The 142,036-nt window shown below is 39.3% G+C and overlaps 2 protein-coding genes and 2 pseudogenes across 5 annotated transcripts; 3 read left to right on the plus strand and 1 right to left on the minus strand.

Moving 5' to 3' along the window:
* Positions 1-11,303: 11,303 nt before the first annotated feature.
* LOC110576759 lies at positions 11,304-13,870 on the plus strand (annotated as a pseudogene).
* Positions 13,871-19,431: 5,561 nt separating this feature from the next.
* On the plus strand, positions 19,432-71,227 carry HLTF (helicase like transcription factor). 3 transcript variants are annotated; one of them, XM_044920302.1, is made up of 26 exons: positions 19,470-19,595; positions 20,732-20,939; positions 30,459-30,625; positions 32,337-32,470; positions 33,212-33,309; positions 34,340-34,414; positions 34,786-34,977; positions 37,512-37,607; positions 40,958-41,033; positions 42,118-42,208; positions 43,724-43,803; positions 43,889-43,930; positions 44,982-45,068; positions 47,281-47,378; positions 52,771-52,914; positions 53,856-53,994; positions 54,846-54,981; positions 56,472-56,651; positions 59,074-59,198; positions 59,869-60,059; positions 61,783-61,908; positions 62,225-62,337; positions 62,675-62,855; positions 66,369-66,449; positions 69,030-69,200; positions 70,042-71,227. In XM_044920302.1, the coding sequence occupies exons 1-25, from the start codon at positions 19,576-19,578 to the stop codon at positions 69,180-69,182; spliced, it is 3,033 nt and encodes a 1,010-aa protein (XP_044776237.1). In that variant the 5' UTR covers positions 19,470-19,575; the 3' UTR covers positions 69,183-69,200; positions 70,042-71,227. The 3 variants fall into 3 exon arrangements, with proteins under 3 accessions (XP_021541626.1, XP_044776237.1, XP_021541627.1); XM_021685951.2 differs by lacking the exon at positions 70,042-71,227 and having other exon boundaries at positions 19,432-19,595; positions 44,979-45,068; positions 59,881-60,059; positions 69,030-69,432; XM_021685952.1 differs by lacking the exon at positions 70,042-71,227 and having other exon boundaries at positions 59,881-60,059; positions 69,030-69,432.
* LOC123323276 lies at positions 63,541-63,699 on the plus strand (annotated as a pseudogene).
* A 5,876-nt stretch (positions 71,228-77,103) lies between the features above and the next one.
* On the minus strand, positions 77,104-111,274 carry GYG1 (glycogenin 1). 2 transcript variants are annotated; one of them, XM_044915227.1, is made up of 8 exons: positions 111,176-111,274; positions 107,769-107,904; positions 105,768-105,942; positions 105,309-105,471; positions 93,568-93,694; positions 80,200-80,419; positions 78,233-78,283; positions 77,104-77,966 (listed from the first exon to the last, which is right to left on the minus strand). In XM_044915227.1, the coding sequence occupies exons 1-8, from the start codon at positions 111,180-111,182 to the stop codon at positions 77,793-77,795; spliced, it is 1,053 nt and encodes a 350-aa protein (XP_044771162.1). In that variant the 5' UTR covers positions 111,183-111,274; the 3' UTR covers positions 77,104-77,792. The 2 variants fall into 2 exon arrangements, with proteins under 2 accessions (XP_044771162.1, XP_021541663.1); XM_021685988.2 differs by lacking the exon at positions 78,233-78,283 and having other exon boundaries at positions 111,176-111,271.
* Positions 111,275-142,036: the final 30,762 nt, after the last annotated feature.

Raw genomic sequence — 142,036 nt, forward strand, 5'->3', positions numbered from 1 at the left:
AGGATGGAATGACTAGGGGTGAAATCCACTAGCTCTCAGTCCAGTGCTCCTAAAACTAATCTGTATCCTGTATCTATTCCTGATGTCTCAAGGTGGAGCTCATGGTTACAATCCCAATTTAAAAACAAAACAAAACAAAAAACCCCACATGAGCATTAGAGCTACTCTTTACAATTTATCCAGAAAATAACATATGTAAGTATGACTTGTGGCATGTTCTCTTACTTTCAGTGTCCCCTTACTTGTGTAGGAACAAAACTAAAAAGAAAAAGCAATTTTTTTTTTAAGATTTTGTTTATTTATTTGACAGAGAGAGCACAAGCAAGGGGAGCAGCAGCAGAGGAAGAGGGAGAAGCAGGCTTCCCCCTGAGCAGGGAGCCCTACCTGGAGCTTGAGCCCAGGACTCTGGGATCATGACCTCAGCGGAAGGCAGAGGCTTAACGGTCTGAACCACTCAGGCGCCCGGAAAGAGCAAATTTTTCTTTGGTCGGTTTCTAGTTCTCACCCTCATGAATCATTTCTTAGAAGAATTTACAAATTAGGTGAAATTGGTTTGAAGTTAAACCTACCTCCATTTCCTTTGCCATCTAGATGAATAAAGTACCCCTTAAGTAGTATCCTACTGTCCTTCACCTAACCCAACCAATAGGGACTTTTGGGATACAACTATTCACCAAACTAAGTGAGGCCAAGAACTGGACAAGGATGTCAGCAATAGGGTTGAAAACTCATATAAAAAACAAAGAGCCTAACAACTGCTTACAACTAACTCATTCAGATACAACACTCATGAACACCCCTTTCTCCACAAATATATGCCATATGTGTCCTTTTTTTATTTCCTCCCTCAAGACTGAAAATTACAATTCCAGTACTAAATTAAAATTTCAAGACTAAACTTACAATTTTATTGTAATTTCACCCTACATTGAAAATGTCTATTTTGGAGAAACCAGAGATATTTGTTCACAGCCTGGAACCCCAGTCCCTTGTAGAGATAGGCCACCTCTCCCTTAAATAAGCCTGGCTCCTTTAAGATTCTTTTTCTTTTTTTTTAAGATTTTATTTATTTATTCGACAGAGAGACAGCGAGAGAGAAAGAGAGAGAGAGAGAGAACATAAGCAGGGGGAGTGGGAGAGGGAGAAGCAGGCGCTTCCTGCAGAACAGGGAGTCCGATGCAGGGCTCAACCTCAGGACCCTGGGATCATGACCTGAGCCGAAGGCAGACGCTTAACGACCGAGACCAGGCGGCCCTCCTTTAAGATTCTTAGGTAATAGACATGCTAACCAAGGGAAGGAGGAGGATGTCCCTGGTTTCCATGTATGTCAGTAGCCATAAAGAGGAGTTGCCTGCTTATATTCCTATTACAAATGCAGGGCCAGCCGTAGGCACACCCTAATTTCCTTATGGGAGGCTGTGTTAGTCTGCTAGGGTAGTCATAATAAAATAGCGCAGAATGGATTGCTTAAACAGATTTTTTTTTTTCACAGTTCTGGAGGTCAGAAGTGTGTCTGCAGTTCTGGTTTTTCCTAAGGCCTCTTTCCTTGGCTTGTGGATAGCCACTGTCATAATCCATTTGGGCTGTTATAACAAAATACCACAGACTAGGCAGCTTATAAACAACAGAATGTTTTTTTCTCACAGTTCTGGAATTGGGCAATTCTGAGATCAAGGTGCCAGCATATAGTAGGGTTAGGGTCCTCTTTGAGGTTGAAGACTGCTGATTTCTTGCTGTGTTCTCACTTGCTGGAAGGGGCTAGGGAGCTCTGTGGGATCTCTTATATAAGAGCACTAATCCCATTCATGAGGGTGACCTAATCACCTCCCAAAGGCCCTACCTTTTAACACCATCACATTGGGCATTAAGATTCCAATAGGTGCTCAGCAGCATAAGTCCTTAGGGAAATGCAAGTCAAAACTACCATTAGAGATCACTATACATTTATTATATTAATAAAAATTTAAAAGACTGATCATAACAAGTGTTAGGATATGGAGCAACTGATGTGGCTGAACTTTTGAAACAGTTTGGCAGTCTCTTAGAAAGTTAGACATACACCAGCCATATGTTCCAACCATTCTACACCTAGGTGTTTACCCAAGAGAACCGAGGCATGTATCCTTAAAAGGACTTGTACATACATTCTCATGGCAGCTTTTTGTGTACCCATCAAAAACCGAAAACAACCCAAATATCCATCAACAGATAAATGGATAAACAAATTTTGTTTTATCCATACAATGAAATACTACTCAGCAATAAAAAGGAATGAACTATTGATACATAAAACGACATGGAAAGATCTCAAAATAATTATGCTGAATCAAAGAAGCCAGACAAAAATAGAATGTACTAGTTATATAAATGATTCTATTTATATAAAATTCTAGAAAATACAAACTATAGTAACAGAAAATAGTGTTTGCCTGGGTCTGAGTGAGGGGCAGAGATATGACAGATTTTAAAAAAGCATGAGTAAACTTTGGGAATGATGGATATGTCCATTATCTTGATTTTTTTTAAGATTTTATTTATTTATTTGAGAGAGAGAGCGCACTGGGGGGGTGGGTCAGAGGGAGAAGCAGACTCCCTGCTGAGCAGGGAGCCCGATGAGGGACTCGATCCTGGGACTCCAGGATCATGACCTGAGCCGAAGGCAGTCACTTAACCAACTGAGCCACCCAGATGCCCATTATCTTGATTTTTGTAATGGGTTTATGGGTGAATACATATGTCATAGCTTATCAGACTGTGTACTTTAAATATGTGGAATTTTTTTTAAAGACTATAAGACTACTTACCCCAAATCATATTGCTAATTAGCTAATTGCAAAGTAAAGCTCATTGTATGAACCTCAATTATATAGAAGTTACTTCATATGTATTTAAGAATTTAAAATAAGAGAATAACTGAACTCTAAATCTGAAACTAATGATACACTATTGTTAACTAATTGAATTTAAGGAAAATAAGCTAACAAAAAAATAAAATATGTAATCCAAAAAAAAAGAATCTAAAATAAGAGTGATGTGGACTGGAGTTCAATGGTAAATAATGTGTTCTAAGATATTTGCTATGTTCAGGAAAATATTTAAAAATTCTAAATGTTTTTTTTTTTTAAGATTTTATTTATTTATTTGAGAGAGAGAGAATGAGAGACAGAGAGCAGGAGAGGGAGGAGGGTCAGAGGGAGAAGCAGACTCCCCGCTGAGCAGGGAGCCTGATGCGGGACTCGATCCCAGGACTCCAGGATCATGACCTGAGCCGAAGGCAGTCGCTTAACCAACTGAGCCACCCAGGCGCTCCTAAATGCTTTTTAGTAAGGGAGAGAAAGAGAAGCAGACAGTGTCACTTTCATACTCAAAACATTCCAATGGCTTTCCATGATATTCAGATCAAAACTAAAATTTCCTGGCTTGGCCTGCAAGGCCCTATATTATCTGGTCAACCTCATTATCTCTCTCCAACTTCATTTCCTACCACTCTCTTTCATTGTGCCATAGACACAGAAGCCTTCTGTGTTCTCTAAAAATCCCCTGCTCATTCTCTTAGGATTTTAGCACTTGCTGTTCCCTGTGCCTGGAATTGGTTCCCAGATCTTCCCATAACTTACCATCTTGCTTCTTTTTAGGTCCTCTCTAGTATTACTTCCCTGACATTCTGTGTAACGTACCCTCCAGACCATGTACACTCACTTTTCTTCTTTATGGGTTTGCTTTTGAAAGCAAGAGTAATAATCACAAATGTAACTCTAGAAGACATATTTTGTTTGTTTGTTTTAGAAGAGAGAGAGAGAGCAGAGGATGAGATCTCCTCTAAGATCTCGTCTCTTCTAAGTTCCAATTCCTCACTGAAAAAACGTGTAGGGTCTTTCACATTGTTTTGCTTAAATGGGACATTTTATTTCAATAGTTATTTTATTCCTTCAATTTAAAAATATAGAAGTCAAAAAATACTGTTCATGTTTTAAAAACATGAATGTGCAGGAGAATCTTCACTCAGGAAAACTTATCTAAAGAGACAAAGTATCCCAGCTCAGAATTTCTTACTGATATATCACCTCATGTCTTTTTGTGGGTTTTTACTTAAAGAGCCCAATTCATTAGGGCAAAAGGCAGGGTGGGCAAGCCATTCTAGAAGTGTAAAATACTAAAAGTTATTAAAGCAGAACATGTGGATTTCTACAGCAACCCAAAGTGTGCTGGTATCCAGAACTTGTCGTGGGCTTTAAAGAAAGGGTGAATGATACTTAGTTTAGAATGCCAAGGAGCAACTGCTTGTATGTCCAAGTTGCCACCAAAGCCAACCTTTACGCCCATTTTCCTAATGTCATGCACGGCCACAAGAGGACATCCGCATGGGCCCTTTGGTTTGTTCATGCCAATGCCTTCCCTGAGGCCCAGCCAGACCAGTGTTGTCCTACCCTTCCCTTTGGGAGCTCCCATCCCTACCCACTCTAGGCCTTGGGATTCCTTCTCCCACAGGACTACTCCTAAAATCGATCTTCAGGTACTCTGAATTTGGAATATATTTGCTCCAAACTAATGTTAGGAAAACAAAGCAAACAGGCAATAACAGTAAATAACAAAATGGGTAAATGCCAAAGGTTATAGTTTCTCACAAATTTCTCAGAATAGTCCTCTGGGCTACAGAGGACTTAAAGTAAATTTCTCCTTATACCCAATGCCATACACATGTGCACACATGCACACACAAACACATCTTTCCTTCCCTACCTTTTCACTCAATAAAGCAGGGCTAATGGAATAGATGCCTCCTTTGCTCAAAGGGACAATTTACATTTCTGGTGACTTCCAGGCTGGGTTATGCCTAGCTCACTCAGTTTCTATCTTATTCAAGAGTGTCCCCTTCTGGAATTTCCTTATATAAAATGATTCCTAGCTTGGAAGAATTGGTAGCATCCTCTACTGATCTAGGTTATTGCTGAAATTGTTTGTTTTTTTTAAAGATTTTATTTTATTTATTTGACAGAGAGAGTGACACAGCGAGAGAGCGAACACAAGCAGGGGGAGTGGGAGAGGGAGAAGCAGACTTCCCGCGGAGCAGGGAGCCTGATGCGGGGCTCGATCCCAGGACCTGGAATCATGACCTGAGCCGAAGGCAGACGCCCAACGACTGAGCCACCCAGGCGCCCCGGTTATTGCTGAAATTGTATGAAAACTGTTTCCTAAATAATCACAGAGCTCTCAGATTTAAACATTCTAAGTACATATTCCCTTTTTCTCCACACAGGCAAACAAATATAAATTAACTATACCTAGTATATATATACCTATTTCATGAGTTAACATTATTTTTCTATGAACTATGAACAGAATTTTCTATGAACTACCTTTATTAATTTTTTAGGAAGATGTACCTGTTAAACACATAAACTTGCAATTACTGGCTTTGCACTGCTTTTGTCACGAGAGTCTAATCCTATATCTTTTCAGAACAATTTATTCTAGAGAATAATTTTATGGTAAAAACTGGGTTGTTGACAAAATACTTTCAGTGACCATTTTCTTATATCTGGGCCAGACAAGTCCTAATCAAGGTAATATATAAACAGGATATCTGATTTAAAAAAAAAACCCATTATACAAAATCTTTAGAGACTTTTCATTGGTTATATATTTCTTTTTTTATTTAAATTCAATTAATTAACATAAATGTATTATTTGTTTCAGGGGTATAGGTCTGTGATTCATCAGTCTTACACAATACCCAGTGCTCACTACAACACATACCCTCCCCAATGTCCATCACCCAGCCACCCCATCTCCCAACCCCCTCCCCTCCAGCAACCCTCAGTTTCTTTCCTAAGATTAAGAATCCCTTATGTTTGGGGCGCCTGGGTGGCTCAGATGGTTAAGCGTCTGCCTTCGGCTCAGGTCATGATCCCAGGGTCCTGGGATCGAGCCCCACATCGAGCCCCACATCGAGCCCCATATTGGGCTCCTGGCTCAGCAGGGAGCCTGCTTCTCCCTCTCCCCCTGCTCATGCTCTCTCTCTCTCTATCTCTGTGTCTCAAATGAATAAATAAAATCTAAAAAAAAAAAAAGAATCCCTTATGGTTATATATTTCTTAAACCAAACAGACACTTCACACTACACCAGCGGTTCACAAACCTGACTATGCGTCAGATATTCCTGGAGGGCTTGTGAAAACACTTTTTGCTGTGCTTCACCCCCACTTTCCAATTCAGTAAGTCTATAATAGAGCCAGAGAAACCGCATTTCTAACAAATTCCTAGGCAATGTTAATGCTACTGAACCAAACTTTGAGAACCATTCAGTAAACTATTTTTTTCAGTAAACTATTTTATTCATTCATGGCTGCATGAATCTGAAATCTTATTACAACCAAAAAATTATTTACAGTGGTAACTACCTCATGAAATAGTTCCACGTCTCTACATATATAATGTACCAATCACAATACAGGTCATTTTGAAATTAAAATACATCAATTTAAAAATCAAATATTTATTGAGTTTGGAAGAGTGCCAAGAGCATTCAGCTGATAGTCAATGCTAATCCCAACTTTACAACTAACTGTGGTCTTGGTGCCAACACTCAATCTCCCTAGACCTGAGTTTCCACATGTGCAGACTGAGGGGAGTGGGCAAGATGAAGCGTCATCCATATCTAAAAGCACCTGTTGCTTCTTTGCTTCTACTACATACGAGCCAATGTGCTGAGTGAAGTGAGGGAGTGTGAAACATAGAGCTTGCTCCTTAGCTGGGAACACAAGATACATACCCAGAAAAAGATACCAGCCCAAGCCAAAGGGAAATCCTACATAATGGTGCTTCAGAATTCTATCCTGGTGGAATGACATTAGGAAAACCACCTCTTCACTCAAGTTCAGACTAATGGAATTTGGACCTGTTCTATAATATTAATAATATCTCTAACAGAGAAATCTCTTCCCCCTTTTTTTCCCTCTTTCCCTCCTTCCTTCTTTCCTTTCTTTCTTCCTTTCCTCCCCTTTTTCCTCTTTTTGATAAATACTTACTGGGACCCTGGGAAGACAGATGGAAATGCCCTGAGTAAAGTCAGGGCAAACATCCTGAAACCAAGCCAAAGAGCTGAACAAGTTATTTTACCTCACCAAGCTGATTTCTTCAACTGCAACACTGTTATTATAAGCCTCATATGAGATAATACATATCAAGTTTTTATTGAAGGGCCTGCCACATAGTGAGAAAATTTTATATCCTAGTATCTCCCCAGAGTACACAGTGTTATGTGGGGCTAGAAACTTGAGTAATTTGAAAATGAACAATGGTCAGAAATGTAGGCCTTGGAGATGAGAGTAGAGAATGAAGGAGGGGTGAAAATGGATGTGAACACTAATGGAGGGAATATAGACCAAGTGGGGAGAAAAGGAAAAAATTCACTATTTGCGGATTAGGAGGTAGAATAGCATGGTGATTAAGAGTTTGTACTCTTGCAGACAGACTATCTGGTTTTGAACCCTGGCTTTTGCAATTTACTAGCTGTATTGTGTGATCCTGGGCAAATTATTTAACCATTCTGTGACTCCGTTTCCCCATGTATAAAATGGAAATAATGATAGCTTCCAGCTCTTTATTCTCAAGATTAAATGAGCTAAAACCTGTTAAGGGTAAAACATGCTTGGCACATTATAAAAGCTTAGTAAGTGAAAGCTGCTATTATTATCAATTTTCAACTTAATTTCCTGGGTCACTCCAGTAAGGCTCTTGTTCTTGGGAATACTAAATAGCACAGAGAGGCTAGCATTGTTTCCAGTTGGAGCTGCATCAAGTGCCTTCCTGGAATTGCTTCCCTGAGGACTCCTGCTTTTCTCCCTGAAGTTGGTAACATATAAAGTTTAGATCAGGCTCACACTCCTTTCTTAAAACTGAGCAGAGAACTTAAGGCCACAGTTCCCAAATTTTACTGCACATTAGAATCACTGGGGAGCTTTTAAAAGTACTGATGCCCATATTGGGCCGCTTATCAGTGAAATTAGAATGTTTGGAGACAGGGACCAGGAATCAGTATTTTTTACTTTTTTTTTTTTAAGATTTTATTTACTTATTTATTTGAGAGAGAGAGAGAGACAGAGATAGTGAGAGAGAGCACAAGTGGGGAGGAGAGGGAGAAGCAGGCTCCCTGTTGAGCAAGGAGCCCAACTTGGACTCTGGGATCATGACCTGAGCCAAAGGCAGATGCTTAACAGACTGAGCCACCCAGGCACCCCAGGAATCAGTATCTTTTAAAGATTCCAGTTTGAAACAAAGTTGGCAACCTCTGGCTTAACAGACTGGTTTTCCTTCTGACTTTGGGGTGCTAAATAAATCAATGCCTTTATCTGGGACCTTGTTTCATTTTTCTTTTCTTTTTTAAAGATTTTATTTATTTATTTGAGACAGAGAGAATGAGAGAGAGAGCACATGAGAGGGGGGAGGGTCAGAGGGAGAAGCAGACTCCCTGCCGAGCAGGGAGCCCGATGCGGGACTCGATCCAGGGACTCCAGGATCATGACCTGAGCCGAAGGCAGTCGCTTAACCAACTGAGCCACCCAGGCGCCCATTGTTTCATTTTTCTAAGTAACGTGTGTAAAAACTATGACAACAGTAACAGGGCTTTTGAAGTTGTAAACGAAAATGCTCTTCAGACAGTCAATAGTGCCCTCTGGTGGTGCGTTTGGAACCTAAATTAATCTACTTGGGATAAAAATGCTTTAAATACAGGGAAACGGTGTCAATGAAGACTATCCCCCACCTCTGTGCCCCTCTACCACATACACATATATCTAGAAAGGGAAATTTGGGCCTAGGGAGTAAGGTAACCAAGAGCACACAAGAATCATTGATAGCTGTGAAATTGAAATGTAATTGGTCCTCCAGCTTCCCCTTCCTCTCAAAGGTATCCTCCCCAGAGTGGCCTCATCTTCACAACTTCCCAGTGTGAGCACCACCGGAAGAGTAATGATCTCTTTCTTCTATGGCCTAGGGTTTTGTTTCTCCTTTGGGGTAGAGGGCAAAGGTTGCACTTCTGGCAACTGGCTGAGCCTTCTGCTTAAGGGTAACTACCTCCATTTTACAAATGAGAATAGGGCATAATGTAAAGTTTGCCATCATCAGTAGGAGATGATTCATCTTGATACATCTCTTCTCTCTGTCCTGAATCCAAGGGGCTTCATATCAAGTGGGGAAATTGAAGATCAAGTACAGAACTGTTCTCACCGGGCACGCTTCTGAAAGCCCCTGGCTAACCTAGAGCCTCAGCCTAATAGGGCACTAGAGATGTACACGCTCAATGTGAGCTAACAATAAATGATGCTACAATACTAGCAAAAAGTATGGGACTGTAGGGTCTGAAAGAAAAGTAGGATATCAGTGTTGGAGGGTAGAGGCTGACGATTTAGGGACTGGGGGTGGGGAGAAGGCGTGGGGTGGATCCTTGCACGTAAACTGGCAGAGTTGAGTCTCTGAAGCAGAAATGGAGTGAAACTGAAGATGAGGAACAGGGGAGAAGGGACGTCTGGGTCCGTTTAGGTAGTTTCCCTGGAGACGGAGACGGAGACCAGCCAGCGGCTCCACTGCCCCTACCAAGACTTCTGCAGCTGACGCCTGGTGGCCACCACAGTGTGACTCCTAGGACACAGGGTTTCTGGGGACCAAGATACCATCCCGGCCAGTGTGAGTTGGAGAAGACCTAGGGGTCCTAAGCCATCTGCCCTTGCTTGGCACAAAGCGGGGTCGGGCGCAGCTGTCTCCCCGCCCCCTTCCACTCCTTCCAGAATCTCGATTTTTTGGAACTTCTACTGACACCATGGTCTAACAAAATGTGACAAGCCTAAAAGGGTTCGCTGACGCCATCCCCATCCCGGGAAAGCTAGGTATTGCCTCGGCGGCTGCCGCGCCACAAGAAACATACTGGTTAATCCCGCCCTTTGTATTCTGATGAAAGAAAAGCTTCCAAACACCGACTGAAACCCTGCGGGGCTTCCTGGGAACCTGGATCAGGAGGATACATTCCCAGAGGATTCTGGGATTAGTAGTTTTTGGTCTCCAAACACGCATGCCCAATTCCGCCTGCGCATTGCGCTCTGGACCTTGGTGCTTGCTCTCGCGCGAAATAGGCACGTGGTGGGTGTTCCCTAGAGGTGCAGCTTGAAGGCGCGCGGGCGCGGCGGCCGTTCGTCCCACTGCTTCTTTTGATCGAGGTTCTATCTGACCTTACTACAGGATATAAGGTTTTTTCATTCCAGAGCTCACCATCTGGGAAGGGCTAACCAGCAAACTGACAAAATAGCATGAGTAAAAGGGCGTGTATTTTTAATTGCTGTGTTGAGCAGAAACGAGTAGGTGAGGAAGGTTTCCCAGAGCGACTGAAGTTGGAGATGAAACGTGAAGGACTGACTATAAGGCAGGGGTCCGGCAAGGAGTACGGTCAGGGCCAAGGCTTCTGGTAGAATATAACGTGATTTTAGTTTTCTGCTCCCACCTGAAATTTTTACCCTATTTTAATAAACTGTTAATTTCTCAAGTACTTCCTAAGATGCCCGTAGTTTTACTAAAGTAAATTTTTGTGTCTTTAGCTAAGTTTAACCTGTTAGTGTGATGCTACGTATAGTTTTTTTTTTTTTTGCGTTTTGTTTTTTTTTCACTATTGATTTTTGTGTGACTTTTAATGTCTTCGTGTATATTTTCAGTTGTTAGCTTAAATTGTATGATGTGAGGAAGAGCATTACACTAGTCTTGGAATCAGGAAATGAGCATTTAGATTGTAGGCCTTTGGGATAATTAATCCTTAGTAATGAAGGAAAACATGTAATTTTATTGTGTTCGTTTTGGGACTTTGAACTACCTCAGGGATAGAAATCCAAAGCGATAATATTTATAATGATTCCCTAGCTCTCTGAATGAGAATATTTTGTAAATGTGTAGAAGCAGGAGGAGAACAGCATCTGGTTTTACAGTAGTAGTACAGTAAGATTTTTAGGTTGATGTGGACTTTTAGTGTTTGTGTGTTGTTTAATGTGGAGGGGGTTAGGGAGGAAATCTTCTGGGGCACAGGTCAATTATGAGGGGTTAAAGAGACCGGTGATGATCGCTTAGTTTTGTTTTGGATTTGTGTTTGTTTTGTTTTGTACTGTTATAGTTTTATAGACAATCCCTGACTTACAATAGTTTGACATAATGATTTTTTCTCTTTACTGTGGTGCAAAAGCAGTATACATTCAGTAGAAACTGCACTCTAAATTTTGAATTTGGATCTTCTTCTGGGCTAGTGATACACAGTATGATACTCTCTCATGATACTGGGCAACAGCAGTGAGTGGCAGCGAGCCACAGTTCCCAATCAGCCACGAGGTTACAAGGGTAATCAACTGATAATGATTTACAGCTGTTCTGTTTCTCACTTTCAGTACAGTATTCTATATATTATATGAGATGATCCACACTTTAGTATAAAATGGGCTTTGTTTTAGATGAGGCAGCCCCACTGTGGACCAACAAATCTTCTGAGCATGTTTAAGGTAGGCTAGGCTAAGTGATGATGTTCTGTAGGTTAAGTGTATTAAATGCATTTTCAACTTAAGATATTTTCAGCATAGGATGGGTTTATCAGGATATAACCCCGTAAGTTGAGAAAGATCTATAGTTTGTTTTGGACAGAGATAATATCCATTAAGGAAGATTCTTGCTAAGTGTGGCATTGATTGCAAGGAATTCCCTGGGTGGGTGGGAGACAACAGGACAATCCCTTGGCTAATTAACATCAATAAAAACATGTGAAGTCTTAGTGTTTAAGAAAATATTTACTCTCTTATTTTTGTAGTCCACACCAAATTCTATATTAAATTGATATTGAGAAATACAGAACAGCATTCTTTGGGGATTTAGTTGGATGAGATATTCATTTCTCTGTTTTATACAGTCTCTTAGACATTCTTTTACCCACAATAAGCACTTCATCATAGTTTAAATGGGTGGCTTCTCTGACTTGGTATTTTGTTGTTGTTGTTGTTTTCTCTAGCTTTAAAGGCTCCTTTGCAACACACCCATTAAAATTGTCATTCCCCAGGGTGCCTGGGTGGCTCAGTTGGTTAAGTGCCTGGCTCAGGTCATGATCCTAGGGTCCTGGGATCGAGCTCTGTGTTGGGCTGTGCACTCAGTGGGGAGCCAGCTTGAGGATTCTCTGTCCCTCTTCCTCTGCCCCTCCCCCCTGCTCTTGTGCGTGTGCTCTCTCTCGTTAAAATAAATAAATCTTTTTTAAAAAATGAAATTTTCATTTTCTTCCAGCTTAGGGGCTTCCTAGTTCATGAAGCCTCTGAACACCCTTTCCTAGTTCCCAGAGCACAGTATTTTTATCTCCATTACTCTGCTTTGTTAATTTCCCTTGCAGTTTAGTATATCTTGTTTACCTTGCTGCTTTAAAAAACCATGCAAGACATGCAGTATTTTCTTTTGTGCATTTAGAGACCATATATTAGTTATCTCTTATTCTTTTTTCTTTTTTAAGTAGGCCCACGCCTACTGTGGAATCCAATGCAGGGCTTGAACTCACAACCCTGAGATCAAGACCTGAGCTGAGATCAAGTTGGATGCTTAACTGACTGAGTCATCCAGGTGACCCTTTTATTCTTTTTTATTTTTAATATTTTATTTATTTATTTGAGGTAGAGAGAGAGTGAGAGAGCACAAGCAGGGGGAGCAGCAGAGGGAGAGGGAGAAGCAGGCTCCCCATTGATCAGGGAGCCCAAAGTGGGCCTGGATCCCAGGACCGCAGGATCATGACCGAAGGCAGATGCTTAACTGACTGAGCCACCCAGGCGCCAGCCCTCCCCACCCCGCTCTTTTATTCTTAATAATCATGTACTATTCATTTTTGCACATGTATATACAAGTGTCTAGCACATAAACCTCTGTAATTCCCAGCTTTTGCCAGGAACCCCTGGCAAAGATAATAATATTTATCCACCTATTTTTGGTGTAAAAAAAAGACTAACCATATCTCCTCAAATAAAAATGTATAGGTTTAAAAAAGCTTTTAAAAATTATTTTTACTCAACATATATAATTTCAAGTTTGTTAAAAGCTAGTTAAAAACTCTTGATTAAAAACCTGAATAAAGTTCTAGGCGATCTTTCAATAACAAAGGGATTCTTGGGAAAAGACTGAGAACTATCCTATTTAATACTTAGTACAAAAAAATTTTTTAAGAAGAACCCAAAAGGGTTTGTGGGAGAAAGGCTCTTTCCTTTCCATCTGGTGGCAGCAATTTAGCTCAAAAGTCAGTGAAGGTGGGCGCTTACAAGTACATCCTGGGGCTATGGAGGAAGAAGCAGTCAGATGTAATGGGCTTTATTCTCAGAGTGCACTGCTTGCAGTACTGCCAACTCTCTGCACTCCCCAGGGTACCCCACCCAACCTAGCCTGATAAAGTGCACAGACTGGGATACAAGACCAAGAAAGGTTATGTCGTATATCAGATTCATGTACACGGTGGTGACTGCAAACGCCCAATTCCTCAGTGTGCTACCTATTTCAAGCCTGTCCATCATGGTGTTAACCAGCTAAAGTTTGCCCCAAGCCTTCAATCTGTTGCCTAGGAGGGAGCTGGACACCACTGTCGAGCTCTGAAAATCCTGAATTCTTACTGGGTTGGTGAAGATTCCACATACATATTCTTTGAGGTTATCTTCATTGATCCATTACATAAGGCTATCAGAAGAAATCTGACACCCAGTAGATCACCAAACCAGCCCTCAAGCACAGGGAGATTTGAGAATTGAAATCTGCAGGCCCCAGGAGGCGTGGCCTGGGAAAGGGTCACAAGTTACACGCCAGTACTCTCCAACTCCACTGTTACTGCTAATATAAGTAATGTTTGTAAAATTCTTACTTAATAAATAAACAGGGGCGCCTGGATGGCTCAGTCGTTAAGCAACTGCCTTTGGCTCAGGTCATGATCTCAGGGTCCTGGGATTGAGCCCCGCATCAGGCTCCCTGCTCGGCGGGAAGCCTGCTTTTCCCTCTCCCACTCCCCCTGCTTGTGTTTCCTCTCTCGCTGTGTCTCTCTCTGTCAAATAAATAACATCTTTAAAATAAATAAATAAACAATTTACAACAGTCAAAAAAATTTTTTTAAATATATGTATCTGTTATTGCTACTTCTTTCCTAAACTCAAATTTTCTTTTAAATAAATAGTAATTTTAGGGCGCCTGGGTGGCTCAGTCGTTAAGCGTCTGCCTTCGGCTCAGGTCATGATCCCAGTGTCCTGGGATCGAGTCCCACATCGGGCTCCCTGCTCGGCGGGAAGCCTGCTTCTCCCTCTCCCACTCCCCCTGCTTGTGTTCCTGCTCTCGCTATCTCTCTCTCTGTCAAATAAATAAATAAAAAATCTTAAAAAAAAATAAATAAAAAATTAAAAAAAAAAATAAATAGTAATTTTAAACAATATAGTGATTTATTTCTTAGCAGAAGTATCTTGAGAAAGCACATCTTAGACACCAGGCTAGCTTTGTGTCTCATCCTTTTTAAAAATCTATATTAATTTTATGGGTAAAAATATGTGTCTTATCCTTTTATCTTTTTCACAAATTTATAATGTAGACAACTATTGATGTTTACTGAGAAGCTCAATTTTCTGAATATTTACAGCCATCTGTGTTGACTTTAGTATGCTAACCTAGGTCATCAATGCTTTAGTGTTCACCTGGGGGTACATTTGACTTTCTTTTTGACCCCAACACCTCATCTAAAAATACTTGAGAAATTGAAATTTTATTTGTAAATATTACAAAATTAGCAATTCAAGCAGGATATTAATATATTTTGACCCTAAAATTTCATCTGTTTATGAACTTGAGTCTCTTGGGATTTCTAATTCTATTAGGTCAGGAGATTAAATTCCTCTAAAAATCTATTCAAATACTCTTTTTCTTCAAATTTGAGAAATGTGTTTGACATTTTGCAGTTTTTTTTAACTTTCTAAAGGACTTGGAAATGGCAAGTTAAACCTTAATTCTGGGTTAGCAAACTATAATCCTATGGTTGTAGGATGCAATGGTTTGGTGAATTGTGATAATGACTGATGATTTAAACCGATTTGCTAATACAATAAAGTTTCCCACATTTAAAAAGTGTTTTTGATAATGTCCAAAGTGTATTTAGAGTTGAAGTTTTGGTCTTTTAATTTTTTAGCCATAAAGAAGGCAGAAAAAACATTCACCGATCCTTGCAGTATTCATTAAAATAAGAACTTTCACCATGGCCATGACAAGAACCCTAAATAATTCCATGGCTCAGAGTTGTGCTTTCCTGAAGTTAGGAAAAGCATCCTGTGCAGGACACAAAGGAAGGGACACATCCCAGGCAGGCCTGATTCTTCAGCAATTCTGGTCTTCTGCCGAGTAGGAGCACTTAGTGAGTCAAGGCCTGAAGGAGGAGGAAACTACTATCTCCTGGGAAAGTCCTCTGTAATCTGGAACACCACAGATTTCTCAGAATGGGAGTTGGCATCAGAGTGTCTCCTGATTCTTGATGAAACAATTCAGTACGATCAAGGACACACACCTACAAAAATGGCTTCTGGAAATAGTTATTCTGGTATTTAGGAATAACCCAGCTGCTGAGCACCAGGAAATAAGCTTCAATCAACTATATTTCTTGTTAAGTGCTAGCGGACTCATTGGATAATAATTCTATTACAATAATAGTAATGACAATAAGCATTTATTATTCAAAGGCAGGCACTTGATATTCATTATATTATTAAGACTTTTACTTGGCATTCATTTTATATTACTTCCTCTGCCCTACCAGCTGTTATACCCAGAAATCTGCCCCAGAATCTGTTGGGGCAGATTAAGGTCCTGATTAAGTCTGAGAAAATTCTGTTGTAAATAACTAAGTTACAAAAGATTTTATCTTCCATCATTTCCTCTGCCTTCTTATTTAAAAAAAAAAAAGTTCAGAAAGTATTGTGTCAGTGTTAATTTTTTGATTTTGATAATTATACTGTGATTATGTATGTTAAAATAAATGGGGTAAGAGATATGGGGGAACTTTTTGTAGTAATTTTTCAACTTTTCTATAAGTCTAACATTAATTAAAAACAAAGTTGAAAAACTTCATAATTTCTTTACTATAATTTGGTTTATATCTTTTATTATTTTCTTGTGGCAGAAAAGCAATACATGTTCAATACAGAGAACATTTTACATGCATGTAAGTAAAAGGAAGAAAATAAAAATCCCTTAATTCAACCAGCTAGTGGTATCTGCTATAAATACATAAGTGTAAATTCACTGAGAGGTATGTGTATATGGATGTGTAGTATGTATTCATTTCAATCACTGACTCCATTGGCAAAGATAAAGCTTGGTATTTTTTTAATTGAACTTAATTTATCTTATACCTTCGGTTTGCCTAATGGGAGGTAACTTAATTTAGTGACTTCCAGGTAGCTCAGGCATTTTAAGATTTAAAGTCAATTAAATACAAGTTTCAGATTCAGTCCCCTTTCTCTTACCCTGTAGGCTATGTTTGGTCTCCGTTCACCTTCAGCAGGCACGACTACTGAGCCTTCACAGTGCTGGAGGCTCACTGGGAATTATGATAAGATTTTGAAAGGCTGCCCTTGAGCTCCTTAACGGAGCCACCTTATTAGCTTTTACTCTTTTATTGCCCTGGCACATTTCTGATCTCTTAAGACTCTTAAGATCTGCAGAACCTTGAGGCTACACTCTGGAAAATGAAGCATAGCTTTCTTTTTTAATGGGATCCCCAGAAATTACTGGGCTATTATCCTTCCCTTTGTGGTGCTTAGCCTAGGGTGATGGCATTCAGGCCTTTTCCCTGAGATCCACTTAAGAGATTTACTCTGTGAACTCTAATATGTCATTCCTGAAAATTCTCCTCTTCCATTGAACTCTGTCTCTATCTCCTTATGGGTAAATAAAGCAAGCAAACAAGTAAACACACAATATCATACATTCTTCCAGAACCTATTAGTTATGACATAAACTTAGAAGTTTATGTATTACAGTCAGACTTTTGGAAATTCAGATTCTTAAAGTTATTTTCTTTGCCAAGGGTTTCAAAATTCTATATTATTAACAAACTATAAAAAAATATTTTTTATAGGCAATTGTAAAAATTTGATTATGTTATTACAAGTTATTAGAAGATACCAAAGATTGATTTATTATTAATTTTGTTGGGTGTGAGAATGGCCTTGTGGTTCTGTATGAAAATATTCCTAATTTTTAGAGAAGTTAGTGAAGGGCATTATAGGCAGGCTGGGTTGGGAAGTGATAGGAGTGGGAGGTAGGGGACAGATTATAAAGAGCGACACCTGCCGTTCTTTGATTTCAAGTTCACAGCATCAAACAGGAGAGTGACATGATTAATGTGCATAAAGGGGGGATGATGAGAAAGCGTGTTTGTGACTGGGAGGTGAGTGGCTGGAGGAATTTTTTATTCCTTCCCCTCTCTCGGCATCCATACCCAAATCCATCAGCACACCCTGTTTGTTCTTTTAGCTTTATCATCTCCCCATTCCAAGCCACCATCATCTCTTAGCTGGACACAATTGTTTCCTAATTATCAACTAAGTAGTCTACTTCTGTTTTTTCTCTAAAATCTCCATAGAGCTGCCAGAATGAATTTTTTAAAGCCTAACTCACTTTGTTATTCTCACCCTTAATGAGGGTCTACTGCATTTAAAATAAAACACAAACTGCCATAGACCATAAATTTCTATGGAATCTGGCTCTTATCTTCCTCACCGTCCTCTTTGTGCTATGACTAAGTGAAAGAGTGTTCAAGTTCAACTGCTAGATCTGAGATGTAAAATAGTGACAAAGTGGACAAAAAAGTTGACTTTAAATAGCAATTTTTTTTACCTTAATCTGCATTCTTTAACAATGGGGCAATCATTACAGATCTTAAGGAGTCAGGTTTACCTGTATTTTCATATTTGCAATTTCATCTTTCAGTCTAACAATCATGGCTTCTTCATTGATTTTACACATACAACATTTTCAGTCTGAGCATTTTCTGGCGTATTTTCCAAGAACTTATTTAGACTCTGGCACACCAAAAATTGAACTATATTGCCATTTGTCTAATACTTCCAGAAGAAAGTAAATTAAAATAATTTGAAATGCTACTGTTTTCATCTTCCTCATCATCTTCTTTCTGTTTAGTGAAATGAAGTAATAAATTGCTGCAAATTCAATTTCTCTTTCCATTGCTGGTTCATGCTTACAGATGATAGCTTAAGAAAATGAACAAAGGCCTCTTGAAAAAACTGTCTTATTGACTACTCTTCATACTCTGCTGAAGGAAATGTAAAATGGAGCACTCTATGAAGGGCAAGTGTCAATATTGACCACGTTCACAAATCCATTTCCTCTTTGATCCTACAATTCTCCTTTGATAGTTACACGGAGACTTAGTGCGGTTCAAAACCACCACCAGCTTCTTACTCTGGTGCTGCTGCTGCACCAGTTTAAAGGTCAGCTGACTTAATTTCTTCTGGGCTCCCAAGGTGCAGAGCTCAGCCTTGCCAGCCCCTTGGTTGCAGCCAGCCCACTGTACCCAAAGTACAGTTCTCTGATTCTCCTCAGACTCAAAAGCCAACTGTGGAGCTCTGTTCCTCCTATGGTCCCTGAGGAAAACAAGCTTCTTCCCACCTATTCACATGGGCAGCCACATGCCTCAGGTAAAGCTGGTCGTGCTCACTACTCCCAGCAATCACCAACTGTTAGAAGTGAAAATTTTCCTTAAAAAAGAAAATGGAGGGGGGAACTCTGTAAACCTAAATTCCAATTAAACACTTCTGAATTCGTTGTGTCTCATAGATTAGCTAGTGACGCTTAAGATGAACAGTTTGAAGGCATCCACCCGAGATTCACCCCAGGAGATGAAAGAAAGTAACTTGTTGGTAGCTCCGGGGCTCGTAATATCGCGGAGCTTATTCAGTGGAAGATCCTGTTACAGGTCACATCAGATGAGGTAGGGATGAGGCAGGATGAGGTAAGGCCTGAAGAATGGGGCTGAGACTTAGGGCCTGGGGCAAACAGTGGAAAAGAGAGTCGTCTCTCTGTGTTTGAAGCTGGGAATCAAGCCGATAACGCAGACACCACCAGCATGCCACTCGTACTCCTGGGGCCGCGTGGCTTTCCCGCGCGCTCGCCTCGGGGGCGGGGAAGAACCCGGATGGAACCGCCCCTGCAGCCGGGACCCCCTACAGTCTTTGAATCCCTGCGTAGGGCGGAGTTGCCCTCCCTTCCATGCTCTGATTGGTTCGTTTCCGTAGGCTCCTTCCTCGCGATTGGACTTTGACAGTGTCAGTCACAAAGCGTCACTGGTCTCTCAGATTGTTGCTAGAAGGCGACTGCGTCGACGTCGGATTAGACTCGCGGCGTCTCACTTCCATCGGAGCGCTTTTCCTCCGGCGCTCGGAACCTACTCTGTGCCTCTCGGCTGTAGGGCCTGGAGGAAGGCGTATTGAGCCGGCTCGAGAGCTATCTGGGGCGCACAAGCGTTCCGTTCGTTACCCGCTCAGCGCCATGTCGTGGATGTTCAAGAGGTGAAGGGGGCGAGGGGGTGGGGCGCAGGGGGTAACGGCCTGTCGGCGTCCCCAGATGAACCTGACCTTCCCCGCGTTCCCTTCGAGTTCTCCTCGCGTTCTCGGTGCAGCTTGTATTCGTCCTGCTGGTGGCTCATATCGCCGCGGGAGCAATAAATGCATAGCCTTGGCTGGCGAGGGGAGACTCCTCAGGCGAGCCTCATGCCAGGGCCTTGGAGAAATCTCTCTCAGGGGCTGTGGGGGGCCTAGGGTTCCAAGCTCCACTCTTTAGCCGGGATCCTGATCTGAGCTTTATTCAACGAACACACGTTAGATGCTCACTGTGCGCTAGACGGTGTGCTCGGAATAAAGGGCCAATTAAGAAAGCCCTTGTCCCCAAGTAGCTCACAGTTTATGTGCATGCACAGACATAGAAATATGTATTTGCAGTGGAGCCAAAGAGGTATGCGCGGCGTACAAGGAAAACGCGGGGAAATAGCTTCCATCTGTTCTTAGGAGAGTGGAAACTTTCAGGAAGCCCCTCAGCGAACTTCCCCTGATTTTTCATTTTCCAAATTGGTGTACATGCCTGTTCCTGGAACAGTTATCCATGAAAGGATTGAGGGTACCCTTAAACCAACGGGAATAGGAGGCTTGAGGTCAACTTCCCATGATGGCATGATTTAGATGCCTGATAAGGGTTCTGTTTGGAGAGAATTAAAACAGTGGATGCTGGTTGTATTATCTGTAACCGTATAAATGGCTTCACATATAATAATAGTTCCATATTTGCAAGTCGTTTCTAGTTCAATTCTTATTGAAATTTGGTGTATAATTAGAGTTACATCATATACATCTCAGTTTAAATAGATGATCATCACTAGGGAAAAGATTTGTGAGCCCTTGTTGGAGTTTTCATTTTGAGTACTCGGTAGGTAGAAGAGGCATTACTGAACAGGTTAGGGTTCCTGGAAACCTTCCCCACTCACTCCAATTCCTGCTTTACCCATAGTTAACACTCTGTCAATCTTTATACAGCAGTTCCCACTAAAGATTTAACATGTTGAAATAAAATGAGAAAACAATTGGGCTATAAATATAATATGGTCTTTGGTTAAATATTGTATCATTTTCCTGTGCTTTTTCTTTTTTAATAGAGATCCTGTTTGGAAGTACTTGCAGACTGTCCAATACGGAGCCCATGGAAATTTTCCACGCCTCTCATATCCAACTTTCTTTCCCCGTTTTGAATTCCAAGATATTATACCTCCAGACGACTTCCTAACTAGTGATGAAGAGCTAGATTCAGTTTTATTTGGAACTTTGAGAGGTCATGTAGTTGGACTACGCTATTACACAGGAGTAGTGAGTATAATAATATTAGATCTTAAGTTGAAATATATTTATCTTGTTAACCCAGAAGATAAGAATTTGAAGGTGATATGTACAATTAATACTTATTTTACTTTAAGTAGAATGTATCTGGGTAAAATAACAAATATTTAATGGCCAATTTTCTTCTGTATTTATATTCTGCTTGTAATATATAAAGCACTTTTTCCTGTATGGTTTCATTTGATGGCTATAATGACTTGAAGGTAGATAGAACATCTATTATCCCCTTTTTATCACTGAAGAACTGAAGCTTAGGAAGGTTAGATGATTGGCCCAGAAAGCAGATACTAGGGGTGTATTTGTAGAATAACTTCCAAGTCAGTTCTTTTCTTTCTCGTCTTCTGTCCCTTAGTGCATTTCTGTACTTCAATGTTTTTAATTTAGGAAGATTAATTCCTACTAGATAAGGGAATTGTCTATTTTTAGGTCCTTTTTTTTCCCTTTCTGCAGTAAGACTATCTGTCTACCAATTTTTCTCCCTACATCTGTCTTTCTGTATCTCTGTTTGCATTGTGTGTATGTGTGAGAGACAGAGATAATATATGACTTTATATCTGGTGAGAAGTTGTCTTTGTTATGGTTATGTAGTGTGTTTCTCTGTTATTTGGCTGATGTGTCACTAGTTTTAGTCTTTATTATGAAATATTTTAAGCATGCATAAAAGTAGAATAATAAAACAAACTCCCATATACCTGTGATTCAGCGGTTAACAAATTTTCTCACATTTCTTTCATCACTTTTCCTTTTGTCCTTTAGAACAAAAAAAATCTCTACTGTTTCAGGTTTTTTTTTTTGGTTTTTTTTTCTTAAGATTTTATTTATTTATTTGACAGAGAGAGAGACAGAGCAAGTGAGGGAGCACAAGCAGGGGGAGTGGGAGAGAGAGAAGCAGGCTTCCCGCAGAGCAGGGAGCCCGATGTGGGGCTTGATCCCAGGACTCTGGGATCATGACCTGAGCCAAAGGCAGACGCTTAACGACTGAGCCACCCAGGCGCCCCTCTACTGTTTCAGTTTACATCCATATAATTCAGTATGTCTCTAAAAAAATTCAGACCTTGTCATTTTCATACTTAAAATTAGTAATTCCTTATTACATCTAATAACTAATCCATAATCAGTTTTCTTAATTGTTTAAAAATGTCTTTTTATAGTTCTTTTTTGTTTTTGAGAGAGAGCAAGCCAGAGCATGAGCAGGGAGGGGCAGAAGGAGAGGAAGAGAGAGAATCTTAAGCAGATTCAAGTGTGGAGCCCCACAAAGGGCTGGATCTCACAACCCTGAGACACTTAACTGACAGAGCCACCCCACCTAGGCACCCCTCCTATATTTTCTTTATATTGGAGCTTCTTAGATTATTTTGTAATTGTCTGAAATGTGTTGTCTAGGAGATTTCTTAGGAAAGAGGATTTCCTGAGTTTCTGTATGTTTCTAATTGTGACATTTATATCGAAGGGCAGTTTGGCTAAATACAAAGTTCTTAGCCTGTATTTTCTCTCTATATTTTGATGTTGCATAAAATGTTGGTGAGAATTCTGATGACAATATGATTTCTCTCCCATATAAGTGAATTGGGAATTTTTGCCTCCATAACTAAAGGGTATTTTTCCTTATCTTGAAAATCTAGTAGTTTTATTGGGGTATGTCTTATGATTGCCCTGTAACTTCATTTTCTTCTATTTCAGAAAATTTTTCTTTAATTACAGTTTTAAATGCTTGCTTTGTTTTTCAGGGACTCCATTCTACCATCTATCTATTAGATCTCCTCTGCATGTATCTATGCCTGTGTATATGCCTATTATTTTCTCTGAAATCCTTTCTATCATACTTCTTCATTTCTTAATTTTTCATCATTTATTTCCCTTACCATGTTTTCCACAAGGTCTGTGGAACTTTGTGTTCTTTCTGGTTTTTAATTCTGAAATAGTTTTTCATTTCTAATTTTTTCCTGAAATCTATTGGTTCTTATCTCCTATCCATCTCTCTTCTTTAGTTCTTTTATCTGTCTCTGTCTCTGAGCTTGCCTATTTCTGATTTGTGCTATTTTTTCAAAACTTAGATTGTTTTCTAAATTATTTTAAGCCATTGTGAAATACTAGATTATGGTTTCTGATCTTAGAACATTTACTATTTGTTGAGCTTAGAATAATTTCTATGACACTAGTAAGCTAATAAAAATGTTGAGCCCATTCTTCGGCTCAGGTCATGATCCTGGAGTCCCGGGATCGAGTCCCGCATCGGGCTCCCTGCTCGGCAGGGAGTCTGCTTCTCCCTCTGACCCTCCTCCCTCTCATGCTCTCTGTCTCTCATTCTCTGTCTCAAATAAATAAATAAAATCTTTAAAAAAAAAAAATGTTGAGCCCATTAAAAGTAATCACTTTTTTATTTTTAAAATATGTATTATTTATTTTATAAGTAATACATATTCATTATTTTAAAATGGCTAAAAGAAAAACCATTAAATCTCCCTGTAGTTTATCATCCTGGACCATAAGTTATTCATTTTATTTTTTCACACTTTACTCTGTGGGCATATGCATGTAAATTGAAATCACATTATGTATTAAAAATTGAGATCGTTATTATGTCTATTATAGTGATCACCCTTTTTTCTCCTGGTAAAATATTAGGACTATATTTTCATGTCAGTACAAATCTATATTGTATTTTTTTTTTTAAAGATTTTGTTTATTTATTTGAGAGAGAGAGAATGAGAGACAGAGAGCACGAGAGGGAAGAGGGCAGAGGGGGAAGCAGACCCCCCACTGAGCAGGGAGCCTGATGTGGGACTTGATCCCAGGACTCCAGGATCATGACCTGAGCCGAAGGCAGTCGCTTAACCAACTGAGCCACCCAGGCGCCCTATATTGTATTTTTAATTTCCTTATTGATGGACGTTTTGAGGTTGATCACTATCATGAAAATATAAAAATTGAGGTATTGGGCGCCTGGGTGGCTCAGTTGGTTAAGCAACTGCCTTCGGCTCAGGTCATGATCCTGGAGTCCCGGGATCGAGTCCCACATCGGGCTCCCTGCTCAGCAGGGAGTCTGCTTCTCCCCCTGACCCTCCCCACTCTCATGCTCTCTCTATCTCATTCTCTCTCTCAAATAAATAAAATCTTTAAAAAAAAAAAATTGAGGTATTAATCTTTGCATACTTATTATTTTCAACTTTTTCCAGTTTTATTGAGATGTGATTTACATGAGAAAATACACATTTTTTTTTTTTTAAGATTTTATTTATTTATTTGACAGAGACACAGCGAGAGAGGGAACACAAGCAGGGAGCGTGGGAGAGGGAGAAGCAGGCTTCCCACGGAGCAGGGAGCCCGATGCAGGGCTTGATCCCAGGCTCCTGGGATCATGACCCAGCCGAAGGCAGACACTTAATGACTGAGCCACCCAGGCGACCCCCCCCCACGCCTTTTTTTTTTTTTTTTTTAGAAAATACACATTTCTAAGTATATGATTCCAAGAGTTTTGATAAAGATAAATACATGATAATCACCATTCTAATCAAGATACAGATTATTTCTATCACCCCTGAAAGTTCTGTTGTGTTTCGTTGTAGTCCTTTCTGCTGGACCTGCCCTAACACCTACAACCTAATTTCTCTTGGTATCAGTTTAGCCTGTTCCAGAGCTTTATATGCATTAAGTCATACATTAATGTACTCTTTAATTCTAGCTTCATTCAAACTCAGCATAATTCAAATACTTATTGAGTCAATTTTGGCAATTTATATTTTTAAAGAAAAGCATCTACTTAAATTTTCAAATTTATGCTACAGAGTTGTGCTTAGTAACATTTATACTTGAAAATATTTTAAGTGTTTATTCTCTGTGTTATATATTTGTGTCTAGTTTTTATCAATTAGCCTTGGTAGAGATTTATGTTTCATCTTTTCAAGCAACCTTTCTTGGATTTTTCTTATGGTTATTTTTCTTCATTGTTTTCTGTTTTCTGTTCTGTTATCCAAGTTCCCTAAGCTTACTTTATTTTATTTTTAGATTTCTGATTTGAATGCTTAATTTTAATCTTAATAATAATAGCTTTTAATCTTAAACATTCTTCAAAGTACTGTATTAGCTATATCTCCTAAGTTTTGATATATAAAGTTGGCATTGCTAAATTTTTTAAAGATTATTTAATTTATTTTTATTTTTTTAAAGATTTTATTTATTTATTTGACAGAGACACAGCAAGAGAGGGAACACAAGCGGGGGAGTGGGAGAGGGAGAAGCAGGCTTCCCACGGAGGAGGGAGCCCGATGTGTGGCTCGATCCCAGGACCCTGGGATCATGACCTGAGCTGAAGGCAGACACTTAGTGACTGAGTCACCCAGGCACCCCTATTTATTTTATTTTTAAAGATTTTATTTATTTGGGGCACTTGGGTGGCTCAGTCGTTAAGCGTCTGCCTTCGGCTCAGGTCATGATCCCAGGGTCCTGGGATCGAGCCCCACATCGGGCTCCCTGCTCAGCGGGAAGCCTGCTTCTCCCTCTCCCACTCCCCCTGCTTGTGTTCCCTCTCTCACTGTATCTCTCTGTCAAATGAATAAATAAAATCTTAAAAAAAAAAAAAAGGATTTTATTTATTTAGTTAGAGCACCAGTGGGTGGGGGAGAGGGGGGAAGGGCAGAGGGAGAAGGAACAGCAGACTCCCCGCTGAGCAGGGAGCCTGACGTGGGGCTCAATCCCAGGACCCCTGGATTATGACCTGAGCTGAGGGCAGATGCTTAACCAACTTAGCCACCCAGGCGCCCCTATTTATTTATTTGAGAGAGGGAGCGCGCACAAGTGCTTGCACCTGAACGGGGAGGGGCAGAGGGAGAGCCTGGGACAGAAGCAGACTCCCTGCTGAACACAGAGCCCTGTGTGGTGCTGGATCTCCCTGAGATCATGACCTGAAACGAAGTCAAGAGTCAGAGGCTTAACCGACAGCCATCCAGGTGCCCCAGGCATTGCTAATTTTTAAATGTTTTTTTTTTTAATGTGTTTTTGAAAGCTTATGGTTAAATTTTTTATTTCTTGACACGTCTGAGTATTTATAATAAGGTAGATTATTTCTTTCCTATTCTAAAAATATTGTTATGGGGCGCCTGGGTGGCTCCGTCATTAAGCATCTGCCTTCGGCTCAGGTCATGATCCCAGGGTCCTGGGATTGAGCCCCACATCGGGCTCCAGCTCAGCGGGAAGCCTGGTTCTCCCTCTCCCACTGCCCCTGCTTGTGTTCCCTCTCTCGCCGTGTCTCTCTCTGTCAGATAGATAAATAAAATCTTAAAAAAATACATTGTTATAATTAGTTGTAATTCTCTCTCTTTTTTTTGTTTTTAATATTTTTTAATACGTCCTTTTCTGTCTTGGTGTTCAGACCTTGTTTTCTTTGTTTTTATAGTCTCTAGCATTTTGGTCTATATGTATTCTATTTTAACTTCTATCATTAATTATTATCTATTATCTACTATCAGTAATTAGCTATCATCTGTAGTAAATCACAGTTACCTACTTTTAATAAGTGATGATTTATTACAATAAAAGAAAATTATCTAATTTTGCTTGAGATGAAATCTAAAAAAAGTAAGTTTTTTTACCTAACTTTTTGGGGTTATGTATTTCTTGGGATTTGCATAATTTAGTTTAAAAAAAGATCATGCTTACAGGCATTGGCAGAAAGGATGGGACTGGGAGAGAACAGAGCTGTGCTTTATGAATATCTCCAAAGGGCTAGAGAGGAATATCTGTCTGATAATCTGACTGGTCAGGCTATAGAGAATCTTGAAAAAGTAGACAGATGGTGATGGTGGTTTGAAGCAGCATTCCTTTGTCTTTTTCAGGCAATTAAAAAAGTGATAATTCACTACCATAAAATTCATTTTTATTTTTTTTATTTATTTTTATTTTTTTAAAGATTTTTTTTTATCCATTTGACAGCAAGAGACACAGCGAGAGAGGGAACACAAGCAGGGAGAGTGGGAGAGGGAGAAGCAGGCCTCCCGCAGAGCAGGGAGCCCAATGCGGGGCTCAATCCCAGGACCCTGAGATCATGACCCGAGCCAAAGGCAGACGCCTAACGACTGAGCTACCCAGGCGCCCCACCATTTTTATTTTTTAGAGATTTTTTAAAATTTATTTGTCAGAGAGAGGGAGAGCACGCGAGCGTGCACACACAAGCAGGGGGAGGGACAGGCAGAGGGAGAAGCAGGCTCCCTGCTGAGCAAGGAGCCTGATGCAGGACTCTATCCCAGGATGCTGGGATCATGACCTGAGCTGACGGCAGACACTTAACCAACTGAGCGACCCAGGTGTCCCAAAATTCACCATTTTTAAAGTACAGTTGAGTGGTTTTTATTCACAAGGTTGTGCAACCTTCCCCACTGTTTGGTTCCAGAACGTTTCGTCACACCAGAAAGAACCCTGTACGCTTTAGAAATCACTTGCTATTACTCTGTCTCCTCAGTCCCTGATATCTACTCATTTATTTTCTATTTCTGTGGATGTGCCTACTCTACACATTGCATAGAATGGAACCATACAATATGTGGCCCTTGGGTCTAACCTTCATTACTGCCATCTTTTGCGTTAATATTTTCTAGTGTGCCATTTTAATTTCCTCATTTCTTTTACTATATATTTTGAGTTGTTTCCTTAGTTGTTGCTCTGGGGAATTACAATTAATAACTTAATTCATAAGAATCTAGTTTGGATTAGTGCCAACTTAACTTCAATAGCATACAAAAATTTTGCTTGTAGATAGCTCCATTTCCCTCTTCCCCCATTCCTTTGTGCTGTTAACATACAAATTACATCTTTATTTACAGTGTATGCTCATCAACACGATTTATAATTGTTTTATGCACTTTCATTTAGGTAGGAGAAAAAAGTTACAACCAAAAAAAATTATACTTTTTATATTTACCTATCTAATTACCTTTACCTGTAGTCTTTATTTCTTTGTGTAGATTCACGTTATTGTCTAGTCCTTTGATTTCAGCCTGTAGTTCTCTCTCTAATATAGGACAGATCTTGGTGGTGATTTCTCATTGTTTAACTGGAATGTCTTAATTTCTCCTATACTTTTGAAGGGTAATTTTATCAGATATAGAGTTCTTGGCTTTAGGTTTTTTTGAAGCACTTTGAAAAGTTATTCCACTACCTTTTGGCCTCTATGCTGTCTAATGAGAAATCATGTTCATCTTATTGAGGATCCTCCTATAAATAAGGAGTTGCTCCTCTTGTTGCTTTCAACATTTTTTTCCACAGCTTGATTATGATGTGTCTGGGTTTAGATCTCTTTAAGTTTAGTTTATTTGGAGTTTGTTGAGTTTCTAAGATATGTAGATTAATGTTTTTCATCAAATTTGGGGAGTTTTCAGCTATTATTTCTTCAAATATCCTTTCTACCCTTTTTTCTCCTCCCCTTCTGAGACTGATGTGTATCTTAGATATGGTTGCTATCGTCCCACAGATCTCTGAGGCCTGTTCATGTTTCTTCATTCTTTTTTCTATATATTTCTCAGACTCTGTAACTGTTCTTAGACTCCCATCTAATGTCTTCATCTTCATTGATAACTTCTGCCTTCACATAATCTGCTGTGGAGCCTCTCTAGTGAATTTTTTTTTTACTTTACTGTACTTTTGACAACAGACTTTGTATTTGGTGAGACATAGTTTTTATGTTTTCCTTTAGTTTTTTAGACATGGTTTGCTTTAGGTTTTTGAACATACTTAAAATTTAAATTTTTTTCCTAGTAGGTCAAACATGTGCTTCCTCAGGGACAGTTGATAGTTTTTTTCCTATGAGTGAACCATACTTTCTCATGTCATTTCTTTGCATGTCTCTTTTGTTGTTATTGTTGAAAAGTAGACATTTTAAATAATGTGGCAACTGTAAAAATTAGATTCTTCTCCCTCTCCAGGGTGGTTTGTTGTTGCTGATTTTGGAATTGTTGCTTGTTTAGTGATTTTCCTGAATTAACCCTGTAAAATCTACTGATGTCTGTACTTGGTTAGCTTAATGGTCAGCTTATGATTAAACCAGAACCAGTAAATCTATCAGTCTTTACTGTGGGGATCTGTATGCACTTGGGGCACTCCTTCAGTTGACAGTTCTTCCTTAACCTTAATGTCCTGCTAGTTCAGAGCCTCAAGTTTAGCCAGAGGTGTGAGCTTACGGTCTTCTTAGGTCTTTTCCTGATCATATGCACAGCCCCGGGCATGCATACAGCCCTCTGCTTGAATATGGCCTTCTACGTTCCCAGGAATATATTGGAGCTTTTCAAAGCCTTAGTGGACATCTTAGTCCCCAACTTTCCTTTTAATCCTTTTGGTTATTGTATTGTTTGCCCCAGCTATTACCCGTTGCCTGTAAAATTGTTTCTAACAAACACTCACCCAGGGAGGGTTTTTTTGTATTGGATGAGCTCAGAGATCAAATAGAAATCACTTTGCAAGTGGGGATATTCTGGAGAACCATCATACAGGTCAAATAATGACAATTCTTTAGGAATGAATCTTTGAAAGATTCTGTTCCATTGCACTCCCTTTGGTGACTACTAGACTGCACCAAGAATTTTAGCAGGTTATTTTTAAAGGCTATCATGCAGCTGAGAGTTGGAGATGGGACTAGGACACTGATGTTTAGCTGTTTTGTTTTGTTTTGTTTTGTTTGAACTAACACCCTCCAGGTTTCTGCAATTCTTTGGTTGGTTTCCAGATGTCTGGAAAAGTTGATTCTGACAATTTCTGCCATTTTTTTCATTGCCATTATGGAAGAGAGAATTTTCAGAAGTCCTTTAAGTCTTCTATTTTCAGTGACATCACCCTCAGGCAACTTTTAATCTAGTAGAATCAGAATGGCATGAATTGAAGGTTGCATATATTTTCTTAATTTCATTCCATTTTGACTTAATAATTAATATCTTTTTCCCCTTTTAGAGCCTGGAGAAATCAGCCTTAGGAACCAGCCTGCCTGGATTTAAATTCTAGTTCTGCTACTTAATAGCTTTATGACCTTGGTCAAGTTACTTAACTTTTCTGTGCTTTAGTGTCTTCATCAGTAAAATGGGGGTAATGATAGTACCTACTGATAGAGTTGTGAAGATTTGAAAAGTCAAATCTAGGTAATGTACTTAGAACAATGGCACATAATAAGCACTCAATAAAGATCACCTGTTTTCGGAAGTTATGATGTTGAAAATTTTAGTGTGAAACTTTTATTTAGTTTTGATTGTATCTTTCAGATATCAAGGATTTGTTAACTTCCCAGTGAATGTAAGTTTAAAAAATACTGTAAAAGTATTTTTACAGTATTTGAGTAATTATTTGAGTAATTAGACTCAATACAGTATTGAGTCTAAGAAAATCTACATTTCTTATATGCTGTTATTAAGTAAGTATTAAAAAAATAAATGGAAAGCCCAGATAAAGTTTAATGAAGAAAGCTCCTTTTGTATGTTTATTATTTATAATATTATCTGTTTATTATTTTATTAGGTTAATAATAATGAAATGGTTGCATTACAACGAGAGCCCAATAACCCCTATGATAAGAATGCAATTAAAGTAAACAATGTGAATGGAAATCAGGTTGGCCATTTAAAGAAAGATCTTGCAGCTGCTTTGGCCTATATCATGGACAACAAATTGGCACAGATTGAAGGGTAATGTACTTTCAGAGTTTAGTTTTAATAATTATAAGTTGTGATCTTTGAATTTGTTAAGAGGCTATATAGTTGCCCTGACAACTTTTATCACTCTGCCTTTAGTATGTGTTCAATAAATGTGTTAATTCTTTTCCCATCTGCCTCTACTACCCCAGCCATGAAACAACTATTCCCTTACTTTCCTACTAATTTATTACCATGGAAAATAATAGATTTTGGCTCAAATATTAGGAAATCCATACCATGTGTCCAAACCTTTTAGTGCATAGATTTGGGAGTTTGGAAGTGTTTGTTTAAATCAAAGGTTGTAAGCTAGTAGCCTGTGATCATATGTAGGTGAGTTTCATTTTGCCTACATAGTGTTTTATAATTTTTCATTTATTTCCAATATTCAAATATCTGGATATTCTGCATTTTATATAGGTTAATTTTTTCCCTAATTGAATATTATTTATGAAGATTTCTCTTGACAAATGGAAGATCTGACCTTCATTTGCACAGAACATCAGTTGACTGGAGCAGAGTAGCAGCTGCTGCTTTAGGCAAGGCCTGTATTCTCCCAGTTCTACCACCTCTTCCTTTTTTTAAAACTCCCAGTCTCCTTGGTTACCATTTTTTCTCTTTCAGGCGTTTAGTCTGTGATCTCAATTTAAGTATGGAATGTTTAGAATATGAAAAGGTGAGGTTGGATGACAAATGCTCAGTAATGTCCTTACTTTACTTGTTTTCTCCATTCTCAGTTCATTAAAGTTTTTGGATATTGAGAATAAATTTTTAGTGAATCCTGGATCATAAATATAGTTGACCCTTGAACATGGGTTTGACCTGTACGGGTCCACTTAAATGCAACTTTTTAAAAATAAATGCAGTACACTACTGTGAATGTATTCTGTCTTTATGATTTTGTTAATTTTTTTTTAGCTTACTTTAAGAACACAATCTATCATGCATATAACCTACAAAATATGTGTTAATTGACTATGTTATTGGTAAGGCTTCTGGTCAACAACAGGCTATTAGTAGTTAAGTTTTTAGGGTATCAAAAGTTATATGTGGATTTTTAACTGCATAGGGGGTCAGTGTCCCAAAACCCCATGTTGTTAAGGGTCAGATGTAGTTCTAGCAAATCATTCCCCATTCTCCCAGAATGGGTTGCTACCATCAGTGGTTCTGTTAGTGAAAGCTCTTCCCTTTCAATTAAACTTACTATTTGTACCTATCTTATAATCTCAGTTATAGGCTACCTGGCTTTATTCCATCTTTTCAGTTTCTTCTGGCTTTCTGTTCCAAAAACAGAGGAACAGAAACTGATTGTTGTTGATCCTATTCCCTGTACTTTTTCTGTTTTTCTAGTTTGCCCAATAGTTCCTTATTTCACTTCCTTGCAAAATTTGAATGTGATGCTTACAATATTTTTTTATTTTATTTTATTTTATTTTTTAAAGATTTTATTTATTTGGCAGAGACACTGCGAGAGAAGGAACACAAGCAGGGGGAGTGGGAGAGGGGAAGCGTGGAGCAGGGAGCCCGATGTGGGGCTCGATCCCAGGACCCTGGGATCATGACCTGAGCCGAAGGCAGATGCTTAACAACTGAGCCACCCAGGCACCCCAGTGATGCTTACAATATTTAATAGTTGTATTCTTAATGGAAGTAAAAAATAACAGTTCTAATTTTCTCTCTTTTTTTTTTTCCTCAAATATAATAGGGTTGTTCCTTTTGGTGCAAACAATGCTTTTACCATGCCTCTCCATATGACTTTTTGGGGAAAAGAAGAAAATAGAAAAGCGGTTTTAGATCAGTTGAAGAAACATGGATTTAAATTGGGTCCTGCACCAAAAAGTAAGTGTAGAGTTTAAGCTCCTATTATTTTGCTACTGTAAGATGCAGGAATTATAAAACATTTCTTCTCTTGAGAAATAATTTGAGTTTGTTTGGCTAATTTGTGTTGAAGGCTCTGAGTTGTAACTTTTCTTAGGAATCTTTTTAAGGAAATCCCTGATTTTTTTTTCTCTTTATTTTGGAATAATTATAGATTCATAGGAGGGGGCGTGTGTGTGTGTGTGAGAGAACATGCACATGCACACATACATACAAAGAGGTCCTGTATTTCCTCCCTAATTTTCCCCAGTGTTAATATCTGGTTTAAAATCCCTGATTTTAAACTTCGTCTGATAAATTATAGACAAAAAGAATCTCCCAATAGGGAATGAAGAAGTATTATTTATTTGACAAGAGTTTGTTAAAAAATGTGGCATTATTTTAATAATGTATTTTTTTAATGACTATTAGTTTTTTTTTTTTTAAGATTTTATTTATTTATTCATGAGAGACAGAGAGAGAGACAGAGGCAGAGGGAGAAGCAGGCTCCCCACGGAGCAGGGAGCCCGATGCGGGACTCGATCCCAGGACCCTGGGATCATGACCTGAGCCGAAGGCAGATGCTTAACCGACTGAGCCACCCAGGCATCCCAATGACTATTAGTTTTTAAAAAATTTTTTAAATATATTTAGAACACAACTAAAAGTTACTAAAAGATAATTCATTTGGTGATTTTATTCTTTTCATTTTGTAAATTACAGCTTTAGGATTCAGTTTAGAAAGTAGTTGGGGCTCTGGAAGAGCTGGACCAAGCTATAGTATGCCAGTTCATGCTGCAGTACAGATGACAACTGAACAGGTATGCTTCTTTTTTATTTTGTAATCTAAAAGTGAATTTTAAATGTTGAAGATTGATGTTTAAAAGAATAAGATAAATATGTATGTGCTAGTACTTGTGATCTTCAGGTATGTTAAGCTATGAAACACACTGTAGAATATATATGAAAAACTTTTTTTTTAAGATTTTGAGAGAGAGCAAGCGAGAGCAAGCAAGAGCGGGTGGGAGGGGCTGAAGGTGAGAGAGAAGCAGACTCCCTGCTGAGCAGGGAACCCCACATGGGGCTTGATCCCAGGACCCTGAGAATCTCTGTTAGCCTTTTTGTCTTCTAATTGTAGTTACCATATTTTACCTGCTCGTTATTAGTAAGGCTTGAGCCTGTGTTTGGTGGGTAAACCCCAGGTTACCTCTCTAACTTTTTTGATTAGCCTGATTTCTTCTGAGCTACTGCTTTGTATTCGTGTGCTAATTTATAAAAGTAATTATAACACATACATGTTGCTATAGAATTAGATTAGATCAGTTTAAAGAACCAATTAAATTAGCATAAGATTAAAATCATCTATTAATGTTTTGTAGCACCTAACAAGTTGTTTGCAGTAATAGTAAATGAAGTGTCATTGACATAAAAAAAAAGTCAAATAAATGGACCTGGTAGGATCTCACAAAATGTTTTGAATACAACTAATAGAATCATAGAACTTCAATGGTAGAAGGAACCTTAGAGACACTCTAAATTATCCCTTTCATTTTGTAAGAATAAGATATAGGCCATAAAGGTTAAGTCTCTTGCCCAGTGTTATATATAGATTTGTGACAGCTGTGACAAACTCTAGATTTAATCTCTTCCGTATTTTGATTGTAACACAACCTCTTACACCTAAAGCACCTATTCATTCTGCCTTCAGTAAGCAATGTAGCAACTCAAAGAATATGTTAGGTAACTTTTGGTATTCAAATCTTTTTGTTAATTAAATGATTTGAAAACTCTGAATTAAGTGAAATTATTTTAATTGGTTTGTTTCATGATGTTTCTTGTTATTTGTTGTAGCTTAAAACAGAATTTGACAAATTGTTTGAAGATTTAAAAGAAGATGATAAAACTCATGAAATGGAACCAGCTGAGGTACTGAGCCAATATTTCCTATTTATTTATTTATTTAATTTTAAAAAATATTTGACTTATTTAGAAAGGGAGAGAGCGAGACGGGGGAAGGGGCAGAGGGAGAGAGAATCTCAAGCCGACTCTGAGTGCGGAGCCCTATGGGGGCTTAAGCCCATGACGCCAAGATCATGACCTGAGCCAAAATCAAGTCAGACACTTAATCAGCTGAGCCACTCAGGCACCCCCAGTATTTTTTATTTAAAACGATTTGGAATTTTAAAATACACTGTTAATCTGTACAGTTTTTAGCACAATATGAACTGTTTTCCAGAATCTGCATGGAGAAAAAGGACTGGTTTAATTTCTATTTAAGACATTCCTTTTATTTATAGGCTGTTGAAACACCATTGCTTCCACATCAAAAACAAGCTCTAGCTTGGATGGTTTCACGGGAAAACAGTAAAGACCTTCCACCATTTTGGGAACAGCGAAGTGACTTATACTATAACACAATAACAAATTTTTCTGAGAAGGACCGACCAGAAAATGTCCACGGAGGAATTTTAGCTGATGATATGGGTTTGGTAATTATTTTTTTTCTTGAGTTAATAAAATTTTATTTTGTAATTATAATTTTATAGAAAGTAATTTCGAAGTAGAAAGAGATAGGAATATGTTGGTGCTGGTGTGGAACTAGATTTCACTTTCGGTATACAACAGTTTTCTCTGTGTCTTGCACTTAAAATGAGGCTACGTTTTTTTTGTTTCGGTTTATTTGGTTAAGGTACAATTAAGTTAATTAGCAATAATGTATAAGCGTATTTCTCAATTTTCTTTTGAAATTCAAGGTAGCTTATCTTTCATGGGTTTTCTTTAAAAAAAGAAGGAAGAGACAACAATGTTACATGAAATTGTATTCTGTCACAGTATTGTGATATACAGAGTATTAAATATACATTTATGATTCCTTATACCAGCAGTTTTTATACTTTTTAGTCTCCATAACCCTTATACTCTTTATAAATTTTTGACAGTCCCAAAGAGCTTTTTGTATTTGTGGGGTATATCAATATTTATAGAATTAGATATTAAAACAAAATTTTTTAGGTTAGTAACTTAAAAATAATAAACTCATTACTTATTAACATACATAGCATATTTTTAAATGAAAAGGGACTATTCCAAAACAAAAGTAATTTTGATAAGACTGGCATTGTTTTACATTTTTGCAAATCTCTATAATGTTTGGCCTAAGAGATGAATTCTGAGTTCTCATAACTGCTTTTTCATTCAGTGTGTTGTGATAAGGTGTTTTGGTATAGGTCCATAAGGATTAGTCCTCACACAGATATGTAGTTGGGAAATGGGAGGAGTATTTTAAAAGTAGTCTTTTTATTTTTTTTATTTTTATTTTTATTTTATTTGCGAGAGAGAGAATGAGAGAGAGCACGAGAGGGAGGAGGGTCAGAGGGAGAAGCAGACTCCCTGCTGAGCAGGGAGCCCGATGTGGGACTCGATCCCGGGACTCCAGGATCATGACCTGAGCCGAAGGCAGTTGCTTAACCAACTGAGCCACCCAGGCGCCCCTAAAAGTAGTCTTTTTAGATAACTGTATAATTCTTTGATACAACAACAAAATTAAGCAAGTATTAGTTTATTAAAGGTTAACAGTTATAATGTCGAACTTAAAAATTGTATCTGAGCTTTTGTACTCTGTTGCATTAAAATCCATTGGTGGGGTTGCACATTGAATGGATATTGCGCTCATGCATGATTTCATAACATCAGGCATTGCTTATTTGGAAAATATTGGTTCATTGAGTTACACAGATCTGCCAGATGTTGATGCATTTCATTATATAGTATCAAAAGTTTATATTCTTTGATATTACTGCTAATTTTAGTAGGCATTTGCATTTTGGGAAGCTGCTGTGCTCATGGTGTCAGATACAAGTTTTCCAACATTCTAATTTTTGCTTGAAAGTTCCGATTTTATCATTTACAACAAATCTGTCAATTATTTTCCCTTGAAAATAGCTGTACTTTGTTCATTTTTCAAAAAAGTCTGCCACTCAGTCATGAATAACTGGTTGTTGGTCATTCTTTCAAGTAAAAATAGTGATGCATGAAAAAATGATGATGCATGGTGATGCATGGTGCTAGTTGAGCTTGTAACCTCAGTCTCGCAAGTCATTTTTCTCTAGATAACGGTCATATTTTGGTGTGCAACAAAAGTATTTTTATGTGTTCTTCCCTTCTTGTTATACTTAGAATATTTACGTGTGTACTTGAGGCAAGATTTAATAAAATTTCATGTGTCCTGCTTCATCAAGAATATTCTTATAAAATATTCTTAAAACTAGTTTTTTTTTTTTTTAAAGTATTTGTCAGCTAAGAATACAATGACCACTAGTATGATGTACTGCCAGCTGCTTAGTCCTTAGCAGTATTATGAAAATAGGTTTGTACATACTCCTGAGAGGGTCCTGGGAGACTCTAGGACCTGTGGGCTACACTTAGGAAACTGCTGCTTTAACTGTTTTAAAATTGCCAAAGAGTTACTTCTGTGTTGCTAATTATAAATTCACCTATGGAAAGTAATGAAAAATTACATGCTTCTATTTAAGAAAAATGCACAAGAAATACATCATTTATGCTTTGTTGATAAGTTAAAGCTTTTAAGTTTTACAGTGATATTTAAATGAAATTTAATAAAATGATTATCTCATGTGCATACTGGAATTACTAATCATTTTAAATTAGCTCTGAACTACATGGCAAGCAAGTTGTAGTTTGATGATAAAGTTATTAGTTCAGGGTTAAACATAAAATCTTATAACCAGCAGTCTTCCAGTAGAATCATATTTCTCACGGATGCTTATAGTATTTTATGGAGTAAACCATTTAGTAATTCTTAGTAATACAGTGTGTGAAAGCATTTCTTAATCAACAGAATTCTTTTTATTAATACATAGATTATTTCATATAATAGTATGCTTCTGTGGCCTTGAATGCTATATGATATTTGCCCATTTGATTTTACAATTGGTTTTGGAATGTTCTCTGGTCAGTTGAGTTTCGGAGTCTGACCATTTGTCTTTTAAAAACATCTTTAAAGGGCAAAACTCTGACAGCCATTGCAGTAATTCTTACCAACTTCCATGATGGCAAACCTCTTCCTGTTGAAAGAATTAAAAAAAGTCAGCTGAAGAAGGTAAAGTATTAGTGTGTTTTCTCCAAAGTCTCTGGTTCATTTTAATTTTGTCATTGAAAAATAATTTGCCAAAAAATTGATAATACATCCAGTGTTTTTAGAGAAATGCTGAATGGCTTCTCTTACGTGTTGCTGAAAAGAGTGAAAATTGTGTACTACATTCTTCAGGGAAATTGGGTAATATGTATCAAGAATCTTAAAAGTGTTTATGATCTGTGATTCAGTAATGCCACTTCAGAGAAACTAAAGAAGTTATCAGAGGGGCGCTTGGGTGGCTTAGTTGGTTAAGCATCCGACTCTTGATTTTAGCTCAGGTCTTGATCTCAGGGTTGTGAGTATGGGCCCTGTGTTGGGCTCCACACTGGGTGTGGAGCCTACTTAAAAAAATAAATTTGTTTAAAAAAAATAATGGAAGGAAGGAAGTCATCAGAAATCCATTTTTTCCAGAGATAAAAGTACAAACTTTTCCCCCTATGCATTATTTAAAGGCAGAAAAGAAACTCCTCACAGTAAGGTAAGAGTTATGTTATTATGTAGCCTTAAAATTTAATATTTTGCAACTATAAAATCCTATTTTTGAAGAACACTTATTTTTATGATATTTTTTAGTTAAAAAAAAAAAAAGGCCAGGGACACATTTTGAATAGAATTAAGTCTCATTTTGGAAAGGCGTATTTATGTATGTCTGAGTCTGAATGTAGTCATACATAGTGATAATTATGTCCTAGTGATGATAACATGGGTGACTTTCTTGATATTTAATTTATATATATTTTTACATATGGCATATAAACATAATATATTTATGCTCCATTTCTAAGAATTAAAAAAAATTAGTTTTATGGGGAAAGTAAATGTTATTAGAATGAAACAGTTATTTTCCATTTTCAGCTTAAAATTCAAAGAACTTAAATTAGGGAATAACTGAGCAAAAGGTATATGCAAAATACCTCTGGACTTTTCTGTACTGCTGTTCTAATTTTAGTTTTCAAAGAGGCTGCGTATCAGTTTCCTGCCATTGCTTATGAAGAGTCTGTTTTATTAATTTCTGCACCTTCGTTGCATTTCCTTCTTTGTACTTTTGTTGGGAGTTTAACTCTCTTGTCAAGTATCTGAGATTCAATTCCTTACCATGAGTAGTTTGATACTTTACATCCTGTGCTTCCTACATTTTGTTATTAAAACAGAACACCACCACCTAAGACTACTTACAGCTTCAGTAGCAATTATCAGCTTAAAAAATTATCTGTTATCAGGAAAGCCTTCCCCTGCACTCTGTCCCCCGAAAATCAGCCATGCATTTAAGGTGTTAGGTAGCAGGAAGGTGTTAGTATATCTGGTTTGTCACATTCATTGAAATTGAGGCTGAAAATGTGATTTCCAGCTAAGAATTTATTGCAACAAAAATATTACACGGTTTTAAATAGATTTAGATATTCCAAGCTTACAGAGTGAAATGTCATTGATTTAAGTTCCATTAGATTGGAGTGTAATATGACTTGATAGGTTGGACTTTGTAGAAGGTTTAATTTTGAATTCTGAAGAAAAAACTTGCTGAGCAAAATCATTTCATAAAAAAGAGTAATGTAATGGACATCATTTGTGGATAAACTATTAGGTTCTTTTTTGCATGTTGTTTAATATAAATGGTTGAACTAATTATTGAAGTAAGGTAGAACGTTTGATGGAAAGCATTTTTAATATCAATTTCTTCCGGGTATTGGATATAAGTGATGAATCACTTAAATTCTACATCTGAAACTACTTATTATACTGTTAACTAACTAGAGTTTAAATGAAAACTTGGAGAAAAAAATCAAATTATTTGTCTGGCTTGTAAAAAAAAAAAAAAGAAAGGTGTAATACTGCCATAATAAAAATGGCAACTTTGGACTGCAGTGTATTTAATAATTTTATAATGGCTATGCAGTCTTAAATAATGTAAATATTTGACATTGATTAAAATAAAATATTCTGTATGTCTGAAACAAATAATGCAATATATGTTAAGAAAGAAAAAGAAGAATGTAGCAGGAGGGGAAGAATGAAGGGGGGGAAATCGGAGGGGTAGACGAACCATGAGAGATGATGGACTCTGAAAAACAAGATGAGGGTTCTAGAGGGGAGGGCGGTGGGAGGATGGGTTAGCCTGGTGATGGGTATTAAAGAGGGCACGTTCTGCATGGAGCACTGGGTGTTATGCACAAACAATGAATCATGGAACACTACATCTAAAACTAATGATGTAATGTATGGGGATTAACATAATAAAAAATAAAAAAAAATATACTGAGCTCTGAAAATACAAATAAAAAATTACCTAAAATAACTCCTAGTTACATATTTTTAGATCCGTTACATTTAAAATTTTCAGCTTAGTTAGACTCATACCTTTAGAAGGGGATGGATCTTTTCACCTACATTTTTAGTAAAACTTAACTGGTGGGATTTTATAAGATGTTTCAAATGTACTTTTTTAATACTAAAATCAAATTATCCTTTCTTATCCCAATCTCAGCAAAAATTACTTTGTACTCCTGCCCCCCAAGTCCTAATCTACTCGATATGACTAAATCACCTACTTTTTTTTTTAATGGGAAGAATTAAATTCAGCCCAATTGGCATTTGTTATTCGTACCTACAGAATGAAGTTAAGAATTAAAGATTAGAGGAACCCTGCCCTATTAGACTCATGTAAACATTTTTTACAAAGAAGTGTAAATTTTTACTTTTACAGAAGTTTTGGTATTCACATGTATATTATTCATGTGTGTGTATATATAGAGATAGATATAGATACATAGATTCATTTTGAAACAAAGGGATATACATGAAGGGAAAAAGAAGAAGTCAGGGTTGGCAAGAAAATCCCTAATAGAGTATGATAGGAGGGACTCTGGACCGTGTACTATTGGAGCTACCCATCCTGGGAATTCCAGAGAGCAAGGATGGCAATGGCAGCCTCATTAAAGATAAGTTATTTACTGAGTAGGGACTCTTGGTTAAAAGCTTATAGTTTGAGAATTCCTTTTAATTCTAAAGTAAATTTCTATTTCATGTTCAGTGTTTCTTATGGTAATTATATGCCATTTATAATTGAGTTTTGCCATTTGTATTCCTTTTGAAAAGATAAAGACTGATTAGTTTTCTCTTTTGAGATACCTGTGAAAATTTTTTAATCTGTTTGTTTATTTTTCCTCTTCACTTAATGCACCTCCCCGCATTGCTCCAGAATGGAGTACCAATCTAAGTAATCTTTATTATGTAAAGTAAAGCAGTATAAAGGATGCGTTTTAAGTTTATTTAAAACTGACAGCAGTGCTATGTAAGAAATATGCCTTTTCATCCAGGAGTGTAATGTTAACGATCAATCTATGAAACTTGGAGGAAACAATACCAGTGAAAAGGCAGATGGACTAATCAAAGGTAAAGTTTACTTTTGAACATGACCCCATATTTAATTTAAATTTTTCCAGTTTGATGACATAATTCGAGCTCTGGCTTTGTAACATGTAAAAATTTTAAGATCTCTTTTTCTAAGAATCTCATGAGAACTGGTAATCAGGAAAAATTTCATCAAGGAGGTCATGATGGAATTGGGTGGTTGTACAGCAGTCAGAGAAGCTGGGGAAGAACATTTTTGTTTGAGAAAAAGTCACATGAAAGGGCAGTAAAAACAAAACAAAACGATAGCAACATAATGCGTATTTTGTTCTGAGACCTCAGAGTAGTTTATGGTAATTACAATGTAATGTGCATGGACAATAGCAGATAAGGGTAGAAAGATAGGTTAGAGCCAGATTCTGAAGTTAGAGGAGAAATGAAAAGAGATCTCTGGATTTAGCAGTTACATAGTTGGTTTAGCAGTTAATGACCTTCACAAAATTAGTTTTTGAAGATTGGTTAGAGCAGAGCAAAACTGAAAATATTTTAAGATAAGAATAGTAGGTGAAGAATTGGAAATAACAGTTGTGTGCTATTATGTATTTTGCTAAGTTTGAAATAGAAATAGAAAAATAGTTGGAGATGAAGGCAGAATTGAAGGGCTTTTTGCACAGGGGAGCATTAAGAAAGAAATCCATGGCTAGGAGGAGCTTTTGGGTACCATGGAAAGAATTTGTAGGCCTCTGTGGGGGCAGTGAGAGCAAGAGAATAGATAAGTGAATTAGCATTAGAAGGAAAGGAAGTAAGGTTGATGGAAAATATAGATAATTGAGGGAATGAAAGGTAGGAAAATTAGGAGTTGATAGAAGATAGCATTCGATTTTCTTTGTGTAGTAGATCATCTGGGAGTCAAAGGAGTTAAGAATCTAGGTAAAGGATCCAGTATGGTATAGACCTTTGTGGTGAGTGGGTAGAGAGATGAGCTGGCTGATTGAAAAGAACAAGAATGAAGATATTAAAAAAAGTTGAACTATTGATTTGGAAAACCCAGGTTTTAAGAAGGATACTCTTAGTCAAGGCAATTTACTAATACTCTGTATATTTGTCCTTTTCTTTGAAATGAAAGGATCTAGATGTAGTGGAGAACCCAGTATTTCAGATGTCAAGGGAAAGAATAAATATCCCAAGTCAGAATTGTCTAGCTCTCGCCCCAAAAGGTAAACTCTGTTATGGTTTGATTGTATGTAATGTTTGTTTAAACTCTTTTTCCATTTTCTTATATGTAGGAGAGAGATAAGACCATTTATCTCAGTTATATAGTTCTTTCAAATTCATTCTGTTACTTGAAACTTCCAAAATCACTGATTTAGGCAGGTAGGTGTTCTCATTTTATAGGTGAAGAAAAGTAATACTGATCTATAAAAGGGAATTGGTAGTTTTTAATAATCACTTACCTTTCTACCACTTTTCTATTTCTTTCACATAGGAACTAAGATCTAGCTCCCAAGTTTTTTGTTTTTGTTGATTTTAGAAGTTTTCTTTATATTTTGAGGAGATGAAAACGGACAACTCTTAGATGATTTGATAGAAGCACTCTTTGCTCATCTCAGTTCTTTGTCATTTCACCTTTAGAAATAAGATACGATGAAGTTATTTTAGAGAGTATTATATTAATGTAGACTAGAGGGGGATTTGAATAAAATACATAATGCTCCTCTAATTTAACTTGAATCTGTTAACTTCGTAAATTTCATTTGCCCTCAGAAGTAGATCTAAATACTTGACTTTTTGTTGTATTGTCTACCATAATATCTGCAGGTGTGATCACAAATCTGAGTCTCTTTTAGCTAGTTCAGTAAAGATCTCAAAACTGGGGCTTTGTTAATTGTTCTCTATCATTAATACCTATCTAAACTGAGCACAAAACCAGGACTCCTGTTTCTCATCTAGATATCAAATCTTACAACTCTTAACTGACCATGAGCGTGAGAACAGCACTGTTAGGTTGACCAGATAAGATTAAAGGACATGGAAATAGTAAGGAGGATGTGGGGGAAAAACTAACACATATGATAGTTAATACATGTATGTTTACTGTGCAACAGGCACTATTTTAGGGGCATTGAATGTAGTAACACATCTTATGAAGTGAATTGTATTTTTATTCCTGTTTTCCAAAAGAGGAAACTGAGGCATAGAAGAATATTAAGTGACTTCCCTAAAGTCACATAGCAAATAAGTGGGGGTATGGAAATTTGAATCTAGGTGGTCTGACTCCAAAGTCCATTATTTTTAGGTGCTTAACCACTGTAATGTACTGTTTCTACACAAAATACATAAAATTTTTCATTGTGAGAGAATTATATTTTTGCATCTTAGCTGCTCATTTCATTATATTAGAAGTATTTTTGATAAGAGTTACTTCTTTTTAGTTCTAGTTTTATATAGGTGTTTTGTTTGAATTGCCAGATATTAAGCTCAGTATTAAAAATGATTATTTTAGGATTGTTGACCTTTTCAAATTTAATAATGGTGGTACTGTATTTTGTATAGTAAATGCATCTGCATATGAAAGCAAAATGCTTTTAGCAAATTTACTTTCACTTGTCAAATTTTCCTTGAAATTTTTTTGAAAACCAGGCAACACAGAAGCATATGTAGTGCATGTATTAAACCTGTGTTTTCATATCCCATTTTGTTTTGGTTTGATAAAAAATTTGTGTATATTTTAGAAGGAAAACTGCAGTCCAGTACAATGAAAGCAGTGATTCAGAGGAAAATGAAGCAAGTGAATTGCCACAGAAAATGAAAGGTAATATGAAATGGACTTGATTTGATAATGTGTCTTATATTCTAATTTCCCAGTGTGACCATTTTTGTATTTGGTTTTGTTGTAGGCAAACTGAAAAATGCACAGTCTGAGACTAAAAGAGTAAAAGGTACGTATATAAATCTCAGTATACATAATCTACACTTAAGGATTATTTTAAAGTAAAACTCCAGGGGCGCTTGGGTGGCTCAGTCAGTTAAGCGTCTGCCTTCAGCTCAGGTCATGATCCCAGGGTCCTGGGATCGAGCCCTGCATTGGGCTCCCTGCTCGGCGGGAAGCCTGCTTCTCCCTCTCCTGCTCCCCCTGCTTGTGTTTACTCTCTGGCTGTCTCTCTCTCTGTCAAATAAATAAATAAAATCTTTTAAAAAAGTAAAGTAAAACTCCATAGGTTTATATCTCTTTAGCTTGGATTCTTTAGTAATAGATCTTACACTTGACTGCTGTTTACATTTGGAGCTAATTAAGGGTGGTGAATGAGGCAAATTGAAAGATTAGTTTCAAATTAAAATCTAAGAAATATTTAAACTAACTTTAAACAAAGTAATTTTTACTGCTTATTAAAGGACTCCAATAAAATCTTATATGTACAAATTACAATTACAGAAGTTGAGTGGGAGCACCTTCTTGGTAATATTACTGTTCGCATTGTCATATAGCTGTAAAAGTAACCAGTCAGTATCATTACTTTTTCCTTATCTTTAAAACAACTATTTTCTTTTCTTGTAAACTGGATGGTACTGTATTCCTAATTAGTTGAGAAATTGTATTGCATTTGGAAAATTACTCATTACCACCAACTGATAATGAAAATTTGGCAGCCTCATCATTAGAAGTCAAACACCTGTTTCCTTGAGAATACTCTTCCACCTGGAAGCTGAATCACTTTGCATGTGGCTGCTCCTACTTTCACATCTCTTCCTCAAGAGAAGTAACACTTCATGACAAGTGGCTATATTCCTTCTTTGAGCTGGAATTATATGCTTAGTGTCAGGCAGTTTTGGTCACCAGATATTTTGTTTTTATTGAATAATATACACTCTTAAGATTTGGAGTATGGAAGTGTTGTATTTATTTCCTATTCTCAGGAGGTACCTGTACCTAAGCATAGGAGAGAATTAATTTTCAGATATCTTAATGATTCTGTGGTTTTATTTTAGCAGGATCTTCTAAGGTTAAAGAAGATGCAGAGTTTGCATGTGCACTTATTTCATCTACCCCTACAACAAAAAGGAGAATGTTGAAAAAGGGTCAGTAAATCTCATGGTTTTTTAGCTTTTGTTTTTCAGTGTAAAAAATTTTTAATGACAAAAGTTATGAAAACATGGTGCAAGAAGTTTAGAAAGTAGAGAAAAGAAAAAGATAATGCCATTTTTCTTGGAAGTGCATGTTTATGTGTTCTCCTAGTACCTTTTCTTATTCTGTTTATTTTAGTTAGGTCAAAAATATGGAAAAGAGGTCCTTTACTCATCTGAATAGCAGAAATGTTTTCTTCTAGTGAAGGTCCAGAGCAATTGATGGCTCTTTAAAACCTAATTTAATTTGAATTTATTTAAATTATAATAAAGATTCAGTTCTTGGCATGAGTAGAATTTGTTTTTTACTTATGAACGCTAGTGATCTTTATTATAATTTTATATTTTGTAGTTCAGAGGAAAACATTATATAAGAATCTAAATATTTGAGAAGGAAAGAGTTTGAACTCTAAGGTTAAGGCGATCTGGGACAAGTTATTGTATGTCTGTAACTTAGTCTCCTGTATTTTATATGTTGGGGATATACTAGGCAGAAGTCTAATTTCATGGAGCTTATATCTGATGATGGGAAAACATACACAAGTGAACACGGAATTTTAAATAGTAGACATTGTGAATAAAATAAAGAAGGATAGTGAAATATTGATTGATGAAAGGGACCTGTTTAAGGAGATGATATTTGACCCAACACAGAATGATGAAAAAAGAGCTAACTTTTGGTCTAAGACAATTAATTGAGTTGAAAATAATACGCATTTCAAATACTTCTTGACCCTAATTTTAGAAATTTTAAGAAATGTGGAATTTTCTTTTGAGATAGAATTAGAATTCAGATAGAATTAAGTTCACTCTCAAAAAGTGCCTTGTTGCAGGCACATAGCCATAATAGAAGAGAGAAATTTAAAAAAATCATAGCTGTGAAAAAAAATAAGCACATTTCTGGAAGAAAAGCAGAATAGAAAGAAAAATCAGTGAGTGGAGACAGAAATCATAGTGCTTTCTTAAATTTGACACAAGAAGTCATAAGGAAAAATTGATGAAATTCTACTACATTTTAAATTACCATGCATCAAAGTGCAATATAAACAAGGTGAAAAATGGTAAGATTGAAGAAGATATTTCTCGTAAGTGTAACTTACGAAGGATTAGTATTTAGAATGTGTAAAAAGGAACCTCTACAAATCAATTAGAAAAAGACAGTCCAGTAGGAGAATAGCCACTAAGAATACAATTATACAGTTTAAGGAAAGAAAACATAACCAATAAACAGGGAAAGCTGTGCAGGTTCAGTCACTGGAAAAATCATATTAAAGGAACAGAGAGATACCATTTCACCTGTTAAATTTACAAACATTTAAAAATCTCACAGGGTGCCATGTATAGGCAAGGTTATACAGCAACAGGAACTCTTTATGCACTATGGATGGGAGTATAAATTACCATGGTGAGCAGCAAGTAGGCCAAATATAATGAAGATAGATATATCACCTAGATATGTAGCCATGAAAAAGTAGTTTTCACTGCTGTGTTATTTTAGAAAAATATTGGAAATAATGTAAATACTGTCCAGTACGGGAATGGAAAATAAAATTATAGCATGTCCTTTCATAGGCCGCTTGAGTATTGTTGCAACATGGCAGCTGGCTTCCTCCAAAGGGAGTGGTCAGAGAGAGGGAGAGAGCACCCAGGACAGAAACTGCATCCTTTATAACTTAATCTCAGAAGTGATACACCACCACTTTTGCCATATCCTATTTGTCACCCTAGTAGAGTGTGGGAGGAGACTGTATGACGTTGTGACTGTCAGAAAGTGGATATCTTGGAGTCTGGTTACCATATTAACGATAGTACAGATTCCAAAAACTGCATAAAACAAATGTTATTTTAATGAGTAACTATGAATAACTTAAATACATATCAGGAGATATTCCAGACTTTTTCTCTGTGTCCCCTCTCAATCACAGTTCTCTCCCTCCCCCCATAAGTAATCACTGTGTGGATTTAAAAGTGACAAGGTAAAAAATAACAAAGTGACAGGGTAAGCTCTAGTTCCTTTTACTTCATCATGGCTGGAAATAACAGTCTATCTACTTCATTTTAGTTCTTCCTATTTTCTCTTTTCATAAAGGCACATATTGTCATCTCTTTATTGACTTCATATATATGAGAAGAAAACTAAAGACTCTCAACTGATTCACTCTTTCAGGAGCATCTGCAGTGGAGGGTTCAAAGAAAACTGATGTTGAAGAGAGACCAAGAACAACACTGATCATCTGCCCACTTTCTGTGTTAAGCAACTGGATTGTAAGTCTTCATAGCCCTTTTTTTTTTTTTTAAAGATTTTATTTATTTATTTGAGAGAGAGAGAATGAGAGAGAGCACATGAGAGGGGGGAGGGTCAGAGGGAGAAGCAGGCTCCCTGCCGAGCAGGGAGCCCGATGCGGGACTCGATCCTGGGACTCCAGGATCATGACCTGAGCCGAAGGCAGTTGCTTAACCAACTGAGCCACCCAGGCGCCCAAAGATTTTATTTATTTATTTGAGAGAGAGAATGAGATAGAGAGAGCATGAGAGTGGGGAGAGTCAGAGGGAGAAGCAGACTCCCCGCTGAGCAGGGAGCCCAAAGTGGGACTCGATCCCAGGACTCCAGGATCACGACCCGAGCCGAAGGCAGTCGCTTAACCAACTGAGCCACCCAGGCGCCCCTCTTCATAGCCTTTTAAAAATGTGACATGATTTATATTTTAGTCTTGTATGATAAAAAGTATTGTTAGAGTCATCATTGGGAAAGATAATGCTTGGTCAAGCACTTTAAGTTAAAATAATTGTTAGGTGAATTGGGATTTTATTTACTCAATTGAAGTAATTTTTTGAAGATTTATAGTAGAGAAAGAAACATCATTAATTGTTATAAGATTAGGTTTGTACTTCTTTCTCTGCCATTTCTGTCCCACAAGGTAGGAAAGATACATAATTTAAGACTGCTACATTTACGAATTACTGAAAACTCTTTTCTAAGAACTACACTAACTTCTGTGTATATAACAACTTGTAGCATTTAGTGAGCTCCTATGTGCTCAGTTTTTCCCTAGGCTCTTTTCATAGATTTTCTCATTTAGTCCTCACAACCATTATTCTCACTTTCTTGGTGATCAAATTGAAACACACAGAAATTAAGTAACTTGCTTAAGATCATCCAGCTAATAAATGATGGAGATAGGATATAGTCTCCAACATTCTGATTCTATTGCCTCTGCTTTTAAGGTTACCCACCAAAAAGTTTTGTCTTTTTTTTTTTTCCCCCCTTCCAGATTGTTTTTCTATTCTAAAACATTACATTGGAATGGAACCTCTTGATGTATTATTTGTAAGGAGCAGCTTGGTTATGTTTCCTTCCCAGTTTGAGCTTCAAGCTGCATGTTACAATGAAATAACTACTCTATTAGAAGCATTGTGAACATAAAGACCACTGGATGTGAACTTCTGTTCTTGCCACGTCCAAGGTTATTGCATCTCTCCTGACCTTTCCTCCTCTAATCTCAGAGGTGGAAGAGGTCCTAGTCTTTGTAAGACCATTACCTCAGTCTGTACATAGGATTCCATCTCTCCCACCTTTGCATTTTATGTTATTTTTCTCTTTGCCTGGTTAGTCTTTTCCTACTGGCTTTTTCATGAAACGTACTCGGATCTTTTTCATTTTTAAATACTTCCTCTTGATTATGTCTCACCTTTAAGTTGGCTACTCTTATCCTTTCCTTTGCTGTCATAACTTTTGGGGTTTAATTTTCACTTTGTGATTTTACTTACTAACTCCTTGTAATCTGGCTTCTGCCACTTGTTCTCTAAATTGCTTTGGAAAAGATTAGTAGTTATTCTCTAATTGTCAAATTCTATGCTTCTTTACTTCTTGACTTTTATGTACTCTTGCCTTCTTCGATTCTTATCTTTTTAAGTTTTTGGTATATATATTTTTTAAAATTAAACCTTCTGATTAGTGTGTCATTTTTCCTCTTAGGACCAGAGTGAGGGTTAGTTCTTTCTTGCTCTTTTTTTTATTCCAACAAAAGTATTCTCTTTTTTTTGAGATGTAGTGCATTTGGGGAAGGCCAATACATGGGTACTAGAATGAGTTTCAGGGTGAGGTTTACAAGTATTAATGGGGGTATAAACAGTAGAACTGTGATTCTTTAAGAGCTTGGGTTGGGGATATGTATTTTAAAAATGGGTCATCAGTATTTCATTATAATTTTATATATGAAAAACAAAATTTTAGATAATATAAACTTCAGAGAGGAAACCTTGGCAAAGTCTTGCCTAATGAGATTATGGAAAAAACTGATTTTAATTTTTTTTATTTTTTATTTTTTTATTATTTTTTTTTGGAAAAAACTGATTTTTAAAGGAATGACGAATGGTTGGGCATATATAGATTCCTGGTCAAGAATTAGAATTTTGTGTGGTGACTGGGTAGCTCAGTCGGTTTAACGTCTGCCTTGGGCTCAGGTTATGATCATAGGGTCCTGGATTGAGCCCCGAGTCGGGCTCCCTGCTCAGCCGGGGAGTCTGCTTTTCCCTCTGCCCCTCCCCCTGCTCATGCATACACGCACACTCTCTCTCAAATAAATGCATAAATAAAATCTTTTAAAAAAAATTAGAGGGGCACCTGGGTGGCTCAGTCGTTAAGTGTCTGCCTTTGGCTCAGGTCATGATCCCAGGGTCCTGGGATCGAGCCCCGCATCAGGCTCCCCGCTCTGTGGGAAGCCTGCTTCTCCCTCTCCTGCTCCCCCTGCTTGTGTTCCCTCTCTGGCTGTCTCTCTCTCTGTCAAATAAATAAAAATAAAATCTCTTAAAAAATTTAAAAAAATAGAATTTTTCAATCTCTCAATAACCTCTCTTCCTAGCCTCCAAGTAAATGACATAGCACCCTAATGAGCAGGCTAGAACTACCTTATCATCCTTTTTTTGTCTTCAGATAGGGGAGAGTCCAGTTAAAGGTGTAAGATACCAATCCCACTTCCACCACATACTTATTCTGGATATTTGGACAAGTTATCTTCCCAAGAGAAAATGAAATAACACATATTTTATTCATACACACACACACACAACTGAAGCACAGTGACTAGAAACTCAATACTATCGTTCTTTCTCTAGAAAGTTAATTTTTTTCTATTTCAGGTCTAATCCTGCCACAAATTTGTTCTCTTCCACTTCAGGGCAGCCCATTGATTCAGTTTTCTCATATTGAATTCTTTCGCTTTTCCTTTTTTTCCCCACCAGATTTCTTAATAAAATTCTCTGTGTTTTCACCTTTACTCTTTCATGTTTTATCCTTTCTTAGTATTTTTGCCTTTACTCTTTCAGGTATCATTCTCTCTTTAGCCCATACTAGTCTGGTTTTTGCTCCCACCCTCTATAGAAACTGTGAAGGCCTTCAGTGACCCCATTGTTGCCATGTCCAGTGAGTTCCCTTTGTCTTTTCCTCTGCCCTGACTTTTATTTTTCTTCTAATGGCATTTTGTTATGTTTTATTTTGTAAGCCATCTTTAAAACTTTCTGTAAAGAGTGGGAATGAACATAAATTATAAGTTAAAAAATCAGCCTTGTATTCCATCTTGAAATTTTGCTATTCTTCCACCGCCCCCCAATTTTGTTGCTTCCCCAACTTTCTGACCACTATTTTTCTCCCATGGTTTCTATTTAGTCTGCCTCCTCCCCCCTCCAAGGCATGGTATCTTTTTTGAAATATTAGGAAAATTTTTAATGAGATCTGCATTTACTTAACAAGATTCAAGAATTTCAAAAGTCTGCCACATTTGCTTTATTTTTATTTTTCTCTTTGCTGGAATATTTTAAATTACCCCAATAAAAACAGGCCCACTGTTTAAATACTGCCATTCTGTAGGTTCTGCCCCTAACCTCCTTTTCTCATTATGCCTATTCTTGGAAAATCTTACTCATTCCTATAGCTTCATGTACTATCTGCTGATAACTTTGTAAAGTCCATCTCTGCATTGTATTACAGATCAATATTTAATTTTTCCTAGTAGGGGTGCCTGGGTGACTCATTCCTGTTGAGTGTCCAATTCTTGATTTTGGTCAGGTCATGATCTCCGGGTCCTGGGATTGAGCCGTGTTGGGCTCTGTGCTTGGCGGAGAGCCTGCTTAGGATTCATTCTCTTTCTCTCTCCCTCTCCCTCCCCTCTCCCTCTCTGCCTATCCCCCTACTTGTACATTCCCACTCTCTCAAATCTTTAAAAATAAATAAGTAAATATTCCTAATATATGTGTCCAGTCATTCTGTAGTGTCCAAGACTTTTAAATGTCTAAAATAATAATACTTATTATTTCTTTCTCATTTTAAGATTTTATTTGTTTGAGAGAACAAGAGCATGAGCTAGGGGAGGGGGAGAGGGAGAGAGAGAGAGAGAGAATGATTCCCGGTTGAGCACAAACCCCCAACATGGGGCTTGATCCTAGGACCCTGAGATCATGGCCTGAGCCAGCCGAAGTCAAACGTTTAACTGACTGAGCCACCCAGGCACCCCATTTCTTTTCTCATTTTTATACCCACTTTCCCCTTCTTTTTTTAAACTTCCCCCTTCTTTTTTTAAACTTCCTTATATCTTGGGCGCCTGGGTGGCTCAGTCGTTAAGCGTCTGCCTTCGGCTCAGGTCATGATCCCAGAGTCCTGGGATCGAGTCCCACATCGGGCTCCCTGCTCGGCGGGAAGCCTGCTTCTCCCTCTCCCACTCCCCCTGCTTGTGTTCCTGCTCTCGCTGTCTCTCTCTCTGTCAAATAAATAAATAAAATCTATAAAAAAAAAAAAACAACCAGCTGCCTTATATCTTTATCATACAGTTCTTCTAGGCACTCACTTGAAGTATCAGAGGCTTCTTTGTTTCTCCCTTTTTTTTTTCATATCGCATATTTAATTAGTCCTCAAGTCCCATCAGTCCCTTTTTCTTGGTATCTTTCTTTTACACCTGTCCTTCCCATTCTGTTCTTACCTTGATACTTTAGGGCTTTATCATCTCTCACCTAATAGATTCTCAGCTTTGTTTTTCTGGTATCCTTTTTTTTTTTCCCCCCCAATCTAACCATGATTTTTTTTTCCTGCTCAGAATCTCAGATTTGAGAGAAAAAGTCAGGTGTTTTAAACAGATCATGTCCTCAGTGAGGGCTAGGACCCGGTCTTATTTTTCTTTTTAGCTTTATTACATTTCTGGTTGATGAACTGGCAAATAGTAGGTTTATGATAAATGAATGAAAGTGGATACTATGCTTGAATCTCTGCCTACATTCTTGAGAATATTGGTTGCTCTTTTAAGGTTTAATTTTGATATTACAAACTTTACTAACTGGAAGCATTAAAGATCCTTTCTGTTAAAATATTAAATTTTTAAAAAATTAATTACAGTTTTAAAGAAATTTGGTAATTTTTCCTCCTAAAAGTGAAGTGGCTGCTCATTGGTAGGGCCAAGCAAAATTTATATAATGCATTATTATTGCATATATGTCCATTTTCCTGACAATAAAATAATAGTATTGTTATTATCATTGTTGTTATTTTAGTTTAGATTGCAGGAAACTTGATTTTATGTAATTTTAGTAGTTTGATTTGTGTACAGGACAGTAGTTTATCAAACGTGACACTAATCTGTTCATTATTTTAAATATTTCTAATTTCTTCTAGGACCAGTTTGGACAACATATAAAATCAGATGTGCATTTGAATTTTTATGTTTATTATGGTCCTGATCGTATAAGAGACCCAACCTTGCTTTCAAAACAGGATATTGTTTTGACTACATACAACATTTTAACTCATGACTATGGAGTAAGTATGCTGACACTCATATTTCAGAAGTTGAATTTAAGAAGTATGCTTCAGGTTTCTAAAGTGTTCTAAAATTCAGACTTTATACTCTTCCTTTCTTTCTAAATACTTAATATGTAGGAAGTAAAATAGGAAATTGTCTTTTAATATTCTGCAAAAAAAAGGTTGAACTTTCTTCAGCAATTAGGAATATTTTCCATTTAGGACATTTGAAGTTACAGTTTTACATTGGAATTGTAACTAAGTGTATATAGCACTTTATAAGTGAATTTTGTTTTTTCTAGTATTCTAGAATATTATTTTCTTGATCAAATCTTCTAAATCAGATTTTCTAAATCAAATCAAGTATGATTTGATTAATAATTATCTCAGCTTAAAAATAAGCTTTTTTTTAATAGCTGAAGTTCATGAGTTTCCCAATTAATTTAGAAGTTTAATTGTTGTTTGTTTGCCTGTAATTCCAATTGTTAAAATGTTTTTCAAAAAACCTTATTGTCAAAATTTCGATCTTCCAGTAAGACCATTAACTTCAACATAAAAGAAACTAATTATATTGTATTCAAATAATTCTTACAACTGAAAATTTTTCTTTCATCACTGTTTTGATCTGAGGCAGAATTAGCTCAGTGTATTGAACCAAATTCTCAATAGAGAGCTAGACTACCTAGGTTTAAATGGTAGCTCTGCTATTTCTTAGCTGTGGTACTTTGAGCAACATACTTCCAGTCTTGGTGCTTCAGTTTTCTCATTTGTAAAATGAGTAAATAATAATACTTCATAAGCTTTTGGGCATTCAATAACTTAATGTATATAGTGCTTAAAGCAGTATCTACCACAGAGTAAGTATTGATATTAAAGAATAATAACTTGTATTTACCAAATTATAGGAAGTACTATTTTACTTTCCTGTGTTTTTAATTCACATGAAACATTTATTTCAGACTAAAGGTGATAGTCCATTACATAGCATAAGGTGGCTAAGAGTGATCCTGGATGAAGGACATGCCATCCGAAATCCAAATGCTCAGCAGACAAAAGCTGTACTTGATTTAGAAGCAGAAAGAAGATGGGTGTTAACAGGTAAAAAGGTTATATTTTTTAAAAAATTAATTCTTAAATATATATCATTAAGTTTTAGTGAGGTAACTTTGTAGACTTCACATGGATATAAAATTTGTCCATAATTAATCAAAAAAGTCATTTAATAAAATATTTTGAGTTGTTTTTCACAGTTGCCCATGCTGTGGCAACATTTGAATTATAGTCAATTTGTGGAACAACCACTAGACTTAATTTTAATTTTTATTTTTTTAAAGATTTTATTTATTTGACAGCGAGAGAGGGAATACAAGCAGGGACAGTGGGAGAGGGAGAAGCAGGCTTCCCACCGAGCAGGGAGCCCGATGCGGGGCTCGATCCCAGGACCCTGGGATCATGACCTGAGCCGAAGGCAGACACTTAATGACTGAGCCACCCAGGCGCCCCTAGACTTTTTTTTTAAACTTTGGAGATTCATTAGACACTTTATTTCTCCAATCAGAGTCTCGATTTCTCTGTTTCTCATCTTGAAGCCAAGCCTGTTTGCTACTTGTGACACCTCTACTAGAATACGGGCAAGAGAATGTAAACTCAGTTTCATTTTTCCTTCTTGCTAATACTGCTGATTTAAAATCAAATAAATGTTCTTGGATAAGGAGAAAGTTGAATTTACTGGACCTGTGGTCTTTTTCTTTGTTAGTATGGCAAGTGAGAGCTAAAATTAGAGCAAAACTGTATTTTGAAGTTGCGTATATGTTTAACAATGGATTATAGTTATACCTTGATAGTTAGTGGGTCTGCCTGGTGCAGAATGCCCATTTTCAACGGTTGTTTCCTCTGATTGGGTCAGATGGATATACTATAGAGTTACAACAGTTTTCTGTTATTTTTAGGTACTCCGATTCAAAATTCTTTAAAGGACTTGTGGTCTCTTCTTTCCTTTTTAAAACTTAAACCATTTCTTGATAGAGAATGGTGGCATAGAACAATACAGCGTCCTGTCACAATGGGAGATGAAGGAGGACTTAGGTAAGTAATTTCATGAAAACTGATTAAAATTAGCAACAAATAACTGTAAGCAGCTTGAACCAGTTATCACTTTGATTACTATTTTAACTTCACTGTTGTCTTTCTTCTCCCAAGAGCGTTTATAGCTTAATGCCTTTGGCTCTTAGAACCTAGTGATTCTTGTTTGGGGAGACACTGCAAGTAAAACATAAGCCTTCCCTTTCTTTGATTTTAGTCAAACTGAAAGGAAAGGCAGAGCTTTATGGTCTTTGTGTGTTGCTATTTCCCTCAAAATCACCATTAATTGATTAAACAATGACAGGAAAAACTGTATGCCCTGAGGATCTAATATGCATTAAGTTTTCACAACTTACCTTATGTAGCTTTATATATATATAAGTGATACTTGAATAGTATGACATACACTGGCATCAGCAAAAGTTTAAGAAAGAAAGTTCTTTCTCATGGAGACAGATAAATGAAATTCAGCTTGGTGATAGCCATTTCACAGGGTACTAGGTTAATATGTGGCTTAAGGTTTTTGCCTAGAGCAGTGGTTTTTCAGAGTTTGGGATCCATTAGGTTGTGAAATCCTTATAAAGATGGCATCTAGCATTATAAAAGAAAATGAAATAAGAGTTGAAGATTTAAAGAAATTTAAATCTTCACACATAGTAAGTACTGTTTTGTGAAAGGTTTCTGTCATATGTGTATGTGTTTTGATAATATACGTTTGCTGGATGGAATAAAATGTGTTTCTTACTGTGGTTACAGTGAAAAAGGTTCAAAAGCCACCAACCTAGTTTGTAAAACTGCTTGATTCTCAGAACCAACTATGTAAATTCTAATTTAAGAAATTGTATTTATATTTCAGTGTCAGGAAAAACCTTTCCTTAAAAACCTTTCTTTCCTTAAAGAATTGATGTGCCTCCCTTTTTTCTGATACTGAGAAGGGAGTGTGAAGGTTGTAGAACCTAGACGGCATATCTCCCTCTTCTGAATAGTCACATCATGTTTTCATTTTTTTGGCATCTTTACTTTGTAAAAATTACTTATTTTTGTACCTTGATTTTCATATTACTGAAAAATCTTTTGAAGGTAAGATCTTTCCTCACATTTATAGTTTTGTGTTAGTATAATGCCTTTTACTTTGTGTAGATACTTAAGAATGTGAATGTTGAATATTGGGTGATGTAGTTGACAGAAGTGAGAAGTAAAAAAATTAGTGAATAGAAGAAAAATGGGGAGAAGTTAAGAAAAAGACAGGATAAAAGAAGACTAAACTGTGACAGGTATTGAATTGAGGGCAATGAATGCATTATTATAATTTTCTATTGGTAGAATATATGTCTGATTATCAGATTGGATAGAACTCAAAACAGATTTTTTTAAAGAAAAAGCTTTACTTTGATTCTAAAATAGTAATATATTAAAATACTCTTTTTGTTCTTGTTGAATCAACTTATATAGAAATAAAAAGTTATGTAATTCTTTGTTTTGTTTTGACTTAGGCGTTTACAATCCCTAATTAAAAATATTACCCTAAGAAGAACAAAGACAAGCAAAATTAAAGGAAAACCTGTTTTGGAGTTACCAGAACGTAAAGTATTTATTCAGCACATTACACTTTCAGACGAAGAAAGAAAAATTTATCAGTCTGTGAAAAATGAAGGCAGAGCTACTATTGGAAGGTATGGAAAAAAGAAAGCCATTTTAGGAAATAATTTTTATTTTCTTTCCTGTTTAAATAGTATTTCTTAGAAATGTTAGGAAAGTCTGAAGTATACTGAAAGATAACTTGCTTCTTTAAATTTCTTTTTACAAATTAGTTGAAGTAAATGAAATAGTATTATAATTTACAGGTAAGTTATTCCTTAAATTAGGAAACAAAAGTTTACATGAAATGGCAAGTTCTGAGTGGCTAGTCAGAAGACCTTGCTTGCTTCTATTCCTGGCTCTTTATCATGGGAGTAGATAAAAACATTGAGAGAAGTGTGTATATATATATAGTGAGAGATAATAAACCTATTTAAGGAACAAAACTTTGGGGAATGTCCGTATTTAAGAAATAGGGAAATAAAGAGAAATTAGAAGATTCTGTCAAGGACAGAATTAGGAAAAAAATGTAAAGAAAACTGTTGGAGAATCCCATGAAAGCATAATCATGAAAGAGGGAATGGTCAGTAGTTTCATGTGATGCAGAGACTTAGAAAAGCTGTTTAATTTGGTGATTCAGAAGTTACCAGTCTAAACTCTTAGCATAGTTTCACCAGAATACTGAGGTGTGTACCAAATTGTAGGAGTAAGGGAATTTCAAAGAAGTAGCAGCTGTAGGTAGGGGTAGACCCTTTTTCATGACGTTTGCAAAAGGAAGAGAAAGTGAGACTGGTACATAGGATTGATAGTTGTTGCTCTGTCAATTTTTTGCATTTTCTTTGGGTTAACTGCCTTGAGAAGAGAGCATAGAAGAGACTACAGATAGAGAAGAGAATAAAGCAAATTGGTGGAGAAAATGAAGTGAAAAATGAGACAAGGGTATCTGCAGGGAAAGGTGTAGTGGGAAATTGAGGAAGATAGCAGGATTAACAGCCGTTCTAAAAAGTTGTGAGGTTCTTAGTGTGGTAGATAGGCTTGATGTAGAATTGGATACATGTAGAAGTCAATATGACTTTCCAAACAACACATGAAATCTGGGAATAGGAACTAATGAAGCAGATAATAAAGGGATCGGGGATTGGTAGAAGGTGAGAAATTCTAGTCCAAGCGAGAACATATTTGATGTGAGTGCCCATGGGACCAGAATGAGTAGGAGACAGTGAAGGCAGAACTGTGCTGAGAAAATAGGGGAATCTTCAAGCACTTCATTGAAATACAGAGCAGGTTTAACAGAAATTAGAGAGATTGAAAAAGATTGTTCTTACTAAGCAAGTGATTTCTTAGTTCAAAATCTTGCAGTGGTGATTGAAATTTCTTTCATATTCATTCTTTGAACCAAAATTTAATATGTGCCTGTGTAACACATACTGGGATATAGCATAATAAAACAGATAAAAATCTCCACCCTCAAGGAGTTTATATTTTAATGTAGGGAACAATTTTAAAAAGTTAAATTTGGTGGAAAAAAAATTAAAGCCGAGAAAGGGGATAGGGAGTGCTGAAACTGTTTTAATAGGGTATTCACTGAAGACCTTACTGAGAAGGTTCTATGTGGGAAAAGATCTAAAAGAGAATGGAGTTAGGAGATATTTCAGGCAGAGGGAACAGCAAATGTAAACCCCTGAGTTGAAAAAATATTTGGTGAGCTTGAAGAACACAAAGAGTTAAGTGTGGCTGGATAATACGAGCAAGATTTCATGATGGAGTGCGATCAGTATCCTTGCTCCTAATTTTTATTTGCTCTATGGCAACACTTTTTGGTGAGTTTTCTTTCACTGCCATTTATTCCTCCCTTGCTCTTTGCTGATTATTACTTATATTTGAATGTCTTGAGTTCTTTCTGGCCTAGCTATTTGCAGGAGGTTAATATGAATGGGGGGAGGGGGCATTCTGTGTCCCAGACTGGTAGGAAGTATCCCTATTTAATTATGACTCAGGGTTGTATCTGAGTTGTTTTAAGTTTTATTTGTGCTTACACAACAAAGATCGGAAGCTGTAGGGTTCCTTATAATGTGGAATCTTGTGCCCATAATCTTTTCTGAAAACACAGTAGGTCTATTGTGTTTCCTTATTTAGCTTGCCTTCTTTCCTTGGTATAAAATTTGTCCATGCAAGTTCAGATCACAGCCATGCACCCTGTTTTTGTTTTTGCACAAGAAAGATCTTGATTTTCCCCTCAGGGCTTGCTATGTATTTTGAAGAATTGTGCTCTGGCAGGTCTGTTTGAGATCTGTAGTCCTATCTCTCAGCATCTTCCTATTCGACTTCCATTGCAATTGGCAGCCATTTCTCGTATATTTTGCTTTATGGTTACAAATCTCTTGTGGTTTCATTAAAGGTAGTTTTGAAGTGATTTTCAGAGAAGAAAAGAACAATGCCATTTTTATTCCACTGTTTTAGAATCGGGAATAATATTGTTTAGAGGTCTTCATAATACTTAGCATTTTTTACCACTAGGTATTTTAATGAAGGGACTGTCCTTGCACACTATGCAGATGTCCTGGGTCTTTTGCTTAGATTGCGGCAGATTTGTTGTCATACTCACCTTCTTACAAACACAGTGTCTTCCAGTGGTCCCTCAGGTAAGTAGATGTGATTTGTTTACACTGTTATATTTGTTAGGGATATTTAAGTCAGAATGAAATTTTTCATATGGCCTATAGTGTCTTATTTGTCAAATGGACATTGTTTTTAGAATGGGACACCAGTGGAATATACTTACAAATTCTTACCAATGAAATGGAATAATAGTGATGTCTTCCAGTATTTCCAGTGATAGATACTCTTAGATGGTCATTTCACATTGGATCTGCCTTTTATTCTGTGGTAGTATGTGCAGATTGTAATGATGCTTTTGTGTAAGGTATATTATGTGGGTTAGCTACTATTTTAGCTCTGAATTTTCTTTAAATTAATTTTTTTTTTAAGATTTTATTTATTTGACAGAGAGACACAGCGAGAGAGGGAACACAAGCAGGGGGAGTGAGGGAGGGAGAAGCAGGCTTCCCGCTGAGCAGGGAGCCTGATGTGGGGCTCGATCCCAGGACCCCGGGATCATGACCTGAGCTGAAGGCAGATGCCCAACGACTGAGCCACCCAGGCCCCCCTGAATTTTCTTTAAGTTTAAATCATGCTTGTTTCCTGTGATAGAAAAAGCCTAAATAAAGACTACCCAAGCAAAACTTTTCCCTATATAAGAAGATTAACTTGTCTAGTCATATTACAGATCTTGCTGTGAAATTAATTTTTCAGCCTTTTCTCTAGGAAATGATACACCTGAAGAACTACGAAAGAAGTTAATAAGGAAGATGAAGTTAATTCTGAGCTCAGGTTCTGATGAAGAATGTGCAATTTGCTTGGATTCTTTAACAGTTCCTGTCATAACACATTGTGCACATGTCTTTTGTAAACCCTGTATTTGCCAAGTCATTCAGAATGAGCAGGTTAGTTTCATGCTAGGTACAGATTCAGTGATGGAGTGGTACACTAGTCAGTCTTGAGTGTAATGAAACCCAAGTCCAACAGACTATTAAGAGTTTTGCACTTGGATTTACTAGTGCACGTTTTATGGTCAATTATGTATGTCAGTGTTTCGTAGTGATATATTTCTTACAATTAAGCCCTTTTAAACATAAGAAGACAGTACACTTTTAGAGGCATGATCAGTCAATATCCTAGTTCTTTTGAGATCATTGCTGTCTAGTAGATAAAAAATGTGAGACACAAAAGTAATTTTAAATTTTCTGGTAGAAATAGATGAAGTTAATGAATTTTTATTTATCCAATATATCTAAAATATAAAAATTATTGAGATAATTTACATGATTTTTTAACTTAAGTGTTCAAAGTCTGGTGGTATTGTACACATACAGCACATCTCACTTTGTCTTCGCCACAGTTCATGGGCTTAATTGCCATGTTTGTTTATTGGCTGTTAGATAAGGTAAGCCTGGATTCTTATGTATGGTAGAATTTTTTGAAGTGGAATAATCCTTTAAGCAGTTCTTCAGCTGAGGTAGAGTTTTGTTTTGTTTTGTTTACATTTTCATTGGTATAATATAGAAAAAAATGCACAAGTCATGGTTGTATAGTTGAGTGAATTATGAAGTAAACACAATCATGTAACTATTACCCTGGTCTTTTTGTGTCCCCTTCCAATCAGTTACCTTCTCCCTCCTCCCTAAAGATAACCCCACCATACTGACTTTAAACATTCTTTCAGTTTCAGATTTTTTTTTTTGTAATGGTATTTGGTATATAGTTATTTAGGAGAGATTTTATTAGCATGTCTTGATACGAATGGACACAACAAATATTGCTTTGAATGAGCCTGATAGGATTTAACAGGTCAAGACTAGCTTTATAAGCCATTCAGATGGAAATTTTTTTTCTTCTAAGGACAGTTTCAACTAGTGTGCTGTATTGTAGTTAGGTTCAAGATACTGTTATTCATGGTTTCTTTACTTGTCTGCAAATAGTACAGTTCACCCTGAACAGTTGCAGGGGCTAGGGGTGCTGACCCCCCTGTGCAGTTGAAAATCTGCATATCACTTTTGACTCCTATAAACTTAACTACTAATCACCTACTGTTGACCAGAGCCTTACCGATAACATAAAGTTAACACATATTTTTGTTACATATTATATGTGGTATTCTTTTTAAAGTTTTTATTTAAGTAATCTCTACACCTAATGTGGGGCTCACAGTCATGACCCCAAGATCAAGAATTGCATGCTCCTACAACTAAGCCAGCCCAGCGCCCCTATATGTGGTATTCTTTCAGTAAAGTAAGCTAGAGAAAATAACAAAATCATAAGAGAATATCCATTTATAGTACTGTACTGTATTTATTGGGAAAAAAAATCCTCAAATAAGTGGACCTCTGTAGTTCAGACCCATGTTCAAGGGCAAATTGTATTATACTTGTTTCAAGCTCCTGCTGTTAGTCAAGATCACATACCATACTTTTGCTCCCTTTTCTACCCAGTCCCACTTAACAAGCTGGAGTTCAGCTTATACAGATTTATCTCAAATGGATGACTCTAATAAGTCTAATAAAATGCTAGCTATTAAGGATTTAGAATTTTACCATACTTTTTAAAAATTTTAGGTAAATTTATATTTTTTCCTCATAATCTTCACTTATCTTATTCTTTCTTATATAGCCACATGCTAAATGTCCTTTATGCAGAAATGATATACACGGAGACAATTTATTAGAATGTCCTCCAGAAGAATTGGAGTGTGACACTGAGAAAAAGTCTACTATGGAATGGACATCCAGTTCAAAGGTAAAATACACATGGGCAAATATTTGAGTATTTGTTTTACATTTATATATGGATACCATGTCTTAAAATAATTCTGCTTTTAATCCTATCATTTGAATATTTTTATTTCTAGCGGTGAATTTGAGAGGAAAGGAGCTTCAGTTTATGAGTGCATTCTTTCAATCTTAATTTTTAAAAACATTAGTTGTCTTTTACTTTTCATTTTAGGGAAGTAATGGGGCAGGAACATTCTTTTCCTAATTAAAAAAAGTTGTATATATTTTGCCCATTCAAAATGGAAGCTAATGGGTGTCCTGATTTTTTTTTTTTTTTTCAGATTAATGCTCTAATGCATGCACTGATTGACTTAAGAAAGAAGAACCCCAACATAAAAAGTTTAGTTGTTTCTCAGTTTACAACATTCCTGTCTTTAATAGAAACACCACTCAGGTAAATTTAGTATTGTTTCTCACTTTGAGTAAAAGGATTTTATGTAAGTGTTTTGATTTGGATGGCAAAAAATAATATGTTTTACCAGTTATATTCATTTCATCTACCTAAAATGAGAGTCACAATACAGAATATTTCCTGGGAGCATAGGATTTAAAGATTTAGTACTGAATTTATCAGGAAAAAAGTTGACTGCAGAGCATGACACGTTAGTAGATGGTTAGATTTGTGAAAATAAATGAGTAGAAGAATTGGTTGAATGAAGAGATTTGTAATTACTTAACATGTTTTTAAATTGTATGGAAAGTGTTACTTATCTTTTTTGTCCCTCCATTAGAGCCTCTGGATTTGTGTTTACTCGTTTGGATGGTTCCATGGCACAGAAGAAAAGAGTTGAATCAATTCAGTGTTTTCAAAACACTGAAGCAGGATCTCCAACTATAATGCTTCTATCCTTAAAAGCAGGTGGAGTTGGTTTGAATCTTTCCGCAGCTTCTCGAGTGTTTTTAATGGATCCAGTAAGTAGTTCTGTAGACTTTTTGGTATGTTATTAAACTTAAAAAAAAAAAAAAAAAACTATTTGGTAAATACCTTCCTAGTTATAACTGATTGTGAAAATTCTTAGGCAAACTTTAAAATTAGTTAATAACTCAGTAAATGTGTATCGAGGGCTTTGTTTTAAGTGCTTTATATGTATCAACAAATTCTCACGGTATCCCTAGGATATCCCTATGATGGATCCTTATGAGGTTTTATTACTGTCCTTATTTTACAGGTGAGGAAACTGAAGCACAGACAAGTAAAATAACTTGCTCAACATCATGCAATAATACGCAGACCAGGATTCCATGTTCTTAATTTCTATGCTGTGGTTTTCTACTTCTATATATAGAATTCGTTTCTGTTAACTGTAATGCTTTAGTGTAGTGGTTTGGCCAACAAATAATGTGATCCTACATTGTGTCAGAGAGTCTTACATGCACCCGGGATCTGGCTATAAACATAGGTAGACAAAGTAGCTACCATCGTGATGTTAATGGTCTTAAGTTTTAATGTGCAAAGAATTAGGTAAAATGTAATTTCTCACCTCTGTCCTCAGAGATTAAGGAGTTCTTGGAGACCCAGGAGGCTGCATTTTTATATAGATCATAGGTGATTCAGGTGCAGGTGGTCCATCATCACAGTTTTAGAAACTAATACCGTATCGCTTCTCGGCCTTTTGGCTAAGATCAAGTGTAGAAACTAATACCGTTAATGGAATATTTTGGATAAATTTTAGCATCTAATACAGTACAGTCACTTGTAGTTGTATAGTATAGACCTAGCTGTAGAGTTGGAGCTAAAATTCACTCTGAACTTTACTCACCAAACTGTGACCTAAGAAGCATGCATAGAGGAGCAGCACCTTTTTCTAATTGCACAAAGAGCTGTAGGCACTCTGGACTAATTCAGTTTCTAATTTGCACTGGGTTACTGTCAGGGCTAGAGGCAACCCTATTTGCTATTTCTGTGATTCATAGATTGAAGATTTGTAGTTTTAGCTTGTTACCTGAAATTCAGAAAATTTCGTAACAAAAGTTCACTGAGATACAAATTTGAGTTATTCTGGTTAGGCTATCTAGTTTATAGATATATCTGTTACCAAGGCTTTTTCGTCACCTGAGGGTAACCTCCACAGTAAAATACCAACCAGAACCATATTTTGACATTCACAGATTTCACATTAATGTTATGGATGGCAGTGGTCTGTTGTATTTTCTTGCCTTAGTTCTGTGGATGAAGTTTTAAATCTTTGCTAGAGTTTTAATATTTTATGGTTATTATAAAAAACAGTCATTGTAACCGCATATTGTTATATTAACTAACATGATAATCTTAGATGATGATTTTTTGACAAATTCCCAAATTATTTGCTGCTTTTGTTGTAATCTTAGTATCTGATAAAGAGAAGGTTGTTGATACGAAATATAGTATTATAAAGCTGATCACAGACTATACTCTTTAGTAATTAAAAAAAAACTAGTAATTTAAAAAAACTTCTAGAATGTTTTAGCAGTTCATAGTAAATTGTTTTTCATTGAACATTTCAAATGTTTCTAACTTTAAAATGAAAGCCAGGTCCCAGGAAAATAAGATTGAATCAAAAAATGTTTACTCATGAAAATATTTTACGTTTTCATGGAATGCTGCATTAGAGTTAAGATGTATTTTAAATGTTCGATTTTGGGCTTTTGATAAAGCTAATTACCTTCCTTCGTCAGTACTAGTGAAAATGGAAGCTATCAGTTTTATATTATCATGAGATAAATTTGATCCCAGGTAGGGGTGCCTAGGTAGCTCAGTTGGTTAAGCATCCTACTCGATCTCAGCTCAGGTCTTGATCTCAGGGTTGTGAGTTCAAGCCCCGTGTTGGGTTCCACGCTGGCCATGGAGCCTACTTTAAAAAAAAAATAAAATTGACTCTTGGTAGTCATACTAGATGTATACTGTCAGCTCACTAGAAGGTTCCTAGATAAAACAGACAACAGAAAGGAACATTTATTTACGTGGGCTCTTGGTATAATGGCTTCAAAATGTATCCAATCGTGAAATACAGAATATGCATAAAATGTGATTATCAGTTTTAGAAAATAATAAGCTAAGTATATTCTTAAAATCTGACTTCTATATGAAATATCACCCAATACTCAAATTACAACAATAGTAAAATCTCCTTTTCCCTAGAGCTCATGGGAACTTTATTTTTTAATTTATTTTTAATTATTATTATTTTTTTTTTGAAAGAGTATGAGCCAGGGGTTGGGGGAGGCTCTATGCCCAACACAGAGCCGGATGTGGGGCCCAATTTCACGACCCTGAGATCATGACCCAAGTCAAAATCAAGAGTCAGACGCCTAACCAACTGAGCCACCCAGGTGCCCCATCAAAGGAACTTTAAATAGAAAATAACAGCCTGAGGATGAGTCATACTATAAACTTGTCATTTACATATGCATTTGCTATTTTATTTTCAGGTAGTTTTGCTGTATAGTTTCTTTTGCGCTAAACACCCTTTAAGAATCATCCCATAGTTTAAAATTTAATGTTCCCTACTCTGATAGTTCATGATAGTATTTCCCAACCACTTGACTCCTATCTTTTTTTTTTTTTTTTTTAAAGATTTTATTTATTTATTTGAGACAGAGAGAAAGAGAGAGAGAGCACATGAGAGGGGGGAGGGTCAGAGGGAAAAGCAGGCTCCCTGCCAAGCAGGGAGCCCGATGCGGGACTCGATCCAGGGACTCCAGGATCATGACCTGAGCTGAAGGCAGTCGCTTAACCAACTGAGCCACCCAGGCGCCCGGCTCCTATCTTTCTAGACTGAAGAATCTGTATCATTTTGCTTTTTTTCTTTGCTTCATTGTTTTATTCTTCACTTTAAAACAGTCCCCATGATAATGCCTGTATTTAATGAGTTAATGTTATTTTAGTTCAGTTTTGAAGTCAAACATTCAAATACAGATACAGAAAATTGCATCAACAAAGCCTTTAATTTTTAGGACTTTTGATTATTCCTGAAATCTTTTTTTATGCTTTTACTTAACAAATGGAAGAAAGTGAAAGAAAAAGAATCAAAAGACCATGAAAGGGGGAGAAAACTTTCTCATAGACTCAATTACATATCTTTTCTGATATAAATTGTCATTTAAGAGGATGTGTAACCTTTTTTTCCCTTTGTTAACAGACATAGATCAATTTTAAAATAGAAAAAGATACTATTTGATTACTTAATCATTCATGCTGTGTGCTTTCTATGTATCAGGCACTGTATTAGATACTAGAAGCAGTGCAGTGAACTGATGGGGGAGAATACCTGCCTGTCATAGTTGAGGGTGGGGTGTATTTTTTTTCCCAGAGCATTTATGTCAGTATCTGAATTCAGTCAAAAAATTTGTGTCAGTAAAAGGTTAATGATTAATACTGAAATGAAAGGATTTGTGCAGAACACTTACAGATCAGTGTGGTAATAAAGCAATTCATATTCTTGTTAGGCCTGGAATCCAGCTGCTGAAGATCAGTGCTTTGACAGATGCCATAGACTTGGCCAGAAGCAAGAAGTTATCATCACAAAAGTGAGTTTTTAAGCCATCTATTTTAAAATTAGGTTGACAAGATTTTTAAGATTATACAAATAATGCATGAATATATTATGAAAGATTACAGTAGAATTGGGCAGAACAAAATATGAAGGTTAGCTTTAATCTCTAGAGGAAACCACCATCAATAGTTTTACATGTTATTCAAAGTCTCTTTCTCAATGTTTACGTAGATTCACTTGTATGTATCTCTCCTTTAAAAAATTTAAGGTAAATGGGATCATACTTTATTATTCTGCAACATACTTTGTCCCCTTAACAGTATATATTGGGGACTGTCCACATAAGTATACTACCATATAAGTACATATAAAACCTATTCTTTTTTTTTTCATATAGTCGTAAAACATACATACACATAACAATATCATTTTATCTATTTTTAAGTGTACACTTAAGTGGCAGTACATACTTTCACATTGTTGTGTAATTTTCAACATCATCCATCTCCAGAACTTTTTCATCTCAAATCGAAACTCAGCCCTCAGCAACCACCCTTCTATTTTCTGTGAGTTTGATGACTCTACAAAACCCATTCTTTTTAACATCCATATATAGATACATCATAATTTAGCCAGTCTAATATTTTGCTAATAAAAACAGTGCCATAATGAGCATTATTGTATTATATACTTGTATTATATACAAGTACTTCTTCAGGATTGATTAAGAAAACGAGAATTCTGGGGGTGCCTGGGTAGCTCAATTAGTTAAGCGTCTGCCTTCGGCTCAGGTCATAATCTCAGGGTCCTGGGATCGAGCCCCACACTGGGCTTCCTGCTCAGTGGGTTGTCTGCTTCTCTCTCTTCCTCTGCCTACCCCCTCCCCCCATCCCGCCAGGCTCTCTTTCTCTCAAAATCTTTAAAAAAAAAAAAAATAGAATTCTGGATTCAGGATTCTTTTGTTTTCAAAACAGGCTTAATGATACATGAGAATGATGTAAATTTTTGTTTATGTGATGGTCAGGAAAGTGCTCTTTTAATTTACGTATACCTAAGACCTTGAGCATATTCATTTTTCACTTATCTGTTGTCAGTTAATATTTTTTTCTGTGCATTGCTTTTTTGCCCAGTTTTCATAAAGTACAAAATATAGTTTTTTGTTTTTTGTTTTTTAAAGATTTTATTTATTTATTTGAGAGAGAGAGAATGAGAGAGAGCACATGAGAGCGGGGAGGGTCAGAGGGAGAAGCAGACTCCCTGCCGAGCAGAGAGCCCGATGCGGGACTCGATCCAGGGACTCCAGGATCATGACCTGAGCTGAAGGCAGTCGCTTAACCAACTGAGCCACCCAGGCGCCCCCAAAATATAGTTTTATAATATAAAGGACTCTTATACATTCTGATTTTAAATTTTTTGTTATGTATATTGGAAATGGCTTATTTCAAACTCTTATCTTTGAACTGGATGGTTTTTTTTTCTTTTTTCATGAAAAAGCTTTAAAATTTTTAAGTGTATCATTTTTTCCTACTAATTTGAAATGTCACTTTTATTATAAACTAATTCACATATATTAATGTGAGTCTCTTTCCGGACTTTGTTTCTGTGTTTCTATTTCATTGATTTCTTTTCCTATTCCCAGGACAATATTACTCTTACAGTTACTATGGTTTTTTAAAGTATGCTTTGATATCTAGCAGGGCAGAGTGCTCTCATTACCCCTCTTTTTAGAAATTCGTTAATACAAGTATTTACTCTTGAATTGAACTTTGGATTTAGGTTACCAGATCCCATTTAGGAAATCTTGTTTGGGATTTATTGAAGTTATGATTAATTTGAGAATGGTCTTCTTTATAAATATATAAATACTCCTTATAAATAAGGAGTGTTCCCATATAAGAATTTAGTATCTCTCTTCATTTATTTAGGTCTTTTATGTATTTCAGTAATGTTGTATAGTTATTACAGTTACTGGACCTCTACACAATGTTGACTATCAGTAGTGATAGTAATCATTCTTGAACTGTTCTTTTATTGTTTTACATTGTTCTTGTAAGTTTCTAGAGGATACACTTAAGACTGAGGGACATTTATTTATAGGTTAATGAAGACTTTTTTATCAAGGTTTTTATCAGAAATGCTTCTTAAGCATCTATTGATGCTTTTTTTCTTAAGTTAAACCAGATAAAGGTGTATTCTTGCATTTCTGGGAAAATCTCATTTGGCTATTTAAATATAATGCTGAATTTATTTTGCAAGTATTCCAGTTACAGAGTTGCCTGTAAAGTTTGCTGGTTTTGGTGCTTTTCTCAAGATGTAACTTACGGCCTTACAACCATATTCTTTATATAAGAAAACCATATTGAGTGATGAGGGAAAGCAATGCTCAGCTCTGGTTATTCTATCGTATTCTAAATATGCTCACTGCATATTGAGAAAAAAAGGAGAGCTAAACAGTTTCTAACAGAGTATTGACCAATTCTGAAAGCTATATAATACTGTAAGAAAGCAAATTTCTTTATACTGGACCAACATTTCAACATATCTTAAATTTTCATTTTTTTTAATTGAAGATTTTAAATATTGTGACAAAAAGTATTTTTTTTTTTTTTTTAAGTTCATTGTGAAGGATTCTGTTGAAGAAAATATGCTGAAAATACAAAACACAAAGAGAGAACTTGCTGCTGGAGCCTTTGGAACTAAAAAAACAAATGCTAATGAAATGAAACAAGCTAAAATTAATGAAATCAGAACTTTAATTGATTTATAATTTGTGGGATTTGGTAAGGTCAGTTTGATTAGATATATATGGAAATTTTGGAAATCAGAAAATAGAGTTTTAGAAATGAGATCTAGAGTATGTCTTCTTTAAAAAGAGCATATCATTTTATATTAGTAAAGTATTACTGATATATAGTCTCTTCTATATATGAACCTATTTTTAATGATATTTCAAATAGCAATAAGTTCTGTTATATACTGTGGCCTAAAATAATTTTTTGAGAAAGTTACTTTGTTATTCAGCTTTTCATATTGTCTTTGCTGAGTATTTTCATATATCTTTCAAGTACTCAGCTTTTTCATATTTCAAATAAGGTCAAACCTTTTATACTTTTGACCAAATAAAGAGTTATTTTCTGTGTTGGACACATTTGGTTAATCACTAGAGCCTTCCATTTGTGATGTGATGGATTCACAGTCCTTGTAAGCGATTAATTCACAGATTATATACAAGAGATTTTATTACTTTGAAAAACCATATTTGCATTCCAGAATCAAACCTTAAATGAGAGACTGAAGTCCAGGTTAGCAGGTTAACTTACAATTTTTTTTTTTTTAACAGTTTGAGATCTAATTCACATATGTGATTTGCAGTTTTATGTTTATGAAAAGATAGGGAACTGTGTTAGAATACTATTTTTCTCCATTTTAGTCAAGTAGTACTATTGTTTAAATGTCATTCAATGTGTTAGTGTGTAAATACAGTCTGGGGGTGAGAAGGAACCAGTTCTACCCAGTTTAATTTGAATATTTAAATTATGGAATTGCTGAATAGATATTTCTATATAGAGAGATAATTTTTATGTAGCTTTTTTTTAAAAATAACTTTATAAATTTTTATAATTCAGAAGACTACTATATGTGAGAGGCGTGATATCTGGATGGAAGTTGGGCTGGATGACCTCCAAAATCGTTTCAACTCTTAAAGACATCTTAATCCTGAATGGAAAAATTTCTTTGTTATTGTGTTTAGAATCAGACATTGATTTTGGAACTTCAGTAATTCACCCTACATTTATCTATAAAATTAGTCCTCTTTTTCTTACTTTTTGGTTAATCAGACTCACGGTAGTTGCCATGGCATTCTAGATGACTCTTTGAGTCACATTTAAATAAGCTCTGCATTTGCCAATCACGTTAGTTAGTGGTGTCCTTCCTTAAGGGGAACTTTTTAATCCAAAGAAAGATTACTGTACAGGAGAAGCTTCCTGTTTGACCATGCAGACTTGAGAACACCTTTCATTTTACTTACAGTGTTAAGAAATGACTTAAAGATAAGCTTGGAGGCAGTGTTGTGTTCTAGGGCATACATCGAGCTATGTGCTGAATCTATCGACAGCTAAATTCTCCCCTCCCTGTGCCCGGTCTCCTGCTCCAAGGTAACAGTGTATTAGGCAGCAAGAATCTTCCCAGCCCCTTTTCTCTTTGGCTGCAGGTAAGGCAGAGGGCTGGGTAAAAGGATCAACAGACCTTTCTGTACAGATAAGAGTGGAATAATAACCTGGGGTTGGTCCACTAGCATTAGGAGCAATTGGGAATTTCTTTACCTTGTAGAACTAGCATTACACAAAAAAAATCAGGTTGATGAAAATCTCACGAAATATACTATGTGGATTTCTATATACCAGTACTCCCCTGAGATTAAGTACAAAAAGAATGTTCAGCAATATATACTCTTCTTGCTTACAAAGGCAAAGCCTTGCAAACTCACTGTAAAAGACTTTGCTTGCCTCTTTACCTAACATTTATAGACTTGTGTTTTTAAACATAATGATAAATTTGGCAAGTCATTTAAAAAACCTGTTTTTGTACAGTCCTATTAAATGGTGTTAAACAAATTTAATTCATCCTAAGGAAATATATATATAAACCACCAGAATGAAAAGTTCGTATTATGCTCTGCTGTTAATTCTGTTTCATCATTATGTAGAAAAATAGCTTTAGAAGTATCTTGAAGACATTGTATCCCACTTGTGGTTCAAACTGAATTTTGTGGTTCAAACTGGATTTTGTTTTAAAATAAATAAAAGTTTTAAAAATCCACTTCTGTGCCAAAATTTTTGTGACTTTTTCTTTGAAAGTTTTTTATAAATCTCACACTTCTGTGAAGATACCTATATTACACAATTGTTTTTCACTGACAGTACATAAAAAGTACTATGAGTAACAAGTTTATTCTTACCACCTATTTTGCTCAATTTGGCTGAATTTGTTTAGAAATCAGAGTGTATATATTTTTAAAGTTAAGTGCCTTGATCTTCTAAAACATTGGTTCCAATTATTTTCCGCATCTACCAGGAAAAAAGTTGATGCAATAATACTTACGTGTAGTGATATTTATTACTAGATAGCACTCTGCATTGTAGATTTTGCCCTAATCTAGGATTAAAATAATAAATCAAGAAAATATCTTGTGCTTATTACTAGTGAGTAACAATGAAATTATCTTCAGGCAGTGTATGTTTTCTATTGGGGGAAGTCAAAGGCATTGGTGTATTTTTTTCATTATAGTACTTGCCAAAATTCTATTCATTAGGATTTGGAAGATTCATTAAACACACGCGGACAGATATGTTTGGCTTAACAATAACTCAGATGTTTAACTCTAAGTTTTTAGCTATATTAACTTTGAAATACTTATAAAAGGTGTAATACTGTTTTCCCTCATTCATCAGTAAGTATGTAGTAACCAAGTTCTACATTCTGGAATTGGATACCTTATTTGTGTGGTACTTCTGAGTAAGAAGAGCCAGAAACTGGTAGCTGTGAATAATGACTGGGATGCTTCCCTGCAGTATTGCCTACTTCAAAGGGGAAACTCTGTTGATTAGAAACCTTGTAAGCAGATGTTTTCTTTCCTATTAATATATTCATATTTCTTGTATGTAATAAGGGAGAGTAGTCTTCTATATGAACCCATAATTACTCCATTTGAAAGAGCAAATGAGTTACCAGTTTTTGATTAAAATGTGGGATGTTTAAATCTTCCAATTCCCTATTCAACCTTCCTGATCAAGAGTTTTCTGACAAATTTAAACCCATTGCTACTTTTTATGAAAACTGATTTCTAGATGAAAGGAACACCATTTTAATAATGTTTATAATTTAGTGTGTATGGCACAGACCACCTCCATTAACCTCAGCCAGGTGTCCAAAACTTTATAATAACTAAGGCTGTGGACCTTTATTTAGAAGGCTACCAAATGTCAAAATGATTTCTTAGGTTGGTGGATAAAAGAAATTCTAGGACATGTGTTTGCATATTTGAAACAGTCTAGACTACTACAAGGGGATATTTAATGTGATCAGAAGGGATATTAAGAGTCCTCAAAGTATATATTGTTAAGTATGTGCTGCACTTACTAAAGAAGAGATAGGAACACTTTCAGGAAGGTTTTCAGTAAGTTTGCAGTCTTTTAGCAATCTAGTTAAGAATAAAGGCAGATAAAATTAACCAGGATACAACTTCCAGAATGCTTAATTTACCTTTTTTGTTAGGGGAGGGAAGGGCTATTCCCTAGTACACTGTAGGTTTTTAAAGAAAACTTGCCCTGGTATCAATATGTTGGTAAAGAAAAGGTAAATTAAATATTTCATGAGAAATGTTCCAGTGAAGGAGACATAATAGGCTTCTTGCAGGTGTAAGTAAGGAGATTTAAGATAAACAGTCATTTCAGGCATGAATTATAGACCTTGAGCAAGCATGGAGTTAACCTCCAAAGGTGTGGATCTGACCGTTGTGTAGGCAAATTTGTCTTAGAGCAAAAGGCTATTCTTATCCACCATTGTTCACAAGAAGATTTTTTAAAAAATGGTAAGAACATTTGATCCTCTACAAATGTTCTTATAATCTGAGTTATTGCTGCCATTTTACACATCTTACTAGGTGATCCGTGGTAGTTTAGGCTCCCTGGAGAAGATTTTGAAGTGTAGTTGGAAAAGTAGTACTTCACCTTAGTTAAGGCATATCCTTGAAAAGATCAAGGAAAGAAACCTGTTAGCCTAGTTCAATGATTTCTCAGCCTCTTAACTGCATAATTCTATGCACGTTACATGCTATTTTCTATGGTATACTTGTCATCCTTTTTTATTCCAAAAGTTAATAGCCTTCAATAAATATTTACTTAAATTATGTAAGCTTTTTCACTTTAGAGCTTTATTGCTTATACAGTGTTAAAAAAAAAAAAAAGGGAACAAAAAGTATTAAGACAAAAAAACCAAGTGATAGGTTTGCTTCCTCCATACACCAAATTTGATGCTTTGATAACCTTTTCTCAATTACAAAAAGAAAAGGCTTTGAGTCTTGTGATCTCTTTTGATACAGAAAGTTCCAAAATACACTTACTCAGATTATATACTGCATGGCAGTATTAGTTGTCTGAAGACTGGATTTCTGTTAATCTCAACCAGGGACCCAGGAGCCAAAAAGACTTTGATCACCTAAAATAGTAGCCTTCAGTAAATCCCTATACAGTTGACCCTTGAACAACATGGGGGTTAGGGGTGCTGATCCCCCTGTGCTGTTGAAAATCCACATAGAACTTTTGACTCCCCCAAAACTTACCTACTAATTAACCAGAAGCCTTACTGATAACACTCAACATATATATGTATATATATATAATTATATACTGTATTTTTATAATGAAGCTGGAGAAAAGAATTACTAAAATCATAAGGACAAGAAAATACAGTACTGTACTATATTAAAAAATAAATCCATGTGTAAGTGTACCCTCGCAGTTCAACCTGTGTTGTTCAAGGTCAACTGTACTTGACTCAGTGGAAAAGGACTAGCATTCAAAAGCTCTTTCCTGAACATTTGACTCTCTTCCTATTTTTATTCTATGCAAACAGTAGTGAGAAATGGTAGCTGATAGACTGGACATCAAGAAACAAGTGAATACAGAATAAGTAGATCACAAGAACTGAACTGCTTTGTGTAAGGTGTAAGGAGTCTTTGCCCATATAGGTCTGTGTTGACCCTGATTACATCACAATATCACGGAATAGTCTCCTATAATAGAAGTTGTGCCTCTTCTAGGCCACTAAAACCACTGAAAACAAGATAATAGAGGCTTCTTGTAAGATACGTGTGTACAGAAGTTCAATCAAGTCCCAGCCAAAACACAATAAATTCTATTCTGGGATTTTATCCATTTATTTTTATATTGTAATTTCAGGCAGCCTTCTTAATGAAAGCCTTTGTAAAAGGTATTTCCCAAGTCCTATTTCAAACCACAGTCCTTATCTTCATAGCAAAATGAAAGCTCTTATACTACTACACATTGTATTACCCCCCAGATTTCTGGCATTTGTATTTCTGGTTATATAGAGAGGTTTCTCTGATTTCATTGTCTGTTTTGACCATACATTTTTTTAATGCAGAGCATAGCTTTGAGGTTTGGAGTACAAAAATTTGAATCAAAATCTGCAAATTTTTAAACCTTATTCTCTGATTATCTGCAAAATGTGTATACCATATATACATCATAGGATTGATAGAATTGAGATGTAAATGCCCAGTAAACTTTCTTTCCTCTTTTTGCTTTCTTACATAGTTTTATTTAAAGGAGGTCGAATTTCAGCATCTGAACCCCAGAAAAATAATCAAGTAACTTAACCTAAGTATAAAAAGACTATAATCCATTTGTGTATTTGTAATAATAAAGAAAAAAGCAAACCAGCAGACTATTTTAAGGACAAGTCAAATCTTACTTTAGCTTAATGCTCCAAGTCTCAGTGACATTAAAAAGGTAAACACTATACATTTATACATGTTATTTATGGTAATGTTTTCTGTATGACTCAAAGAGCTGAGATTGTCTTTTGGAAAGGCTTTAACTTTAATTAGAAGTTGAGCCCCCTGCTATGCAACAACCACCTTACCTCTTCATGCATCTTCGGCCAAAAATCTCATTGCCTGTTGCATTTAGTATAAATACCTCCTTAATGTATCAAGCAGTTCTCAAATGTTATTTGGGTCAGAGTCTTTTGCATTGCCTGGTAGTTACTTGGAGCAGAGACACTATGGCTTCAACCAAGACCTACTGAATCAGAATTTGTAAGTGATGAGGCATAAGAAACTACTTACAGTTAAGTCTCCAGTGTTTTAGGGAGCAGCAAGGTTGGGAGACTCAGTTGCTCAAGCCCCTCATCTTCAGTTATTCCTTTTTCCTCACTCTTCACATGCAATCCATCAGCAACTTCACTGCCTTCATCCTGGTGAAAGGTATGCTAGATTACCACGGTCTCTTCTCCAGGACCACTAGTGTAAACTAACTGTCCTTCCCGTTAACTCTTTTGTCCTCAATTCAAGCTATTTTCCACCAGCTGCAAAAGCAGCGTTCTTAAAATGTAAATCATAGGGGTGCCTGGGTGGCTCAGTTGGTTGGACGACTGCCTTCGGCTCAGGTCATGATCCTGGAGTCCCTGGATCGAGTCCCGCATCGGGCTCCCTGCTCGGCAGGGAGTCTGCTTCTCCCTCTGACCCTCCCCCCTCTCATGTGCTCTCGCACTCTCAAATGAATAAATAAATAAAATCTTTAAAAAAAAAAATGTAAATCATAAAGGTAAAACAATTACATCTTTTTTTTTTAAGATTTTATTTGACATAGAAAGAGTGAGCCAGAGAGACAAGTGGGGGAAACAGCAGAGGGAGAGGGAGAAGCAGACTCCCCACTGAGCAAGGAGCCCGATGCGGGGCTCGGTCCCAGGACCCTGAGATCGTGACCTGAGCTGAAGGCAGCTGCGTAACTGACTGAGCCACCCAGGTGCCCCAACAATTAGATCATCTTTAAGAGTAACTGCAATGGTTTGAAACAAACTACGTTAAAATTCACTAATTCATAATTATGGCTTAGAACACAATCCCCCGCCCCCCCGCCAAATCACCTTGGTTACCTTTGGAGGTTGCCAGGAAACCAGTTCCTTATTTTATATACACATCTCTCTCGACTTATAATGGGGTTGCATCCTGATAATCCCCCCAACGCGGAGATCCTTGGATTTAGGAGTATTTTGAGAAGAGGCACCACAGCACCTGACACATGGAGGCACTTAAATCACCAGTAGTGCTTAGTGTACTTGATTATAGCAACTCCTCCACCAGTCCAAATAATTGTTTATCTTCAGAAATCACTTGATACCTCCAAGGTGGCCCTTAACCATTCTTGCCTCCAGGATTCCGTATCCCTGTGTATTCATTCACACCCATATTGAATAGGGCTGACTTGTGTAACCAGGAGGATATTGTGGAAATAAAGAAGGGTGACCTTGAAGGTTAGTTAGGTCATAAAAGCCATTGCAGCTACTGCCCAATTAAACCTCTCAAGTTTCTGGTCATGGTCTTCTCTCCTGGTTGGTTGGTTGGTTGGTTGGTTTTCTTCCCCCCAATAGAAAGATTACTCACATTGGTTTTAAAAGGTCACTCTGGATCCTGCCCTTCGCTGGCTTGCCATCCTTGCAACCTAGAATCATCTATACATTTGATAAATATCCTTTACACTTAACATCATTTTAATTCATGGATAAAAACACTAGAAGTCACTGGTTCCAATACTGATTCTAACAGTCTTGAAAGATTATCAAGTATGACCAGAGACTGACAATGAACCTATGATGATTTTAACACTGTATTTTCTAAAGTCTGAATACTCACTTGATACGGAGATACAATGTGAGAGATTAGATAAATTTGATCTCACTTTCCTCCATCGATCACATCCAACACTGTCACTGGAGAACACTATACTGAAATACTTCTAGATACCTAGAAACCCATTCCAAGTGTCAAGTTTTACACTGGTTTTTAAAACACTGACATATTCTACAAATTAGGAAAAACTGCCTAGTACATTTTTTTCAAGGGGAGTGGGAATCCCTTAATTAAACAACCAAGATATGGCAAGAAGTCTTTATTTTCATACAAGGTGCCACCAGAGAGCACGCTGCTGTTTACAGATGCACAGAACCGAACAAAAGCATTTTAGCATGCTGCCTTACTGTACATAGAAAACGGGTGAACAATTTCAGACACTACAATCAGGAAATAAAATGGGTTAACACCGTTTGTTGATAGGTTTATGAATCACTCAGCAGGGTTACAGGCTGTCTTCACCTGAAAGCAGAATTACAATCACTCCGGCAGTCTCTGGGCAATTCTAAATAAAAGGCAGATCTGGTGAAAGGTACAACGTGCAAGCGAGAGAGAGATACCTTGTCCCGTTCTGAAGGGAGACTGGTTCAGAGCCCGCACTGGCACGTTCTTACAGTCGATACGTATAGCCATCTTAATTAGGTTGAGCTTCCCTTACTACCGCATATGTTGGCCATCAGCAAAATTAAGAACTTCCAACACATGAGCTGAATAATGAATAAGCCTGGGGTTAAAAAGCAGAATGCTGCCCACATGACAGAACTGCTACTTCACAACTTTTGCCCAGTTCTCCCCTGTTGTCCTGCAAAATCCCCTCATCTGATGAATTTTAGCAAAGCTTCTAGCAAGTGTAACAGGCCTTTCCTAACCCAGATCTAGACACTAAGTATCTGAAACAAGGGCCTGTGAAGTTGATGTGTTCGTGGGAAAATGGCAGTGTTTCTACTGGAGGTAAGTGTCAAGTTTCCTCTTGATGTTGTCAAAGGAATCTGCGCCCATGTAATCAGCCTGGCCCTGTTCCCACCGCTCCTTCCGTTCTTCTGAGGACACAAAAGGCTGTGCTGCAGCCGGGGTCTCCCCGAGGGACAGGTGTGATACGGCTCCTGAGACTCCTTCCTAAAAAGGAGAGCATAATCAGAGACTCCTTGAGAGCTGAAAATCAGACTGTTTTTAAGGAATGCAATAAGTTGAAGGTGAGAAAAGCCAGGATGAATTATCATGCAAAGTAGCAAAAACTGAAAAGTATTACATGAAACAAACAAACAAAAGACACAGAAATACAAGGGTCATATGATTTATTCCTAACGAAATGAAGACTTCTTGACTCAGTGAAAACATCGGGAGAACAAAGTAATTAGGGTTAATGTTTAAGTTCTGCATACCTTTCTACAGAAGCCACAAGAGAAAGCCAGTGTATAGACCAAGTCTGAAAGCTGCAAACAGTTCATTAGAAAGTGTAAGATGGACGGACAAGGGAACACAGTCTCACGATCCATTCTCGATCTGTGTGGGCTCTGAAAGGTTGAGAACTTAAACAAAATGATACTTCAGAGGCTAAACTTCAGAAAGCACCTAATCAGAGAGCCACACCACATACACAAGTTGTCATGTTATAAAAGCGAGAGCTAAATGGTTTGAGACTATGCACCGAACTTATCTGCCCGTTCAAGCTTATTATCAAGTAGTATCTATTCTCGTAGCTCGTGTTAATTGGCTTAGTCTTGAACAACTGTTTAAATTCCCATCACCTTTCCTTGGTTCATAATTCTCACTCCTTGGGTTGTGGAAGGAACAAGGGAAACGTGCAGGAAATAGAGCAAACCTACTCCACATTAAATTAGAAGCTCATTACTTATAGAAAGGCCATTAACTTCAATTGTACCATAGAAGAATATCAAAGCTATTCTTCAAAAAGCTCTGAGGTGAGAATGTACTAGAAATAGTAGAAAAAAAGGAAGGCGAGTGAATGCATACAGATATGCTTTTAACAGAGAAAATGGGAGAACAAAATTTTTTGATTACCAGTTTTTGTTGCTAAATGAGTATATGTGTCTATGTAGATGTTTAAATATACTGGCACTCCAAGGTATCTGGGCAGATTCCATGGGGTGGTTTCATAGCTGAAGTCCTTACCCTGGATTAGCCCTGCCTTTGCTTCCACTTGCAACAGCAATGATATTGGGATGTTCGTCCAGAATTCTCTGTTTCATGATACTGTTCAAAGTCTTGCAGACCTAGATTTGAGTCCCAGTTCTGCTTTTGATGAGTATGTTATATAACTAAGAGAAGTTATTTAACTTCTTTAAGCCTCACTTAATTTTAATATATAAAAGGGCATATTAACAATAACACTGACTTGACAAAGTAGTTGTAAGGGTTACATAATAACAAGTAGCTTTCCTTACGCACCATGTGCCAGGCAATGTTCCGAGTACTGTACAAGTATTATTTCATGGTCCATGTAAAGCAATTAAAGTGAGAATGTTAGTGTTATTTTTCCCTTTCTCCATTTTATATATTGGTACAAGTGCTACTAAGTGAAATGGCTAAAATCTCTACCATGGCAAGGAAAAGGATAACCTTATAGCCTTTTATAATTATAGCAAGGTAATTAACTGATCAGTTAGACTTGATTGTAATTCACCCACTCAGTTTGATTCTTTATATCTTAATATGTAGCACGGAAGTGTAACTTCTCATCCTCTTTCCAATTCTTCCAAAAGAACCAACCTCAGAGGAAGACATTTAAAGTCAGAAAAGAGGCTAAGCAAGTTGCTGTTGTAAATGTTAATGTCATCTTCCTCTTACAAGGAGATTTCTTTTTTCAAGATTCTATGTAACCATAAGAGCACGAGCATGGCGAACCAAAATAATCCTAGAAAAGTATCTGTTTTTACAAGTGTTTGTTTTCACATGTTATTAAAATGTTCACTGAAAATACATTCTTGTAAGCAGATGGAAAAAATAAATATGTATATTTAAATGTTTGTAGTTTCTAACACATGAAATAAGGCATTCTTTATACTTTAGGAATAATCTCAGAATCTTAGGACAATGGGCTAAGTCCATACTAGATATGGACATATATGCGTGTGTGTGCGCTACACACACACACACACACACACCTCTAAAGTTCTTTCTTATGCTCCCAGATCTAATGAAATCTGCCACAGAATCTACTGCTTTTAGCCTTTGCTGGCACTATTCCTTCCCTGTATGATGGGCATTTTTTTTTTCTACAAATCTGATTGATCTCTGTTTAAAGTACCACTAAACACTACCTCTACCAGTATACCAAGGTTTTAAAAAATACAGCATTAAATTACCTGAAAGAAAAAACAGAACCTACCACATTCAGGCATGAGTGGGTGTCTTTGACAAGGCCAAATTGTTGAAGCAGAGGTAACACGTTGGTGGTGAAGATGTCCCACCACAGGTTGAGAAACTCTGGATGAGTCATGGTGGGATCATGGGACTCACTTTTGACACTTTTTGTGTTAGGATCATAAGTATAATTCCATGGTTTGATTCGTCCCAGGAAATGCACAACTTTGGCATTTGCCCCAAATCTGCCAAGAGAACACAAAGTTGAAACCATTAGTGGGTTCTGAGCACTTTGTTCGGTAGCCTTAACAATGCACCTTCCACTGGAAGTAGTGGTTGGAAAAGAACTTGAGCTCACTGAAAAAAGTTTTGCATAGATTTTTGAAATTATTCAGTTGTATGTTAAATACATACAAAAATCCAAAAGTAGCAGTGGGTCAGGGCAACAACCAAAACACCAATCCACTGTGGTTGGAAAGGCACAACCACTTGGAAAACCATTCGGTATTACCTAGTGACACTGAAAATGCTCGCACCTCTGACCTGGAAGCTCAGCTCCTTGGCACAGACCCGACAGAAGCTCTTACCTACATGCAGATGTCATCAAAATGTTCATAGCAGCGGTGCTGTTTGAAACAGTCATAACTAAAAACCACCCATATGACCATATCTTAGTAGGTTAAGCCTGTTCAGCAAGTGTTCACTCCTTTTCCCAATCTCCACAGGGGGAATACACTTTCCTACCTCACTGATAACTGGGCATGCTCACAGAACTTGCCTTTGCAAGGAAATGTGGGAGGAAGTAACAGTGTGTCAGAAAGAAAGAAGGGAAAGAAAGAAGGGAAAGGGAAGGAAGGAAGGGAAAGAAAGAAAGAGAAAGAAAGAAGGGAAAGAAAGAAAGAAGAAAGAAAGAAGAAAGAAAAAGGAAAGAAAAGAAAAGAAAATGAAAGAAAAGAAAAAGAGAAGGAAAAATAAAGGAAAGAAAGAAGGGAAAGAAAGAAAGGGAAAGGAGGAAAAAGAAGAGAAGGAAAAAAGTGAGGGAGAGAGAGAGAAAGAAAAAGAGAGAAAGAAAGAGAAAGAAAGAAAAGAAAGAAAGAAAAAAAAAAGCAAGCCAGGCCTGCTTGTTTCTGGTCCCTCTCTCTGAGAGACCTGTCAGCAGAAGAATGGATGAGACCCACGGAGCAGATGTGGATCAAAGCTGTGACTCCAAACCCTGCTGAGATTATCAGAGCTGCTCCAGCCTAGCCACCAACATATGAATAAGAAATATATACTTACTATTGAATGTCACTGAGATTTTATAGTTATTTGTCCATTTTATCATTTTTAAAGGACAACTTCTGGTATATTCAGATCATGGAATACAATATAGCAGTGAAAATAAAATGATAGCTACACACACAACATGCAGCAAATGGATGACTTTTTTAAACATGCTGAAAATTTTCAAATAGAAATTCATACATAAGAATCCATTTACATGGGGCAAAACAAAAAAAAAAGTACTATTTAAAGAGTAGAAAACGGGATGCCTGGGTGGTTCAATGGGTTGGATATCTGCCTTTGGCTCAGGTCATGATCCCAGGGCCCTGGGATCAAGCCCCACATTGGGCTCCCTGCTCAGTGGGGAGTCTGCTTCTCCCTCTGCTCATGCTCATGCTCTAATACATAAATAAAATCTTAAAAAAAAATAAAGAGTAGAAAACTGTAATCAATGTCAGTGTCATGATGTTGGTTATCTCTGGAGGAAAGGGGAAGCCGTGATGGGGAAGGGACAGACAGCTTGTAAGGTACTGGTTGTGTTCCATTTCTTGGATTTAAAAAAAAAAAAAAGCACATTTTTTATATCTACCCTTTTGTATATATACTATATTTCATAATAATTTCTTAAAAAAGGGCGCCTGGGTGGCTCAGTTGGTTAAGCGACTGCCTTCGGCTCAGGTCATGATCCTGGAGTCCCTGGATCGAGTCCCGCATCGGGCTCCCTGCTCAGCAGGGAGCCTGCTTCTGCCTCTGACCCTCCCCCCTCTCATGTGCTCTCTCTCTTTCTCTCTGTCTCAAATAAATAATTAAAAAAATCTTTAAAAAATAATAATAATTTCTTAAAAAAAAAGAATTAAGAGTGGTCATTTTCTGGCTGGGAGGAAATCTATGTACATAAAACCAAATAATAAAGGTGAATACAACAAGTGCCAAAAGAAATATGGGAACAGTGGGTGCTCCGGGAATGCAGAGGCAGGGTGGTCATGAAAGGTAGGTTTCGTGGAGCAGAGACTTAAAGCTTGTGCAACAGACAGGAGCTGGGAAGCTGGTGATACAGAGAATTCTAGGCAGGGGAGAGCAAGTATCAGGTGAGTGTGAGTTAGACCGAGGGTACTCCCACTGCAGCCAAAGAGGAAACTCTGATAGGGAAAGGAAAAATGGGATGGTTCCTTGGGTGTTGGGTTCAAGTGTTAGATTTTAGTGGATTTATCCTATAGGCAACCAAAGTTGCTGAGCATGATGTGCAGACTGAAATAATGCAAACTCTATTCATGTAAGCTTTCCAATCTTGTGAAGTTTTTTGTTTTTTTTTTGTTTTTAAATGCCAGAGACCTATTACATAGCTATCATTGTCTAAGGGTTTCCCATGTTTGGGGCCCCAACTTTTTTTTTTTTTTTTTTTTTTTTTTAAAGATTTTATTTATTTATTTGAGACAGAGAGAATGAGAGACAGAGAGCATGAGAGGGAGGAGGGTCAGAGGGAGAAGCAGACCCCCCGCCGAGCAGGGAGCCCGATGCGGGACTCGATCCCGGGACTCCAGGATCATGACCTGAGCCGAAGGCAGTCGCTTAACCAACTGAGCCACCCAGGCGCCCTTTTTTTTTTTTTTTTTTTTTAAGATTTTTTTTTTTCCATTTGTCAGCGAGAAAGAGCGAGTGAGAGAGCATGCACAAGCCGGTGGAGAGGGAGAGGGAGAAGCAGACTTCCCGCTGAGTAGGGAGCCCGATGCGGGACTTGATCCCAGGACCCCGGGATCATGACCTGAGCAGAAGGCAGATGCTTAACTGACTGAGCCACCCAGGCATCCTGGGCCCAAACTTTTTATTTAAAGGACATGACTGGGAATAATAACACTCTGGCAAAGGTAGATCTTACTAACATGTTAATGGAGGCTCCTAGAGGTCAGGGGGTCAGCCAGAGCCATATAGCTATTAGGTGGCAGAAAAGGGATTTGGCACAGTTCTGCCTCTCTCTTAAGCCTGCACTCTTACCAATCCTACCATGCTGCCACTCCAACACTATGCAAGAAAAATAGAGCCTACTGTAAATGTCCTCCTAAGAGTAATGGACTATACCACAGCGCCTTTCTTCTGAAAATGAGACGGATACCGGAAATCCCCAAGCTGACTCTTCATATTTTACACTCACGCACATGTGCACACACACACATGCACACAAGTAGTCTCAATTTTATCCTTAAAAGGATAATGCTCAAAACTTGTGCAGACATGGCTATTAATTAAATAAGCAACTGTTACATAGGGTCAGTGCAGGACCCCAAAAGGTTTTCACCCAAACAGGGAAAGGAGTCCTCTAACATAAAAATAAGGAAGAGCAGCACAAACAAGGCGACAAGTCAGGGCTACCAGGGCAATGCGGACACGAGGGGCTACGGAAACACCAAGTGATCAGTGCAGGCGTGGATTTTCAGAAGGGGCTTTGTGTGGGAAGGGGGCCCAGAGAAGACCTGGGAAAGATGGCGGGGTGAAGGTAACAGCCTTTGACAAACGTCCTCGTGGTGATGGGGGGCGGGGGGGACCTGTACCAGAGACCAGACACTTGTGTGTGTTTTGGGGGGCGGCAGGCACTACCTCGCCTGTGATACAAACATGCCCGCGACCAGAAGACAGCACTGGCTTCCACGTTCTCAGACCTCCTCCTCCTGACTCATCTTGCCTGGAGCAAGACTCCTTGTTTGCTCCTCCTAGAATAAAACTGGCCGGTAAGTTTCAGTCTGTGATTTGGCCTAGACCTAATATGAATGTCCTACAGGGCTGGGATTCCACGGAGGCAGTCTGGTTCCAGAGCCAAGGTTCTTAACCACAACTAGGCTGTTCCTGAAAGACACTCCCAGAATTAGAAGGACATCATCTGAGAGTGACATCTGTTACTTCAGAGATGGATGCCCTGCCTACAGAGGGTCAATCTGAAAAGTGGAAAGGATGTGTCTAAGGAGCCCTGGAAATACTCCAAATATAGTCAAGGACAGAGCAAGAAAGTAACCAATAGGACAGAAAGCTACAAAACAAGCAATTTAGCACTGCCTAAGAAAGACTGTTCTCAGAAGGGTTCAGTTTGCACAAAGGTAGGGGAAAGGTGGGGAGAAGAACAAGAAATGGATGGTGGTGCGTAGGACCAGCAGCTGACCCCTACGTGGACCGCGCTCGACCGTGTCTAAGGGCCACCCCAGCTCTTCTCCAGCACCCCACTCCGTGAATTGGGACTTTAGAGCTCGGGGAAGCAGAGGAAGGGCACGATGGTCCAGCGCACTGCAGAGCTGCTAACACGGCCCAGCGAGACAGAGCACTCTGCCTCTGCTGGCGGCAGGAGTACACACTCCGGCCTCTGGGTCTGGCTGTGCCCCACGGTGGTCAGGGGTCTCTGCAACCTCTGGTCAGAGGCCACCCCACGTGGCTCAATGCCTTCCCCTCGCATGTCAACAGAAACACCATCTGGGGACAGTCCACCGCCTGCACTGCACTGTGTGTGGCTCAGGCCTGGGCTGCACCTTCGGGAAGCCACGATCCCTGAGTGTCTCCGTATCTACATCACTGATGCCCTCTGTGGCTAGAGGAAGGATCCTTCCTCCTCAAGATTACCTTCTTTACCTATTCCAACGTAACACCAAGAAAAACTGTATCCACTGGATAGTCCTTTCATAGACAGGGCAGTCCTAGTTTGAAAAAAGTCCTTGATAAGCCTGTTTGAGGCAGAAATGGAGATCATAAGGGGTCCTAAATGTGGATGGAACTGCCCTTTGTGCCTGAAGTCGAGAAATTCCTTGGTGCCAGTAAGGGGCGGTGGGGGACGAGAGTGAGCGGGATTGTAGAGATGTGATGTAACCACCCAACAGCTACCCAAGTTTCAGCAAAAACAAAACAAATCAAAAAAAAAACAAAAACAAAAACAAATCATAAAATGCATAATGTGACTAGGTTTCTATTGCAGCTGGGGGTACCAAGGGGCCGACCAGAAAGAGCTCATGAGGATTCAGGAGTGTGACGGCAGAGAGATGCAGGAGAGAAGTAGTAAGAAAGATGCTGAGGCATACAGCAGTCATGCGCAGGCTTCAGAGGTCATGGGTTCAAGGCCATGGTTAGCCCTACTTCTGTACAGTCAAGAACGGGAATTATTTTTTTATTTTTTCATTTTTTTAGGTATCAAGGTATTCCTCTAACCTAACTGCCACACACCAAACCGATCTATGGAAATGAGTCGGGGTAGGAGAAAACCAAGTTTTAGAGCAAGAATTCTTTATGAGAAGCACAAGCCTGGGTGAGTCACTGAACGTGGAAGGTTCTGGCCAACCCACAGGTCCTCTGAGGGTGGGAGGATGGGGGCAGGGTGCAAAGTAAGGCAGCTGCTAATGGGAGACATGGGGCTCTGATAGGAAGCGGGGAGGGGAAGAGAAGACAGACTTGCAGTTTTGCATAAGGTAGTCACACACAACGATGTTCTGGAAATCACCTAGGGCTGCTCCAGGGGCACTGGCAGGCCTAACATTGGCCACCTTCTACGAAGGTCTGTGAGTTATATGGGTAAAACTATACAACTAGGCTCTAACTGTACAAACAGAACAGTATTTAATTACACAGCAAAGTAGCCTGAAGGGCTTGCTCTATTAGCTTTCATAATAAAACAGCTGGCAAAAAAGATGAGCAAAAGGTCTCAAACGGTTTCTGTATCTAGACTTTCAATTAATCTAGGTATGAATTTCATGTAATTATTTTTATGTCTTAATCCTGCCCTCTGAGGAATTTTTTAAAAATCATTTTCTATCATTTTAATCAATTCTACTCTTCAATTTTTTTAAATTAAATTTTATCTTTTTTATTAAGTAGGCTCCAAGCCCAGCATGGAGCCCAACACAGGGCTTGAACTCATGACCCCAAGATTCAGACCTGAGCAGAGATCAAGAGGTGGACACTTAACTGACTGAGCCATTCCCAGGCGCCCCAACTACTCTCCAATTATTGATGAAATCCAAAATAACCATATCAAAATGAAATAAGAGAACAGGTCATAAGTGAAAAGGGAAATTACTTTTTTGCTTAAAAGAATATTTTAGCCTAAATGCAAATTCGGGGATATTCCTCATAAGAAGGTAAACTCAGGATACCAGACAGAATTTATGTTGCCTGGCTGAAGGCAAATGGTTAGCTGACAAATAAGAAGGGGAACTATTGATGTCAAAAGAATTAAAGTTCCACTGACCTCAACCCAGAACAAGGATAATGAGAAGATTCACTGACTCACTGCCTGATTTACCCACCAAATTACCAGCCAGGAATAAAGAAAACAAAAAACAAAACAACACTGGGTACATATTACAATTGTCTCTATATTACTAAGAACCATTCATTCTGACCCAGTAATGGGGATTTGTCTCAGCTTGCATACATCTCTTAAAATAAGTGTTCTAATTTTAACTTGATAGAATCTCAAAAGAGACATCCAGATCACAAGACATAGTTTGAACCTGAGCCAGCAATAATACTGCTTATGTTAGCCATTAAAATAATCCCTGTGACCTGATGTTACCAAAAGATCAGATAGGATTTTCATGACTAGTTCAGCAGCTGTAACGTGTGGATAAGACTACAGACGTGTTCAGAACGGAAAAGGAACTACCCTGTGACAGTGCACACAGGAGCCATTTTACGTCTCACAAAGCAACTTATTTGTGATGTTCAGTGAGGCACCAAGAAGAAGAAACACAGCACGGCTTGTGAGCCTTTCTCTGGGGAACGTGGCAGCACTGGCCAGCCATCCTCCACCCACCTCAATGACTCATGTCCTCTGGCACATGGCCACTCACTCCTGCACCATCCCTTCCCTACCACCAGTCAGCCACCTTTCCCCTCTCACCCCCCAAATTCCTCCTCTTATCCACTCACTCACGGTCTACACACACCAAGGATTGTGAGCACAAGTGCCCAAGGTGGGGAGGGGGTGCTGGCCACGCAGAGGAGGAGTGGATCTGCTGAGGGTCGGGACCATGGAGCACAAGCGAGTACATCACCAGAAGACAGCTGCTACCCAGCAGCTAAGAACTGTGGCCACCAGGGACGCCCCTGATTTTTCCTTGCCTTGCAAGCTAAATAACCCTCCCGATCATGCCTCAGAAATCAGAATAACATCAGTACTCAAACGTGGACTTTAATCACCTAGACGAGGACCTAGTCAACTACTTCCCCTACCAGGGTGGCCTGTCCTCACAGAGTAGGCCAAGGAAACCCCACGACTCCAGACCACCATGGAGACTTTCCTGGGGACATCCTGTGAATCTCAGTCCCTCCTGGCTGACTGCTAGCTCATTCATTCACTCAACCAAAAAATATGCCCACCTACCTTCATCGTGTCTACACACTCTGCCTTCCTTCACGTTACAAGAACGAACCGTCCTGGTTCTTACCTGACACCAACCTCTCCACTTGCGTACCAGGACACATCCCCTTTCAGCTACTCCAGGACCTGACTTCAGTAAGTCCCCCTTCAGTTTTCTGCATTGTTAGTGCACTCTCTCTTGCCCTTCTTGATCATTCCCATCAATATACCATTATGCCATAACTTCTCCATCTTTAAAAACAACAACAACAAAAAAAACCAAAAAAACAAACAACTTCTGCTACCCTCTCTGGATCCTATATCCCTATCTAGCTACCAGCCCACTTCTCTGCTCCCTCTTAAAGAAAATGCTTCAGGAGAGTTTTCTACATTCATGTTCTCTGATTCTCCATTCTCTTGGACCCACTTCAATCAGGCTTCCTCCCACCACTCCACGAGACATGCTCTTGTCAAGGTCACCCAGTGACCTCCACATTCTAGGTCAGTGCCAATTCACAAGAGCATCTGACACAGATGGGTCCCTCTCTTCCCCCAGGAATGTTTTCTTTGGCTGGCTTGTGCAGCACCTCACCTTCCTGGGTCTCCTCTTGCCTTACTCTTCTCCATCTCAGGGCCCTGCCTCTCCACATTTTCCTGTTTTAGGGCTCAGTTGCTCAGGACTCTTCTATCACAGTCACTCTCTGGGTGACATCATCCTGTCTCATGGCTATAAACAGCACTTCTGTGCTGACACTCCCATAGGTCGTCTCACCTGGACCTCTATCCTCAACTCCCCACTCTTACAGCAACTTCTCTAGTCCCCATTTTCCCTAGGATGCTTCACAGGTACCTCAAGCTTAATGCATCCCAAACTGGATACATTCAATCCATCTCTGGTCAAACCCTGCCTCCACAAACCTGCTTGCCCCCATCTTTCCAATTGCTTAAGGCCCCAAACCTGTAACAGTCACTGGACATCTTTCTCCAAATATATATATATATATTTTTAAAGAAGTTGAAAATCTAGGTTTCATGTGAAATTCCCTGATTTTTAAGCATTGGCACCTGAGTAAAAAAAAAAAAAAAAACTATGTAAGGGAGACAAAACGTATCTGTGGGACAAAGGGAGTCTGCAGCCCACCAGTCTGAGACCCGGAGGATGGTCTTCTCAATCCACATGCTTTTCCCCTCCCACGAGCTCCATCTCCTCCTGAAGGCATTTCTCACTCAGACCTCTGCCGCGGGGATACCACTCCTCGTGCCCTTTGGGCCCATTGCCAGGGTGGCCTCTAATGTCTGGGCTCGGTCTCATGGGGAAGCTTTCCCCTGGGCGCTAAGGGCTGAGGTAGGGGAGGGGAAAAGGCAGCAGGAAGAACGGAGGACAGACACATCGCCTGATAAACAGAGAGGAGGTCGGAATGACCAGGTGGCCATCCTGGACACGGGGGCCCTGGGGCTCAACAGGCATTGCTGACACCCACGAAGGAGGAACAAGACAGCCGGGCAACCACGGCTGGATCCTTCTTCCACGCGCAAATCACAACAGCCCGTGCGTGCCACATCCGGGCAACTCTCCACACGCAGGAAGTCGCAGGCTGATTAGATGAGAGCTCCCTCGTCCAGCTGTGCGCCCTCTGCGAGCTGCGGGCCCGCCAGCCAACCAAACAGGTGAGTGGACAGACAGCTGAAGAAATAAGACGGAGCCAAACTACGAGGCCTCAGGGTTTTAGGTGAAGATGTTAAGAATGTGACAGTAACGAACACAGAAAGGCTACGGCTTCAGTGACAATAGTCACGGTGGGGAGCTGGACCCAAGGGTGTCTCAGGGGTCAAGGAAAAAAAAAATCAAATCAGAAATACACAAGAACAACAGAATTCAGGACGCTGAAGGTTCATTTCATTTTTGGAAAATATGGATTTTAAAGAGGTTTGATAAGACCTTAGTGAATAAGCCACATTCCTGAAAAAGAAACAGTGGATACAAATATCCTCAGAAGAATTTAAAGCAAATGGAGAGAAATCTTTTAGGTTTTTAGACCCACTATCTGAGACTAGGCCAGGCCAGGTCTCAGATCGTATCTGAACTCAAGTAAAAATTTTAGATAAAGTTATTTTTGAAATTATTTGGTAAAACAAACTCTGGAGTCATCAATAGCACTAATTAATTTGGCAATTTGAAGCAATACCAGAGAACTCGTTCTCTTGGCTTTGGGCCCCTCTTATATGGCACAAAATGCCACAAACAGCTTTTACTCAGTAGATAGATTATAAAGCTAAAATGGAGCTAAATGACTGATTTTTAAAAAGGCTGATGAGATTTTGCCTAGCGCTATGCACAAGCCAGATTCTAAACTACGTGAATAAAATAGGTCCTCTAGGTGAAGAAAACGGAAAAGAAACTAGTATTGACTAACAGCCTACTATGTCCTAAACATTATGCTAGGCACTTGCAGAAATATTATTTCATTAAGAAATGCATTTTTGAACTTGTTTCTCAATTCATATACTACAAATTACCTTAAAAGTTCCTAAATCAAGCATTTTAGCTCTCAAATTATGCTGTGTTAAAGAGGATCTTCTATTACAGAAAATAGGACTAATTTTGTTTTTCAGAAGCTATGTCTGAGTATTCATTCAAAGTGATAGAACTATTAAGTGTTTCCTTTAGGTTTTGTTCTATCCAAATGGTATGTCGAGTAAGGCATTAGAAATGTTGCCTTCATGGCTCAACTTCATGCCAAATAAGATTCATATTAGGCCATCCTTTAGCAAAAACTTCACATAAAACAGCAAGGCCACACTGTTCTAAGTGCAGCATGTGTTTTAAGATGTCTATGGTTCTCAGATTCTGGGGCATCTAAATACTGCCTTGGTGACCTCATGGCACACGGTTGCCTGGAGCTGGTAAGACAAATGCTCACTTGTTCCGCCAAGCCCAAGTTGTTCTGAACCACTCCCCAGTTTCTCACTCTACCTGCCACCACCCACATGCTGTCCTAGGGAAGGCCAGCACGCCACAGGGCCACTAAGTCCTGGAGACCCATAAGGTGATTCTGAGCCCAGCAATGGAGCATCACATTCATGATGAGCTCCCAGAGGTCCACAGGGCAATCTGCGGAGTAGGTATTGCAACCCAAACGTTCATGATCATCTACTTCGGCTTAAGAGATCTGGGTCATAATTTTACATTCGCTTGAAACAAAAAAAAAGGAATAGAACTGTCTTTTGAGCCCTTCCCAGTGGTATGAAAAATGTCTCTGGAGATGGATCTCTGCAAGAAAAACAAAGGCATTTTCTGGCAGCGGGAAGGGAAAAAGGAGTTCTCTGATGGAGTTTCAACATTCCCAAATAGGCAGCAATGGGGTGAGACAAAGCAGCACTCTGAAAAGTCTTATCACAGAGTGCAGAGTGGACACCCCCAAGGGCAGGCTGCACAGGGGCGGCAGGAGCTCCTGTGGGGCCATGGGCCAGCCAACGGCAAGCTAGTGGAGGGAGCTGCTCCCAACCTCCCCAGTGTGTCATATGCTCTATGGTTATGGCAATAAACCAGGAAGATTTCCAAAATTAGCACTAATTTGTTGAGCCGGGAAGAAGAAACCATCCTAACCATTCTGGTCATTTAGATCTCAAGCTATTTTTCTGGGAAATTCATTCAGAGGATATAAAAACAACTGGGATCTGGAGAGAGGGGGCCCTGGTTCTGACAAATAAGTCTATCTCCCTCCCCCCCCACCCCCCGTCCCGCCAAAAGAAAACCATAACTCTGCTCTACCTGCTTCTTGTTCTTGTCAAAACAAAATAAATGCAGTGTCTGCGCAAACCAGGTGATCACTGAAAGGTGCAGTGTGTTCAATTTTGGTGTTATGGTGAAAATCAGATGGAGTCCAAATGAACCATAGGGGAGAGAGTTGCTAGGCACCGGGGGCCACATTACATGAAAAACACAAATCTCTAAACACTAGAGTTGACTCTGTTTGGGAACTGAGACCAACTGGAAGGAGATCAGATTCACGTCTCCCCAACATATTCATCCCAGGACACGTGCTCACTGGGCAGAATTAAGTGGAATGGTGGGTACAATTGCTCAGACTGGTAATGATTCTTTCTCCTTCGCCCTCATCTTTTTGCTTGCTCAATGGAGTCTAGTCAGTTACGTTAACCAACTTCCCTATTATCACAAATTCAGTTCTGGGGGATCATGGTCTGCGGGAGCACTGTTCAAAGTTGCAGGGTTCGTTATGAGGCAATAAGAATGAAAGAATCAGGCCCACATTTCCAAGCAAGACAGGCTGGTACTTGACAAGGCCAAGGACAGAGAGGCTAAAAAAAAATGCTTCTCCAAATCCACCCCTTGATAGTGAATCTTTCTCTATTTGTGTTACTTGGACAGTTGGTATATTTGAGAGTTTGCCTGCTTCATTCTAGAGAGGGAGGACTATCAAGAGGCTATAATACATCAGACACATATGTCAAGAGAACAGTTAGGGAGGAAAGAACACAAGACACTTATAATCCTTATCTGGGGGAATGTTGACAGAGTTTGCCCAGAAAAGAACAGAAAAGGAAACACTTCTCCCACAAAAAGCCAGATGTGCTCATTACTGTGGTGAGAGACGTAAAGAGAGGACTCTGGATAATGAAATATGAGGAGTGAAAGGCCCTTTGTGTTCTGTGTGCCCAGGAATGCCCATGCGGGACAGAGACTGCAGAGCCGAGCCCAACTCAGTGAAGAGCTTGGCTGCTCACGCCTGTGTCTCAGGATCAACCCGACAGCTTGGCCTCCGTTCAAGAAACCTGAATCATCATCTTCATTCAACACAAATGAGTCAGAGGCTAAAGAACAGGGCCCGGGCCCTGCTCAGTGAGACCAGCCCTGCAAGTAGGTTGTATTAACTGCTGAGTTAGAACCACCCCAGGGGGACTGCCAAACAAGCAATGTTGCCAAAAACAAGCTGTCTGCTGAGCATAGCTTTATGCCTGTGTGAATTCACTTCATCCTCATGACAACTCTGCGGGGTAGGTCTGATTCCCCTTGTCATTCTGCATATGGATAAACTGAGGCACAGAGGCTAAGCCATAGCGTAGGTAAATGGCAGAGTGAGAAGACACACCCTGCCTTTCTGGCTTCAGAGATCACGCTTACTGCCAGACCACCTCTCCAACAAAAAGGACTAATAATCTGACGTTTACTGAGTGCTAAGGGTAGGCCAGGCCCTCTTCTACCCTCTTCATAGGACCACCTCCCTTAATGATCACAGTTAGTTTTGGAGGACACCGAGGCAGAGAAGTTCAGTAATGAGTAACCAGCCAGGAAGAAGCTACTCCACAGTGTGAACTGAGCAGTTGGACTCCACAGCCCCTGTTCTGCACTGGGACCGCACACTGCTGCTGGTAGCTTGCTTCAGCTCCACAATAACCACAGAGAAAGCCGTTAAGATCCTCATTTTAGGGGGATGCGAACTGAAGCTTAGCAGCCACTAGGAACCACAAGTTGGGTTTGTGCCCACTATGGATTCATGACCATGACACAGGGATGATTTAACAGAGGGCCTGGCACCCAGGAGCGAATGGGAACCTTTTCCTGTAAGGTGGTTAAGTGCTCTCTGGGTTACTCCAAACAAAGTAACTGATAACATCAAGGCCTTTCCCCACTATAGCCATGTTTCTCATGAGAGAAAGACTTCCCTCAAAGTTCCCACCTGTTATTGACCTCAGAATGACCATAAGGAACCCCCCAAATTTTAAATCCCACTCCCCTGCCCTGCCCTGCCCACCTCCAACAAGTTAAACCTTTGCACTTACGCTTTAAATGCTGGGAGGTAGGAGTATATAGAAACGCTGCTTAGGTTATAAATAAATGGCAGGTGTTTTCTGATATCTGTTGTTGCCCAGCTGTTAAAAAATGTGTTCAGTAAACCCTGGTCCCCACCTGAAAGAAAAAAAAAGTGAATTATAGTCATAAACTTCAAAGACAGGTCAATAATTTTATAGGAACACATAACCGGATCTTTAAAAAATAGGTACAGATTCCATCTTTAAAATAAGAAATTCTGTGTTAAACCTACCAAGGGCATTTTAGGGGGTGGCCATTTTCCTGAGTTAATTCACGAATTCAACAAATATTTACTGAGCAGCTGCTATGGCCAGACACTGCGCCAGGCACTGAAGAGTCAACAGGGAACAGAGAGACGGTCATCATCTTCATGAGGGGCAGGGCAGGAGGAGGGGGGGATACACTGGTACCAGGAATTATAATTCCATAAGCATCATCACAGATGGGGAGGGGAACGGCAAAGGGCTGGCTGCTATGAGGCATGTGGGGGAAGTGGCTCAAGAACATGGGATGTGTCAGGAAGGCTTCCATGAGGAAGCTGTACTGAAGCCAAGATCTGAGGGGTACACAGGAGTGCTTGACAAATACAGGGGGAGAGGAGGAGGGCAGATGGTGTTTCAGGCAGAACAAACAGCATGTACCACAGAAGGGAGGTGGGCAGGAACATGAAGCCGTGGAAAGACCTGGAAGGTGGCCTGTATACGTGGACTGTGGCATGGGGGAAGGGGTTGCATGGCACCAGGTGGTCTCAGAGAGGTAGGCAAGCACCAGACCACACAGGACTCAGACTATAGACTTTATCCCCAGATTTTTGACTTTATGTTAAGAGCTATGGGGGCACAGGTGGGGGTGGTAAAAAGCAAAAGAGAGCAAACTGGGATAATGGAATGGTCTTCCAGAGCCCCAACTGTTGGCTCATTGACAGAAGCCCAGAAAGACACATCATCCTGGTGCATTCTCCTACCACTGACCAAGCCTCTGGACAGGTCCAGGTCAGTCATCACTGGGACCAAGGTCAGCCACAACCACACAGCATAGTGTTTGCTGAGCCCTTGGGGGTTGCTGATCTTTATGCCTTCCTTGGAAAGTGACAATCATGGCCATTCATTCAAAAGAAATTTAAAAAAAAAATCTAAACAGCTAAGTGTCTAACCTAAATCATAAACACACAAGTAACCAAAGAGGTCACTAAGCCACCTCAAAACATATCCTGCTCCATAACCCATGTCCTTTCTGTTTTAGGCTCATAAGATTTCAGAAAACATGCACAGAACCAGAGTCTTCCATAAGGCAAAACAGCAGCTTAGGTGGGTGGGGTGTGTGCGTGTGCAGACGAGTGTGCGAGCACAGTGTATGGGAGACGGCAGGCAGGGAGAATCCTTCTCTTTTGAAGTGCAAGTCTCCTATACTGAGGAGTTACCTCCCTCCTTAGTCTGCTTTGCCCCAAGACCCAGTTTTCTTCCTAAATACACAACAGACCCAACTGGCTATCATTATTATTTGGTTTTCATTGGTTTTTTTTTTTTTTAAAGATTTTATTTATTTATTTGAGAGAGAGAGAATGAGAGACAGAGAGCACGAGAAGGAAGAGGGCAGAGGGAGAAGCAGACCCCCTGCTGAGCAGGGAGCCCGATGCGGGACTCGATCTCAGGACCCTGGCATCATGACCTGAGCCGAAGGCAGATGCTTAACCATCTGAGCCACCCAGGCGCCCTGGTTTTCATTGGTTTTGAAAGAGACTTTAAAAATCTGGAGATTATTTAATATTTGGAACTAAGGAGTAAGATCAAAGCATTCGGTTTGAAGCCCAAGTGTACCTGATCTATCCTCTGTGTATCTCATCCTTTCTAAATATCCTCAGGCAACTCTATGGATCAAAGGCATTCATTGAACAAATGTCTACGGAACAACTTCTTTGTATTATGAGACTCAGATGGGTCCTCATTCCTCAAGGGACAAAAAGCTCAACAGAAAATCAAGATTTTACCCTCATAAATTCTAAAGGATAATAAAGATGGTGGTAGGATGTGCTTCACTGTTACATAAACAAAAACAGTTTAGCTATATTAACATATTTTCAGACACAAAATATTAAATATTAAAGCCAGAACACCATAGCATTAATCAGTGGCTTACTTTGGATTCTACAAAGACACCCCAAATGTGGGCATACACACTGGTGGCTGAGGTACAGAGGCCTGAAGTCTTACTAATTTCCTTTTATGTATAATCATCAAAATAAAGGTTGAGGAAATGTTCATAGCAGCTTTATTCATAATAGCACAAAACTGGAAACAGTCCAAATGTCCTTCAACAGGTGTAGGAACATGATACCTCCATACAATGAAGCATTACTCAACAATATAAAGGAAAAAACTATGCATACCCACAGCAACTTGGATGGATCTCAAGAGAATTACGCTATGTGAAAAAAATCCAGTCCTACTGTACCATTTATATAACATCCTTTACACCACCAAATTATAAAGACAGAGAACAGCTTTGTGGTTGTCAGGGGTCAAGGAGGGGGAGAGAGTGGGGGAGAAGCGGCCATGACTACAAGAGTAGCATGATGGGTCCCTGTGACGAAACTGTTCTGTCTCGACTGTGGTGGTGGTCACACCAAACTACACACGTAATAAAACTGCACAGCGCACAGAAAACCCATATGCATAGACAAACACACAACACATAAAACTCTTAAAACTGTTGAAATCTGAATAAAGCTGGTGGTATCAATGTCCATTTCCTGTCTGTGGAATTATGTGAGATGTTACCATTGGGGAAACTGGGTGAAGGATACATGGGAACTTTCCATATTGTTTCTTACAACTGCATGTGAATCTACTATTCTCTCAAAAATAAAAAAAAATTTTTTTTTGAAAGTCTGAGGATTAATGTGCTTAAAATGCAAAGATATAATCAAGAACTGTTAGCCATTAGATTCTAAATTCCGCAAGGACAGAGACTATGGCTTTTTGCTTATTACTATAATTCTAGCACATAGCAGAATGCCTTACACATACATAAATTACTTGTGGAACGAATTCAAGAAACTTGAAGATGTTCTGTAATAGCAGAAAAATTGAAAAAAGTTGAATATTCCACCAAAGAGGAATGGTTAGTACATTATGCTACTAACCACTTGTGGGAATATTATTCAGCCATTAAAACAAAGGGCTATAAAGACCATCAGTCCAGCAAGCAATACAAAGATACACAGTGACAGATGCCATTACCAAAACTAAGAACATAAACATTCCGATTGGAAGAAAATAAATGAAACAACAGTAATTGTATAAGGAGCCTGGTGTTACAGATATGCTCTCCCTTACTTGTCCTTAGTACAGTTGTATTATTTTTATAATTTTAAAATAATACGATGACGGGCAAGAGCGAGATTGTGCCAAGACCTTTTCTAAATATCCCTTACCTGTTAATTTATCTTCATTATGAAATATACTATCAAAAGAAAAAATATATGTGTGGTTTATAAAGCATGTAATTATAAAACTCTACCCAATACCCAATTTAAGAACTCAAACGTTACCAATGCTGTTTAAGTTCTATGTGGGCTCCCTAATCCAATCCCACTGCCCCTCCCCCAGAACTACTAATGGTGAATTTTGTTTGTAATGGTCTTGATTTCCTTGGTTTTACATGTATAAGTATCCCCAGACAACATAGGGAGTTTCACTTGTTTCTGAACTTTGGAAAATTGGGCATCATGCTATATACATTTTTCTACTAGTTTTTTCAGAAACAGAAAAAAAAATTAATTCTACTGAAAAGGACTACTGACTACATGTAGGACAATGAAGAAATCTAATTCCATGAAGGTCAGAATAGTAGTTGTAAAGAAGGACTTCCCAATCGGACAGGATGATCCCGGGAAACAGGAGTCAGAGCTGCTGATCCCTCAAAGCCCCTGGCCAGCTGCCCTTGGCCACCAAAGGCTGTTTCCGTTTACCCGCAGGTACCCTACAAACCTTATCAGTCCCTCAGCCATGTGCCACATCAGGGCCAAGCAGCACCGGTGGGACAGGAAACAAGCAAGAGGTGAAACGGGCAGGGAAGACCTGTCAGTCAGTCGTCCCATTCAACTGGCAAATCCTTAAACAGTCAACAAGGACCTTGCCTCTGGAGGGGACAGCACAGAGCATAAAAGTTCCATGGCCGCTGACCTCATTATGTGACTACAGAGGGTCAACTTCGAGCCCAAAATTGTGGATTAAAAATAGAATTAAACATCACCTGAAAGTCTGTAGCTTTTTACACAATTTTTAAGTTTAGTATTTCAAACATCTTTTTCCAAATGCACAATTCCACGTTTCAAGGTCAGGCAAATGTTTTAACTTCATGAGAAAAATCTATATGTAGCATTATCAATACCGTCTTTTTAGAAGTCCCTAAATTAGAGCACAATTCAAAGCTGAGCATGTCTGCGCTTCATGCTATGAAGACTGCTGAATTTTCACTACAAAACCCCCAGGACTTTTTAGTCCAGTACATTTCAGCCAGACTTCTGGAGGCAGTTTTATTTATTCTGACAGGTTAAGACACTTCTAATTTCAATCATCTCTGAACCGACAAACAGGATTAGGAGACCTTGCCAGCAGCTGTGATCCATCGGGCCAGGGCGTGGTAACACAGGTGAGAGAGAGAAAGGAAATGGGACAAGGGACACATGGCACCTGTTTTGCAAACAAAAGCAAATATCAGATTCTGCCTCATCCTTCCACCTGGCTGCCCAAGTATAGTAATAACCTTACAACCACCCAGTCTTTTCCAGGTCTTTTGAGCAGGGTCATGAAACTGGTAACCATAGACACATAGCAGCATTCATCAGAAACTCTATTTTATAAGACAGCAATGGAGGGGAGTGCTGTCTTTCATATGAGTGCATTTGTTTTGTGCCCTTCCACAGCTGGCTGGCAGTTGGCCTACCTCCTGTGGATAGCAGGGAGGGTGGGTCAATTCTGGTTTAAACATGAACCCTAGGAGCTCAGTCACAGGAATGTTGCCTCCAGACTCGTCCTACTCGTCCTACTCGAAGTGGTCCAGGTTTTAGCACCACAGGGATCACCTGGGAGCTTGACAGAAATGCAGAATGCTAAGCCCCAACCCAGACCTACAGAATCAGAATCCACATTTTAATCCCTAGGTGATTTCTTTGCATATTAGAATATGTGAAGCACTGGTTTAGAGTCAGAACTAGGGAATGACTTTTTTTTCAATCGGAGAACGCAACTTGCACCGTCATTTCTATAGAAAACATCTGAAGTGACATAAATTAGGTATAGGCATTATGGCTAGGATGATTAATAAGATAGGTTTTGGCTCTCAAATTGTTCTCTGATAAAGTGGCAGAGGAGCAGATATCAAGCAAATAATTTAACGTAAAATACGCTTAATATTATATAGCGATATAGGCAAGCACTGAAATGAAAATGTGACTCACTTTGTTAACACTGACTTCCACAATATACTAATATCATTGCTTCTGCCTACAGCAAACATGCCAAGGATTACAGTTTATGAATGGCTCAGATCTTGGGGATATTTCTATGAGGTTTGCCATGGATCATCAGATGAACCCCAGGTAGCTCACAGAAATCTAGGCACCTGGAGCTTGGGTCTATCACTGCATACCACCACCCCTCCCCCCATGTAGGGCTCCCAGCTCAGCAGGGAGCCTGCTTCTCCCTCTCCCCCTCAACTCGTGCACACCCACTTGCACATGCTAATAAACAGATAAGAATCTCTCTTTTTAAAAAAGATTTTAATAATCAAGATGTTAATTAAATAATGTATAAATGCAAGGAAACATTTATTCTTGGCCTAAATTTCACTTTCTCAATTTAAGGCAGGTCCTCCTAGTCTAGATTCTCTTAGCACTCTGAATTTATCAGAATCACAATTACATGATTAGTTATATAATTATTTATTTTTAAAATATTTTATTTATTTATTCATGAGAGACAGAGAGAGAGAGGCAGACGCAGAGGGAGAAGCAGGCTCCCCACTGAGCAGGGAGCCCGATGTGGGACTCGATCCCAGGACCCCAGGATCATGACCTGAGCTGAAGGCAGACTCTTAACGACTCAGCCACCCAGGCGCCCTAGTTATATAATTATTATTAAATTTCTGTAACGTCTCATAAGCTTTATAGAGGCAGGTATAAAAATCTGAATTATTTACCAGTCTATTGCTGGCCATTAAACTTAGCATCCTACCAGGTTAGTACCTAAAATTATATAAATGCTAAATGGACTACAGAAATGTAGAGAGTAATATCTCCAAGAATGTTTCCAGACTCAGAAAGCAATGCAAGACTTAACTGTGCAGCTGACTTAGAAAGACAAAGTACTGCTAGATATCGTGGTTCACAGGGGAAGAGCAATAAGCTGCAGAGATAGTAGACTTGAGCCTCCATTTCTTTATCTGTAGGATGAGGAATGTATCAGCTGTTCTCTACTCAGAGGAATGAATTTTAAGTAATTAATCTGTAATAAGGGCCATGACCTAGAGATTCTCCTCCATCCTGTATTGCTATCAGGATTCATTTTCGTGAATGCTGCAGAATGGACTAATTGGGAGGGAAGGAAAAAACCACATACACAACCCAGCCAGAGAGTCAAGAAACACTGTCTGGTTCAGCCCTGGCTCTGCCACTGGCTAAGGAACGCTGGCCAGGCTGCCCTCCCAGGACTAGTTATACGGCAAGCCCTCAAGAACGACTTGCTACATGAACACATGAACGAGTGAACGAGCAAGTGAATGACGACCTCACAGGACGGCTGGGAAAGTGAAGGAGGAGTCAGACCAGTTTAAGAGCCTGTACACAGGTAACACGTTGGTCCTTTTCCCCTTCTCCATTTCTCACGGGGTTCATGATCTCTGCTGGTTACAAGGCTAGAGGCAAACCGATGGCTAGCTTAAAAGAAATACTCATGGGTATAAGGAGGTAAAAATAGCTGAGAAAAAACCTGGTGCTCATTTGTCTTGCTGTTACATGTTATGACTTTTGCTTTTCATTTTTACTTATTCAAGATACTTATTACTCCAACGATCAGTTACATGATACAAATGCAAGAAAGCGGAGTAATTTTCAAAGCAGCTGATGAAGTGCTTTCCAGGCTGCGAGCAGCCTCCTACTGGGGCAGCTGGGGCAAGCCCGCCACAGGCAGCCGCCAAGGGAGAAGCCACCAAGTCCGCGCGAACCCAGGGAGGCGCCCTGGGATTTCTGACCGGTGTGGGTTGGACAAGACAAGTGTTAGCTGGAAATACCTCTCACCTTCATTCCTTTTTTGGGCAGGTCCAATCTGAAGCCTAACCAACTACAAAGATTAAAGGAGGTAGCCGTGGGGTCAATTTTACACTTTATAAGAATTTAAAGCCAAATCTTTTCTGTTAAAAATCATTTTAAAAACTTATACTCTCCTGGTTTACTACATCTGCAAGCACAGAAAAAACATCTTACAGTTTAAGGGGCTCAGTGACCACTTGGAATATGGAACATGTAGGTATAAGAATCTCACAGCAGGTCTTGGATTCTGCCTAAAGTAAAATCATACCTAATATTCGATCACCAATTTATTGTCTCCTATTTTTTCTGAAAATTCAACTATAGACCAAAATTTCATTACTCCAGTAAGTAGCTTAGGGTATTTTGGTTACAGTAAAGTAAGTCCCCAATTAAAAAACAAACAAACAAACAAATAAAAACCCAACAACAAAAACAACACTCCAGCGGCGCCTGGGTGGCTGAGTTGGTTAAGCGTCTGCCTTCAGCTCAGGTCATGATCCTGGGGTCCTGGGATCGAGCCCCATGTAGGACTCCCTGCTCAGCGGGGAACCTGCTTCTCCCTCTCCCTCTGCCTGCCACTCCCCCTGCTTGTGCTCTCTCTGATAAATACTTAAAAAGAAAAAAACACTCCAAACTGGAAAATATGAATTCCTCTTTTTGACTTAGGTTTTTGAAACTAACACATATAGATAAATTTAACATACAGCAATTCCCAAGCACTAAACTCAACTGTACCCTTAATTTAGGATACTTTAGAGTAACAGGGGGAAAAGAAAGTAAACCTAAGCTTGCTTTCAGCTAGATTTCCTCAAGGGCCAAGTGCATCACCTTTGTTGCACATGAATACGTGGAGACAAAACTGATGATCAGTATCTAATATGATCTCTCTTCCTCTCACTGCTAACAAACCCCGAATTAACCTGATCTTGTCACATCCTATAAAATGTTAGTGTGCAGATATTTCACAACAGCTATTGTTCAACTTTCAGGAAACATGTAACTTCAGTTATGAAGTAAGTGCCAAGACAGTTTGCAAACACAAACAACAGTATAGGAACTTAGACACTTCGCTATGGAACATTAGAATTCAGCCACGAATGAGGTGCACAGTCACTAGCTCTAAATTCTAATACTCGATATATTTGGAAGGAAGAGATAAGTCAAGGTACCCAGCATGACTGGCCATGGTACGGTTATTCTCTTGGCCAGAGGCATGGGGAGGAGTAGTAATTAGAGGGCTGATGATTAGAGGCATGCCAGTCACATTCCTCCGCAGCAGAAGGGCTGCAAACGCAGCTGCAAACACTCAACCCCAGCAGCCTGCGTGGCTTGTCAGTGGACACCCGGCCCCATAGTGTTTGTTGAACGTATGCAAGAGATTAAGCAGGACTTGTGAGATATTCAGACTGAAATACAATCATCTACAAATGGGTTTCCTTTAATACTGATCTAAAAATACTGGGACCTAAGCTCCCTGTTCAGGAAAACTGGGGGATGAAGGGGGATGGCGAATATCTGTGGATAGTAGAAAATGTGAAACATCAAAATGTTCATATCTCAGTGCCTATGACAGGACATCTAAACAAAATTGCTCACTGCACTGAAAACTTCAAGTAAAGCAAGGTTACTACCGCCATTAGAAAAAAAGATGTAGCTCACGACGAAATGCTGTGTCAGTCCAGTAAGTCTTTATGTCACACTGGTATTAATTCAACAGGACAGTAAACTTCTCCTGAGTGGAACAGGCTCTCCCGGTATATTGTGAGCTTTCTTTGGTAAGTAAAGCTTATCAATACAAAGGGAAAACTACCTTTCATTTAAGAGCTGCTAATCTATTCTTCTGTTGAATTTAAACAACATCTTGAGAATAACTATAAGTTCCCATCTGCATAATTGAATTTTCAACTCCTTCAATTAAGCATTTCTATTAACAGAAAATTCAATCCTTCACCACCACCAAGCCAGTTAAATGGAACACCTTACAGAAAGACCAGCTCCTGGAAACCCTGTTGCTGAATAATGAAATGTGCTACCAGGCACAGAGAGAATCTCTCAGTGGTTTCAGATTCTGGCTAAAAAAGCAGAAAGTGCTTTCTAGCTGGGCACTTTTCACACATCCTGGCTTCTTAACAATGAATTCATCAACTCCTCCAGTACCTCTTAATTCTGAAACAAGGTAGATGATCCAGATCAGTCTCTACCAGTTAATCATTTAGTTTTATATTCTAAAATTGGAACCTGGATAATTTGCCATGGCATACTACCATTTGGTATCTCAACTCTTAACTCTCAAGAGCAAAATCTAGTACTCTTCTAGATTAGAAATTGGATTGATTCTCTTTACGCTATTATAGTAATTTGGATTTCAGGTTGCTGGGTCTATTTCAGAATGTGAATTGTTTACTGGAGTTGACAATTTACACTGAGTTTCTGGCAGATTACAACTACTTCCTTCAAATTTGATCGGAGGAGGTGAAGAAAGCTATATTTTGACGGGAAGGCTAAGACAAACAGTGGACTTCTGCTAAAAATACTCTCACCTTCCTTTTATGCAAAGGTCATGGTTTTAGTAAAAGCAGTAGAAATAAGGAATATGTGTTTTGAATGCAAATACTAATACATCTTTCATTTCTTCTATGGAGCTAAAAAAAAAAATAAGTCAGTGAAGTGAAGAAGTTGCATTTGGTGCTGACCACAGTGAACAGTCAACACATTATTTCCAACTTAAATACTGTACTTATCAGATGCCATCATTCATTATGGTGCAGATATTCCTGCTTACTGTTTTAGAACATAAAATGTCTTGGCATAGAGCAAAGTTTCTCAACCTTGGCACTACTGACAACTGGGGCCTGGTAATCCTTTGCTGTGGGGGCTGTCCCCGTGCAGGGTAGGATGTTTTCAGCAGCAACCCAAGCCTCTAGATGCCAGTAGCACCCTTCTGGTCAATTGTGACAACCCAATAGGTCTCCAGATGTTTCCAAATGTCCCCCAGGAAGCCAAATCAACCTCATGTTGAGAGCTCCTGGCATAGAGTTTAAACTAGCCAACTAGTGACACAAGAAGGAGACTTAAACTTTCTTATTCTTTTCAATGACACTTCAATAGTTGCAGATCCCAAATCCTTTGTCAAATGACCAGAGTTTATTTTCTGTGAGTAGCAACAACAAAAATCCAATTTCAGTTTTATGTATAACTGAAAATGTTTTAACTTCAGCAATCGGACAAACTTTTAATCTTTTTGTTTAAAACGTTTAAATTTGAAGTTACGACTTTTAACTTTATAACTAGTTAATGGAAATGAATCTTCATATCTTTACCGAGGGCCAAACCTATGTCAACGGAGGAAAGCCATTTCTGCTAGTTTCAAAAGATCTACTCCCTGCAATCTCAGATCTGCCCTTGGAGAGGAGAGGAGGAAGAAAGAAGCCCCTGGTGCCGAGGATCTACTTCAGAGCTCAGGGCTCTTTGCCACAATGTCAAGTATCTGATAGTAAGTCCCTGCTGAGAGCGCCACTTCTTAGAAAAGATCCTTCTTCTCTGATATAACTGGCTTTCTTCTTTATTCAAAAGATCCATTAACATTAATTTTAGAAAAAGCTGCTTTTGCACATTAACTACTAGTTCTGTCTTGGGATAGTTTTGTTGTTAAAAAAAAAAAGGGGATTATTTATTGTTTCAGAGACTGGCCTGAAATGGAAACATACCTCCTAATTCATTTGATCAAATTTCTCCAAAGGATGTGGGGCCCTAAATCCACGAATAGTCAGAACATTTCTATATATACATGTAGCTACAGGTATGCTTCTACGTTATGGAAAATGGATGCTCACTTTGCCAATTTTCTACTCTTTGGCCTTGCAAATGCCACTCTGATGTGCAGCCTTATAGGGAATGAGAATTTGGAGACAGAGATTGATCATTTAATTTTCTATCTTTTTTTTAAAATGCTTCCCAAGAGAATGAGAGCCAAATTATTAGGTTTATTCCTCCAATTTCTATGGAAACAATGCTTGGTCCTCCTGTTGGCTCTTGCAGTTGAGTTTACTTAGATTTAAAGATAGTTGTTAAAGTTTGTGATTTGTTTAATAATAGTCTTTTGAATTCTTGAATAATCATGGCTCATTTATCATACTCTAATTTAGACACAAGAAAGCCAGTTAAAGGCAGGTGTATGAAAATGCCTCCTAGCTCAGTCTTATGCACCTACAGAAGAAAAAATGCATGTGCACACACAGACACACAACAGTCTTTCCAACAAGAGCACAAATGAAAATGTTTGCTACGTCTCATGCACTGCTGTCCTCCAGGCAAAAGGAATGAAAGCAACCAGATCCCTAAGAAGAACAGCCCCTGGAAGTTACTAACAGCTTATCAAATATAAAGATAACAGATACCTACCATCAAAACTGCCTTGCTCAGAAGCAAGGTGCAACAGCTGATTGTATGTTTCAACTGAAGGCTGATAAACAAAGACTCCAGAATTGAAGCAGTCAGGCCACCCTGGGTCTGGTGCCGCCGACAATTCTTCTCTCTCAAAAAGATCATCAATATTTGCTAGGACCTAATTTAAAGGGGGGGGGGGAGGTAGGTGGGAGGGAAAGCATTACAAAAATGTTCTGCCCCAGCATACTCCTCCTAGGTTCTAAGTTATCCCACACAAACGATGCAGTCTGCTGCTGATCTTAACCATTCAGATGACAGCTGTAAAGTAGCCTGGGCTTACTCTCCTTCATCACCTGATGCTTTCAATAAGTGGTTTTATCTGAACTGTACTGTCAAGTCTTGAGAGCATTCCTCAAATGCCTAACTGGCCTCAGTTACTATCTACATCTTTCCAGTCATCAAAGCCACACTCACCAGAGTATCTGCATCCATGAACACACATTTTGAATACTGTGTAAGTGACCAGCAATGGAGTTTAGTTAGTGTGACACCCAACTCAGGCCTTTTCATTAAGGTTAGATGCGCAGAATCACCACTGTCCAAGACGTCTACTGTGATGACTTCATCAAAAACTGTCTCTAAAACTTTTCTGCCAAAATAAAATCCAGAAAACAGCATTTAGTGTCTTTTCAGATAAGTAACAAGTAACCCATCTAATATAAAATTGTATTCTTATTAGTCTACCCACCAATTACTAGAGCAATCTGTTACTTTGATACAGTACAATCTCTTAAATAGGTGGTCTTAATTTACTTCAGGCCAAACTGTATCAATTTGTATGTGCAACTAACTTCACTAATAAAAATTGCTTTGGTGAGGATGAAATACTTGTACTAAACATTATTATAGCAGAACTTTTCTATTTTTATTTATTTTATGTTATCACTGGATACCAGGCAAATTACAGAAACCACCTGTCAAGATGTGACTCCCATTTTGAAAGAGCACATCTTTACAACAACCTATGTATTTAACAATATTTCATTAGAACTGAGTCTTGCTGATTACTGCATGTTTTTACAAATGATGCTAAGTGCATATAATACCTGCAACGAAGCCTATAACTAATCATTTTTGATAAAGCAGTTTACATAGAGCTATGCATCCCAAAGGATGTTCAAAGACTCAGTTATTTGGTTGCCAATTTTTAGAATCGAATATAACCAACACTTACAGTATGCTTAGCACTTCTGACATGATGATTCACTTTGGTTTGTGAGGTGCAACACTTCTCCAGGCCCAAAATTAACTCAAGATCTATTTTAGAAAGCAACCTTGAGGTGGGTTAAGTGGGGGTATACTTAGGTAAAACACTAAGCTCAGCACAGCATATGATAAAGACATCATCATTGAAAGTTTATAACAAAATGAAACATGCAGAACAAAACTGGCATTGTATTATCTGTCCCCAAGCTGTAGAAAAAGATGTTCCAATTCACACAGTAAATATGATCTTTTTGAAAATAAATGGTCACTGGAGTCATTTACCACAGTAAAAGGGGATCTAAGACTACATCTGTTTTCTTGCACACACCCTCACTAAACAGACTACAAATTAGAATGTACACATTAGGAAAGTCTTTTTAGCATTTTCCTAAATTACCCTTTATAAGTAAGGTTATTAGCATGTGAGAAATATCTAGCTATATATAGAGGTTCTTGGCATGTGCTTATATTTCTTATAAAAAGTCACAAAAAGGGGCACTTTCAATTTCTAAGATGGATAGAAAACAAAAATAAACACCATACAGAGCTGCTAATGTGCCCAGATATTTTTGTAGTATTAGGATCTAGGTAGTTCAATGAAATACTTCCAAGTTTAATACCAACAAATCAAAGTGAACTAACACAATCAACAAGCAGTGTGTGTCCCCCCCACCCCATCTCTACCCCAGGGTGCTCTCTTACACAATCCCTAGTTCAGAAAGCCCTGGCAAATATTCTAGCCTATTAAATGATAAATAAAGAACTTTAGGTTAAAAGTGCCAACTGACAGTGGAGAAAACTGCTACTTACTTTCAGTCACCTGAAGTTTCCCTGGTTGGAAACAGGAAAAAAAGTAGCCCCTGCTGCATTTTGGGAAAGGAATACAAGTGAAGTGTGACCACATAAAATGAATGCCTGGACTAAAATATTCACTCAGGTCATCCTAGAGGACCTGCTTACAGGAGAGTCCTTCTCACAGCTGGAACCAATAAGAGCACGGGTCAGAACAGCACCTTCCAGAAGGGACCTCAGGTGGAATAGCTCCTAAGAGCTAGAAGAGGTTGATCCAGAAATCCTTCATCCAGCAATTCTAATCTTTCTCCACCTAGTGCTCAACCCCTGGAAAGGGGATGGCCTCAACACCCAGTGATACCAGAAATGGGATAAAGATGTCAGAGCCCCACCAACAGACAGGCAGGAGGTCCTCACCTCATGGAGTCTGAGACCTGCGGAGTGGCAAGCACGGCCAGCTTCCTGGTGGTCCTGTGCTGTTTCAGAGACGAGCCCAGGACCAGAGCTCCTTTGGCGTAGGCATCGTTTGTGGTCAGTGTCACAAAGGCCTGATCTTAATACAAAGAGAAAGAAAAAAAACCACACTCATTACAATATCCTACCTGGAAAAAAGCTACCTCAGGACCCTTTTCAACCACTAATTTGGCAAAAACAGCTCCTCTGAGATCAACTTGCTCTATTAATAAAGGAGCAGCCTCTTTGGGAGTGGGGCAAGAACCCAAGTGCCCACTTTAAGAATGATTCAAGACCATTCTTTAGCAGAAACATCTCTGGCAATCTCCAACAGGCTGATTAAGCTTTAAAAATTAAATCCAATTTAGGCTCTCTCTTTGCTTAGAGGACCCCTTTCAAGATTTCTTATAGGGCTGGTTTCGTGTTTGCAAATTCCTTTAGTTTTTGTTTGTCCTGGAAGCTTTTTATCTCTCCTTCAATTTTCAATGATAGCCCAGCTGGATATAGTATTCTTGGCTGCATATTTTTCTCATTTAGTGCTCTGAATATATCCTGCCAGTCCTTTCTGGCCTGCCAGGTGTCTGTTTATGGCAGCCATGTCCACAATAGCCAAACTGTGGAAAGAGCCAAGATGTCCATCGACAGATGAATGGATAAAGAAGATGTGGCATATATATACAATGGAATATTATGCAGCCATCAAAAGGAATGAGATCTTGCCATTTGCAACGACGTGGATGGAACTGGAGGGTATTATGCTGAGCGAAATAAGCCAAACAGAGAAAGACATGTATCATATGACCTCACTGATATGAGGAATTCTTAATCGCAGGAAACAAACTGAGGGTTGCTGGAGTGGGGGGTGGGGTGGGAGGGATGGGGTGACTGGGTGATAGACATTGGGGAGGGTATGTGCTCTGGTAAGCGCTGTGAATTGTGCAAGACTGTTGAATCTCAGATCTGTACCTCTGAAACAAATAATGCAATATATGTTAAGAAAAAAAAAAAGAAGAAGGTAGCAGGAGGGGAAGAATGAAGGGGGGGAAATCGGAGGGGGAGACGAACCATGAGAGACTATGGACTCTGAAAAACAAACTGAGGGTTCTAGAGGGGAGGGGGGTGGGAGGATGGGTTAGCCTGGTGATGGGTATTGAGGAGGGCACGTTCTGCATGGAGCACTGGGTGTTATGCACAAACAATGAATCATGGAACACTACATCTAAAACTAATGATGTAATGTATGGGGATTAACATAACAATAAAAAAATTAAAAAAAATTAAATCCAATTTAGAGTCTGAACACGCAAAATTCTCAGATTAAATAGCAGCTTAACACCAGAAGGTGAACCTCAGGTAATTAACAGGTGGTAATGAACTCAAGAAGTACATTTTTTGTTTCCTACAAGTATTTTCAGGCAAGCACAAATCCAACGAATGACCTCAACGGAGAGCATCTGAAAGCTGAGGCCATATTCTTCATTCTGATGCTTAGGCTTCTGCCAAGCCTCAGGCTTCCTATATTGTTTCCTCAACCTGCAGCAAAGGCACCCACACCACCCACCACATCTCAACAGTCACTTGGAGTGTCTGCTCAAATATCACCTCCATGGACAGGCCTTCCCTCCTTACTGCTTCTATCTAAACAGCAGCCAATCAGTGTTAATCGGATCTTAGGGACCACCTCAAAAGTGCTAACAAACCCGCCTCCTTTTTCTTGGAGAAGCAAGCAGCATCCCCTACCCTGTACCCTGGGTCCCCCAACACACACACACACACACACACACACACACACACACACACACTCAATAATCCCTCCGTTGCCAGAAGGGAAGGCAAACACATGGATTATTCTTCCCACTGAACAAGCCCCACCCTCCCAAGACCACCAGCCCTGCCTTTAGGATTTCTCCAGTTCTTCCCCGGAATGAGTCTGAGGTCCACTCTATCTCTGAGGGGATTTTAGCAAGGCAGTGGGCATCCAAATGTACAAGATACTTAGGATCAAACACTGGCAGGGGTCACTTGGGGGCACTGTTGCCCAACCAAGGAGTTGGGACATTTTGTCATGAAGTCACGCTCTCATTTTCCCTTTGCCTGTTTTCCGATGTGGAGGCTGGAGGCAGAGTGAATTCCATTGAGAAGCCAGAGAAAGTTGTAGGCTGTCAAGGAGGCTACTGCATGTGCTGGACTCTCTTCCTGAACAGGATCGCTATTAAGCTGTAGAAACACTGGTGTTCCCCACCCTTCAAGGGCCACCGGCTTCCCAGCTAGTCACATTCTAGGAAAGCTTAGAACAATGACACCTGTCATTTGACATGCCCATCAATCTCTGCCTTTACTTGTTTCTTCAACCCATCACAAGATGGCAACATTTCAGACAGTCTGCCCCAAGAGTATTTAATCTGGGGGATAAGGACTAATGTTTTAACTCAAGGGGAACCTGGATAAAAGTTTAACAAGATAAATAGGACTCAAGGATTTCAGGAAGCAAGGTTATGGATGCTATCCGAGATGAAGTAGGGGACAGGACAGATGCTTAGGAACATACGCTGGAACACCCAGCAAACATTACAAAAGAACGGGAAAGACCAATGACAGCTGGTAAAATACAGCAACTCCGGGTACATCTGCAATCTTTCGGCAGTTCAGTTGCTCTCATAACCGCGCTATTAGCCTCAACAACCTCGGAAGGACCAGGTATCTCCGAGCTTCCCCTTCTCGGGGCAGATTCGACCCCTGCAACAAGTGGGCCGCCGCACGCCCACCGCATGCGGCCCGCTCCCCTGGGGCGCTCGCCCGGCTCTAGCTTTCAGCAACCCGGCCCCAAAGGCCTAAAAATAGGCTCGGCGTGGCGGCCAGCGCCCCGGCTGCCGGTAAAGGGGCCGGGCCGGGGCCGCCGGCGTCCCCACCTCGAGGCCGGCCCTTCCAGGTGATCCTGCTTGCGGGAGGCGGGGGCGGCCGCCGAGCGATCCCGCCGCGCTCCAGGGCTCGGGACAGGCGCCCCCGGGAACCGGCTCCCCACCCCCACCCGGCCCCGCCGCAGCTGCTCCGCCCGCCCTTCACGGTGAGAGCAGGAGGAAGGGCACGGAGACGGAAGCAGGAACGGGGGCTTGGGCAGAGGGCCCAGGCGCCGCCAGGCTGCCCCCCACGACAGCGTCCCGGGTTCCCGGCCGCAGCTCCGGCCTCGGGGGCGGCGGGGCAGCGGCTGACGCAGGAAGCTGCACGCCCAACTGCAGCCAGCCTGTAACTTTGCGGCGGTCTTCGTCCTGCCAGGAACTCCCCCGGGGCTGCGGGGCGGGAGGAGGCGCGGGGAGGCAGCGCGGGGCGCGGAGCCGGAGGTCCGGGGGGGGGGAGGGCGGCGCGGCGCGTACCTGTCATGGTGCTGCCGGGAGGGGCGGGCGGCCGCCGCTGCCGCAGGTTGCTGGCTGGGAGAAGCCGGGTGCCGGGAGGGAGCGCGTCCAGGGAGGAGGCGCGGCGGGAGCGGAGCGTGGGCCCGGAGCGCTCTTATAGCGGCCGTCACGTGGCCGCGCACGCTCTCGGCGCCCGCCGGCATCCTCCCAGCTGAGCGGCCGGCGGGGGCGGCCGACCCGGGTCCTCTCCCAACCCCTCCGCCCCCGAGGCTGGGCTCGGGTCCCGCTCCCGAGGGGCACCTGCCCGGGGCCTCGCGCTTCCGCATCCCCCCCTAAACCGGGGATTTGGAACAGAACTTTGGGGGCAGAGCGTGGCATCAGCAGGACAAACTCCTGAAGGAGCCAAGGGTTAGAGAACCCTAAAAAACAAAACCCCAGATCATTTTAGTGACAGTAATTCACTTGAACTGTTTGAAATAAACAAAGTTTAAATTTCACTCTTTGCACCTAGAATTACAAATCAGCCTCTGGAAACAGTTTTTAGTATTCTCACAATGGTCTTGTGGCTTTGACTGAAAAATCTTCGCTATATTATTTAGATTCTTGGAGCCCTCTGCATCCATTAGATAGGGTTTCATTTACTCCTTATACCAACTCCATGAAGTAGGTGTTATAGCCTCATTTTACAGATGAAGAAACTGAGTTACAGAAAGGTTAAATTACTTGCCTGTGGTCATATCATCAAGTGGAGAAGGTAGGCAGTTTGGTTTACAGAACTGACCTTCCTACCCGTAAGGCCATGGCATCCCTGGTACGTTGGTGCCCTAAAAAGGTTAGCAAATTATGGTAACTGTGGTTGGGTAATATAGTTGTTTGGGTTAATCTGTTTCACAAATCATGAAAAGGTGAATTTGTCATTTTGCTAGGAAGTTGAGAAATAGTTCTCTCTTGTGATCACACCCTTCTCCTCTCCCCATCCCCTCCACCCAGCCCAAACATACCAGGAAAGGAACAGCTAGTACAGTTCTCTGCCAACAACAGTTGCTCAGTAAATGCTGAATGGAAGCCAAATAGGAAATTGACAACATCAGTTCAAAAAATGAAATAGATGCATAAGAATAAGTGTTTTATTGCAAAGGTGGTATTGCTATTCTTAAACCCATTATCTCAGTTTCCTCAAGCGTAGACCTGGACTGCCTACTTTAGAATTGCTTAAGGCACTTGTTAAAATGTTAACTTTTGGTCCTGAGTCCAGACCTCCTGAATCAGAATCTTAAGGGTGGAACCCAAGAATCAGCAACTTAATTATCATTCTCCAGGAAACTCTCTTGATCCCTTCCCCTTCCCCCCAATCCCATCTTGGCATGGAGACCACCGATTCACTTGGGAAGACCTCCTGGTTACTTGGCTTTATAAACTTCCTTTGTAGGAAGTGGAAATGTCAGAGCAAAGGTACAATGGAGGGGTTTTCATGTATTCAAACCCTGTGGGGTTAGAAGAGTTGACACTCTTTAAGGAAAATGAAGGCTGTGCTTGAATTGTACCTCCCTGGGAAAGGGAAAACAGTGGTGCTCCAGGTCTAAATTGCTTCTTTCCATACTGATAAGTGGACCTGAATGAGTAAAGTTTCTTTCACTCAGGAACCCTCCTGCCCTTGATGGTTTTATTACCACCTGTTGCTTCAGAGCAAAGTGTCCGTCCAGGCTGGGTTTTCACAAAGGGTGATGCTGGACTCAAAAGGTCAAAGCCAGGAGGAAGATCTGGGGACAACTAGAACAGTAGGGAAAATTTCCTTAGGAACAAGCTCCTCTCTGCTCCATCCTCCAGGATGATTAAGTAAGAGTGGTCACCACAGCCTTCTTCCCTGTGTTTCGTGCACATTGATAGCTGTAAGAGAACATTGATAGCTTTTACCACCTTAATCAAAAAGGGACATTTTGAGGTTGCTACAACGTTGTCTCAATTGAGATTACTAATAGTGACGCACTGCCCAGTTTTCCTGAGGCTGTTTTACACTGAGTTTTGGTTAGGTATGAGAGCAAGGCCTCTCAAACTTTAATGTGCACACAGATTGTCTGGGGATCTTGTTAAAATGCAGATTCTGACTCAGTAGTTTGGAATGGATCTCCCTGGCAATGTCCAGGTGGCAGACCAATTTTGCATAGCAAGGTGACTGAACATTCTGGATTGTAAGGATTTAGATGTAGTGGAAAGACATACAATGTTGTAATAGGACAAATGTTTGAGAATTTAATTTATTAACTTTTTTCCTGTGAAATTTGTGTAGCAGAATTTCTAAATCCTAAAAGAAAGATTTAAATAAGTTTAAAAAGAAAAGCTACATGGGTACTACCAACTTGGTATTATCATTAACTATTAACCATTTAAACCTATGCTAAATGTGTATATTTAGCGTGGTTGGTCCAAAATTCATTTTTAGTTGGCTTTGGAATGCATGATGTAATTTTTTGGCAGGATCCTTACCTTCCCAATTATGTTTTGTTTAAGATAATGCTGAAATCAGTTTGCATTCTCTTGAGCACACACACTAATTGATGGTGGGAGCCACTGACCTAGAAATATATTCCAGAGCAGAGGGCAACCTGCTGGCCTAAGACAAACAGTTCCCACAGACAGTCCATGAAATAGATATACCACATCTGCCCAGACACAGTAACTAACTTGTTAACTAACTACATAAAATTTTGCCCTTAATTGGTAACACACAGAATCTGTACCTGGAATTGTTGCCAGCAATCACATCCCTGTCTAATTCCAAGTGAAAGCTTATTCAAGAAATGTTATCCTTGGAGGCCCAAAGTTGTTCATACTTCACTTGAAAGCTGGAGTCTCCAACTCCCCAAGTTGTAAGGGCCTATTGACTAGTTACAATGACTTAAAAAAAGCAACAACAACTTTATTACGATATAATTCACATATCATAAAATTCAGCCATTTAAAGTATACAATTAGATGGTTTTGAGGATATTCACAGAATTGTGCAAATATCATCACAATCTAACTTTAGAACATTTCATCACACAAAAAGAAAACTATACCCATAAGCAGTCCTCCTCAGTCTCTCTTTCCCTCATCCCTCAGCAACTACTAATCTTTCTGTCTCTATGGATTTGTCTAGAAAGATTTGCCTATATGTAGTCTTTTGTAACTGGCTTCTTTCATTTACTATCGTAATGTTTTCATGGTTCTTCCATGTTAGGGCATGTATTGGTGTTTCATTCCTTTTTATTGCCAAATAATATTTCATTATATGGATATATGACATTTTAGTTACCATTTCATGAATAAACATGTGGATGAATATTTTAGTAGTTTCCACTTTTTAGCTATTGCGAATAATGCTGCTATGAACATTTGTGTCCAAGTTTTTGCTTGACACACATGTATATATTTTTTAAAATAGATAGATAGATAGATAGATAGATCGATCGATCTCCTCCTGGATATATACCAACCATAGAATTGCTGGATCATATGGTAACTCTATGTTTAACATTTTAAGATGGTTAGATTGTTTTCCAAAGTGTCTGCCCCATTTTGCATTCCCACTAGTATGAGAATTTCTTAGCCAATGTTGTTGTCTTTTATTATAGCTATCCTAATGGGTTTGGAGTAGCATCTCATTGCGGATTTGATTCGTATTTCCCTAATGACTTGTGATGTTGAGCATTTTTTCATGCGCTTATTGTCCATTTGCATATCTTCTTTGGAGAAATGACTATTAAAACACTTTACCCACTTTTAAATTGAGTTGGTTTTTTATTATTGAGTTATAAGAGTTCTTTATATATTCTGTATACAAGCCCTTATCAGATATATATTATATGATTTATGATTTTTATTTATTTTTAAAAAAATTTTTAAAGATTTTATTTATTTATTTGAGAGAGAAAGAGAGCACGAGTAGGGGGAGGGGCAAAGGGAGAGGAAGATGCAGACTCCCTGCTGAGCAGGGAGCCCAAGGACCCTGGGATCATGACCTGAGCCCAAGGCAGACACTTAACCAACTGAGCCACGCCGGCAGGCACCCCTGCTTATGGGTATAGTTTTCTTTTTGGGTGATGAAATCTTCTGAAGTTAGATTGTGATGGTATTTGCACAATTCTGTGAATATACTCAAAACCATCTAATTGTATACTTTAAATGGCTGAATTTTATGGTATATGAATTATGCAGGCACCCCTGCATATATATATAAAATTTGTAATATATTCTCCTATTCTGTGGGTTGACTTTTTACTTTTTTGATAGTATTTTTTGTAGCATAAAATTTTAAATTTCTACACAGCCCAATTTATTTATTTTTCTTTTTTGCTTGTGCTTTTGGTATCATGTCTAGGAAACCATCGCCTAACCCGCAGTCATGAAGATTTGCTCTTATGTTTTCTTCTAAGAGATTTGTAGTTTTAGCTCTTAAATTTAGGCCTATAATCCACTTTGTGTTAATTTTTGTGTGTCATGTGAAGTGGAAGTCTAGCTTCTTTCTTTGGCATGTGGATATTGAATCGTCCCAGCACCATTTCTTGGCACCTTTGATGAAAATCAGTTGACCATCAGTATGACAATTCTAGTTCTGTACTCATTCTATTCCATTGATCTATATGTCTATCCTAATGCTAATTCTACATTGCCTTGATTTCTGCAGCTTTGTAGTAAGTTTGGAATTAAGAAGAGTGAGTCCTTCATTTTTGTTCTTTTTTCAAAATTGTTTTGGCTATTCTGGGTCCCTTGCATTTCCATATGAATTTTAGGATCAGTTTATTAATTTCTGCAATAAAGAAAGATGGGATTTTGATTGAGATTGCATTGAATTTTTAGATCAATTTGGGGAGAATTGACAACTTAAAAACTTAAACCTGATCCATGAACATGAAATGTCTTCTCATTTACTTAGATCTTCCTTAATTTCTTTCAACAATGCCTAGTAGTACATTACCTTTTAAAACACATAACAAAATTCAAACAAACTAGGTCTGTTAGCTGCATAACCCCAAAGACATGACACCTGATTTTCTTTTTTTTCCCCTGTAATTTTGATCTTTAATTATTTTTAAAAATTTTTATTTAAATTCAATTTAATTAACATATACTGTATATTAGTTTCAAAGGTAGAATTCAATGATTTCATCAGTTGCATACAACCCAGTGCTCATTCCATCAAGTGCCCTCCTTAATGCCCATCCCCTAGTTACCCCATCCCACCACCCCTCTCCCCTCCAGTAACCCTCAGTTTGTTCCCTATAGTTAAGAGTCTCTTATTATTTGCCTCCCTTTCTGTTTTCCTCTTATTTTATTGTTCCTTCCCTTCCCCTATGTTCATCTGTTTTGTTTCTTAAATTCCACATATGAGTGAAATCATATGGTATTTGTCTTTCTCTGACTGACTTATTTCACTTAGCATAATACCCTCTAGTTCCATCCACATCATTGCAAATGGTAAGATTTCATTCTTTTTGATGGCTGAGTAGTATTCCATTGTATATATATACCACATCTTCTTTATCCATTCATCTGTCGATGGACATCTGGGCTCTTTCCATAGTTTGGCTATTGTGGACATTGCTGATATAAACATCGGGGTGCACATACCCCTTCAGATCCCTACATTTTTATCTTTGGGGTAAATACCCAGTAGTGCAATTGCTGGATTGTATGGTAGCTCTATTTTCAACTTTTTGAGGAACCTCCATACTCTTATCCAGAGTGGCTGTACCAGTTTGCATTCCCACCAACAGACACCTGATTTTCATATCCAGTAGATACTCTAGATTTATATTCTTGACTAAAATGGGATTATCATTGACCTCTATACAAGGAACAACACTGTTTTGCTCCATCACAAGACAACCTTTACAAACTTCACTTTGGCATTATCATTAGTAATAGCTATCACTTACCTGATGCTAGGCTTCTTATACATATTAAATCATTTAGCCTTCCCAACAATCAAATGAGGTAGATATTCTCTAATACCTACTATCAAAGGGAGACACAGAGCTTACCCAATGTTATACAGCTAGTAATTTGTGGAGGTGCTTCCCCAGTCTGTACAATAACCAGTGCTTGGTTATATGTGCAGGTTGTGTACTATCCAAAAGCTATGAAAGGAGATGTGTGCAATGAAAAGTCGCTTCCCTGCCACTTTTTCCCTCCAGCCACCATGTTTCCCTGCATAGAGTGGCATTATGTTCCTGGCTTTTTCTGTGGATCTAAGGATGCCACAGAAAACTCACTGTGTTGTTGATGATATTTGCTGTGTCACACAATTTCTTCTTGCAGAGGATCCATGTGAAATTTTTCACCCTAATTTTAGTTCAGAAAGAATGTTGCATCTCCTTAATACTTAGTTTTTTCTTTATCTTATAGGCATTTTGAGTCATATATCAATACATGCTTCCCCCCTTTTTTTGGTCCACTTAGAAGCTTATGGTAAAATCTGCAGCTACTTCTAGTCGTTTTTTAGCCTCTCTACCCTGCATTTACTTGCATTACTTGCTCTCATAATTACGCTTGCCTTATTTATGAAGTTGCATGAGATCCTTTGGAAGTAGGGGAGGCATGTGGAATTAATTAGTAAATAATTAAATTATCAGAGGTTTCTAGTGGGAGTAGAGCACAGAAAATGAAATTTCAGCTCAATTTGGGTGACTCTGGAGGTTTTTTGTAGTGGTTTGTCAGTAAAATGAAGATTCCATAATTTAGAGAGGAAGGGTTACAGATCCAGACATGGGAATAACCTTCTGTAATTAGTTTAAGATTAGTTAAAAAGACAACACATTGCCTGATCTTTCAATCTTACTTTTATTATTTATTCTACCAGTAACATGATAACAACATGATAGTGGTCAAAAAGCATCAGGTCATCTAGCCTATCAGGTCACCTACATGATATTTTCACAAGGCCACTGGGATTCAAGCAATAATTTTATTCTTTTTTAAAAAAAGCATTCAACTTCCAGGTTAAACAACAAACAACAACAGCAACAACAAAACTAAAGGCTGTCACAGGTGTCCCTGCACAGCCCTGAGCCCTCTTACATTACTGAACTACAGCCAGTCCCTCAGGATCATCACATCTCTGAGCCTGATCCCAGCCCTGAACCTCCAAAGTGAGTGTAAGTTTGGGGGATGACTATTGAACCCAATGTTTGGAAACAAAAAAGTGTTTTTATTTTTCTTTTCCACCAGGTGAAAAGGCTGTCTTTGGTTCATGCAGAATTACTTTCCCTGTATTACAGATGATATAACCGAAACTCAGAGAAGTTAGAAAATTGTTCAAGGTCATTTGACTAGAGAGTGGCATGTCTGGGTCTTCTTAAACTGCGCTGCCTCCCTGGAATTTGAGTGGGAATCGGAGCATTTCTCAGGATTCGGGACCTCAGGGACACTCATTGCCAATTCTGGTAGTCAGTATGTCAATAATCTCTCCCCATCTGCTTCTCCTTTTGACACAGAGGAGATGGAGGAATGAATGAGGCATTGGATTTTTGAAGAAGAATCTCTAAGTATGTTGGAAGCAGCCTGAGAGAGGTTCTAGCCCACAAGCAGGCCAAGAAAGAGTCAGAGTTCAAGTGGAAAAGAGCCAAGAAGTCTCCAAGGTCCTAAAAAAGCTGCTGTCAAAGGACATACGTACTTCACTCCTGGTAATTCCTAAGCAGCTTCTAGAATAGATCCTATCGCTTACCCTCATTCCAGGGAGGGGTCATTGGAGCAAAGGCTTAATGATTTCTTGGAGTGTCCTAAACACCTAAAATATCTTTGCCTGCCTGAAATTCCTTTTACAGAGGACAAGATATTTCACCCATAATTAGAGAGAAAAAATAAGTTCTGGTTGAAGAAGAGACATTATTTGAAGAGCTAATTTTTTTTTTTTTTTTTTTTAAAGATTTTATTTATTTATTTGAGAGAGAGAATGAGAGAGAGCACATGAGAGGGGGGAGGGTCAGAGGGAGAAGCAGACTCCCTGCGGAGCAGGGAGCCCGATGCGGGACTCGATCCCGGGACTCCAGGATCATGACCTGAGCTGAAGGCAGTTGCTTAACCAACTGAGCCACCCAGGCGCCCTTGAAGAGCTAATTTTATGAGGCACAGTAAGAATAGATAGTACATATATAATTTCATTTAATCTTTTCGACAGCCCTGTGCAGGAGATATTATTAGCTCCATTTTGCACACAAAATGATGAGACTGAGGGGTTAAGAAACCATTTACCTTCGATGTGTGAATATGCCTTTTATGAGCCAGTAAATAGATTCTGTGTCCGGGGATATTTTTGTCATATGTGAATATGGTTTGTGGGTACAGCTTTGCTTGAAATGATTACTGAAGATTTTTGAAAACAAACTTTTTTAAAAAAAAATAGCCAAACTTTATTAAGATAAAGCAACATGCTTTCAGAAGATCCATTCATTGACGTATGGGGCTATTTTGCACACAGAGCAATTATAGTAACATATAATTCTTAGAACCATGAATACTTAGTGCTTTTGTGGTCATTTATAAATTAAAGAGGTGTTTATGTAGAAATAGAAATTTACTCAGTCCTGGTACTTAAATTTTTTAAGGAATATTTAAGGGTTTTTTTTCCCAAATGTATATTTTAAGCATTTTTTTATTTTATTATTTTTAAAGATTTTGTTTATTTGAGAGAGACAGAGAGAGTGACAAAGATAGTGAGAGAGAGCATGAGCAGGGAGGAGAGGGAGAAGCAGGCTCTCCGCTGAGTAGGGAGCCCCACAAGGGGCTGGATCCCAGGACCCTGGGATCCTGACCTGAGCTGAAGGCAGATGCTTAACCGACTGAGCCACCCAGGCGCCCCTTAAGCATTTTTTTTTTTTTAAGTAAGGCGAGAACAAGAGACTTTTTATCATTCCACACAAATCAATATAGCCCTTGAGCTTTAAAATACTTCCTCAACTTCTGTTTTGTGTTACATGGCTCTTGAACATATGCTTCTGGCAGCTTTCACTTTTGCTTCTGATGAACTTTGAACTTCTTTATTTTTGGTTGTTTTTTGTTTTTGTTTTTTTTGCAGTGTTTTGTTTTTGTTTTGTTTTGTTTTGTTTTGGTGTGATAACTAGATAAATCTTTGGTTCCCAAAGTATTTCAGGTTTTGTTCTGTTGGATGATTGAGATAATTTTTGATTTGGACTTAAAACAGCTTAAAAATATACTGAAGTACCCACCACGTTAAATTTCACTGGCAAGTATGTAGGAATGATTGTCTGCTAACCTCTATATTCCAGAAACAGATTTGCAATCAATAGCTCAAGGGCTGGTGGGTAAGCCAAATCTGTGCAGTGTGGACTGACCTTGAGCTGAAGATTTTTCACTGCCGGTTTGCATCAGGAAAACCCCCTCCAGGAGCCCAGGATCTTCCTTGAATACTACAGAGTTGAAAGCTGTTGCCAGAATTTGATACTCCACCATTCTATGCCAAACAGGGTGCTACAGCCCAAACAGTTTGGTCATGGTACGTCATTGGGACACACCCAGCTTCTGGCCTGGCCAAAAGCTTAAGAGCGGATAGCATCTAACCTTGCTAGGCCTATCAAAAAATCAGCATGTGAGCTCTTTGCAGAACCAGCAGGTTCTGCTGGTGTCAGCTGAGGGCAGCCCTTTCTGGAGGCAAGTGGGTTATCCCAAAGGATGGAGAGGTGGAGCTGCCCTGCCACCTGCTAGAATCAAATTCAAGAAAGTCTGTGACCACTGTATGTGACTCACATAAAGGCAAGTCTATAAGAAAGGTACTAACCACCTGAGGGATAAGCACAACAGTTTGTATCAAAACATATCAGTAGCAGGAATTTGACAGATCTCCTGGACAAATTGATTCTGAAAGAAATAGCATTTGTCCAGAAAAGGTGCTTGGATGTTTTTGGTTTTTTGTTTTTGCTTTGTTTTGTTTTGTTTTGAGGTCAGGAGAAAAATTCCTTAAAGGTCCAGAAGCCCTGCCACTAGCAGTTCCCAAAGAATATGCTCAGCTGGTGAGGACCGCTGGGTGTTTCCACACCCACAACAAAGCACAATATGTTCCTGCCCGCAGAAACTTTTGGATTGGAGGCTTAAAAGTTAAGACCTTAAACAGTAGATAAATAATCAAGACTGATAGCTGATGTTTAAGGTAAGGTTTAAATAAGAGAAAAAATGGTGGAGGTTCATTTAGGAATCCACATTCTTTTAAGATTTGATTCTTCTCTTTTGGAGATTTCATAAGGTTTTCCTTGTACTTTTTTTTTTATTGGTTTCAAGAAGATTGAAAATTGGGTCCAAATTTTTAGGGTTAGAATAAATAGGCCATTGTGTGATGGTCTCAGTTTAAAAAAATATAAAAAGAGTTAACTGTTTGAGGCAGTATTTCAATACTAAGTTTTTTTTTTTTAACTGTTAGAAAGGGATAGAATAGACCATTTTCATATATTTAAAATTATGTCATTTAATTTTTTGAATAAGTAACTTTTTAATGGTTCAAAAATAAGTATAAAAAGGTCTATGGTGAAAAGTCTTCCTCCAACTCCTGTCCTACTCTCCACAAGTAACATTTTTGTGCATAAGAAATGAATATATAGGGCGCCTGGGTGGCTCAGTTGGTTAAGCAACTGCCTTCGGCTCAGGTCATGATCCTGGAGTCCCGGGATCGAGTCCCGCATCGGGCTCCCTGCTCAGCGGGGAGTCTGCTTCTCCCTCTGCCCCTCCCCCCTCTCATGTACTCTCTCTCATTCTCGCTCTCTCAAATAAATAAATAAATCTTTAAAAAAAAAAGAGAGAGAAATGAATATATATGGGGCGCCTGGGTGGCTCAGTCGTTAAGCGTCTGCCTTCGGCTCAGGTCATGATCCCAGGGTCCTGGGATTGAGCCCTGCATCAGGTTCCCTGCTCAGCTGGAAGCCTGCTTCTCCCTCTCCCACTCCCCCTGCTTGTGTTCCCTCTCTCACTGTGTCTCTCTCTGTCAAATAAACAAATATTAAAAAAAAAAGAAATGAATATATAGGTAATCCTATATATTTTATGTAAAGGGAACATCCTATACATCTTGTTATGTAGTATCTTGTTGTTTTTTTTTTTAATTAACAAACTTTATTTTTTAGAGTGGTTTTAGGGTCATAGCAAAACTGAACAGAAAATACAGAGTTCCCATATACCCGTGTCCTCACACACCCACAACCTTCCCCCAACAACATCCCACACCACGGTGCCACAATTGTTACGATCAGGAAACCTGTACTGACACATCATTATCATCCAAAGTCCACAGTTTCCCTTAGGCTTCAGTGTTGGTGTGTTGTACATTCTATGGGTTTGGACATACGTGTGACGACAAGTATCCAGTATGGCAGTATTGTACAGAATAGTTTCAGTGCTCTGAAGTTCCTCTGGGTCTGCCTATTCATCCCTCCTTTCTCCTAACCCTGGCAACATCTAATCTTTCAGATTGGCTTCTTTCACTCAGGGGTATGCTTTTAAGGCTCCTTCCCGTCATTTCATGGCTTCATAGCTCATTTCTTTTTAGCGCTGAATAATATTCCATTGTATACCACAGATTATTTGTCCATTCATCTCCTGAAGGACATGTTGGCTGCTCCCAAGTTTCGGCAATGATGAATAAAGCTGCTGTAAACATCCATGTGCTAGATTTTGTGTAGACATAAGTTTTCAGTTCTGTTGGGTAAATGCCAAAGAGCATTACTGCTGGGTCATATGGTAAGAATATGTTTAGTATTGTAGAATTTGCCAAACTGTCTTCCAAAGTGTATGTACCATTTTGCATCCCCACTACAAATGTTGTTGACATGCTCACCAGCATTTGCTGTGGTCGGTGTTCTAAATTTTCGTCATTCTAATAGATGTGTAATGGTATCTCATTATTGTTTTAATTTGCATTTCCCTGATGACCTATGATGTGGGACATCTTTCTGTATGCTTTCCATCTGTATATCTTCTTTGGTGAGGGATCTGTTAAGGCCTTTGTCCTATTTATTAATTGGATTGTTTGTTTTCTTATTGTTTACTTTCAAGCGTTCTTTGTATATTTTGGATAACAGTCCTTTATCAAATATGTCTTTCCCAAATACTTTCTTCCAGTCTGCGGCTTATCTTTTCGTTCTCTTGACAGTGTCTTTCACAGCGTGGAAAATTTTAATTTTAATGAAGTCCAGTTTATCAATTCTTTCTTTCACAAACTGTGCTTTGGTGTTGTATTTAAAAAGTTATTGCCAAACCCAAGGTCATCCAAATTTTCTTCTATGTTATTATCTTCTAGAAGTTTTATAGCTTCGTGTTTTATATTTAGGTCCATGTGATCCATTTTTTTTTTTAAAGATTTTATTTATTTATTTGAGAGAGAGAGAATGAGAGACAGAGAGCAGGAGAGGGAGGAGGGTCAGAGGGAGGAGAAGCAGACTCCCCGCCGAGCAGGGAGCCCGATGCGGGACTCGATCCCGGGACTCCAGGATCATGACCTGAGCCGAAGGCAGATGCTTAACCATCTGAGCCACCCAGGCGCCCCCATGTGATCCATTTTGAGTTAATGTTTGAGAAAAGTGTAAATAAAGTCTGTGTCTAGAATAATTGTTTTGCATGTGGATGTTCTGTTGATGTGGCACCAATTGCAGCAAAGACGAATTTTTTCCATTGTAGGACCTTTGTCCCTTTGTCAAAGATAAATTGATTATATTTGTGTGGGTCTATTTCTGGACTTTTCTATTCCATTTATCTAATAGTCTATTCTTTTGCAATACCACACTGCCTTGAATACTGTAACTTAATAGTAAGTCTTAAAGCCAGGTAGTGTCAGTCCTGCAACTCTGTTCTTCTTTAATCTTGAGTTTGTTATCTGGATCTTTTGCCTTTCCATGTAAACTTTATAGCCAGTTTGCCAACATCCACAAAATAACTTTCTGGGATTTTGACTGGATCGTGTTGAATCTATAAATCAGGTTGGGAAGAACTGACATCTTGACAATACTGAGTCTTCTTACCCATGAACATGGAATATCTCTCCATTTATGTAGTTCTTCTTTGATATCTTTCACCAGAATTTTGTAGTTTGCCTCATAAATCTTGTACATCTTTGTTAGATTTATTTCATTTTGGGGGTTACAGAGGTAAATAGCGATGTGTTTTAAGCAAATTCCACTTGTTAATTGATGGTATATAGGAATGTGATTAACTTTTATATATTAACCTTGTATCCTGCAGCTTTGTTATGATTGCTTATTAGTTCCAGGAATATATTTTTGTCAATTGTTTCAAATTTTCTATATAGATGATCATGTCATCTGTGAACAAAGATAGTTTTATTTCTTTCTTCTCAATCTGTATACCTCTTATTTCCTTTTACTGTTTTTTTTTTTTTTTTTTGCATTAGCTAGGATTTCCAGTGCGATGTTGAAAAGCAGTGGTAAGAGGGGACATCTTTGTCTTCTTCCTGATTTTAGTGGGAAAGCTTCAAGTTTCTCATGACTAAGTATGATGTTACGTGGTGGTGGTTTTTTTTTTTTATAGTGGTTTGTTATCAAGTTGAGGAAGTTCTCTATTCCTAGTTTGCTGAGGGTACCTTGCTTTCTTTTTTTTTTAACAATAAAGTTTGGAGAACTTTCTATTATGAACATTAAGAGCTGCCTTATTACCATCAATATTACCTACAGCGGCATAGTACTCCATTGCATGGATATACTATTTAACTGGATCTTTGTTGATGGGAATTAAGTTATTTCCACATCTTAACCAACTGAGCCACCCAGGCGCCCAGTTATTTCCACATCTTTTGTTAGCACCAGTAATGCTGCAGTGGCTACCTTTATAAGTATACCATTTTGCATGTCTAAAAATTCCTAAAAGTTGAAATGTGAATAAAAGCATATATATGCATCTATTACTTTAATTACTAAATTTTACTCTATAGAGATTGTATAAATTTATACTCATGTCAGGAATATAGGAAATATTTGAAAAGTTGTATTTCAGTGTGGTTTTGATTTGCGTTTCTCTTACTATGAGTGAAGTTTACCATATCTTCTCTTTTTATAAAAAATTACTTTTTATTTTTTTTAAAGATTTTATTTATTTATTTGACAGAGAGAGAGAGACAGCGAGAGAGGGAACACAAGCAGGGGGAGCGGGAGAGGGAGAAGCAGGCTTCCCGCGGAGCAGGGAGCCCGATGCGGGGCTCGATCCCAGGACCCTGGGATCATGACCTGAGCCGAAGGCAGACACTTAACAACTGAGCTACCCAGGCGCCCCTTAAAAAAATTATTTTTAAGATTTTATTTATTTATTTGAGAGAGAGAGCATGAGCATGAGTGGGGGGGTGGGAGGGGCAGAGGGAGGGGGAGAAGCAGACTCCCTGCTGAGCAGGGAGCCCCGAGTGGGGCTTGATCCCAGGACCCTAAGATCACAATTAAAGCCGGAGGCATGGGGATTAACATAAGAATAATAAAAGTAAATAAATAAATAAATTAATTAATTAATTAAAAAAAAAAGCCGAAGGCAGACACTTAACCAACTGTTTCTTTTTAAATTTATAATCATTTCTATTTCTTTTTCTTTCCATATCCTTTGCCTTTTTTTTTTAATTGGACTATTGGCCTTTTTCTTAGTGAAGTGTGGTAGCTTTTTATGTATTATGGAGATTATCCATTTGTCTGATATGAATTACAATTGTGAGTATGTATGTAGACTATTTTAACACAGAGTGGATTCTCTGCTCCAGAGGTGTTCAAACATATGATCGCTTGGTAGGATTACGTAGCAAGTATTCTTGGATTAGATCTCTGGACCATATGAATTAAAAAAAAAAGATTTATTTGTTTGTTTTAGGGAGCGCGCGCGCCCATGAGCAAGCATGAGTGGGGGAGGAGCAGAGGGACGAGGGAATCCTCAAGCAGGTTCCCCTCTAAGCGTAGAGCCCGATGTGGGGCTTGGTCCCAGGACCCTGGGATCATGACCTGAGCTAAAATCCAGAGTCAACCACTTAACCGACCGAGCCACCCACCACCCCAGTACCATGCGATTTTTAAAGTACATTCCTATTCTCAGCTTTTATGATTCACTGGTCACACATTGCCTTATTTAGACTAAAACACCTAGGTTTGGTGAACTATGTACTCTCCACATAAAGCAGTTTGCTTTCACATGGTCTACTCAGCATCTCCTTAGAAGACAGGGCCTGAACGCTTGGCAGTCACACATTTGTCAAGTACCCAGTGACCCACATCTCTGCACCATTTTCCTTAGGAAGAAGGAAGCAGCTGTAGCCTATCACCTTTGAGTACTTTGGCTAGCAACCTGGCATCTTGGGAATTTATGCAGCATGCGTTTCAGAGGTATTCAGACACTTTTAGAAGAAAGCAAAGTCACTGAAGGCAACCGAGAACATTAAAGATTTATGCATCTTGTGTAATTTTACTGTAAGAAACAAAGCCAGTTTCTGCTCAGCACTTAATATAAGATGACCTGAAAACTGCAAAGAAACATGTTTAAAGATAATTAATAAATTTGTGCAATATTTTTGTCAAATCACTCACAGCACACGTTTTACAGGCAGCTTGAAAACATTTTGCATACTAGAAAGATGAAAGCATTTGATATTTGTTTCCTGGAGGTGGAGGGACAAGAAGAGTCCTAGCACTTTGGAGTCCCCAGAAGATGATTCTGCATATATTGCACATAGTTACCAACTGCTTGAAATCAGCAAGGCCTCATTTGGGACTTTGGACACGTCAAGAAACAGTATGGGGCTGATTGAAGTGAATTGCAATGAGAGGTCAGCAATTGTTGAAGTTTTTTGTTCAAGTGCTATTTTTTTACTTTTCAAGTTTAACAGCAAGACCTCACTAACTTAGAGAACTTAAAGGCAGACATTTTTGTAAAAGGGATGAAGTTACTTTAGGTCATATCAGTTTGGTACTTCATTTTTTTCCCCCTTTTTTTGAAAAGTTTTCCTTTTCTCAACTCTTTCCTAATTAGCTTCTGATCCCAATAACTCTGTCCTTCACTTTTTCCCCTTTATATTTTATTCTTCCCTATCTCTGGCAGGTCTAATCAAAGGAATATGTTCTTTACTTTCTTTTTGCTATCTTTCCTTGAGGGCACATCCCTTGTGTTTATGGACGACTTGACATTGTTCAAGAAGGATGAGGTCTGGATTTAAAAATGGTGCTAGATGCAGCAAAGTGCACAATTGTGACCACAATCCTTGACTGGGAGGTGGTGTTGGGAGAGGCCAAGAATGAACTTGGTTATTCTGGGCATTTGTCATGGCTTATCTGAAGGCTGATCAGGTCATAGATAGAAGCTGATGCTCTGGGAAACCGTGGACAAGCCAGGCCCTGCTAGGATTCGTGCAAATCAAGTAACTGTTGGACCCACTATATTTGGCCAGCCACGAAGACCACCCCAAGACATCCCACCTGTTAGGCACCAGGTAGAAAACAGTCAATCTTCTCTGTCGGTGACAAAATGAGGAGAGTGGATGAGAGGGAAGGGGGAGGGATACAGAGAGAGCGAGAGAAAGAAAGAGAGAGAGCTTAAAAAGCAGAAGCATTCCTTTTGTCACCAAAGTTATAAGACCCCCAGGTTGAATTCACAATAATAACAGGGAGCAGAAAGTTCAAATAGATAGATCCCATGCACGGCATTAAAAATGGAGCTTGAGCATATGCAAGCAGCATGTCGACTGCAGATCTGAGGTGATGGTGAAGCACACGCTCTGGGGTGAGAAATAAGCTTGTGCTGAGAAACCATCTGGGAAAACTCTTAGACTAATTTGAATTGAACCAAGCTGAGACCTTAAGCATTTCTTTCCAATGAGATCCAAGCCAGACAATGACACGAACTGATGTTCAGTTGTGAAGATGCCCATGTGTCCTCGCCTAACAGCTGTCTCGGTAAGTCCACGCTGCTCCTGAAAGCTGGATAATTAACTGCCGTTTGCTTTGAAGTCCATGGGAAGCTGCTTCCTACTGTGGTACATTTACAAGTCCTACAACTGCCATGTCGAATGTTCAGTGCCTCAACTGCCTCAGTCCCACTAACTCCTTTGGATGTTCAGGTTTCTCAAAGGTATTCAGATCCCCGAGGCTGCTATGTGAGGCCTTTCAAGACAGATGTTTGAAAAAAAATATGATTTATTTTTAAATCATTACATTATTAAATAAGTTTGCCAAAAACATGACTCTAAGTCATGGATGCTTATAGTTTATTGTATTTTATTGTTTAACTGAGGGAGAGCCGTTTTCAAAGTGGTCAGATTTGGAGGAGTGGATATAGAATTGTTAAATCTATAGAATTGTCCAGATAGTAGCATCATGCTAAGAAACATGAAGAAGAACATGTTAATGATTTTTCTAAAAAAGCTTAACAAGGGGACCAATTTCACTTCTCTCTACTTTAGAAGTTTCAAAATAGGCGTTGGGGGGGGGGCATACTTATAAAAATATCCAGACTTAGGTTCAGAACGAGCATAAGTTTAAATAGCATAGGTATGTGTCGAAGGTAACAGGGAAAAAAACCACAACCGACTGAACAATTTGAGTTCCCTGTGTCCCACATATATCTTTGTGTCAACGGGACAGTGGATCTCTGTGAAGGACTTTGGTTTCTAGAACTTTCTTCATCATTCAAGCCAAAGTGAATATAGTTTTATTTTGAGCCTGCTGTAAAGGGAAAATCATTAACATGATATTTTTAAAGATAATGTTTCATAGCATAGATTTGAAATGGATTACTAAGACTCTTGGTGAAATTACTTTAGTTAATTCTCCATACATTGCATTGTAGTAAGAAAAATGCCAGCACTTTCATGCTGAGGTTATTTGGTAGGGTTAGCAAAGGGTAATTGCCAGTTTGAGTTTATCTTTGTAGTAAAAATCAAATGTGGACTGCACTGAGACAGAAATTCAGGACTTAACCTGTCCTATGGAAATCATCTGCACTTAGCAAAGCTTCATGGTTATTTTTCTTTCAAATTTATGTTGTTTTGCCTTTAGGGAGTTGATGGAAAGGCATTGTGAGTGTTTTTGTGGATAAAGTTAAAATTGTTTCATTAAATGTTAATGGACTTAACAGTCCAGTTAAAAAGAGCCCATATATTAGCCTGTATTCAGCGCTTAATGCTGACATGGCTTATGTTCAGGAATTGCATTTGAGCCCACAGAGCTGAACATCATATGTGAGCATAGGTTAGTAACGGGTTTTGTTCTTTTGCTATAAGGAAATCACCATTCTGTTTATAAATGACTCTGGTTTTTAACAAAACAGCTATTTCAGATGTAACCAATTGGTTTATTTTGGCCCAAAGAAAGATTTGGACATCTGTTTGAGCATTAGGAACACAGCATGGCTCACTGGGTTCAATTGAATAGAATGTGAGTTATATAAAATTCCATAATACGTCTCAAACTTTCTTTAGCACCTTCACTATAAAGTAAGCTAACAATACTATTGGGAGGAATTAATGATTTTCAAGTATTTTGCAAATGTGCAAGAGGTTTTTGTTGATTGGTTTTTTGGAAAGGGAACTATTAGACTACAGTAAAGATGTATCTTGAAAAATGCATTCGTTTTTGGCTGGTGTAAGAACATTCAAAGTTGTGCCATTCCTTCGGATTAGATGAGAATAAATACTTTTTGTAGTTTGAGCAGTTAACGGTTTATTATGTAGAGAGAGCAAGAGATACAGGCTCAGCTTAGCTCACATTTCCACATGACCTTCCTTACTCTTGTCTTCAGGAATCACCAAATCCTGTGGCTTTGGATACATTGTTGTTTGCTCTTTTGAAATCAAACAACACTCATGTTAATGTATCTATAAACATTTGGAAATAGAAATAGTTCATTCCACATGTGGTTATGAACCATATGGACTACATGGAGGCTGAGAACATGATAATACATGAGGGTCTCTATTTCCTCCTCCTGTTTTATAAAATGGTGAGGAGTTCAGTGAGATCACAAGATAACATGAAATGAAAGCTTAAAGAACTTTTCATTCATTCATTTAGCAAGGATTTTTGAGTACCATTTTCTTTTTCCACCAAAAGAATTTAAAATCTGCACAAAAGTCTATAACCATCTTTAGCTGCAACAATTCTAGTGTTAGAGGTATGAATTCATACAAAAGGACTCAGAATAGGCAATATATGCAAAATGGTGATAGAGGTGGCAAGACTAGACATAAAGAGCTTGAGACCAACCAACATGACCTTGAGGAAACAACTGTGTGTTTAGTGTCCTCAGCAAATGAGGGATGGGCTGATAACTTGAGAGGCTCCTTCTCGCTCTACGACTCTATGGATGACAACAGAAATCACTGTCATTAATTATCCCAGTACAACAGGGGAGACTGGCACTCTGGGTCCTCCCAATGGCACGAACTCTTCTAAAATTCTCTCTTGTTTTTAGCTGCTTTGAATGTATATCATTTATCATTGTATATTTGAGTGCTTTGAAAGTTGCTAGGCACTCGATGAATGCAAGGCATATTTATTTATTAAAAGACCGTATCTCTTCAGGATATCAAACACAGTTCATGGGTAAGTTTCTAAGTTCAAGTCTCCACTTTGAACTTCTTTTAGAGACAAATGGGGGAAATCAGGAAGCTGATAGAAGGAAGACGACACACGATTAAAAATTAGCCAAGGCAAGCCTGCATAGATATTCATCTATTTCTTGAATTTTATACAGTTAAGTTACCTTTAGGAAATCATGATAAAGCTGTTGCCTTCAAAACCAGAGAATGCTTGGTCCTTCAAGACTTTTTACATGTTAACTCGATAGTTTCATCAATATCCAGAACCATAAAGCCAGTCAGATGTGGGAACACAACAGAACAAAATAATAGCTAATGTTTATTTCTTACTTTTGCTGGGTACTTTTCTAAGCTTTTTACATATATTAACCCATTTAATCCTCACAGCAATTCTCAGGTAGGTACTGTTACTATTCTTGCTTCATGGATGAGGAGATCAAGGTACAGAGGGGGTCAAGTGACTTGCCTAATATCGCTTAAATTGTAAATGGCAAGGCTGGGATTTGAACCAATGCAGTCCGTTTTTATGGCCTATGCTTTGTGTCCACAATAATCTAGCCGCCTCTCAACAGGACTACTGACTTGTCATATTTACAGTGACAGGCACCAGTAGCTAGTAACCAAGAGTTTTCATCCAGCATTTAGTCCAAGCCCTGCTGGGCTGGAGGACGGGCCAACTCAGGCTCTTAGGCACCGGAGGCGAGGGTCTAAGGCCCACGATACTTTTAGGGGCCCAAGAAAAGTTTTAAACTTCTTTCAAAATCAGAAGAAAAAAATGAATACTAGGGGCGCCTGGGTGGCTCAGTCGTTGGGCGTCTGCCTTCGGCTCAGGTCGTGATCCCAGGGTCCTGGGATCGAGCCCCGCATCGGGCTCCCTGCTCCGCGGGAAGCCAACTTCTCCCTCTCCCACTCCCCCTGCTTGTGTTCCCTCTCTCGCTGTGTCTCTCTCCGTCAAATAAAATCTTTTTTTAAAAAAAACATTAAACAAAAAAAAAGAAAAAAATGAATACTAATCCAGCCTGGCTCATATTTGTCTTTACACTGGCATAGCCATAATTGATATATTTTTCAATGTGCCCGGGAACATCCTAAGGTGGGCCTGGACAAGGGGTAGAGCAGAGGTGGACAGGCTGTGGCCAAAGCCGCTGCTCAGAAACCCCTCCGGAGGCTCGTTGTGTGGCCCCTTCCTTCCCAGCCCAGGTCGGTGTGCGAGCAAGCTGCCGCAGAGCCCCCCTTTGGCAGAGCCGCTCGGCTCACCCTCGGATCCTCGGATTCTCTCGAAAGCCCCGCCCCTCCTTCGAGCCTCGGTTACCAGGTGGCTGCCGGCTCTACCCTCACTTCTCCCGTGCACCGTACTGAGACCCGAGTGCGGACACGGTTCACCGCCGGCCTGCGGGTGCGTTTGGTCTCGTCTGTGCAGTGTTGTATCAAGCAAGAGTTAGCGGTCAACGTCAAAAAGGGGCGGCAGGGAGGGAGGGGGCTTCGCATAAAGATGTGGCTTCTTTGCATCTTTTGAAAGGTCAGAAGGCTTGGTAGCGGCGGGCCCACATTGCGCCGCTCCACGCAGCTGGGGTTCACTGGAGCTGTTTGCTGCAGTCCCCTCTTAGCCCTGCCCGGCCCAGGAAACCAGGAATTTCAACCTTTGCCCTCAGGGATACCTGACAGCTTCAAGTATTAGCTTTCCTCAAAATTCCTGCAGGTTCACCGAGAAGGAAGAAAGCTGTGCAAATTAGCTAATAATAAAGGAATTCCAGGCTTTAGCTAGTGGGAGGACCTGGAGGGTCCCAGGGCCTCTGCATCCTATGTCAGGTAAGGCCTCTGCCTACTGTCACTACCAGCCAGTCTCGTCCCGAGCCTCCCCTGGACGGTGCAATCACAGCTGCAGGCTCTCCAGGAATAAAGGGAAGAGGAAAGGCAAAGTTAATGATTTGCCACGGTACCCCTCCCGTCTACCTACACACTCACCCTTTCCTTTCAAGTGCTTCATCTTGCTGAAACCAGGTGAAATACGAATTGAGTACAGAATTCTGGCATCTGTTATTTTTAACTTAATTATGATTATTATGATTTTGAAACTTAGGACTTCAAAGACCCTGGCAGGTGCGAACTTCAAAGACCACACAGAAAATACTGTCCAGACAGTTCAGTTCTGTTGGGCAACACTCTGCAAGGCCATCAGGCATTCAAAGGTGGAAAGAATTTCTACTTGAGTTTCTTGTTGGAAACCTTGCTACTTAAGAATGAGATTTTATATCTTCTCCATCACAATGCAAGATTTATAAACTTTGCCTATGTTTTTACTGGCACCCATGTGAGCTTTCTGTGTGGGAAAAATATTGCTGTCATCCAGCCTTTGTTTGACATTGGTATTGAGGACTGAAGAAATGTATCTTCTCACTTTTATAAAGCTCTTCAGACCTGTTAGCATTACCTGCTAGAAGTCCATGTAGGTGTGTAGAGTTTTTACATTTGGTTCAATCACATCGATAGCATTTCCCTAGAGAATTTGTAGTTACATATACTCAGCGCTTAACACAAATATGGGAGCTATCTGATTACTTAGACAGCTAGTTACTGAATATAGGGGGTGAACAAAATAAAGTTTTTGTGATCATGCTGCTGAGCTTCCCTTCCTTCATATTACGAGGAAGATGACCTTGCTTTGAATAGCCCCTTTTGTCTGCAGAAAAAGGATGGCTTCATTGATACAATATGATCATTTTATTTTGTTTTGCTTACCCAATTCAGTGTCCAACAACCCACAACTTTTTCTTTGTTAGTATTTATTGTCCACATATAATATAAAATACGGCTTGTACGTATATGGCGCTCAAATGATGTAAATAATGTAGGAGACATGGTTCCTACCCTCAATGAATTTAATATAATTGAGGGGCTAGGACTAAAGAAGAAAGCTATGGGCCTATATACTGCTGTATATTAAGCAGCAAACTGGAGATATACTTCTGACTTCGTGTGCTGGCTGTTCAAGAGAGGAGGCAATCTTTTTTGGGATGGGCTACTCAGAGTAGGTTAAAGTGGGTTATAGGCCGGGCCTCAAGGCTTGAGAGCGAGGACCCCGAGTATATGGCATGATGGGTGGAGGTCACTGGAGTTGGGAAAGTGGGAACAGAGATACAGAAAGATGGAGTTTAGGCCAGAATGAGGCAGGAGTGGAGGAGGGGCATGCTAAGGAGCTTCTGCTTTATCCTATAGGTAATGCTAAGCCATTTTTATGCAAGGGAGGAAGACACATGATGAAAGCAGTCCTCTAGGAAGATTAATCTAGAAGCTTAGAGTAAAGTGATTAGAGCAATAGATGCTGCTGCATGAGTTTGGAAGGCCAGTTAGGAGGCTCTTCAGTAATCCAGGCATAAATTGAGTGGAGCCTGAATTCGGGGGAGAGATCAGAGAGAAGCAGGGGAGGGTGATTTTAGAGAATGATCCTTTAGAAAAGATAACCAAGGGGCGCCTGGGTGGCTCAGCCGGTTAAGCGTCCGCCTTCGGCTCAGGTCATGATCCCGGGGTGCTGCGATGGAGCCCCGCATCGGGCTCCCTGCTCGGCGGGGAGCCTGCTTCTCCCTCTGCCCCTTCCCCCTGCTTGTGTGCTCGCTCTCTCTCTGACAAATAAACAAATAAAATCTTTAAAAACAAAGCCAAAAAGGAATAAAAAGGAAAAGAACAGATAAGCAGATATATAAAGGGTAGGAGGAGTAAAGGGCACCTGTAGTTTCCACGCTGGAGGGCGAAAAGAGCCGACAGCCCCTTTTGCCCATCAGCCCATCTTGCCCACTTTCTCCAGCCACACAGGTGTCCTGGCTGTTCCTTGAACGAGGCCAGCAAAATCCCACATCAAGGCCTCTCCATATGCCAGTTTCTCCATCCCGAGCGTTCTTCCCCAGGTATCTACCTGACTTGCTCCCTCGCTTTCAGTCCCTGTCTTGCCTCTCCACACATTTATTTTACCTTTGTAGTTTGGAAAATTGGAATTTTCAACCAATACATAAAACATGAAAATATTACTCTCCCCCAAAGTTCTTGCAGGTTCATAGAGATTGCTAAAATGTACCCGAATTAGAGAGGCCTTCTCTAACCACCCCATCCCTCTCTTTCCCCTTACTCTGCTTGATTTTTCTTATGTTTCCTCATCTAACAATATATTACGTATTTAGTCATTTGTTTGGTTATTTTCTGTTTTGTTTGTTCGCCTGTTACTAAAATGTGAGGGCAGAGGGACGAAGACTATCCCTCGTTTTTACCTCTGCCCTTCACACAGTGCCTGGCACATAGTAGATTCTCAATATAGATATATCAATTAAATCAATGAACTAGGAAAGTTCAAAAAAGAGGGTAATTTGGGGAAAGGAAGAAGAGGAAGATGATGAGTTAGTGTTCAGCACGGATCAGCTTAGAAGAAACAACACTTTGGATGGTGATTGGCAGGATTTCAAGGCCAGGGACCCAGCTTGGCACTCTATAGGTTTACCTTCTTTCTAAGGATCAAAACAACCTCTTCCAGGAGAGTGTCCTTCGCTGGGTGGTTATCTCGGTGTTTCCCACCTCACTTTAAGAGTCCAGTTTTCCCCCTGTGTGACTTATCTTTTCCCTGGAAGAGATGGGGGAGAGAACAGCCTTGGAACAGGGAGATTTATACCCAGAAGCTGTTGAGTCTCCAAGAGCACATCCTAGAAACCACATTTTGTCCCTTGTGTGTCCACCAAATAAATGTCCGATGTTTCCTAGAAACTCGAAATCTGTTTATTGGGATGATCTACAAACTTTTTGACATATATTTGATGTAGCCCATAATAATCCAAATGAGACCCAAAACAAAAACAAGGCACACCTGTAGCTCATTTGTTTCCACCGTTTCAATTGCTCCAAATCCCACTTTTGCCAGGAGCATATTAGGATCACCTGCCAAACTGACATATGATTTAATGAAGCATCTCACGTACATTCATTTGGTTCTCCAAAATAATCCCACTAAGAAAACACATTTCTTCTTTTCAAATGCAGTTCAGCCTTTTCTTGATACGAACCACTTTCTAACATTACTACTGACTCTATTGAAATGAATGAATACATTATAAAGCACTTTATCTTTATTGCTGCCTAAAGCGATCCATAGAGAGTATAATGGCCAGCTGTGTATCCTAGGCACATAATTTCATTACTGGGCTCTTATGGAGCCATCAGTCCCATAGATGGTCCTCTGCTTGACAGACCAGCCATCGAATTCCAAACTTGACTTAATGTCAAGTGCCATCTTCAGGTCCGGCCACCCCAGCCTGAATCCAGTAGATGCTACCAGAAGCCTGAGGTGCCTGGACCGTTCTTAGAGTCTGCTCAAAAAGCCTGTCATGCTTCTGATGACCTGAGGTCACAGCTTCTGAATAAAGGGTCTCTCTAGGATGAAGTTGACCTATGTGTCCGTGGACTGTCCATAAATATTTTTAACAGGTGGCAAACCTAATTTTTAATTCTCTAGCCATGTTCGTGTTCAAAGTGAGGGCCAGCCACCATTCAGAAGTAGGGTGGTGAGGAGCTTAATACTCTTCTGGCCTTTGTGTGTGGGCTGGGGGGTGACCCAGTTTCTCTAGGTATCTTTAAATATCAGTTAACCAACAGCCAGAGATGAGTCTCAACTAGGAGGAGTGTGGGTGGTTAAAAAAATTCTCTTGCCAGCATGCAAATATACACCGGCTTCACAATTGACTCTGAGTTTCTGTGGAATCCCAGGAATTTGGAGGTAACCTTGTCCAGATCTCTCACTTCATAGATGAGGGATGAGAACTCCCATTTATCAAGACCTCTTGAGTGCCTAGTGCAGTTGGAGCTTTTCATTCACTCTTTCCGTTGGCTGATGAGGAAACTGATGATACTTTTGTCTGAGCACGTACAGAACATCATCACAGTCCTGAAGGAAAAAGAGTTTTGATTACAGAGGAGAGGATGAGAAGAGGAGTAGCCTCGGGGCAGGACAGAGGAGGGTGGGTTTGCTGGAAGGTGGAGGGAGGGTGACAGAAAGAGGGAGGTTGCCTAGGATAGAGTGAAGGCACTTCCGTTACCTCAGTGGAAGACCCTGGAAGGACAATCTCTAGCCAATACCAGGGCTGCCTTTGCCACAATACTCCAGGTTGCCGATGTCTGCTTTAAGGTAAGTTTGATTGGAAGCTAAGAGGTGTGTTCCAGAAGGCTACAAGGAGTGAAAATGTTCTTGTTGTTGTTGTTGTTATTATTATTATTTTAATGATCATAATAGTCACCACTTCTCAAAAGATATGTGTTAACAACTGCCATGGGTATAATGGATCTTATATAAATGAATTTTTACAGCAACCTCGGAGGTTGGTACTCATGTCCTTATTTTATTTATTTATTTATTTTATTTTATTATTTTTTTTAAAAGATTTTTATTTATTTATTTGAGCCAGAGGGAATGAGAGAGAGAGAGAGCACATGAGAGGGGGGAGGGTCAGAGGGAGAAGCAGACTCCCTGCCGAGCAGGGAGCCCGATGCAGGACTCGATCCAGGGACTCCAGGATCATGACCTGAGCCGAAGGCAGTCGCTTAACCAACTGAGCCACCCAGGCGCCCTCATGTCCTTATTTTAGAGATGACATGTCTTGGCCAGGTTCTCACAGTAAATGGCAGATCTGGGATTTGAATCCAGGTTGCCTGGCTCCAAATTTATGTGACAGAATTTCAAATGAGTAATCTCTACTCATAAACAATAGATTCAATGTCCTCATCCCCCCATTTTTATGCTGCCTAAGCCAGTGCAGAGTATGGTAGCTCTGAGCATAACAGCTTTGGAAGAAATAACCCACAGTAAGAGAAGCTGCCCCTTTGCTTGTTCTGAATTCATGGTCTCAAATACCTTCTTCGTGCTTGTCAGCTTTTCAAATTCCTGGTGTAGTCATCCTTGATGCCAGATGTCCAGCGACAATTTATGACCTATAATTGAATAGGATCCCCTCTCCTTATCGTACCTTTCAGATAGAGTCCTATCACATGAAACAAAGCAAAACAAAACACTTCTCTTTGATTTAATGTTGGCATTCTTGCTCTTATTAGTTAATAGCTAGTCCTATTAAAATAGGATACCAAGTGCCTTTAAAAGTCCACCAAGAAGAAAAATAGAGTTAGGCAATATCGGAATAAAAAAAGAAATCTTGGGAAGTGGCAGAAAGAGGAGGAAAGAGGAGTTCGGGACTGAGCGAATGCCACAAACTAGCCAGGCAGGTTTTACCTGCATGAGAGTATGTGTTTAACTCAAACCCTGGAAATCCTCCAGATTCATTCCTGTGACTTGTGTGACAATGGGCATTCTTCGAAAGAGGAGTAAGGCCCTATTACTTTGGCTGGAATTCCTCGTCAGAGGCTAGCCTGTGAGGAAAGATAGTAGGCTGGTTTCCGGGTCTGATTAGCCTTCTCCGTGGGTGCATATGGCAAAAAAGAGCTAGCTATTGGTGAAGGTGTCCAGGGAAGGGGGGGGCGGGGGGGGTGCGTTTTGGGCCACACCAGGGAGAGGAAGCACAAAGGAAACATCCAAGACTTTATCAATCTTGTTGTTCTGCTGAGGGCTGCAGAACTGTTCCTTGGAGGCCAGTTGACTGTAGCTCCAGGTTTGCCAGAGTTTCCAGAGATGAAAACTCACCCATGCCCGTCCTTTCACTTAGCAAATTAAGAAAATGCAAGTCACTACAGTGGGCCCTAGGAAAGGTCCAGCTGTCCTGTGAGGGCAGATCATCTCTGCCCTGGAGGATCATGACTCTGCACTTCTTAAGGAACAGGTTGGTTGTTTGCTTATGTGTATCTATTTATTTATATATCTTCTTTACCCCTCCTCATTTACTGGAGGAAATCTGGCTTTCTTGGTATGCAACCGGAAAGTAGATGAGGGGGAAAATGTGGCTGTTGACAGTCATCCATGACCTTGAACATATTACCAAGTTCAAGTGGATTTTTGTTGCTTTCTGTATGAAGTGACTCTCTTAGGTTAAATACAGAAATATTATATCCTTCATTGAGCAACATCACATCACCATCGCATCTAGATGAAAGTCTTTCTTTCACCTTACGGCTCATTCTCTCGTTATGAACAACCTTTTCTAACAGGACTTTCTTAGAATCACAGAATGTTAGAGCCAGAAGGGAGATAAATGAATGAAAAAAAGAACTTTTCCACTATAAAGGTCCATTCGAACACAAAAGTCCTTACAAATGTTTATGTTAGGGAAAGAAACATCCAAATCCCCATGCTGCATTTGGAGTCTGTTTTCTGTTTGTTCTGTTCTCAGTAGGGAGAACTGCTCATTACTGTCCTGGGCACGAGGCTTTTATGTACTTGAAAACCATTGCGGGCTAAACCTGTAACCCTCTCCCCTCTGAGCGGGAATTACCTTGGTTCCTTTAACCTCTCCTGATCTTTATTTCCCAGACCTCTCATCTCTTCCGTGGCTTTCTGAGAATCGACTCCGGTTTCTCACTCTCCCCCACTAACTGCAGCCCTGGGAGGGGGTGTCTGCCCAGGTGCGTGGGGCCGGGGTGGGGGGTTGGGGGGTATGTGTGTGCCAGGAACTGAGAGGTGGACAGGGCCAGCGGAACTTGCTAGTGGACAAACACCACGGAAAATGGGGGGAGGCATAGGAAGTCTTTACATGAATTAGAAGTCATACTTTCCCCTAGCACGTCACCTTCATCTCCGAATTCTCCAGACAATGGCACACACAGACACCGGGGACCCATTTCCTCACAAAACATTTCACAAGGCTTTGCTACGGGCCCAGTACTTCCACTGGCGTCCGGAACACTGCCGATCCTTGGTCCCCAGGCAGGATCCTGCATCTGTTTTGCTCTCATAGGTTGAACATATGTTTGAACTAGTTACTGGCAACTTAGAACGAAGAGTTCTCACCTACAAATGATCTCGATTTTCAGCTTCTTTCAGGTCCTAAAGGGTGGGGCTATGAGGCTTGCGCATCAGGCCTGGGACCGCGTGCCAGGGCCGAGCAGCTACCGCCCCAGATGAGCGGGGAACGCCTCCACTTTCCCTCAGTCCTGTCTGGCCCCTTGTTACCGACTGAACTGTGTTCCCCTAAGTCCGTGTTTTGAGGCTCTAACTATGCAATGTGACTATATGCGGAGATAGGGCCTTTAAGAAAGCAGTTAGGAGGGGCGCCTGGGGGGCTCGGTGGGTTAAGCGTCTGCTTTCGGCTCAGGTCATCATCTCAGGGTCCCGGCATCGAGCCCCGCATGGGGCCCCCTGCTCAGCGGGGAGTCTGCTTCTCCCTCTCCCTTTGCTCGCTCTCTCTCTCTCTCAAACAAATAAATAAAATCTTAAAAAAAAAAAAAAAAGAGGAGGAAAGCAGTTAGAGGGGTAAGGGTGTCCCTTAGGGGAACGGACACCAGAGAGCTCGCTCGCTGTCACCACGTGTCTACAGAAGAAAAGGAAAGACCCCGACGCGGGGAGCAGACGGCAGCTATCCAGCCACGAGCGCGGCAGAGAGCTCTCGCCAGAAACCGATCCTGAGGGCACCCCTACCTTGGAGTCCCAGGGTCCAGAACCGTGAGAAAGTAAGTTTCTGTTGTTTGAGGCCCCCACTCTGTGGTGTTTTGTTAGGGAAGCCCAAGCGGAGTGATACAGCCGTGTGCCTCACTTTGTGCCTAACTTCTGTGGGCATTTGCGTTTGAGACCCCTGCTCTCGGTGCTTGGGAGATAAAAGAGAAAATATCCAGTCCTGGTATTTTGTCTACTGGTAGAGAAAGTTAAATGGAGCAATACCGTGTAAGACAGGACATAATCTAAGAGATGTACAAACTGATACCAAGGACAGAGCTGTCACTGGCTGGGATGGGAGGGAGAATAGAGAAGTCTCCCCTGCGGGGCCACGGCATGGCGGAAGGTTTTTGAGAGACTGGGCGGGTTTCAGCAAGTGGTGATGGAACAGAGGCAGCAGCACAAGCGAGCAAGCATGAGAGTGGAGGGTGTACCACTAGGTCTGACTACAGTTCAGGGTCCATTGCAGGAGGGGGAGGTGTGATAGGAAATAAGGCCAGAAAAGGAAGGGACAGCCAGATCATGAGCCCTGAATGCCATGCCAGAGGGTTTGGTTTAATTCTGGAATGAATGAGAGTACCTGAGGGGATGGAGGAAGGAAGTGAGTGGATGAAAGGCATGGTTTAATTAATTAATTCAGCAAATATTTACTGGGAACATCCAAAGTGCCAGGTATTGCAAATGTAGTTGTGGACAAGATAGAACTAAGTCTCTGCCCTCAGGGAGCTGACATAAGTAAACTATCAGATATATAACATAATGTCAGGGAGTGATGAACGCTGTAAAGACAAATAAAGCAGTGTAAGGAGGAGTGAGAGGATAGAGTGTAATACGGCAGGTAGCTGCTTTGGATGCCCACAGGCAGGGAAGGCATGATATTTGGGCACAACCCTGAATGAAGTGAGAGAATGAATCATGTGGGTATTGGAGAATATAATTCTAGACAGAGAAAACAGTAAGTACAAAGGCCCTGAGGCAGCAACACAGTTATGTTCATGGAAAAACATAGAGGCCAGTCTGGCTGCAGTAAGCAATGAGAAGAATGATGGGCGTTGAGGTTGCAGTAGCGAAGCATCAGCTCTTTTTTTAGGAAGGGAACTCCAGTGCAGTGTGAAGGACTGGTGGGGAACCAGGCCTGGAGCAGGGAGACCCCTAGCAGCCCACAGGAATGAAGAGGACCAGCACCACCGTGGGGCAATTGAGTTGGAATTGTAGAGTCATACATGGTCTAGGAGAAGGGCATCTTTTGGACCAGCACACAGATGAAATCCCCAAACAGAGCTGGCCTTGGGGAAGACAGGGCTCTGGGGCCAGGATGAGATGGGGTACTTATCTCCCAATCTCTGGATTAATCATGTGCAATGGCGGCTGTCAGAGTAGGAGGAGAACCAAAAGTTCTATAGTCTGTAAGTGTCCCAAAGAAGCATGAAGGAAGAGATAGGCTTCATCTGTTTCCACAGCTCAGAAGCCCAGGCACTCTCTGTGGGTCGTCAGGGAGAATGTGGCTGTTCTTCCCCTAAAAAGTACAACACTATCACTTAACACTACAGACTTCTGGCACATGTGGTTTGGTCTAGCCCTAGAATGAAATGATTTGTTTTAATGCATGGAAATAAAAAGAGTTGAAATGCAATACAGAGAGTGGGGTTAATGCAGCCCAGAATGTGGGTTGGCCGGTAGAGTGGAGTAGTTGCTCTTTGGCTTTTTTTCTTCCTTCCTTCCTTCCTTCCTTCCTTCCTTCCTTCCTTCCTTCCTTCCTTCCTTCCTT

The sequence above is a fragment of the Neomonachus schauinslandi genome, chromosome 1 (genome assembly GCF_002201575.2).
Source record: "Neomonachus schauinslandi chromosome 1, ASM220157v2, whole genome shotgun sequence".
Classification (NCBI taxonomy): domain Eukaryota; kingdom Metazoa; phylum Chordata; class Mammalia; order Carnivora; family Phocidae; genus Neomonachus; species Neomonachus schauinslandi.

Excerpts from the sequence above, each read along its gene's own strand:
- GYG1 (XM_044915227.1), bottom strand. Across the intron at positions 105,943-107,768 it reads CAGGTCTCAGACTCCATGAG|AAAAGTTTTAGAGACAGTTT; the intron begins GTGAGGACCTCC and ends TTATTTTGGCAG. Across the intron at positions 78,284-80,199 it reads CCCACTCATGCCTGAATGTG|CTTTCAGACTTGGTCTATAC; the intron begins GTAGGTTCTGTT and ends AACTGTTTGCAG.
- HLTF (XM_044920302.1), top strand. The coding sequence starts at position 19,576 with ATGTCGTGGATGTTCAAGAG. Across the intron at positions 43,804-43,888 it reads ATTGCCACAGAAAATGAAAG|GCAAACTGAAAAATGCACAG; the intron begins GTAATATGAAAT and ends GTTTTGTTGTAG. Across the intron at positions 52,915-53,855 it reads TTTTAACTCATGACTATGGA|ACTAAAGGTGATAGTCCATT; the intron begins GTAAGTATGCTG and ends CATTTATTTCAG.